The sequence below is a fragment of the Scyliorhinus torazame genome, chromosome 21 (assembly GCF_047496885.1).
Source record: "Scyliorhinus torazame isolate Kashiwa2021f chromosome 21, sScyTor2.1, whole genome shotgun sequence".
In the NCBI taxonomy this organism is placed as follows: domain Eukaryota; kingdom Metazoa; phylum Chordata; class Chondrichthyes; order Carcharhiniformes; family Scyliorhinidae; genus Scyliorhinus; species Scyliorhinus torazame.
The window spans coordinates 128,000,544-128,120,760 of record NC_092727.1 but is presented as its reverse complement, the minus strand read 5'-3'; the positions used below and the strand labels follow the sequence as shown (position 1 = coordinate 128,120,760).

Here is a 120,217-nt window from a genome sequence, read left to right as displayed (position 1 = left end):
CGTCAAGATTTGCACATGTAAGTTGAAGGAGTTTCTACTCAATTAAACTGTCATGCATTTATATTGGAATAAAGCAGAGTACATAACTCTATGACAAGGTTAAATATTAGAATTTCTCCACCCTCAGACTGCATTAAACACATGAACTGGATTCCTCTATCCAAGGGAGCCAGTTTGCAATCTGTTCTTAGAATCAGCCAATAGGCAATGTAGCTCTATCTCTCTTCCCCCGTTAATGTTTATTTCTGTCTGTCCTCACTATTATGTCTGCCTCTGCGTTTTCTGTATAGTTCTATCTCTGTATAGTTATCTGTATCTATTGTTAACCCTCACATCCCGACATCAAACTTTCTCTCTTACTTTTTACACCCTTCTCAGTGTACTTTTTAAACCGTTTATTCATTTGTCTTCGTTTTGTCTCTCTGAGCTTTCTGTCTGTTGTTGCTATCCCTCGCGATTATTTCATTCAGATAATGAGAAATAAAAGAAACAGCACCAACGCCGTCCACCTCTAGTCATCAAGCAGGAACATCCTCTTGTGCGATTTTTATTTTTCTATTGAATATTGCACTGGAACCCAACAATGAACAAGAGTTATGTGCAGTCTGCTACAAAAAGCTTTGGAAAGGAGGCTCAGTTATTCCAACAGGAACGGTGCCTAAAAGAGGAAGCAAGGAGCAGCAATAAGAAAAAAGATTGACTGAATAGATCAGGGACAAAGAGGAGGGAGTGCGGGGGAGGGGGCGGGGTGAAACGTTAACACATGATCCCATTTTGTAAGTGTTTCAGGGTATCTTAAAATCAGTAGGAAACACAGCTTGAAAATTAAAAATACCATTCAAAAAAAAACACACAAAAAAAAGGCAGAAAAAATGGCGTAGAGTAAGAGAAAATCGTGAGAGTGGTTTGTGTGTTACTCCACACGGCGCCATTTTGAGGCTGGTCAGGCGGATTCTGACATCTGCAGCATTTTCTGTGGAGCATTTCCAAAGGCCCTACTAAATTTCTCCCTTTCTTGGGAAACACCCATGACTAGGCAAATGCGTAATATGATTTATTTTTATGTCACTGCGATTGATTTCTCAAGATGACCCCCCTCATTCATAAAGCAGTATGATGTATGACTTAAAGCAAAAAAAATTACATCTTGTAAATAAACCTCTCTTGGCAGAGCGTGGAGTTGGGGTGGGGGAGGGGGAGGGAGCACAATTGCGAATAAAAAGAATGAACGCATGATCGATGTTGTTAGTTATTTTGTGGCTAGTTGCGGGAGGTTTTTTTCGACTCTCTCACTCTCTCTCCTTGTTGCCTTCATCAAATATTAGCCGCTGCCTCTTTTGCTGTCTCAGCTTTTGTTTTCAATTTGTAAAATTTGAATCTCTGGTTCTCTAGATTTTATATTTTAATTTCCTCGCCATCTTACTCTGTCGATCTATCTCGCCATTCGCTTTATTGCGATACTATTAAATCAGAGAGAACGATGTACTGGCAGCGACTGCACACACTCCCAGAGACCCAGACACTGGTGCAGGAAAGCCAGCGGAATTGGGAGGGCTAGCGACAGGAAAGGCATTCGGCTGTTAAAATACCCGCCAAATCGCTCCTCACTCCTCCCTCCCCCGCCCTCCCATCCCCACAGAACCCAAAATGATGCTTGATATGAAGGCTGATCAACCAGCATTGCGACATTGTGACATGGGGAAAAAAATCTGAAAGAGGAAGGACACACAATGCCAGACATTTAAAACAGCGCATTGCAGCAACTGAACCGGATTACATTTCACGAGTTAGACACACTATCAGATAGTTGTTACATTATTTCGGTCACTAATGGTTAGTGGTAAGCAGCGGATCCATTTGGATGAAGGAATGGCAAAAGAATCACTCTGAACCCGCCGCTTCCCCCTCCCCCACCTTCCCACAGGGCTTCTGTGTTTATAATAAAGTTCATGTTTTTCACATGTCGATGATCTGTTTTATGTGCAAGTACCACGTTCCCTCTTAGGCTAAATTTAAATTGGACATTCTATGTAATAAAGTGAATTTCAACACATTCTGCTCATCAAGCCTGCAGTAGTTCTTACTCCATTTTGGTGATATCCACTTCAAACCAATTTCACCCATTCTTTTATGTTATTTCTTCAAGTAGTTTACAACGGAATCGCACTGCAATAATCTTAGAAGATTCATGACTTTTTCCAGAAATTGGCGGAATCAGGGAACCGAAATTCAGAGGCTGGTTGAGGAGTTGATTGAATAATAGTTGATCATTTTGATTCAGGAGCGGATGGGGGCAGGGAGCGGAAGGCCAACACAGATGGAAAAGGCATTGGCACTCCAAATATTTTCAAATACACATTTGGTCTACTCATTTCACGAAGCCATATTCAAGCATAAAGCAAACCATATAGAAAAAAATATACAACATGCTACCAGTTGACAGAAAATATTGCAGCGGGAGTGGATCCAAAGGATGTTAGAACATTTGGTTATGCCTCCTGTTGTTGTTTAAAGCGATAGATTGGTACAAAAAATAGACTAAATAACTCCTGCTTTTTTACAATTGTAGATCCAGCACGACCAATCCAAGTATTCAGGATAGACACATTCTCTTAGCTTTAAAATATTGTGATTTACTTTTTTTTAGACAAGTGTGAATTACTTTTTTTGTCACTTTACAGCGAATATTTTCTGTGAGATATTTATGCTTTTATTCCTAGTGCATATATTAAATAAAAACACACTAACAGCCAGCTTGAAACACGGACAGTGAAGTTTCATTAAATAATTAAGTCGTTTTATTTAAACTATGAAAATAATGTACAATAAATAATTTAAAATTCACTATTTCAGAATTTATAATAAATAGGCTAAATCTAAAACATAAAATAACTCGTCACAGTTGTCCTTTTGGGAGCAATAAGATAAAACAGCTTTACTATAAATACATATGTTTTCCTGAGTTAGTGAACAATAGGAATCTACATTTTTCACGCCTTGATGAATTTAGGAAAATGCAACTGAATGAAACCGTTTTTAATTAAATACCTGTGCAATAAAGACTGCAATTCTTGTAGACTCCAGGTCAAGGCTGAAGGATAAATTATTTACTGTGAGACCAATCCTATATCACACAGACCTTTCTTTAATATCCCACATTATTGTACTATAAATAGGAAACAATGAACATATTTTTAAACATGGCTGTATTTCTACACGGGCTTTATGCCTTGCCAATTGCTACTGATAGTTAAGGTGCTGCAAGTCTATTGTGCAGAGAGCGCTGGTGAAAAAATCAAAACTGTCCTCGGGGATATCCACAGGACTGTCGATGGAATCCTGCAAACTGGGAGATAATCCGTCGGAGAACGGCAGATAGGAATCCGAAGAAAACATGTTTAAATCTGGCAGGGAGACCAAATCCAGGACCTCGGAATTGAGAGTGTCCAGACTAGAGCTACAATTCAGGCCTGTAGTAAACCCGTTTTCAACACTGGCCGTCAGATAGAAGGGGCTCTTGGCTTTCCCATCGCCGCCGCACAGTGTCAGATCCTGCAGGTTTTGGAGTTCTTTGCTCAGTGTGTTGTGGTTTTGCTTTTTTGCTTGTTCAGCGCAGTTTTTATTTTCGAAATAAGCTCCTGGTGCCTCGACAGGTTGGCTGTAAGGTGACGACTCCTCGACTTTGTCCTCTGCAAGCGAGCTGTTGGAAAAACTAACTTCGCCGTCTTGATTTTCCTTATACTGCGCCTGCCTTTTATGCTTCATGCGTCGGTTCTGGAACCAGACTTTAACTTGCCTCTCGGTCAGGTCGAGGAGGGCCGCGATCTCCACTCTGCGTGGCCTGCACAGATATTTGTTGAAGTGAAACTCTTTCTCTAGCTCCAAGAGCTGCGTATTTGTGTAGGCTGTCCTTAATCTCCGGGAGTTGCTGCAGTTATCTTCACCCTGGCCTTCTAACAAGAAAGGGGTACAAAGAGAGAGAGAGTAAGAGCAAAGGACCGTGAGGAGGAATGAAAGTAAATGTTTAACGTGCCCATTGAAAACAAAATACAATAGCTTCTGTTGGACAGAAACTAACCTTTCACCAATTAGTTGAAATTAGCTTTGCAAATGTTTACTTCTTGCAGCCGGTCAATAACAATCGTTTCCCTTTAACTAAAATATTAAAATTGACAAATTCGTACAGCCAAATACAGCCTGCCCTTTCTCGAGTTGCTCCAGCTTGTCAGAGTTTGCTCAACATGGCCGCCAAGAATGCAAATATCAGAATCTACAATATCTCGAGCCATTTGACAACGTAAATCGCACATTAAAGCAGCATTAAATAAAATATTACGATAAATCAACATTTCAGAGCCAAACACTGGCTCTATCAGGTAATTATAAATGCATTTCATAAATCAAACGGTAATAAAATCCCAGATTAGCCCACGCTTTATAAAACGTTGCCATCTCCGCTCTAATTGGTATAGATAGCGTACGGTAAAGTTTTGTTCAATTGCATATTTTGGTCGAAAACAATATAGCTTAATATAAACGATGCAGACAGAGTCTGGGCTTTGGGCAGACCTGTCGGAGACTCCGCCGCTAGAGAGGACCCAGGGACCGAAGCTGACAATGACAAAGGTGTTTCGCTGCTTTTTTTCAACGACTTTTTCTCTTTCATCCATGGGAACTCGGCCGCGGCAGCAGATGGGAATGAGCCATTTGGAGGCCACTTTTCGCGACTTGGTCGCGGCTGGTTGCTGCTGGGATTCAGGCTCGGGATGGTCTGCTCAAAAGGAGGAGGAATTAGTGTCGAGTGTGAAAGCGTCGAGTTCTTGATTGATGAACTTTGAAATGTATCAGCGACAGCAGGGAAGGACGTCAGGCATTCGGCGAACGAGGGCTGGCTGTTAATAAAACCAATCTCTCGCCCCAGTTCGAAATTCATGGCTTTCTTAATCCCGAATGGAGAAAGTTATGAATATTGCAGGTCGAGAAAAATAATATTTTCAGGCTTTAATTCTGTATCTCTGATATTACAAGGCGTATGGGGACCGACTCTATTAAACTGAGGACTAGATTGAAATTGGACCAAATTCGTTGTCACATGATTGGCGTTGCCCAATAGCAATTTGTTGTCTATGAAAAGAAATCATTATCTCTGCAATTGATCCAAAAAAGTGAAGACAAAATTCCACTTTATTTTTGCTGTCAGAATTTTAAATTTACCTCCAGATTTTACCAATTCTTTTCATGCTTTTTCGCTATTTTGAAGAAGGCTGAATGCTGATTTAAGAAACAAAATTCTGTCAATTATATAAGAATATTTTGCAAATCAAGTGAAGACGATTTGCACCTAAAATCTGGCGGCTTGAGTAATTAACAAGGTACCTCATTAATCTTCAAAGTTTTGACAAGAGGGCCTGTAACAAAATAGAACTTTCACAAGATCAGCCAGGCAGTTCCAATTTGCCTGTAGGAAAGTTCCAAACCCTTTAAATGCCTGTATCATTGGACACAATTCACAAAATGTGCTATTTCCAATTATCGAACGGATGTAAGTGCTATTACTATAGGTTTTCAAAGCAGAGAAGAGGTTTCTGAAACCAGGTAAGTATTGGATTTTAATTTGAGGAAGGCTTGAAATAGTGAGAACTATTGCGTAACCAGTTTAACCTATTTCTGCATCCAGGAAAGCAATATTGCAACACTTTTCTTGACTATCTATCTATTTATCTATCTATCTATAATCTATCTATTATCTATCTAGATATCTATCTATGTATCATATCTATTTATCCATTCATCCATCTATCCTCCTATATATCCAACCTTTACAGACAAGAGTTCCTTTTTGAATGGTTGATTTTAAATTGCTTTCATCCAAAAGAACTTGTTCAAAACTACGAAAGTTTTTTGAAAACTCATTTTAAATCTACTGTTTCATCAAAAACTTGTGACTGTGTAAAATTGAGACTTTTATTTTTTAAAGTTATTTGAAAGAGTAACTAGCTGCAACAGAAAAAATTTTTCCACGCTGAACCCAAGGAGGGACTGAAAGCGGCCACGATCAATCTTTCCCCACAGAAGGGCTTGACAGCTCAGGCTTGGGAGCAAACACTGAAGAATTTGCCTCTCAATATCAAATGCCAGGAAGTGAGGCTGGCCTTCCTTTCTTTCCCGTTTTTAAAAAAAGCAGGGTGACGAAGTGCATTTATTTTTAAATCAAAATCCGCAAGCACGTATAATAATAATGAATCCCTGACTCTCTGTGAACTGAGTAAGGATGCAAATGAATAGTAAGATTAAGGCACCTTTATGCTTTCAAGGGAAAAATATAAAACATTGCCTTGGCTTAACTGGCAATCCCTTCTGTTGAAACACTGTGTGGGACGTGTAAATGAATTCGTGCGGCAGGGCCTAGAAACCTTTGTTTGCCAACATGTGTGGGTGCAAGTATTTAAGCGTGGCCCCTTTACAGGCCGCTGAGATACTGAAACAATTCAGAACAGGAGAAATCTCTCCTTAGACCTACAAGTAACTGATGCCAACATTAGGACATTTAATTAACTGAAAATATGTTTGATCCGGCCAGTAAAATTAGCAGTAATTTTAGCTGCACGACACTGTTATTCACTGAGTGAGAGATTGCAGCGGGAACATTGACCGAGGATTAATTGGTTAAAATGTGACGTGAGAAAAGGCTGTATGTAACATGGCGTGTGGTTTTGTTTTGAATTGTTAGCTGCGGATTTATTTTCATTGTGCGCGTATCCGGAAATGATGCTTATTTCTAGCTCTGACCGTCTTCGGTCATTGAAAATATAAAGCAAGGTTTACGAGTTAGGAAACGATAAAGTTAAAATATTTTCCATTTGTTTGGGCATTGTTTTGTACACAATCTCTTTCTATACGCATGTTTAAAGGAACCAATATAAATAGTGAAATAAGATTCATGGTGCTGGAATTAAGTCTTTAATGTACTAAATAGAAGGAAACATATGGAGCAATGCAATGGATTAAATAGCACCCCAAAATAAATAATATTGTTTTCTGAATGGTAAAAGGCTGTTTTTCATTGAGAGCTACGGAAAACTAAATGATTGAAGCATTTCTGGGCTGCGAGAGACCAAAATCGAACAATATGGCGCCGAATCGTTTTAGCTCTGGTTGACATCAGCTGCGAAATTGTATTTGGAAAACCCTGGAGGATTGTTATGTGATCTCAGGAAAACTTTCACACAGATCTGTGGCTTTTAAATGATCCATATCACTGTGCATATGATTAGGAACCGATTGGAGGAGCTTGTCATGCTTATACCGCAACAATAGAAAATAAAGTTCCTGAAACAAATCAAAGTTTTGCAAAAAATCAAGCATGATAGTCCAATCACTAGGATTGCGTTTAAATATGGAGGCCATTAGTTAAGGAAATACTAAATACGATTAACAATAGTATTACATTGGATATCAGAAATTGACTGATGCCCGCTTTAACTCCTATTTGTTTTTGTCACTGGTGTTACAGCAATAAGGACATATCGGTGAGCTCTTGCCTTGAGAAATAAATCGCATTGTGGAATAAAGCAATTTAAAATGTGGTTATATTCCGCAATTCATTTTACTTCACTAAGGCTGAAAAGTGCTAATCATCATTGTTGTTGTTTAAGCAATTAGTGTACAGAAAGCTTAAAGAGTGACTCAATGTAATTGGTCTGCGGGAGGCAAAATGATCTTTTCACCATTGCTAGAAATAAATGCTCGTATATGATTAGGCAGCCAGATTCACTCTGTGTTTTGCTTTCCGAATGTCTCTGATAGGGTAAAACCAGTGTTACAATGTGTGGTTGTGACTAGTGTTTGAAGTGGTTACTATAAAGGCCTGTTTCATACTGTTTTAGAGCAAGCAAAATCCAATAAATCTAATTTGTAAAAGCACTGTAGAAGTTTTGTTAGAGCAGTAAACGTCTCAGCTATTTACGTCCCGCAATTTCGTATGAACAACTGAATAACTGGGGAATCAAATCCGGTTTTCATGGCGATTAATACCATTTCCCCAATTATTTCCTATGCTTCAGACTTTAGAGAAACCTTGAGAGTAAAATTCATTCTCTTACACATCCTCGTCTCATAACATCACTTCATGAAATGAATTGATTGCCAGGCCGAGGAAAATATCTTTCAGTTTGAATGGAACGGGCTGGAAATGTCTGTGTACTTTGGCAGGCTTCTCATGCTTTGGTCTTTGTTTCTGTTGCAGATCCAATGACTGCTTTGCCCAGACAGCACGTGGTGTCCCCTTACACCGGATGGAAACTTTTTAGCCTTTAATTCCTGAATGTTTGTGTAAGTCTCTGGGCCTTGTTTGGTAATAAAGATATTTACAAGCTGGAGAAGTGCTTCATTCTTTAGTGTTGTAAGAGACATATCTGAGCACTATCTTTCGCACGAATCCCCTCCCCCACTCTGATATTAGAATAGACGAGAGGTAGAAGAACAGCGAAATGATTAGGCGACGAACTATAACCGAGTCAGAGCTTCCTACTGGTACCAATCCGTGTAAGCGTGTTTGTCTGTGTGGGAGTAATGCAAGGAGAGCTTAAGATGCATGATTTGAATAGCTTGGCCGTCACAGTTGCGTATTTCAGAGATGGGAGCGAATGTAAACAGCCTATTAAATGTGTTTTAATGGTCGCATATATATGTAATATTTTCATGTTATGATCGTTGATACATAAACCATACAACAAAATCTGTTAACAGGAGATTTATTCCAGAATTGTTTGACAGACAACTCTTAGCAAGGAAAATAACTACGAAGAAGGCAAGGAGTGTCAGAAAAGGAGAATTTGCTATATTTTTCTAAATCATGACTATACGATACTGTCCGATTCTGTTCCCAGGCCTTCAATATAACTACATTATTTGTAGGTACAATGGTAACAGAAAACTACATTTTTGTTCTAGAATACATTAACTAAAATAAACTTGTTTACAGTGACATGAATACAACTGCTTCGACAGGTAAATACTAAAAAGTACAGATTTTTATTTTTTATATAAATACGTATTGTTGGGGATAAATAATACAAAAAAGAAGAAATATTTTCCTGGCATTAATCAATAAATATATCTGAATGTTCACCAGAATAGACACATACTGAAAGATGCACCAGCTATTCAGTTTTAAGATTCCTTCAAGGCCGAGTTGGAGTTGCTTGCCTCTTATGAGCTTTTTCACCCATTGGAAATGTAAACAATAAGTGCAATACAGGTGTCCAAAGGAAATTCAGCATCAGCAAATACCCAAAAATGTCTTCACTTTTGCTTTTTTTTCAAAGGACAGAAGATTTGTTCATTTACCCTGTTTCACGTTAAGTCCAAATACGAAATATACCTGTACAACCTTTAGGATTGTGCATTACCAATTCCAATGAACCCTAAAGATTGCAATAGGAGTGGAGGGTCGTGGGGTGGGGGGGGGGGGGGTCTGGGGTGATGGGATGCAGCAGGTATACTCTGTAGAAGAGGAGTGGTTATGTGAGGGGACAATGTGAGAAAAATATATTAATACAAGTCAGCATTCATGATATAAGAAGACACAAATAAGGGAATGGGTCAAAGAGGTATCATGAGAAATGGAAAGGATAACTCGTCCTTTACGTCTCTTCAGTAAAGCTCCCTGCTTAGGCCTGCTACAGATGGGTCAGCTTGGGAGCTTCTTGAATTCTTCCCTGAGAAGGATGATGCGATGAAAGGTCTGTGTAGGTTGGATGTGGGTCACAAGGTCCATGGTGCTGACTGGCAGCCATCTGAGCAGCACCATTGTAGTCCATGTTTGTGGATGGAGGGTGAGAAAGGTGATTGAGGCCGAAGAGAGAAGGCCCTGAAGCGGACATGGAATCCACATAGTTCCCACCAACGTACACAGGGCTACTCTGCAAATTTGGTGTCCCATAGTTGCCATTCCCCTGTAGTACATGGGGGTCGTATTCTGGAGCTGTCCCAGGATATCTTTTCTGTTGCTGAGATGGGCAACCTTTCATCGGGTTTTGGTAACTCGTGGTCATAGCATAAGCGTTCTGATGAGGTTTATTGAAAGGCGGTGGTGATGGGGCGTCATAGGCAGAATTGTTCGCAAGCGGATGCATGGCGTTTACAAATCCGGTGGGGGGCTGAACCGAAAGTGGGGGGCTTCCCGTGGGCGATTGTCCTCCGGAGGAACTCACCATGCCTTTCGTTTTTTGATCCTTTTTGTACTTCATCCGGCGGTTCTGAAACCAGATCTTAATCTGTCGTTCACTGAGGTTAAGCAGGTTCGCCATCTCCACACGGCGAGGTCTGCAAAGGTAACGGTTAAAATGGAATTCTTTCTCCAGTTCCACCAACTGCGCGCTGGTATAGGCAGTGCGCGCTCGCTTTGAGGCAGAACCCGGCGGGCTTTTGTCCCCGCTGACATTTTCAGCTGTGAGCAATAAAATAAAGATAATTACCTCTTAAAAGTGCACCGTTCTGAACAAGAACATTCTCCACATAAATTTAATAAGTCTTGAAAGAAAAGCAGAGGCGCCCCCTTTAACACATCAAGGTCCATCATTTCACAATAAACATTATTAAAAGTTCTATACCCCCAACACCAGAAATATGACGCGGGATCCCTGGAGCTCAGAAAATTGAATCATAATCATATTGACACAATGTTTAGAACAATATATTCCGCAATTGAAGTGATACACTTAAAGAGGACAGGGCAAATGATGACTTGCAACCGAATTACAAAATTATGGCCCATCCAACATCATGCTTAGAATCAAGAACTGCTACATCCAATATTGTTACTATCGTTATTAGTAAGAATACCAGTGGAAGCAGAATTAGTATTTGTAGGGTTGTAGCAATTTTTGTATTACCTGCGTTTTATTACTTCACTTTTAGAAGTCATGTCAACTTTCTGGTTTCACAATCAACCAGCACGTGACCTTTGTGCATTCTGAGCTGTTTAGGAGCAGTGGCACAGTGTACATATTTATTGAATTACATGGTCGAACATGTTTCAGTTTTAAAGCAAAATAATGACTATTTGAGAAATTGGAAGAAGTGGGGGCGAGTGGGTGGGAGAAACAAGATGTTTTAATATTAACAATGGGCCAACAAAGTGTTAATTATGATTAGACAAAAGCTTTACGTGCTGCAGATATTTGAAAGTCGTGTTTTTAATGTTTTGATTTAAATAATCATGCAGCCTTTTAATTTGATGCTTGAATCCCTAAAACTGCAAAAAGAAAGTTAGTGTACCTGTGGTGGGACAGTTGTTATTTTTTTGCTTGGAGTTTTGCCGTGACTCTTTCATCCATGGGAATATCTGCTTGGTGAGGCTGGGTGTGGAGGTGTGGGAAGACTTGGGCAGAGTCTTGCTGGTGCCTGGTTGTGTCGAGTTGTTGATGGGATTTTGGGGAGGTGAGACAGGTGGAGGTTGGCGGTGCTCTGGGAGATTCGAACGCATGCAGCTCCCATTGATGTCTTTAGATTTGGGATGCGGAGCACTAGTGCCAGCTGGCTGAAGGGAGCAGGCCGACCTCTGGTAATCACTTTCAACGTGAGAAGATGGTGGATAGGGTTCCTGCGCCACTTCATAGCTGAAGCCATTTGCTCCCTGGTATGTGTATCCACCGAATAGAGTACAGTTGTCGTAGTACGTCGTTTTTTGCATCTCGCAGTTTCCCAATATTTATTTCACAAACTGTCAGGGTCCTTGCACCCTTATCGAATAACATTGGCACCCCGATTCACGTGACGTTTTCTTCCAATAGCCTCCTGGCAGTTGACCTAAGGTTAGAAGAACCACAGAATAATAGTGGAACGTGTGTGGATCCATCTTACATACTCAAAAGCAAATGACATGAATAGCGTTCACCACACAAGCACAGCAGATGCCACGGCTGGTCTTGATTCTCGGCTATTTTGGACTCTAGAGGAGGAGACGAAAGAACACACCCATACACTGAGCCCTGGAAGAAAACTAAAAAATTCACATGGCCAACTGCAAAACTATTTTAATCGAGATCAGATCCAGCATTAGCTCACAGCTAAATTCTTTTGGTTTAGGCAATGTTCCAAAAATGATAATTATTTCGGAAAAAACTTCAGACAAACTGGGATTGGATATCTTACCAGGGAGTTACATAAACTTCCACAGCCAGTTCAGTTAAAATACAAACAAAACATCGTTACATTTCATTTAATTGCTCCTTGTTTGATTAATTGTCATGCTGTCAATATTCTAGATTAAAAATCTGACCTACTGCTTAAAATTAGGTTTACATCTATTGTTATAAAACGGAGCTGCCAAAGTATCAACATTTATAAATGTACAGCGTTCATGGCGGGATGAGATTTCTCCTAAAAACATCTGGTTTAAATAGAAGGGAACTTTTGGATGTTTCAGTAGCTATGTATTCAAACTTTAATCCGAAACATACTTTTATAGTCACCATAATTTCTTGCCTAACGCGGCAAACTAGAATGCATATCTCTTCACTCCTTTACACTGAGTGGCAGCACTGATAGCATGGGAGAAGAGTGTAGAAAAACATCATAAAATGAGATGGTGTTGAAAAACAATACCCATTTTATACACAGGGATTAGACTTTCTTAACCATTTGGTACAATTGCTTTCTGAAAATATACACAAATGTCTTTCATGTGTCTGTTTTCAAGTGAGTTACTTTGTCATGGTGAAGGTGAAGAAGTAAGTGTTTTTGTTTCTAGTCTTTTCTGCCCATGTGCAAACTGGATATGTTTTTGAACGGCCCATTCTTGGCCTTGCGGCGATATTTTAGGGCCCTTTTCCTCTTCCCCGCCACAGCTTTAACTATTCATGATGGATCGGCAAAGATACCGGGGATTGTGTTCCCCATGACCAGGATTTGAACCTCTCCCTTAACCAAGAAACAAAAAGGATAATAGGTACTGTCTTGGAAGGTGCTCTATAATTTGATGTATGAGGGGTCAGTCGACCAACAAAGATTTTTTTCTCTCTGGTGAGACATGCCCAATAACTCCCCGGTGCAGCTCAAACCGCGAAACATGCCCGGCACAATCCCCAACTCTGCTCACATATACCGAGTTTTCCTTTCTGCTCCACACTCCCACATCGTTCTGTTTGTGTTTGAAGTACAATTCCAGTTTGACGCTGTTACTAAATGACCCGAAGCGCTTGCCACAATTATTAAGAACACAACAGAAAATCGGCTAATTCTGCTCCAGAACCAGCCATCTCTTTCTTGCTCTCACTCTCAGTCTCTCTCTCCATAATTGTAGTTATTTTGAAATATCAATTTTGATATCTGACATCGATTAAAGCTACGTGAAACAATATTATTAGAATAAATACAAGCAGCACAATGCAGATGTTTCCTTGTCTGTATCGCGTGCAGTACTTCTCACAGTTAAATATGACTGAACATTTATAAAGACGCTAATGCTTTATACAATTCGCATCAGCGAAATGTTCACTATCAGACGATTCGGCGTTGGGAATATATTTTTGACACCTCTTTGTGAAAGCGGGGATAAAAATGAGGCCGCAACATCGATTTTTGATTCATGGAATGTTCATTACGCTCTCACGTTTGCGTAGAATTATATTTAATTTATTCGGTATAAAATATCCAAGTAAAAGGTTGGAAAAAATACATTTAAAAATCAAACAATGCATTCAAATGAATGCACAGTTCTGGAAAAGCAGAACCTGTTTGCTACAAAATACGGTTAAGTTGGACGAGCTACCTGCTACGAAATATATACTTTAAAACATAACATCCAATTTTATAATTCTGTAGTTTACGGTTCTGCTTATTTGCACTTCGCGGGGTTACAGTCGGGTGTCGGTATGATCTTTGTTCTTTCAGACAGGATTAGGGTTCATAATTATTTACAATCAGAAGATGAAATACAGAGTGAAATTTTAGGCTTTTCCTTCAAAGCACTCCCCGCGCTTTGCAACAGAGAAAAGCGTTGGAAAGTTTTATTTACCTATGTGGACGTAAAGATAATAATAAATTATTTTGCAAAATGAGCCAGCCTTCTGCTGAGTGCTGCGGCTGTATTGAAGAAAGCTGTAGATTGTAACGGAGTTTAAGCGGGCTAATAAAAATAGGATTTTACAACACTATAAATGAATGGTTCTATTTCTATTGATGTTTCAGTAAATATAGAGCAGAGCCAGAAAAGTCAGGCGTGCTCCAGTCGCTCGGTGCCACCATGTTTCGGAGAAACACAGCCTTAGAGAGCAATATCCTCACATTTCATTCTCCATAATCCCGACTAGCAGGTCTCAAATCCTTACAGAGCTGAACAAGCGAAGGGGCCATTTGAATGTCCGAAATGTGTTAAATATATAGAAAACAAGCATCCTAGCTAATGGGACAACAATAGGGGAAGTCGTCATACATCTTAAATTATAGAGCACCGGGTAAGACGTCCACGTAAATATGTCTTAAATCACAGCTGAGAGCTTGGTTTTGAAAAATACTCCAAATTAGCCCCCCAAAAGGCCCGAGGACCGGGCTCCGTGTTGAATTCAGATGCAATGTGAAACAGTCGCTGCGTGAAAGGAAGCTATAGCTTGTGAACTCTTCTTGAACCGAGATTGAAGTCATATGGTCATAAATCACTGGGACATATACTCCGCCATTCACGAGTGATAGCCTATTTGAGTCCAGCTTACCTTAGCCACTGACGATAGAAGCAGAGCAAGACATAATATTTCAGATTCACCACGCAATCGATAAGCAGGAGTTCCCAAATTCTTTTATATACATATAAAAAGGAAGGATAAAACAGCTGGTTATGGCGCTGAAATTCACTCGCTGAAGGCAACGGCAAAGAAAGGCGAGATGGTACAGCTTCAAAGAACTGTAGAAAGCTCAAGGCTTGAATGGACAGCCCTGATATTATTGAGCCCTAGACTGGTACGCCCTACTCACAGATAACAATGGTTTCTGAGCATTACAGGGAAGAGTGACTAGAAAGGAAACCCATATATTCGGTATGTTTGTTATGAATACGTATGTATATATATATTAGAAGCACGGTTTTAAGGGGAAAAACGATTTCTTTCCTGAGTGCTCGGCAGGCAACGAGTGTTAATCCCCTCGAAACACAGCGTCACAAGTGAAAAATTATGCTAATTAGCGAGGTGGTGGACAAGGCCTAGACTAAAATGGCAAGCGCGCTGTTTGCTTCACGTGTTTGGCAATTAAGTGTCAGTTTACGTTGATATCTTTTTCAGGCAAAGAACAATCGTTCACGATTCAAAATATTAATAAAATATATTATTAACAATAAATGAACTTCTCATTGCACGACTCCGCGAATAAATATATTTCCATCTATCGCCGTGTTTACTTAACTCGTGGACTGAATCGTTAATTAATAATTTATTCACGACAAAAAAAAACTTTAGTGCCCGGCTGGGTGCGGTAGAGAAAAAGAAAATGGACGCAGCGTAGGGGGAAGGAGGAGGCCATTCTGGTGCGTTGAACATGTAACAACGCACAAGATGCAACAACCTCTCTATAAACTTTTACTGTGGGCTGTGTGCTGCACTTGCTTGGACACTTGAGGTGTTTTTAAAAAAAAATAAAAACAATTCATTCCTGACAATGGGGGTGGGGGTGGGGGGTGATTGTCACTTGAGTGAAAGCCAATGAAAAAAGAATTTGGAACTTAAGTTCTTTTTTATGCATGCCACTGCTTCTGTCGTTTATGGCTACGTAAGATTTATGACTCCATGGCACTGTAGCTGTAAACAGTGTAAAAGGGATAGATGTTGCACTAGTTCAGTACATGAAAGGGGAGCCCGAATGGCGTAGGAGGAAGGCGGGCGAAAGAATCTCCAACTCTGCAACTTTTATTATGCCTTCATACTATTCTCTTTTTTTTGCCTGCTATGTCGTTTTGGGGGTGTTTAAAAAGCAGTTCACAAGTCCGAGACTTCGTAGATCCTTCACTTCTGTTGGAATAAGGGAGGAGACGAACGGATTGATTTTTGTTCACGTGCAGTGATTTTCTATAACAGTGCTCAGCTGCCAAAGGTATAACTTCACAAAGTGAGACTCAATTTTTGGGGGGCGTTAAAGAAACGAGTTTCCTCTGCTTAGAAATAGGACAGGTTGCAGAACGTCAGACAGTACCGTATGTTATTTTTCCCATTGTGACATGGCTGAATAAATAACATTGCAACTTCGTACCCTGTATGACTGACCGACTTTCGGTAATCACATTTTCCTGCGCCTATTATTTTGCTTGTAATCTACTTCCGCGACATGGAGAAGAGTCAGCTTCACCTCAGTGATTTCAACAAGGAACGTTTTTTAAACATTTGCTCCTCGATGGAAATCACAACTTTCGCCAATTTTGAAATGCAGAAATTTTAATTTGAACTTTCGTTTGGTGGTAAGATATTTGAACTTGCTTATGCGGTTTCAATTATTTTCTGTCGAGTTCCTGTAGAATAAATGATCCCAGATCATTGTCAACAAACTCTCATTTAAATCTAAATCAGACTTTAACCAAAAAAATTACCATTGAAAACTTTGAACGTGATATTAAGGTGTCATGTAGCTTGAACAAGGTTAACACTAAATACATCTATACAATGTATGTCTGTTTATCAAACAATAGTTCTAACGGCCTAACTATCTATTTTTCCATCTATCTGATAGATAAACAGAACACTGAATTGTGGGAAATGGTTCAGGTATTAAAATGAATAAAATGTGACTTACCGCAGAATTGTTGCTAGTCCTTGAGCCAAGGTGTAGCTGCTGAAGGGGTCTTTATAAAGAGCCAAGACTGCAAAAAAAGGGAAGAAAAAGACAAACCTTCGATCAAGGAAATCGTTACAGAATCGAATTGGCTGCACACGACCTCTGAGGAAATCGACAGAGTATTCGAGCAAATGACTGCAAGAAGCAGATAAAAGTGGAGCGTCAGGAATTAGAAGTATAATATGCATTAGTAATAATCTATTCGAAATGGTACTGTAATACACTCACATAAAAACATTAATTGTCAATGCTTTCATTTATATATTTATACATTATTTATACATTGGTCTGTTCATCCAGCCGGAATTTTGACATTACTAATTGAAATAATATGCGGTGTATATATTTTAATTGCTCGAGTAAAGCTGTTTGGGTTTAATCATTGTATTACATGTATTTTTGTGGAACACTCTCCTAACGTTGTCAATAAATTAAATATATGTTTACCACACTACACTTCATTTAATTGCCTGGTTAATTTTCTCCTAACTAATGTTAGCCCGTCTTTAGTTAAAGCACACATTTAGTCGTTTTCATATATTTGGATTGTGTAGGCTTGAGATTCAACATTGGGCCTTCACAAAGAATAAGTTATTTTAAAGCATTTGAATTATCCAACGGATTTTATTTTGAACGGTTATTCACATTAATATGACGACGTTGAATATTTTGAAAATTGGATTGATATTTTAAAATCATTTGTTTTATTATATCCCAGTCCTTCCATATCACAAAAAGGTAGAGCAGTTGATATTTTCTATTGATCCAATATTGACCCTGAGTTAACTATTCGTTACATTTTTCGCCAAAAGCTATCAATTTGGGAAAGATAAATCACACAAGGTTTTGTGAGCTCCCAGTATAAATGTTTGCTTACATCCAAAAGCGGCAACAATTACGCGTGTTGAATCTTTACCTTCGTTAACTATCGCATGACGTACATTGTAAATAGTTAAAATGGTTAAATGCGAATGGGAGAAACAGAGAAGTAATGTTCTTCGACTAATCATATAATAAAGATTAGTCACTTATATGTGACCAAACCGCCAGCACAGTAGGAGAACAAAGGGATACGGTTTAATGCAGGGATTCACCTGATAGTTTTAATCAACGAAAGCTCTTTGTGTTTTCATATAAAACATTAAAATATGTTGAATTATACATTTATGTGAACTTTAATAGATTTTCGCGGTATTTATTCATAGGCCGGATTCGAGTGGTGGGGGAAATGGCATCGAAAAGGACTAGTTTTTCGCTGCGGACGACTAAACTCATAAATTATTTATCTTCTCTGGGACGCAAATGTTCGTGAATCATGGGATGCCATAAACGGCTATGTTTAAATTCGTTTTGCTTTTTGTTTTGCCAAATTAATATAAGGACATCCAATGAAAAAAAAAGAGAAGGAAAAGAGCATTAATGTCTTTGACGATGTGTCTGAATGAGGACTCGTGAATTGAACGCGTATAGACTCACGCGCGCATTCACAGTGGAGTAAAATACCTTGAGAATTATGCTCTGGCTGAACTAATTTACAGTCTTTGAGTATCAGGGGCATACTTAAACATTTGCAGTTGGGCTAAGTGGATAAAAAAAATAAAGGAAAAGAAATAAAATATGTCTTGGCTCATTGTGACAGATATAAGCCTCTCGCTGAATGACCTTTCCTTGAATAGTAATAACTCACCACATTAATGATCAATCAACGGGAGGGTTTGAAATGTCTCCAAAATAACAATCCGTCCCACTATCCCAGGCTTTCTCTGCGATCGCATATAATCCTTTGATAAGAGATATTGGACGCCACACATATCTTCCCCCTGACCCGATTTGTTTTTTAAATGGCCTGCTGTAAATAATCAGAGTACTGACTGGGTGATCAGAGCCCGGAGACACAGGCGAAGGCCTTCCATCCAAATGCCAGAGTAAATGCGCTTGGATTATGCATTCACGTGGTCAGTACGTCAACGTTTCCCCATTTTATACAGACTTTAGCAATTGTTAATTGAACTCTTCTTTTTTTTGCGCTGGATCGTTGAAACTCGCGCATTTCAAAAACTTCTCGCTTTCTAGTGGGTGACGAGAGGTGCTCTACATTCTTACTGTTTTCCTTCGAAGACGTTTGCAAAGGTAGGTTGTTTGCTTTAAAAACAGAGTCAACATAAATTCATATAATTAGCTTCTTCCAAGAAACCTGGGTCAGGAAAAGTAGAGGTTGAAAAACTTTTTTTTTGTTGCTCTTTCCTCCCTCTTCAACTTTCGCTGTTAAAAGAGAAAACAGCAAGTTCATTTTTTGAGAAGACAGTTTTTACTGGGACGCCTGTTTTGGATCAGTACTGATAACCTGTGGTCTCCCCCACTCTGCTGTGTAGAAGGCTTGTGATAGCCGGCTTGGTTTACACCCACGCACAGTCTGTCAAAGAAATGCGGGACTACAAAATTAAACGCCTTATTTATTCTTAACAAGGAAATGATTAGCTCACAGCAGTATAGGTTCTTTAGCAAAGTGGTCACAGATCCGATAGTAACATTAGTAGCATTCTCTGACTTAAGGAAGTCTAATATGCTCCAATTCGGCATATTCAAAGTTAAGTTACATGTAAATTTATTGTTTTTAGAATAAATCGCAGTATAATTATGAAACAGCCATAAAGCATATAATATATGCCTATAATTTTATATACAATATACATTACACCATACATACGAATTTAACCAAACACTATTCATTTAATGCTTTTTTGGCTAGGTGTCGCTTGAAATGGAAGTTGCGTTTTCAACTAAGAACTAGTCATCAAAATGCAATGTGTCGGCACGTTATATGACCATCGGAATGTGCTCAGATCTCGTGTCAGGCCACAGTAATAACATGTGGAAAAAAATCACTTTCATTAAACAATGTATCCTTCAATATTTAAGGAAGTTTATATGATAATAGTGAATGAACGCCGTGCAAAAATTGTGTTGCAAAATGTACACTGGCAGGTTTCCAAATGTACCTTCTCATCTGACCTATTAATGCATAACTTGTGTTTAATGTGACATTTGACCTATAGCACAGTGACGTGCTATAGAACAGCGTGTGCCCGGCAACTTGCCTCCTATCACTGGCTTTCCAGTTTAATTTTCAAACGTCTGAGAAATTAACGTAAGCCACTAAGATAAATAAAGATTTAAATTAACGACAATCCCGTTTTTTTTTGGGGGGGGGGGGGGCGGGGGTTGAGCATGCCTGGCATGAGTCAAAGAGAGATCAATAGGGTTACTGTACAACTAGAACAGAGGGTCTTTGATCTATGAAGCTAAACAGAATCGCAGCGAGAAACTATCCCCTTAACTTGCGAGATAATGCAGGCGAAGAGGCTGTGCACCATGAAGAGTTAATTTTTAATAAAGCTGCCATTAATCTCATTGTTGTTTTACGGAATGCTTGGCTGCTAGCACGTCGAAAGAATAATTCGGAGTATCTTTAACAATGTGTAGTTGGTTTGCGTTATTTCAGTAGCCACCACGAAGAAATGTATCAAAACAGCCTCGAGTTTTCCATTTGGATATTATTCCCATAAAAGGGACCCTCTGCTGTAAAACAGTTAGCTCTGCTTAAGTGCCAAAAACGGTCAAATTGAATTTGATTATTTCTATATCTATTCTGACGCCTGCAGTTCAAACTATCTTCCTCAGCATATCAAACATTTGGCACATTTTCATTCTGCCGGAGGCTGTACGCAGCGTATAAAAATGATTTGTTCAAAAAAAAAGAGGAATTTAATGCAAACCCATTTTCTGCTAACATCAAACGTCGCCTTATCGCTCGTCGTCTATCTGGCCAGGAATGCCTGAGGAAATGGAAACCTACTAAAACGTTTTCCGTTAACACAATGTTGCACTCCCATGGATTAGAAAATGGCCCAACGCTTTTTGGCACTATTTTATGGTGGCGCGTGGTTTAGCAGCAAACCGTCCTGTTGTATTCGAAAATATTATCAACAGTGTTCAGTAAAGCAAAAACATTTTACGCGTGGAATAAAAGTAGAGGTGGGACCATTCTGGAGAGTTGAAAGAGGTAAATTATTTCTCAAGGTTTCATTAAAAAAACCACGAGATTGAGTTGAGACATTTTAAATGGTCAACACTGGATGGATCTTTAGTTTGGAACTTTAAAAGTCGCGAGTACAATAGGTAAACACTCTTTACCCAGGCCATAAATCATGCGCACATTCATCTTGAGAATAACACCCTATCTAAAAATGCTTTTGAAGCTTCTTCCACAAATTCGGAGGTGTTAACAACCATCAAAGGTAGACCCAAACCAAACGTTTGACTGTTTGAAAGATCTTTCGGAAGTTTGAGGAGAAAAGAATTTTTCTGAAGAAATCTTCACCGCCTCTCAGAAAAGAGCACTTTTGGGGGTGGGGGAGAGGATGTGTGTGTGTTGGGGGGTTGCTGTGGGAGCGGCCACGTCTGTCTTAATCCGTTACACACAAAAAGTCAGCAATAGTTCACGGAAACCAACCGGGGACCTCTCTCTCAGGTCAAGCTATGGACCATTAATTATATACACCCTGGAAGTCAGAGCTGCAGAGGGGGGAAAATGTTTCAACTGCAGTTTATGTGGTTCGCTTACCTGTTGGGTTATTGCAATGGAACTTGGAAAAAAGATCACTGAATTTGGTCTTTCATCACAGGTGCTGGAGCTCCTCAACTATAATAACCGCGCGGGAGGAAAAATATTTATTGGACTCTGGTGGATTTTGAAAAAAAAAAATGCATTCTGGAAAATCGTGGGATTGTCATCGAAAGATGCATGGCTTGGCCTGACAGGAATGAATTCAATTGCAGCCATACTGCGAAGTCACATCCAGCCGGCACACAACTAGATCTTTGCCTGGACCGACTATTAGGGGAAACCCGAGCAGTTTACTTATTTCAGAAGCCTCATTCTGTACATGTTGTCCAAAGAAAAAACAAAACAAAATCAAACATATTATAATCTCAAGCATGATTTAAGGATAGGCTGTTAAATGGAGCACGAAATAAATGAGTTAACGTGCCCAATAGGAACGGGCCTGGTCGATGGATGTCAGAAATGACTGCCGAATGAGCTGAGGTATCGCAGTACAACATGAGCCGGACAGCTTCAAAAACTGGACGCGCCAGTTTAATATGTTGTGATATTCAACAGCGGGCGAGAATGAATGAGAAATGCAAAAGACAGGGGGAGACATACAGACGAGAAGGGAGGCAGGCAAGAAAGAGAGAGGAGGAGGGTGAGAGATTAACAAAAGCAATATTAGTTGCTCAGCACAATGAAACAATCCTCTTGATATGTCAATTCACTAACAATGTTTAAGTGATTTATAAAATGATTACAATCATTACTTTCAAGCAAATAAACCTCAAATCTCCACGGAGTGCGAACAGGCCATCACCTTATCCTATTTTTGTTCCTCCAATTGCAACAATTTCGGACAATTGCTCCTTAGAGACCGACTACATTTCAACACAAAGGAATGGAAAAACATGGAAATTTGGCACCAAAAATATAAGTTTTTCGGTGATTTGAAGCTATCACTGAACAAAAAAAAAAAATCGTTATCTCTCGTAAAGGAGGACTATGCACTACTGGAGTGAATTGTACCTCAAAATTAGTTTCGTTTTGTATTATCAGTGAAAGGTCAGAGGTTATAGTTATTGCATTTTCACTTTTCTCATAGCCAGTCTGGGAGCATGGAGCAGCATCACTATCATTTATTACCTTGTCTTTCCTGGAGCTAATTCTATCGGTTATTGAGGGACGTTGAAACGCCTTGAGTTGTAAAGTCAAGAACATTACATACCTACGTATAATGCGGGTCATTTAATTATATATTATTTATTTAAGATAATTTTTGAACTTATATTGAATACGTTTCCTTACACTGACCGGCTTAGCTTGGCTATCTTTGTCGATGTTGACAAATTTTATTTTACAAATGATTAGCTGTGAAATTAGGCATGTTTGAAGCAGTTTATTTGTATGCCCTGGATCCATTCTTGCCATTAATTTTCCATTAAATACTTCTTACAATATTGTCATTCTCGCTATGAATGAGGTGTAATTTCTTTGAACACGCGATCTGTTGATAAATTGTTACGGCTGTATGTTTAGTTTTGTTTCCTATCGCTATTCAAATATGAGGAAATGTAAATATATTAACATCCTCACCCATTCTTCTGCGCGGTGTCTGAGATAGGCTATGGTGTAGTTCCCACGGAAAATAGTCATATTTTTTCATCAATTTTAAATAGCCACATATAACGCAGCAATATATATTAACAGAGAGAATGGACATGATTTATTATGCGAAGTATAATTACCTGTATATTAAATAGCCATCTTATAAGAGCAACGTCAATCCTGAGTACGTAGGGTTGTTTCGCTGCAATCCTTAATACATTATCACCCCTTTAAAGGGATTGTATTTAAAGTATATCTGTTCAGATTGAAGGTTATCAACGCAAATGAACAATGTAGATAAGGGAGAGCAAAGCAATTATGAAACGAGACACCATAAATAAATCTTCGACTCGTTCAGAAAGTTAATTGTCAGCTGATGGATAGAGAAGGGAAAAAGCAGTTAAGGGGGAAATAGTCCAGAATCACAAAACAATTTTCCTCCTGTTCGTATACTTTTGCTAATTTTTTTCATGTAGTGGAATGTGATCTGTAGGAGAGAAACATTAGTGGACAATGTGATCAAACATCCAATGACTGAAAACAACCAGGCACAAAATATTGATCAATATCTCGGCACGGTTTCGAATATTGGGTTTTCAGAGTTTTTCTGTTTTTGAAGTAGATTAGTTCTGGTCTTTAAGTGTTGCTTTCTATTGAAGTCGCCACCGCTCGTTAAAGAGAAGCGAACGAACAAAAGCCTTTAGGAGGGGCTTTTCGTTGAGTGGATTGCCGCGGCTTTGTTAGGCTTGCTTTAAAGCGCAGTTGCCGTCTGTAAGGAAGGGACTGTAAATTCTACGGATAGAAGAAACTGCCTTTAAGCCCCAACATTTCAAAATATAAGAGCGTATTTTGCCTTTCCGTGGTATAAATGATTTATTAAATAAATACACATTGCTATCAGTGCCTCTGAACGAATGCAGTGCCATTGAGCATGATTCATGTATGTCGAGGGCACAAAGTCACATTATTTTTCCATTTTGGTGCTGGGAGTTATCAATTAATAAAGCCTCAATTGAATCTAGGGTCAGACTTACAAAGAAATTTACACATCTTTCGTGTGGAAGCTAAGCAATATCCAATTGTGTTCTAATATCGATTTGTTAATGCCTTGCCCCTTTCTCTTTTCTCAGGAGCCTTTTTTTGGCAAATGAAGAAAATCGACATCGCGAAGGCCTGCCAATCATAGAGCAACTCTGTGTTTTCACCCCCCCCCCCCGCTCATTTACAAGCACATACTATTACTCAGAGGTTGAAGAAAACAAATTATGTGCTATAATTTGTTAAAAGACATATAGACTTTGTCAATCTATCCAATAATTGCCTACTTTTACTATATGTAACGTGTACATATATATGACTGTATAAAACATATATATGTATGTCAAATACAACATAACAAAGCAAGAGACACCACATATATGACATAAAGTACATTATTCCATTAACAAGTTCATAATGTATTCCTTGTACTTGTAGTTTGCTCTCAAGTAATAGAGTCTGCCATTGACGTCTCTGTCTGGTACATTAAATAATGAAATGTTTAATAAGCATTTTGAGGTGTTCACCTTTGTTGAGCTAACAAATAGCGTATACAATAGATGATTCCAACGAAGCCATGTGTAATTATCAAAACAAACACTTAAATACACTTCAGATAATCATAATTAAAAACGACCATTAAATATCCCTCAATAAGAAAAAGATTGCTATTCAGCTGACAGATAATGGTATTTTGAAAGGCACGCGTGTTTCAATACTGATGTTCCTTTCCTGCTGCAACCATTAATATTTAATGCCAATCACTGAGTTATTCTAATTTTACTACATAAAGGTTTGCACTAACGATCGGTGTTAAATGTTACGCTGCTATTAATGGCTTCAATTTGACTGGCTGGCGTCCAACCGCAGAATAAAAGGACAGAGGCGTTGTGGAAGTCTGTTAGACTTCGCTCAATTTCAAAATTGGGTTTCGCAATTCATTTCTAGTCACCCAAAGCGCCTCCTTCACTAGATTTTTATTCCAATGAGGCGTTGTGTTTTAAAGAATTCATACAAAACTATCCATAATTGGTAATCACGAATGCTGTAATTTAAGACCCCCAGCTATAGCTTTCATATTATCCTCTGATCTATTGCTACAAATGGCCCACAATAATCAACTCTGGGGAGAGGATTACAAAATTCCTCATTCCTGAATATCATCACTTGCACATCATTCTCAAAGAGCATGATTTATCACACGGACGAACATAAACAACACACATCTTACGCACAATGGCATCCCTAGTGTTGTTGACATATTTTGCAATAAATCAAGAAAGCAAGAAGTAAAACATTCACACAAAAAATCAAAGAAAATGGAGAAATAAACAAACATACCACCGTGGTAAATTGAAAAATATGAGGAAAGACACTATTTGTCAAATGTTATGACAGTCTTGTAAAACATAAATAACACACAAAATATTTACATACAGAGACACGAGGCACTGCAGCTGTACTTACAATAATCCAACCCACGGTATGTCTCTCTTCCCAAATTGTTTTATTCCAGCCTCTCTCTCAAGTTATAGGCTTGTTTTTAAAAGGACAGTGGAATTTCACGTCAGACATAGGGAGACCATGTCGGCGATTTACCGACGAATACATATCTATTCTGCAACAGCTGCATTAATTATTTAATGAGTCACGTGATCGAGGGGGAAGGGGGGTTTTCAAATTCATACTCCAAGGAGAAGTGTCACCTTCCACTGGGAGAGGGGGGAATATTTCAAATTCCTCTTTATTCCCAATGATTTTTATTCACAAAATTGTCTCAATGCATCACTAGGGATTATTGTTAAAAAGCGGGATTCACAGGTTCTTCCAGGGATTCTGTACGGCGAGAACTAAATAGAAGTGTGACTGTTTCAATTGCTTCAGAGCTTCCTAAGTCTCATTTTTTTGTATCCTGGGACGCTTCTTCAGATTCACAACCATGACCATCTTTTATGGCGTCGATGGTATTCTAGTCCTCGTATATATTAGACCGAGAAACTGCCTGTTCCATTGCACCATAAGTTTGCTTCTCGCTTTCATTTTTTTTCCAAGTTTTTTAAATTCTCCTCATAACCCTTTCTCTTGTCTCACAGTTGTCTTTGTACTACTGTGGAACCAATATATCTTGAACAGGAAGGATCCCTTTACACTTACACGAGGAGAGCGTTGTTGCTCCTGTTACAAACCTTGCAAACAGTCGCTACCAGCAACATAAATACCTCCCCAAAAATTCGAGCTGTTAGAAGAATAATGCATTAAAAAAAATCCATTCCAATGTGTTTTGCAGTTGTGACATTATAACCATTCGGAGCAAATCTGTGCTGGGGACATTGAATCTCTATTATTGGCAAGGAGGTGTGGATAGAGGTGAGAGATCCTCGTTATATTTTCCTCTGGCAGCAGCAATGCTTTGGAAAAAGCAATAATCTTAGTGAGAATCATTCTCCGAGAAACCAATTTGACACAGTGCTAACTTGGTCTTGTTTCAATATTCTCTCTGCGGGAGCTTCCTAACGTGCAGGCCAGCAGTAAATTACAGTAGGTACATTTACAATAGCACTGGAGGTTATTTCGTTACAAGTTTTAAAAATCCGCCCTATGTAGGCCATACTATTACCTGCACGTCAGCCTTTGTTCTCGTCAGAAACCCCACCGTTTTCAGAAAATGCTGATGATATAATTTAATGATATTCTGAATAAATCTATCCGTCATACCCTATTGCATTCTAAAATGATGTTAGAAAATTCCAAGGGTTTAAAAATGAGAATAAAGAATATTTAGTCATAAAAGCCTTCTAATTACTTCGAAAAAGGAGGGGGTTGAGGGGCGGGGACTTTCAAGTAACAAAGAGGACCTTTTTGTTTATTTGCTTTTAACATGCATTTGAAACTTCTCCCTAAACTGCATGCTGAATTATTGCATTCACGTATTTATCTTCTGGAACAAGCTCAAACGTTAGATTCATAAATCAGAGTTAGATAATTCAGTAAAGGTGCGGAAACTGGGCGTCAGTTTCACGTCCTCGTAATAAAATTTGTATTCCAAGGTAGTTGCTTCTTAAATTGTGAAAAAGGTGATATCTATTTCGCCTCTTAGTGAAGGGGGAAACTGAGTAACAATAAGGTTTGAATTAGGGCGTTCTCTTCTGTAGTGGGGCTTTGATAGGAATAAGCTGCTTTGAAAAGCCCAACACGTTGTACCCACGGAATGTGTCTCGCTCCCTTTCTCTCTTGCCTGATGCTCATTGTCCACAAGAAAACCGCTTTATTTTTTTAAAAGTCAGGAAAATCCTATTCTTATCATGAATACACAAAAATATTGAAATAAAATGTCAAGGCTTGCCAATATGTTACACCTTCTATAGAGAACAGGCAAGCCGAGAATAAAACAATGGTCCATTTTCCTTCTCAATGATTGGAATTTTAGAGACCATCTTTAAATGTGATTACAACGCGCACAATATCTGGGTATGTCTCTAAAATTAATTCTCCGACTTCTCTGAGCTGAATATTAAAAAACAAAAGGGATTTCTAAACAAACATTCGAGATCGCCCATCTTTTCCAATGCAAGTTGGAAATATTGCACACAAGCAAGCCTAACAGAACGGACACTATTCAGCGACGCAGCACAGAATTTAAGTCGAATGAACGAGGGGTAACCCTGGAGTTTTTTTATCCTTTAGTATTGAGAATGTTCAGATAGAACAGAGTCATGTCTTAAAGGTCAAGGGTTTCAAAGGTCAGACTGCTAGAATAAAAACAGCTAATCGGATAGAAAAGTTGTCCTTTCTGTGAACCCTTTCGGCCGTCCTGCTGACCAACCATCAAGCTGATTTTATTCCATAAGATACATATGTGTCTAAAAACACATTAAAAAGATAAGCAATTAACGCAAACTATAAGCAGATTCTACAGCCGATGCACTGACTTCATATTCCAAGTTGCACACAGCCAGTATGTGTTCACATTTAATTCTCAAAAGAACAACAAAGCGATTCAAAGTAAGGAAATTAATGGACTTCGTTGCTTTTACCTTTCCTTTCAGCATTTTCCTTTTTCGAAACCTGAGCATTTTTACGATTTTTAAGCATAGTTGAGAGGGAATCTTCCGAGCTGACTGAGAAATTCCACGCTCTGCCCATATTTTTAAAGAACCCTCCAGGTCGCGAACCACTTTTGCCCGGGACGACCCATCCAGATTCGCTGTTGAGCAACAATGGGAGAAGTATTTAAAGAAAGCAGTGATTAATGATTTCAAGTTAATTCTCACATTTTTCCGAACCTCTCCGCGTACAAATAATGCCTGTGAACTTTAGTTGTATAGCCTTCATTCAGAGCCTTTGGCAACAGTCTGCCAGAGGATGGAGGACTGGCTGGCCTCTTATCTGTGTCTATGAATAGAGAAAATTGAGGAGCGATTGCCGAGATTCAATGAATAATTCTTATATTATTAACTAAAGTAATTACTCCTCAAAACGCTTCAGAATTATATACCTTAACGAAAATGTTACATTTGGAAAGACTGTATTTCCCTTCGTCTCAGTTTCGTGGGTTCGTGGGACCTGGGGGGCGGAGGAGGGGGGGGGGGGTGTCAACACAAAACACATACATTGGCTGGACAGCATTTTCTCATATAAGCGACAGATTGTAAACCGTTCTGTTGTCTCCAAAGACAAGACGTGATTTAAGGAAATCAAACTTTATTCCGGTTTGTTTTGTAACAATCGAATATGTGAAATCTCATCATGTTGCAAAACACACTACAAACATTCATCAAAAAAGGGCACATTATATCGTGTTCAGATTAATTAAGTTTTTCTGGGTGCATTTGAAATGAATATTTTTGAAGGCAGGGAATGGGGTAGGGTGGGATTACCATATCCTTCAGTTACAACTGCAGAAATGCAATTTGGTAACATTATTTGTTAAGTTGCAGGGCTAAGGCGAAACACGTGCATCAGTGAAGTATACTCTTGAACCAGCGACTATTCCTCCCAAATGTAGACTATTGTGCTCTGCATTGATATAGAATCCAGTTAGCTTTTCTTTCGATATTTGCTGCATGTTCAGATTCCAGATTGCATATGCAATGTGCTATACGAAAGAAAATTAAAATTAATACGAAGTTTCATCTGACAAAAGAGGTCATTTGTCTTCTTGATTATCTATTTGCTTGTCAAAGCTTGAACCATTACACCCTCCAATCCCTTTCCAATACCCAAACGCACATGCACAAAGAGAAAATGCTAAAAGGCAACAATATAAATGATAAAAATGGATTTAACTTTACAAGATTAAGGATTGTACAAGAAAAAAGGGATCTGGCAGCGATCCCAAACGATCAATGAATAACAGATAACTAGATGAGGTAGCAAATCTTCAAAAAGAATGTTTTCCAACGTATTGCTCCAATGCATTATTGTGCAATACGTCCATTTCCACAAACCATTGAAAGGGTCTCGAACAATATAGGAGAAGCATTGCATTTGTTTTGAGGTGTACCCCTTCTGGCATTATTTTCACCAAGGCAATGTCCTTTGTTATCACCCTGACCAACTCACACAGATGGATGAGCTTAGAAAAATCTGCAGTCATGTTACCAATCATATTGCTTCGAGAATTGGACTGGCAGACTAGGTACAAATAAACAAGGGAAAAGATACACCTTGAAAAAAATTTATTTCGGTTATTACTATTTACACGTATTTTGGTCTGGATGAAAGTCAATACATACAGAACAATGCAAGGACATAGACTGCTAACGAAAATACAAACTCCTGTGGGCCCGAACGAAGTAGCTGCTAAACTTCATAGTTTGGAATGTCATAAGAGTGATAAGGAAATTATAACAGCTTAACTACCTAACCTTCCACTTCTTTCGGCTAATGTACACTTTACTAATACTAAGGCCAGAAGCAAGTATTGTATCGTGGCTGTACAAGTCACATGCAACATTTTCATAACCACTTTAAATAACTTTGTTGACATAATTTATTCCTACGTATGATTTTTACACTTTTGTTTTTAAAGTCCAACTACATACATTTTATTGGCACCGAAAGCAATATATTTGGGACCATGACGGCTGAGGAAATGGAATACATGTCAGTGTTAAATTCCAAAGAAAATACCCAAAATGTTTCTTTTTGTAAACTCCAATGGAAAATGACTCCGAGCTTCAAACCACAAAGGCCGTCTTGCCGAACTGCTTCAACATTCTTGTTGTGGGTTTGTTTTTGTGTGAATAAAAGACAGTTTGTCATCCCAGGTTGACGAAACGGAGCCTCATTTATTAAAGTGTTCGTTTGCTGTCGAGGTAATCGTAGGCATAGAGTTCATCCTTTGTACCACCAAGTAAACATGACAAATGGGGCGACTTTGGCGTGATTAAAGATGAAACGAGGATTCATCTTCGCCAATCTCTTCTGAAAACTGCAATCTACAATATTACTTATGGGGGAGGGGTGAGAGGAGTTGGCAAAATCGGAGTATTTACAGCTTAGACTTTGCCATTATAAATAAAGTCTTTCAGTTAAAATCCTATGCGTATGCACGGGTCTACCAATTTCTCTCCCAGAAGAACAGCTATAATGTGGCTGATGGTCCACTTGGCTCCTGGTTCTGAGAGCTTCCTTGCGATTGATGACTTGCAGTGGACGAGGAGCCTGTAGTAGACCTGATTTTGGTGTTTGGCAACTTGTGGTCCTTTTTCCATTTCATTCGCCTGTTCTGGAACCATATTTTAATCTGTCGTTCTGACAGGCAAAGAGAATGGGCTATTTCCACCCTGCGTCTCCGGGTTAGGTACCGATTAAAATGGAACTCCTTCTCCAGCTCTAGAACTTGCTGCCTCGTGTAAGCAGTGCGGGAGCGTTTGGGTTCCCCTCCTTTGTAATTAGGGTTCACTGAACAAAAAGCAATAACACAGAAATAACTGACTGAACACCACGAATCTCACAAGGAACAGAACTAGTGCACTTAAAGTAAGCATTAGCGTAAGAAAAATGTAAAACTTCGCTTCTATCATTAACTGCTGCTCAAAGAGATCTGAGCGGCTAGGACACTCACATCAAAGGCACATGGCCAGAAGTGTAATTGTACTGCAATAAAAATTTATGGAGGATGTGATTACTGACCTCCAGATAGGCGATCGTAAATCTAAAGAATGCTATTTACAGTGGGTGCAATAGATCCCGGGCTTTCAGGACGTAAAAAAGCCCAGGCAAACGACTCACCGATGTTTATATGTAATTTCTTCATCCACGGATAAACCACAGGCTCTTTGGAACAAGGAGTGTTTTGGTTGCTGAAGTTCTGACTGCAAGAGGGCGGAGGGCTTGGAGTCAGCGAGACACACTGGTGGCCATGCTTGTCTAAGTGGTTCTGCAGGCCGGTCTGCGATTGTACGTGACCCCTAGGCGCCACGACCTGCTCGCCCGAGCCCTGGAGGTTGCTGCAAGAGGAGTAGGGCTGCTCGCTGTACGCTGACCGCGGGTACATCGCCTCATGCTGAAACCCGGGCTCCCGAGCCCGGGGAATGTATTCCGGAGAATGGCTTGGTAGGTAATTGTTCTGAGAATACTCTTCACACGGTGGAAATTTAGGGTCCACATAGTTAGAATTAATCAAAAACGAACTCATGACCTTTAATATCTGAAATGCAAAATAACTCAAAATTTTTTCTAACCCAGCCGTTTTTCCTGTTACCTAAACCCTCCTACTTTACTGTCAAGTGAACAAAGTTAGGCGTTCATGTGACACCGGCAGCCAATGGTAGGTCCCGTTCGATTCCCGGATAAGGAAATAGAATTGGTCGCTGAATGCGCCCAAGCTTCTCCCCTAAACAGTTTTTGATTACAGCATTTAATATGCCCTTTTTATTCCTAAAACTTGGCAAGTTTGCACATAGGACCCTTTTTGCTTTAAGTCCGTTAAGCAGAATTGACGTCGTACAAAGGAGTTTGTTATATGCATCAGTGGCTTCTTGCTAGTCGATATCACTCCCCCAAAAATGAGTCAGCTTTTAAAAAAAAAAACATAAAATAGGATCTGATATGTTAACATCTATCCGTGGCTGGTAAATCTTTTTGTAATCGCGATGCTAACGCCTTTGCAGAGCTTTGGGAGGAGGAAGGCGTTTAGCTGGCAAAGATAAATCGAGCTGCTTTGGATCAATAGAAAATTCATCAACTAATTCAGGACACCTAAGTCAACAAATTGCATTCGGCAATGCATTAGACTGGCGATTTTCACCCAGAATATCTCTTGTTGAAACGATCCCCCTCGAAACACCCCCAGAATACGCACAATTGAAAAACAAAAGAAATATTTCACAGGTAACAACCAACGCAAGTCTAAACGAAGTTGCCCATGTTCGATTAAAAACATGTTCCCAAAGTGTGGAAGGAATGCTAATACACGTTTGCCTCTTGCAACATTGAATGGCTTTCGTTGGCTTCACTTAAAAAGATGCACAACGCAATGGAGCTACCGCATCCTTCTATTTTTGAAATCGTAATGTTTGTGAATTCTCGAGAAAACATGACACAGAGAACTGCAAAGTTTTATTTTAAATGATACATATAAATTGAGAACAAATCCACAATAAACTGGAATTAAATAATTGAAGATGTTCACATGCTTTCAATGCATGGTAGACTGTAATTCCATGGACAGCAAACGACATGCGTGGGGGTTTCGAGTTGATTAATTTCTAAGTCATAACAAACCCTATAAAGCTGACCATTTTAACGGAGGTATGCGCGGAATTATCGAAAAAGGTAACAGTAACATTCCATATTTAAATGACGTAACAAGTACAGCAGCAGAGAGTGCTGAGAGTTGTTGCAACAAGGCTGGAAAGGGAATAAAAAGGACAGCACGTCATCCCAAGCTGCAGTCTGACCCGCAGAACCAGGTAGATGAATGCTATGTTTCGCTTTTTTAAAATTTAGCTATATTATCGATTTGTACAGAGAGGATTCTAGGCGTGAGCATATTCTTCCGTCTTCCGGATGAATGTTGTAGCGTTTGTGTCGACTACATACTCCCCTAGATACGAATTTGTGACCACAACTTTGTCAACACAAATTCGGATCTACAGGGTATATATAGAGGACAGACATATTTTTCAGCATGTTTGTAGCCCAGAGACGTTCAAGAGCATCCGTGTAAATGTGCACGCATCATTGAACCAAGTGCACATACAAGTATGTGTTTTTATATGTATCTACACAACTTGAGTGAGGACCCCTTTCTCCGATTTCTTTCAGTGGGTTGCAGCGTCATTTATGCATCGTTTAATACATTGAAATGTGAGGCGCACAGTTTTGCAAATGTAACGAAAGCATTGTCAATAAATTATGAACAAAGTATCCTGGAATAATCCAAACAATCCACTTTCAGGACCAACTTCGAATCATCCCATAAGCACGCATCCATGCGGTCATATATAACAGCTAGATAGGAGGACAAGTTACATGTGATACTTTCCTAAAAGTTTGCTTCCAGCTGCAACAGAAACAAAGACATTTTCTTTATATTTAATTTATTCAGGAGCAGTGGCGGGGCCTCCACGCAGTGGTTACATAAATCTTACAGCAGACATTGTGAAAATCATACACCGTCCGCTCTGATATATTCATATAACAGAGACAATCTTACTGGGATGTACCTGGGTGATTTATCTTTATGTAGCACGCGGCCCAAGTAATGGGAACTAAAAGATCAACTAAAATGACCTCAGTAAATTCCTTCAGGATAACACTTTTTCTTAAATACAATGGCTGCCATAAATTGCCCATAAAATTACGTGTTAAAAACTTTGCCATTCGACGAAGAAACAGAAATACCAAATAGTTTTAACACAAGACTTTTATGAATAGGGACCAGTGCTGTTTCAAAGAACCTTATTTCCGGTAGTAATAAAACATGAAAATGATGCAGAGACTTCACTCAGTACACCCCCGCACGTAAAAAAAAACTTTATGGCTTTTTAAAAAAAAACTTTTTTATAGGTCTAACTTTACGATCATGTTGATCACTGTCATTCAAACCTTCCAATAATCAGAAGCTGACTTTTATGTAATGTTGCTCTGATCCAATATCATTGGCTCTTACAGTTGTGTATTTTAAACATGTTTTCACTATCACTGCAGTTAAAAAGGAAACGCAGAGCCTTTTCAAACGTGTCTTTTCATAAAAGATAATCCGAGTGCTTTGTTTAACTCGCCCTAATAAAAATGTCGACATTTCGGAAGTTTGGAAGATGAATATATTTACTGTCCCCTATCTGCTCTGCATTTCAAAAGAATCTCGCTATAGATTGCTATCCTAACAGAGGATGCAAACATCAGCGGAATGGGGGAGGCCTTATTCCTCCTGTTTATGGCTTGCCACAGAAGAAGGGAATCGCAGGCCTCAGCCTTACTGTAGCAAAGGACTCGCCACAGCGAATGATAGTGATTTGAACAAGTAAACATGCAAACATTATCAACATACTAAACATCGAAAACCTAGCAATATTAATATAAATATCAGCATTCTTTTTATATTTATAAACAAGGTGGCAATTAAATGATTGCGGTTAATTTTGCGGTCCCAATATTTAAATCACATATTCTGATCATTTTTGCGAAGTTGTTTTGTGATATTTTGTCTTAAGCACAAACAGGCACATCTCTCTCGACATCGCCCCCAACCCTTCCATCTAATGGGGTTAGTTCAAGGCTAAACATGTCACCAAGTTACTCCTGCACCTTAGGAGAGTTTTCCGCTTGCGTTAAATCACGTTCATACTATCTCGCACACAAAAAAACCTTTTGTCTATCTTCCGTTACATTCTCAAATTCTACATTACAGAACGCGTCGATTTGGGCTTTGCAAAAATAAAAGTCGAACCGAGAGGTCGAAAATACCAACTTCAACATAAACATATTCGTTCTCCTTTGTCTGTTCTTTGCACTGATAACATCTAGTTAGAGTAAGGCTTTCCAGCAGCCTCTTTTTTCCCCCCATTCGAAATGCCTAGCAGCTTTTTAAGAAGTGGCCGAGAACCGGCCTGGTGAACATTTTGTTTTCTCCCTCAGTTTTCGTATTAATCTCATACACTGACAGTCTTTGTTAAACACCAAGGCGTGCCGTGCGTCCCAGTACATTTTAATATTTGTTAGACGCTTTGACCTGAGTTTCACCCCGCTCTTGGACTCTCCCCCTCTACAAGTTCTATAGTATGGAAAGGTCTCTCAGTCATCCTGAATTTTGCTCAGGTCATTACGTTTGAGAAAAATAGCAAGGCAGGAGTTTACCCAAAACAGCATTAAGGCTCTGGTCTCTCAAGCATTACATGTTCTGTGATTCCATTAGCATCAAATATTTATTATAGAAGTCACAGTTCTAGTCCTCGATTGGCAGTTACGTGCCCAGATTATATTTGAATAACAAAAGTAATTAATAGATCTGTTTTCTTGTGCATGCCTAGTTGCGTGAATATAAAATGTTATCCTTTTCACAGTTGCATATTTCATGTATTATAACATTGGATTAGTCAAAGAATAACATCAAGAGAAAAGGCATCAGGCGAATAGAAGGTCCCAGCACATTTCACATTTTATATATGTGTGCATGTGTGTGTAACAGCGAATGAATTTAATTTGTTGAAAACGATTGTTTTAACACGTCAGAGGATTTTCTAATTAAAACTGCGGAGAATACCCTCATTCGACACAACCCCCTCCAGGCAAATGTCAGCAAATTTCTTGATGAACTTATATTCAAACTTGCTCAAACTATATTTCACTTTCTTTTCCTTTTTCTCTTGTTGCATTTTCTATCTATTAACAGATTAGTAAATCCGTATCGATACAGTGTTAAATATGGAGACATAAATTTAAAAAAGTTCAAGAATTTCCCATTCCAACATGTTATTTAGGATACGAAGTAGGAATTTCAATTTCATGCCAAAGGTTTGGTGAACGTTATTTTTGAGTGAATGTTTCAGTTAAGACTGAGCAAATTGCACGTTTATAACACCGATTGAATCAATTTTTATCAGCTCAATGTTCTCGGCACCATGTATTGTTTAAGTGATATGTTTGTTGCCCATTGCACATCACAACACAGTCATAGTTGGCATTAAATGATATAATCATTCCCATGATGCTGTTACTGTGTTGATCATTACTTCCCCATGCCCCCCAAAATAACCTTGGAAGTTACAGAAACTGCACTGGCTTTATATACAGAATTTAAGGTATTAAAAGAAACAAGTATCCGAACAGACATTTCTATAAAATACATACGAATATGTAGGAACTTAGGAACAGAAAGAAAACAAAGGAACGTACATGTGATTTCAGGTGAATATGATCTTTTTCAGCATTTCATGACAGATAGCTTGTTTAGCTGCTGAGTTTAATCCGATGTAAAATATTTCCTCTGCAAAAATAGTGCTGTGTATTTCCTTTATATCAAGGAGTGTAACGTAAATATATAACCCCCAGATTACAATAGTGACTTTACTTCAAAAGAACTTAATTGGCTGTAAAAAAAAGTTAAACGTGCTGAGGGCGTTAAAGGTGCTACAGAAATGCAACGTTTTTTCTATAAACTACAAGCAAGTTGTGTAAGACATAACGATAATCTAATCATGACAAAAAGTCCTTTAAATTTGATTCGTTCTAATTTTAGCTATGGTAATTGAAGATAATAACTATACGTCCTTGTTGTCTTTGTAAAAATAAGACAACCTATGCCGTGCACACATTGATTTCACGCTCAGAATATTATATTATTTTTAAAAAGCACTTGTTTCGATGTGGATGCCAGACTACACAGAGTGACCAGAAGAGTAGGCAACCCTAATTCTCCCCTCACTCTCTATAAATGTGTGTTTGGAAATAGCTTGTTACACAAAATGCTCATTCAAACATTCAAATTTTAAGAGACTGTATATTTGCTTTGAACAGATTTATTGCAGAACAACTAGAGTGTAAACAGATTGATAACGTGTCTGGTGCGAAGAACGGCCCACTGTTTGCAACTTTAAGAAATTGGTGTATATAGGATAAAGGAAGCAAGAAATACGCATTGATGATATTTTTAAAAACCCTAACATCTAATTAATTTAAAATATATTTGGGACCCGTGGCAATAAGCTAGATCAATCATGTTGTTTTCTTTACTTTTTAAAAATGTAATCAAAATTCCCGTAATCTGCCTGAATGAGCGCCGATAGCTAAACTTCATTCTCAGGATCTATATGCGGGTAACTGGGGGAAGCCCCTAAAAGTAAATGCAGGGAGAAATGAAAGATGTTAATCTTTCCCTGTTTAAGAATACGCAAAATAATTTTAAAGTCTCGCCTTCCTGCCTTTAGTGACTGACTTTGCTTGTATGATACTTTAAACCCTAGCAATTCGTCAATTTATTCCAAAAACTGTGTCTCTACGTTTTTGACTCCCTTGTGCTATCTTTCCCATTTTACACCAATACATGACAAGGCTGTATATGTTTGAAAATATGATGATTGTACGTATAAGCTCCTATTTTACGCGCTATTTTCACATTAACTTGTACAATGTACACTTGACTTGATTTATCTTCAGTCCTCTTCGCCTGATATAACAACAAACATTTATTATTCATCCTTTTCCGTCATGTCGCCCATTACAAATACGCCGCTTCTATTTCCATACAACCTGACTCTCAAATTATTTTAAAAGCTGATTACATCTGGCGGGAATTATTTGTCTCGTCCATTTGTGTTTTCAAAGCCTCTTAGAACATACACCGCAGCCACTTCCGGCGTGGATCTTGTGATTTCTATAATTGTGCATTGTGTTCTATAAAAGGGATCAATTAATCCTCCCTGTTTTTGCACAGATCATGATCAGGTTAGCTCGCCGTTACCCCCGCCCCCACTCTCACCTCTCTGTCTCTCTCAGTCTCCTTTCTCTTATTTTATATACTTTGTAAATTGTTGTTCAATGCTAAACTCTACTTCCACTACAACATCATACCTCGGTACCATTTTCTTATCTGTGCCGATAGCCAAGATCAGCCCTTTTACCATTGACATCGAACTGGGTCTATCTAAGCAGACAACACCAAGTCACGCACGACGTAAACTTTTGACCCTCCACTTTTTGACCCCTTAGCTATAATGCTGTACTAACAAGCCCCCATGAACAGTTTCAACATCGCAATCCTCAGACAGTGTATTCCTATACAGTTTTGTTTCACCCACGAGGCGCGAATTTATTTTAACTGTAGTGCCGCTTCACATCAGACATGTAATCCAGAAATCGAAAGATTTTATTGAGGCACTTAGTTTCTTGAAAGTTGGGTCTCAACTCTTCAAAAGTATATATTTTATTCTTCCGGGCACTGTTTGAATGAATTTGCATCATTAATCGTCAGGAAAAAGGTACAAACTGAAATGGTGAGTTTTGAAGAGACAAATGACTACAGCACTTAGAAACTGCTGATAGTGCATGAGTAGAACATTTTGGGGAGATATCAGACAGACTCCTCCGACTCAGTTCTGCCAGATTAACTGCAGTGGAAAGGCTGGTAAGCGTTGTGGCAGAAAGGAGACCTATAATGACTATGAACTTGGTCTGAAGCGGGCTCTGGTGGCGAATCCGACACGTTACATGTTTAAAATAACTCCCCAGGTTCTGTTAGTATTTATTTCAAACTCTGCTTGTAAGTCCGATATTGATTGCGGCAAAATATCTCAAGATGTTAGTAGTAAAACATTTTTTTTCGAAACCATTGTCAGATTTCTGTTCTGTGCGTTCCGTAGGGCGTTAAGGTGCCAGTAATCATGTCTTGTGAAATAATAAAAGCAGAGCATATTTAATATAGGGAAGCAGGTCATCAGAAAAATCCCTCAAGAGATGAAGCATGAAGAAGGGTTTTATATTATCTTTGTCATCATATTGCGTAATAATTTTGGAATCTCAAATGCAATGCAAAATTAAATTAAACCATGTTCAATTCAATTAAGTCATAGTCTTGTTCTTTAAAAGCTGGAGAACGGAGACTGGATAAAACAGTTTGGGGTATTGGTCGTACTTTCTTGAACGTAAACGAATAAGGTTTTCTGTTGCAAAATGTCTCGTTCAATTGCACAGCAAATGTCAGACATCAACCTTGTTTTATTTAAATCAAGGATTGAAAATTTTGCAAGGCCAGGATACCATGAAAAACAAAGCCTTTTCTACACTATGAGAAATATGATGTTGCCTGATACCAATTATATTGTGGTTTATAGTTTTTTCTTTCATTTAACAATTTATTAAGTGAAGTAGATGTATCGAAAATAATAGTGTTCTGTAATTTAAGATCTCACCTTATGCCCATGTTGCATTTAATTAGACTATGATATGTATGCTGGCCTCGCTTAGGTCGCACGTTGTGGAACAGGGTGCCGGTTGATGGCCTAAAGTGATCCCAGTTACTGGCGGTTGAAACCACGGGGAAGAGTTAATGATAATGTATGAGATATGAATACTTTTATATATGTGTCTGCAACTAGATGTTTAATATGGCGATATAATCATCTGACACCTTTATGACTCCGTCGCGCGTTTGTGTGTCAGTCTTTTGTTCCCTTTCCCCTAAGTTACAACCTTAACCCAGTCCTCATATCCGTCCAGTGCCTATAAGCGTACCAGATGCACACCACTTAAAAATCTTAAAGAAAATACATCACCTATAGACTATGCAGTTAACCTGATAGGGATGATTATTGATCCTGTACGTTTCTGTGGAACAGATCATTCGCTTCTGATCGTATCAGGAGCAGATACATCTGTGTTAGAAAGGGGACGAAATGACACCACATTCCCTGAAACCAAATTAGTCATGTTACAGTTGACTATTGATTCCCACCATAAACGTTTGTGCCTGTGTCGATTTATAAAGCGGAAGTGCCCCCGAAATTTTAAATAGATTGGAATGAGGGGGGATGGTTATTAGCGTTTTTGAATTAATTATGAAATATTTGTAATGCTTTTTCGCCCTAACAGAGATGGCTCCAATTGAAACCCAATCGGCATTTTTCTGCAATAGGGACAATTCCAATCTACATACATTCTGGTGCTTTATAACATCCTCTTTCTTACTTTCAGCTGTAACATTCTTGGCCAGATTTTGTATATTTTAATTATGTATCAGTGTCTACCAGGAAACCGTAGATACTTGTCTTTTTCTGTAATTATTTATATTCTATCAGATTCTTTCTTACACTAATCATGAACTAGTATTCCAAAGTATTTCCTGAGCATCGTGTCTTTAAATCAGTTGAAGAATCTAAGTGCAGGGCCAAGTGTAGGACACCATCAAGGTTGAAAAGAATGGCGGCGTAGGAAGTGAATCTGAAAGTGACAGATTATTTTGTTTCGGAGAAAAACAATGCGATGTTACAAAGAACGGCTTTACCCCTAAGCTCAAAACCTTGACCCCCTTTCGCTGTAACGCTCTCGCGAGTAAAATGTGTATTTAGGAATTGGAAAAAGGATTGCATTAATTGTTTCTATCTCCCGTTTTACAACAGAACATTGAAGAAAAATCAGTCAGTTCCACCGAACACTATGAATAAAATGAGAAATGAAATGCAAGACCACAATGTACTTCCTCCATCAGGGATGTGTTTTCCTGTTTACCCATTGGATTTCCTCAGCTATCAGCGCGGAAAGGCAATAAAAAAAATGACAGAAACACGTCGACTTTCTCAGAGAAAAAACTTTGACTCCTAACATTGATTTAAAAAGCTCCCTCCCCCTCCCCTCAAACTACACACCGGAAGCGGCGAGAATTAAAAACTTGACGGATTCGAGGACTGTGTCACAACAATGATTATCAACGGGTGAGAAACTTGACATTTACTGATGAGAAATGTCAAAGTATAATTTTCCTCTTATGTATCTACATTTCTCCTTAGACTAGTCTGTGACTGCACATGTAATCTTTACAATGAACCTCAGAATATGCAGGCAATTGTCATATTAGCATGACAGGAAGTCCATTCCAGTCAGGGTGATACACTTGATAAGCACTGTAACATACAGTAAGTGCAGTGTCTAAATAAAATGTCGCTAAGTTATAAAACGTTAGTCTATACTTGTTTCGGGTAATTATTTGCTGGAGGATCAAAGGATATCTGTTTGTGCTAAGAATCTCTTTAGCCTAACAAATTGATATAGCACCTATTCCCCTGTCTCTCACTTCAACTTGAAACCCCAAAGGAAACATTTTCGTATAAAAGTCTGCGCAACGTTCAATTAGTCGTACTTAAGAGTCACATTTCAAAATGATGGCATTTATAGAGGCTAAAAGTCTATAATTCAAAACTGACAGTACTGACAACGTTAAAGGCTATAATTTAAAAGTAGTGATTGGGTCTCGCGTATGAATCCGGAATTGTTGCGGACAGTATGGCGCACTTAATAGTTTGAAAAAATGTTTTCCTAGCCGTCATATTTTACAATTGGCGATGGGTGGAAAAGACGCTTCCATCCACTTTTGGGAATTTATCTTAGGCCTTCCAGTTCAGACTAGCATTTCTGCGGTCCCTTTGATCTCCTTCAACGCATAGTGAGTTCTAAAATAGTTCAGTTAGGCAAAGGTTCGGAATCCCAGCCTAACTCAAACCTACTGATGAAGAGTTGAAAACAAATTTACGAGGGAGCGAAGGTGCGGCAGTGGGGGAGGTGGGGGCGGGGTGGTAGTTCAATCACAAAATATCATTCTGGGTCATTCTGAGATGGGACGCCACTGTAACAGGGCTGATTTTAAATAGAGCCCTATTTAAATATTTTCATTTAATATTTCCAAAGTCTTACAATGTGATTGAGAAATGCATTTGGATGTATCTTACTTTAAACATCAAAACAATGGCGAGCCATTTGACTCTTAATTTCAAAAGATATATAATGATTGTTCTTTCGGCATTGAGTTGGTGGGGGTGTTAACATTCGGAACACTAATACGCCAAGTAAGTGCTTTAAAAATAATATAAAAATGTCCTTGACTGCACAGGGCCGTTCTTAAAAGGCTGGTTTCCTTTTTAAACAATGTATATGAATAGACTACAAAAGATTACATTAATCCACACGGGATAGTGCTGAACTGCCCGTTTCCCAGCAGAATGATTTTTCGAGAAAATTGCAAAAACATTGTTAATATTTTGAAAACAAAATGAAGTTAAGGTAGAAACGAGGAAACTGCATACACGTTGAGCTACATTTTGGATCTGAACTATCAATAAGCGTAAACTTTACATTGGGTCAACAACTAATACTACAAACATGTTTAATCATTCATACCACGCCCCCCTCGCTCACAGCTAAACCGTTCTAATTAATGTTTATTTTAATTTTTGCGCCAAATCAAAGATTAAGGAATAAGTTTTAAAATCTAAGCAAATTATTCTAATTGCATTAAATACACGGAAGAAACGAATCATCAACCACGCAATAAATATAAAAGAAACTCAATGTAAATAAAACATCAAGAACATTTAAATCTGTTTAAGTAAAACAGATTTAAAACAGAGGCCTATTAATCCCGCGCACCATTTCTTACATTTCCTTTACAGTTTGGGCCTATTGCACTGGCTTAGGGATGTAAAGATATATTTGTAAAAGCTATCATCTATGCACTACTGTCAATTAAACATTTTGTAAAGTTTTTGTTTAATTTTGGAAGCTTCTTTGCGCCCTGTTGCCAGGAGCCAAACGCGTCGTGGCATATAGTTCGAGGTAACTTACCTTGAGCTGTACAGTTCCATGCGATTTTTAATTGTAGTCAGTAAAGGTTTTGGACCCTACAGGTCTGGTGAAAGAATCGTGCTCTATTCCTCTAGAGGTAGACTAGTTGTGTTATACGCTTACAGTCTCTGCAAACCCAGTCAGATAAAGTTCAGCGGCACTAACATTACACAGAATGTGAAATATATTGTACCTTGTCAACTCCCCAGAACCATAAAACTAACTTTAACGACCCCACGTGACTTTTGAGAGCCAGTAGGGGTATCTGCCTGCGGTATGGGCGATTTTTACGATCTAACTTTGAGATAAATACCCAATTCATTTGACATCCCAATGTCATACCGACTTCTTGTATATGTAGTTTGTTATATTCACAAGGGGAGCAGGCTCTTTGCAGGATAGACCTAACATTTGCTGTGTGACTTATCAGCTACCGATAAGTACTGGGACGTTCTTTTGGTAAGTTGAGTTTAAACTAAACTAAGGGTTACCTGTTGCACAAAGATGAAGCCAGATTTGCAAAAGGAGTGCGTATAGTTTGTCATGTAGACAAACTTTGAAACAGTACAATTTGTTACTGTACAAGTCTCATGGAGCATGACGCAGAAATCAAGTCCGAGACGCCATAATTATTTTTCGAAAATTCACGACAACAGCGAATAGGAAACAATCCTGTTGAAGTGTTTAACTATAAGATGGCGGGTTCAGTTAGATCCAGATGCAAGAGGTCAAATCACATAAATACTGCCTTTAAATATAAACGAGCAATTCAGCTGCGCACGCAAAACAGACTTAGATAAGATTTAGAATTTATTATGAACGATTAACTAATAGAACTAGCTATGGTTGCCTCTAATAATATCTTATAGAAGTGATACAAGTGATAAAACAAGAAGTAATCAATAGATGTTAATCAAAATTCATTATATACGCCGTTAATGTACCTTTATAAAACACACAGTACATGGAGTTAAGGTATCAAAAAAACACGTACCAATATTCAAATATAGCACGTCTGATAATATTTATTGTACGAGATACCAACAATAGGTATTCCCCAGATGCAGTAGAATGCATTGTACCGGGTAATAAGATACCAGCCTATTTACAGTCAACATATTACACTTCAGAGATTAGGGGTGGTTATGGGAAACTTTTACTTTATTTCGAATTAAGCTACAAACAAATACAAAAAGCTTGTTGGCAGCACACTGTAGGAGCTAAACATACTTGTCGTTCACTTCCACAGAAAATATGCCATTCATAACTCTGCCCATTACAGACTAGCTATAGGCAACATTATAAACTTTTAAAAATTATTTACAACCATTATAACTCACTAAATAATCGTGTACAATCATCGCTGATTTCATAATCTATCCACATGTATTACCAAAGATTAGAATCCTACATGGAATTTCGACATACAGACTTGCTTAAAATCACGGACAGCATTAAGGACAGAAACTTACAAGAACGTGGTTATATTTTTGAGAGGTGATAGTGCAAGAGCAACGATTTTAGCTTTTTATCAGCGTGTGGGAGGGAAAGAAGACCAAATTGTACAACTTGTGTCAATTATAAATAAGTTATACCATTTACAATCCACAAAAACCATGCCACCTTTTGAAAAGAGCACCAACAGTTCACTGACACAGACATATGTAAGACAGCAACAAGCATTTAACAGCGAAAGGACAACACAGGTTAAAAGGAAAAAAAATGTTAGCAGTACCACAGGAAAGTTTAATTCATCTTTAATATTTAACAACACGCGGAGAAAAAGGTGTCTCGCTGTACAGTACTGGTGCACGGTGTCTGTTTTTTTTTTACATTTGATTTGTTAGGGTTGAAAGGCGCTTGCACCGGCCGTCATGCTCATGCTTTTCAGTTTGTTGTCCTTTTTCCATTTCATCCGCCGGTTCTGGAACCATATCTTGATCTGCCGTTCTGAGAGGCACAGAGCATGGGCAATCTCTATCCTCCGCCGCCGGGTTAGATATCTGTTGAAGTGGAACTCTTTTTCCAACTCCAACGTCTGAAAACGAGTATAAGCAGTCCTGGCTCTTTTCCCGTCTGGTCCACCCATACCATCTGCTAATAAATACAGGAAGGTTTTTTTAACCATGCTGAATTATCTATCTCCTTTTTTTTAACAAAATCATTTAAAAATTAGAATTTGACACCAGGAAAGTTGGAATATTCCCTTCCCCGGGGTATCTCCGGACCTGTATGTCAAAATGAAAGTATATCGCCCCAATCTGAATTGCTATTAATTATAATTTTCCTTTTCATTGTGTGACTATGTAACCTGTGCCTTGACGGCTGCTCTGCTAATGATCTGCACACACACACACACACACACACATACTTACACACCAGATATGAACAGTCACACACGCGCACATATACATGTTCATACATTTTTAAAAAATGACTGAAATTGCAAACAGACCCATGGAAAATGGGTTACAGTAATATTGATTATCCAGGGAAGCTGCACAGTTTTCTTTGTTGTTATGCTGACCATGCAATACAATTCTTAGCTTTCTGTACACTAGGACCCCAGATATCATATCATATTTGCAATTTATCCAGATTAAATATAATTATTTTAACATTTACTGAATTTTGCTGGTCGCCTTGTGCATTATTTTTGCAATACGTTATAAAATTGTTCAATGATTTAAATTAAATTTACGGAAAAAATGTTTAGTTTAGTTTCTGTAGAGCAAAGAAACACACATTGTTCATATTTTCTGTCACCTAGGTTGCACAATAGGACGCCATGAATTACCTGACCACAGAGCAATATTTAGAGTGATAAACAAAATGAAAGTGTACCATGGCCAATGTGCAGTTTTCTCATCCAAGGAAATATTTGTGGCTGCTGTTCTGGTGTTGTTGCTTGTGTTGGTTCTTGCTGTGCTCTGGGATGGTTGTTGTTGTTGGCTGGAGTGCCTTCTTCGGCATCCGAGGATGCTCCGGCCTCGTCCATTTCTGTAAAATTACTTGCTGAACTAGAGGAGGTAGTCGGGTCGGATGGGGAACCCTTGACTCCGTGACTGTCCTTGCCGGAACAAGGAAGGGGTTCTGCAGATGAGAGGGTGCAGCTCGCTGCTTGCCTGAACCTGGTTTCTGCAGCAGGAGGATAGCTTCTGGACTTTTCTGTATTAACCACTCCAAAGTGGTTAGATGAGGCTGAACGGGTGATGCTAAGGTCCATACCATTGTAGTTGTAGCCGTAAGTGCCTGAATGCATGGTGCCTGAATCCCTGTATGGTCCGTTCTCGGAGCTGCTCGTCCCATAATTAAGTAACTGATAATCCGGGCCATTTTGATAGCGACCGGAGAATGAGTTTACAAAGTAAGAGCTCATTTGGGTTTTTTTGTGTTGATTTGTGGTTGTTAGTCGTTATAGCCCAGTCCTGCACGATTTATGATATATTAATGAATTATAGAAATGACTGTACTTCGTTCGCTTCTATGTATGCGGCCAAATATGGGGGGTGCGAGTCGGAATCACGTGCTTTTGTTGACCAGTCGTAAATTCTCACTGATGACCTCAAGGGGTAATTCATGCTCTATGGTTACAAATAATGACGATCCGAGAATCGTTACGCCATGTGAATGCGAGGTTCCAAATGGTGGCCAGGTTTGCAGCGTGCGCCACCTACTGGGCTCGGTCTGAATGATACGAATTAAACTCATTGCTTATCTATTAACATTGGTATATTGTTTTATGAATAATAAAACAACAAATAAGTTACCGTTGAAATTTACCTCCCTTAAATCAGTACTTTTTAGTATTGTATTACATTTTGTTATATATCGTATTTAACTTTTGACAGTGCATTTGTTTTAAAGCGCTAAAATCAAAGATGCTGAACATAAAACGGCTATTCAATTATCTTGCAATTGAACTGGAAATCACGTTTTATAGCTATACTTGGAGTGGAGCAATTTATTTCGTTTTCTGACCAGATACATTTAAAAACAATTAACTTGCCATCCTTGACTAGTCAGTTAAATGTACGCGATTGGTTCTATCGATGTAAGCATTAATATTTGCTAAATGTTATCGTTCCTGCGTGTTTGCCGCAGACATTCGTTCTGAAATATTTGCGAATAATGTATGCTAGTCTTTTCTAAACTTTGTCTCCAAATTGCATAGATTATTCCAAGACAAGGGAAGGACTACATTTTAGAAAGTTCTAAATTGTACCTCGGGTGCACTCCGTGCTTTACTGGGAAACCACATCTCTTTTAATTAATGTACTTTGAAGGAGTCTACTTAGAAAATACACGTTTGAACTACCTCCCCAATTCTGGGTTAATGGACTCTTTTAAAAATTACTATGCAATTATTCTGATTTAACTGCAGAATGAACAATATTAATGAACATTGCGGAGACGAATCTTTTCGTCGGGGTTTTGTAAACAATACGCATAACCCCACTGTCGTTATAGGATCCTTTACCGAATCCGTACAACTCACCTCCCAGAGGTTTGGTGTATCATTAGCAGAGCGACTCCAGCCCTTTTGGGGCACAATGTTTCTATTGTGTGAGGAAGGATTAAAGTTCTAATATGCTCTATACAGAATCTGGTGGATTTTTGTGGGGCATGCATTGTTGTGGCTACAAGCAATTTGCGTTCAAACTCCTTTTTTTAAAAAGTGACTTAATAAGACGGCGGCATGAGTGGGGCGCACATTTAGATGGACTTGTGCCGAGAGGCATTTACTTAATTGTGCAACGGAGAATAAAATAATTGAATGCAGAAAAGCAGTTGTTAAAAGCCACAATATCTTGCGCTTCCTTTCCGTATAAACTGGTTGCGAATTTTAAAGATGTGCCTGGTATCATTACCCAATAATGTTTCTATAATCCAGTCTGATTTTTAGAAGCGGGCAGTAAGCTGATTACTGGAATGAAATTTAAATTCGAAGGGAAATCATAGGGATAAATCAATTACGAGAAATTCAATGAGGACTGTCAACTTTTTTGTTTTCTGATAGATCACAATCTACACTTAGCTAAGCTATGAGTGACAATATTGAAAATTTGTTTTTTATACCAGGTCTGTTTGTAGAATCATCCATTGGTTTCCATGCATATTATGATTCTTAAATTGAAAAATACACATAATGTTTTTAGAAAAACTTTTTATTATCATTCCAGATAAGGACGCTCAGTTTTTAAAATTTATCACGCATGCTCCAGTCACATTAATTTAACAGAAAGCAAATAAAAAAATAACCTCTTACTCAATTTTAACACATTTGCTTTTATTTTCCTCTCTCCATTACGAAAACAATCCAAAATACAATATTTAGACCTCATTGTGTGATTTACACACACATGCACACACATTTCCACACACACGCACACGCATACACAGATAAAATAAATCAAAAATAGTTGCTCACATTTCACATAAACGTACACTATCATTAACTAGAGAGCTGAGACGAACTTCAAAGAAATCACAATATTGCAACAGCTCAACTCAGATGCAGAATTCATGGAATACCCCTAATGTTTTTAAACTATTGACACCAATGTGAAACATCGCCTGTTTGGCTAGACCAAAGGAATGCATAACTTTATAATAAATCTGACAACAAATACGGAAATGTACAGCTCCACTGTTGCGCAACAGCAAACAAAATGTAAACTTTTAATATTCATTATTCATTTGTAATGAAAGAACTGCACAGCGTTCCCATTTCTTTCTGTTTTTCCCTCTTGTTTTCACTCTGTTGATTTCTCTTCTGTTTCTTCTCCGCTTAATTGCGAGGAGCTGAGCAATTTGTTCTCTTTTTTCCATTTCATGCGCCTGTTCTGAAACCAGATTTTGATCTGGCGTTCTGTGAGGCAAAGTGCGTGTGCAATCTCTATCCGGCGCCTTCTGGTCAAATAGCGGTTAAAGTGGAACTCCTTCTCCAGCTCCAGAGTTTGATATCTAGTGTAGGTTTGGCGCCCGCGTCGTCCATTTGGGTTAAATGCTGAGGCTTCCCAGTAAGAGTAAAGCAAGAGGGGAGGAGAGAGAAAGAGAGAGAAAGAAACAGGCAGATGGACAGAGGGGAAATAAAAAAACAGTCGATTATTACACGCAATATGGAAATAGTACTGAAGCATATAAATAACAAGTGAATCACATTGATTATATTGGACGCTATATGTTAAACTACTCAGTTTCATAATAAACTGTTTGATGAGCACCTTCGATCCTAAAACACTAAATAATGATTTCCATTCATGCTATGGTTACATTCTGTTCGATTAAGACTTTATAACCGGTGGACCTGATGGCTGTACAGTAAAATCTTGAGGGGAAGAATAGTAACTGATGATGAATCATATTTAAAGGTCAGCGTTGCATTTTATATACATATTAATCTCCTGTACCAAACGTCGAGTTTTAATGAATTATTCAGTATCTCAAAATATGAAATGTATTAAAGAAATAATAGAACGTTTAATTTTCTTTTCTAAGAAAGGGGGTTAAGGGATTAACTGCTCATCTCTTTCTTGTTAAGTTCAATGTAAACTTGCGTTAAAAGTTTTTTTTCAAACAAATATGCAAAACAGAAAGTGTAAGGTGAAACTTACCACCACTGGAGTTCATTCTTTGCATCCAGGGGTAAACAGGAAGGGAACTCTTCTGATCATCCACTTCAGCATATAAAATTCTGTTTTGTGCACTCTCGAATTTGCGTTGTTCGGGGTTAAAATGCGCTGGATCTTCCACTGGGTGGTATTTGGAACTGGTGGATGAAGCACCGCTGGAAGGGTCTTTTTCCCGATAAAAACTAGGGGTACCGTAATCACAAGGTGTCCGATTGCACCCATATGCTCCGTTGGCTTGTTGGTAGTAAGAGGGTGACGGGTAGCTTTTATCCTGCATGCTTGTAGCCCCATATGTGGCCGGGTAGTGTCTTAAAGGGTCGTAACCGGAGGAATATAACGGAATCTGCCCAAGGAAGGACTCCTGCCCACTGGCAAGAGTCGCCGGGAAAGTGGAGTTCACAAAATACGAACTCATTTGTTGGCTGTGATCTGTTATGATTTGTTGTGTATTAGTCCAAGTGCCTGTGCTATTAGCAGTTAGCGAGATGGGTTTGATTCGGGATGGCCAAGTGCCAGAAAGGACAGCAGGAAATATAACCATCTGATCATCGACTGACCAATGGCAATACTGTTTGATAGGAAAATAGCACCCATGAGGGACTTATCCATGAATCAGAGACGCTTGCAGAAGCCGGCACATGTGATAGGGAAAAGTCCCAAACATAGAGAGAGAGAAAAATCAACACAAACACATAATCTTTAGATTCACTCTACTTAAATGAATCAGATGTATAAGAATGCTTAAAGTTCTGCATCTCTTTAGACGCCTGTGCAAACAGCTAAATAAGCCCACTCAAACTAAACAAACAAGCAAAATAAAACACCATCCCGTGAGCGTGTTTTGCAATATTAATTCATTAAACACTTATTAACCCAATTTTATTGCTTTCTCCCTTTTTAATCGGAGTTGGGTTTTATGTTTCTTACTGCTCTGTCTTACAATGTGATTGTGAAACTCGAGATTCATTCGGTATGTTTTACTCATAAGATGCTTCCATTAGTATTTCCAACTCTGGGTGTTATTTACCAAAATTGTTTCGTTCGCATATTGTGTTGCATGTATAGAAATGTCTTGGTGGCTTGTATATCATACACTCCAGAGTTCCTGATAGTCGTTTCCTGTGCTTATGTTACAGTTGTCCCTCTGTGTAAGAATGTGGTTCAGCGATGCGGTTTAACTTTGAGGCACAAGAAAATGGGATCAAAACAACACAACAACTTTTAATCTTTAATTGAAACCACAAAGCGAACGGAAGAGGCTTTAAAAGAAAAGGCAACTAAACCAAACACCCGAGAGCGAATCACCAGTGGAATAGAACGCAAAAGGCTTGCTGTGAAGAATCTCCAATTTTATATATTAAAATGTCCGGAATAACACCTGTGAAGAACATGTTTTAAGAGCAATTGCTATAAAAGACAAGCACAGAACAATGTTGAAAATAGCTTAAATTATTTTTTTTAAAATCCAACTTGTTAGATAATTGCCGCCTTTGTGAAGAAAAACGATGGTTGCGCCCAAAAGCAGCAAGGACATTTGTTGACGGAAGTGTGGAGATATGTAACTGTTTATATCAGTGAGTACACAACTGATAGACTCGATCCATGTATTTAAACATTCACGTACAAATATTGCTTAAAGTATGTTGCGTTAAGCACTTAGAGATATTGGGCGATATTCAGGACTACGCACAAGGTGGACGCCTCTACATATTCAAATGCGTACACACTACTTCAGGATAGAACTGAAAATTGATTTCTGTATTTGATATCATGTTGTACTCTTAAACTATGCTTTTTAGAAATAAAATATTTTGCTTTGCAATATTTGGATTTCGTAATGTGCATTTGTTCAAAGTTTGGCTCTTTTAGGTTTCCCGCTTGTGAAATTCATCATATGATTTTTTTTTTAAAATATGGAGACATGCTGTGTCCATCTGTGTGATGCGTGATGGCCATTTTAATTTTATATAAAAATGCATAGATATGTTTTTAATAGATATAATAATTTTACTATTTATGACCATTAAATGCTACAAGTGTCAGCTGGTTTGTGTTGGACTTTTAAGGATTTATTTTTAGCAGTTCCTCTGGAAGGCATCACTTCCTGGTTTCAAACATCTGTTTCAAAGAATCATAAACTGATTAGTGAGCACATGGCAGAAATTAAAGAAAGGCTTCTCTCTTGGTACGGGTTCATTTTCAGAAACGGGTTGTTTCCTTGTTCTAGAAACATGGTGGTTTGAGCTTGGTGAGAATGTATAAGTAAAGACGAAGTGATAAACTTTCCCACCTGAGAAAGCCCCAGTTTGGAGTTCCTGGGGGAAGCGGCAGTTTCTAGATTCAAATCAAATGTCTCCAATGTTAACCCGGAGGTACGATTTTTAGCACCTTTCTAAAATAAATAACTTTTCTAATTTCCAAGAAAACCTTGAACAATGGGAAAGAGAGTTTGTATATACCTCTGCAACCTTTCAAATGACATTAATCTTCGGGGCAACCACTTCAAATCAGGTGCTATCTGAATCAGTTGCTTTCTGATGTTTAATATCTTTTGCTAAACTTTCTATTTTCACTTGGTGCCCAAGTATATATATTTAATCATATTTTTCAGCCGATTTTGTTTTAATTGTTTTATTTTTGTTGTTTTTTTCTTATTGATTTAAGCCTTATAAATTACAAGAACGAGTCCCAATCAATGTAAGTGTATTTTATTCATAATTATGTTTAAAAAAAGTTAATTCAGTATAAATAGAGTTGGAAATCTAAATCCGGACGGGACAAATATTGTAGAAACATTTTGACTTACTCGGATCACAATTATTACAAGGCTGAGTTTGCTCGGAATTTTATAGCTGTCATTTAAACATATAAATGCATTCATCTGAGCTTTAATTACTTAATAAGGTATATTTTATTATTTTTAAAAAACCTTTATATTTGGTAATTTAACCAAACATTTTTAGATTTAACACGTAGTTAAATATTCCTGTCATTCCCTTTTACTGGCCATCGACTTGTCGTTTACTTTCCGTGTCAATTTCGACATATCTTTGTTAGGCAGAGGATATAAAATTCTCTTTGAAAGTGTGGGAAGGTAAAACTAAAGGGCGTGGTGGAAGTTCTGTGGATCTTGTTTATTGTTTCTAGTGGGTCATTAAAAGCAGAAATTCGTTTATAACCGGGCTGGTTCCGCTACAAATGAGGGGCCTTGCACAGAACAGCATTGACTTGCAGCATTGCTATCTGCCCAGGGATGCATAGCAAATTCGGGCCTTGCTAGCAATTTGCTGCTAATCGGATGTAACCAGAAATGTACTCCTATGAGATCCGTTTGTACAGGAATTTTACAAATCTCAGCTGCAAATTAAGTTTGACACAAAATTCGATTTCATCAATATCTTTCGTCTGAAGCATTTCTGTTCAAAGTGAATTGGCTGCAATTGAAGTAGGGTGTTTGGAGACCCTGACAATTTCAATACAATTACATTCGGACACATCACTGCGTCTACTTTATCTTTTCTTTTACATATACACGGAGCTCAAAATTTTCTTTGAACACAATCGCCAATAAAATAAAACCGCAAACATTCATAGTTAGATTCCACTTAGTGCAATTGTAGCACTGAGATCAGAAATAACGGCAAAGCAAATATGCAGCTTGCTACAGACCAATAATGAAAATTGCTACAAACATAGACATTTATTTATACAGACATGTATAATCCGCAGGTATTCACACACATCGACGATATATATAAAATCGCCTGTGCTCCTTTATGCAGCAAATTCTGCAGTTAAAATGCAGCATGTGCCTTTTGCTCCTTATTTTCCGGCTTCCTCTGCCGATTGGAACGCAAGGTGGCAGCAGAGAGCAACAATCCCGCCAGCCCCAACACCCCCCTCCCCGCCCCAACCCCCACCAGCTAAAACGCTGATGGATTTATATTATATCAATGCAGAACTACTGGGATCTTGGTTGCTAAACATTCTAAACCACGGTCAACTAAACGCCATTTTATATTATATCATCGGACTATTATCCACTGACAGTGTAAGCTGAAACCCTAATGGTGTCCAACAGAAAAAAAACAACTGTCGCATATCGTAAACGTTTGAATTTGTAACTCCAGCATTAGGAGCCGGGCTCAGAACAAATTAGGAACAAACGTGAAGCACAATAGGAGGAAATATTACTATTACACCACAATCACAATACGTCAGTGCGTCAGTGTCGGTGACACTGCCCGTTCTAATTGCTCTTCTGGATAAAAGTGTTCACGCAATGAGCAACCCTCGAGAAAAGAATAACAATCGCGAAGCTCATTTAACCTTACTATGTATCAAATTCCGTCCCCGAACACAATTATAGATTTGTCAACACGCCAGAGCCACTCTGCATACTGGTTCCTTAATTTTATAACATCCTGTGAAATAGAACAGCTTACAGAAAAATAGCAATCCCCAAACTTGCGGTCTCCCAGCAAATGTGCCGAAATAACTTTGCACAGCTCACTCAAATTGCAGTCTCGAAACACAGACTCATTAGAATAAAATGCAACAAATATATTTTCTAAGTGACGTCAACAAGTCTCTATTTTCTGTGAGACCGTTCGCTGATATTCTGCACAAACCCATTGAATGCAATTGTTTAAAAAAATCAATAGAAGATACGTCCTGACATCCGTCTTACCTTTGCAATAGCATCTGTGATTTTGGTTCGATCATCCTTCCCTCACTTTGGAACCAGCGCGATTTTTCTTTCACAAATATTGTCCCAAACTGATAGCCGTCGGTTAACCTGCGTCCGCAGACTAACCCGGGTTTCATGCATCAGTCATTCACACGGAAATCGGAATTCGAGCCTCTTTGAAAAATGATATCATCCACATCACTGAGATTTGCGCCACTCCATCCATTGTTGAAATTCCCAATCGACAGACAAGTGGAAGATTACAAAAAAAAGTCTTGTTTACTTTGTGTGCGTGTGTGTGTGTATGTGTGTCTCTGTCTCTGCCTATGTGTGTGTTTGTACCTCTAATAGTAACTATCAAAGTTTGAAAAAAAAACCCCGATAGAAGCCCTGAGGAGGACACAGGACCGACCCAAGGTACGGTGGCCAAAAGAATACTGCAATATACTCACATGGGAAATCATAAAAAGTTCATGTTCACGGTTGCTATCCACATGACCGGCAGCGGCCAATCGAAGGACCGATCCACTCATAAAGTTCTATCACAAAGTTGTAAATTTTCATAAAACAACAAGGAATTTATTGCATTTCTTCATGACTACCAACAACAGGCCCCCTCGCCGCCATGTTTTCTGCTAAAGCAAAATGGTAAAAAGAATATGTTTTATTAAATGTTTTCTTACAAAATGGTTCTGTTTGTCTCCGTTATCTATTTTGTAATCCAGACCACATTAAATAAACCCCCCGTCATCTGTCTGCTCCCCCTATTCGCCTATATTTAACAGAAAGATGGGTAGCTATATAAACTTTAAAAATCGCTTTTGTGAAAATCAAGATGTTCCTTCGCTCTCTTTTACTGTGACTTTGTTACTCGTGCGGTTTACGTGAAACCGACTGGAACATAGGATGTTAAATTATTTAATTTCTACGTTTAACGAAATTTACCTGGGTTCATTTTAAAAACCTATTTTCACAGTTTGAACAATTATTTTCCTCAAATTAGATTTGATGCATATTATCCTGATTTATTTTGTTTTTGGAGGAACAACAGTGGATCATCAATACCATTACATGCCGATTTTCCTGATCATATCAGAACCCATCCTATACACCCTACATTGAAAAGGACAAGAGGGAGGATAACCCGAACTGAATCTCGGTGACCCTGCTTAATTGACTGGGCTTATCTTCACTATCTACATGGCGCAATGCGTCTAGAAGTATATTACGATAACTTTCAAATATTTTAGAACCAGAAGTAGTTAGTCCATAACTAAAAAATACAATCGTGTGTGTGTCAAAATGGTACGAACAATTTCACGGCTTTCCAAGATGTGTTGGAAAGTATTTCCCTCGCTTTCTCTCAAACATATTTCATTCGCGAGGGATGTATGTTAGTTACATAAAGGCCAATAATGCAAACTGCTCATATTAAACCCACCATCTAATAGTAATTCCGCAACTGTTAAATTGCTGAAATGTTCGTCTTTCTTATTCGACACCAAAACCTGGCTACATCCTCTTCACAACGTGTTGTAGCTTTACTTAGGCAGGGTGTTACAACTCTCACGAGGACGTTCGGGATGGTTCCAGTGCCTTTGTATCGTGGAATTGTTTAATCAGGAAATCTGAGTTTGAAGACTCGAGTGCTATACGTTGGAATCTAAACCCCGAAATAAACTCGGGAGAAAATATTCCTTTAATTGGCTTATTCTGGTAGAGGAATTGGTACTAACGCATAAACCCAGTCTCAGCATTGTGTCTTTTCGTTGATGGCCAGATTGTAATTCTTATTGTCTTTGTGTCTGAATGTGTGTGTGTGGAAAATATCAACTTTAATAGAGGAGCCCAATAACGAAAAAAAATCCTAATTTTATTTCACAGAACAGTTTACATCCTTCATAGCTAAGCGCAAAATCTCAACTGAGCAAACATAAGTGGTCCATAAATATCAAAAAAAATGTACAGAGAAATTACACTCAATACTTCCACCAGACACCATTTTATATATTTAACTATAACCGGAGTTTATATGGGACACGTCAATAATCTGTACACGGGTTGGGACTACACACAGCTCCTTTTGGAAACTATTCTTAATGACAAGAAATTACATCAATACAGTAACTAATATAAAGTCACTGACATTGTTTTCCTTTAAATATACCAGATACGGCAAGCTAATTACAGAAACACAATTCACCACATCAAAAAGGCTAACGCACAGACTATATATAACTGTACTTGTACAATATAGATTTGGGTTATTCCCTCTAATCTGTACAAAACAAACTACAAGTAAAACTGTTACAGATTTAGGTAGTATTCTGTTTCAGTGTTAAGAAATGGGGAACAACTCGTTCCATTTTGTTTAAAAAAGTCTTTTAAGTTTATGCTTCTTTTTGAGTTTTTAGAAGTTTATTTTTCTTCATTCTTCCTGCTTTTCTTCGCCTGCATCAGGTGGAGTGGTGACTTTACTTTCCTTCTTCCACTTCATCCTCCTGTTCTGAAACCAAATTTTAATTTGCCTTTCAGTCAGGCAGAGCGCGTGTGCGATCTCGATACGTCTCCGTCTGGTGAGGTAGCGGTTGAAGTGAAACTCTTTCTCCAGTTCCAGGGTCTGGTAGCGAGTATAGGTCTGACGTCCCCTTTTCCTGTCTGAGGCTAGACCACGAAGAAGGAGAAGCATCGAAAAAAAGGGGCGAAATAGAAAAGAGAGATCACAAACAATGTAGCATTAGCTCTCTCAAAATATTCAGCACTACTTCCGACTCTTGACTCTTGCCACTAATTTTTACATAATATCTCGAATATCCCCATGACAGATCCAATAAATTACTGTCGGAAACTAACTGATTACAATCAATATAAAGTTTGTATTAACGCTTTATAAAGAAAGACGAAGGATGACTTTATGGGGAAGTATTTAAATTGTTTACATAGCACTTAAAGGCCTGGAACAACTGTCAGGTAATGAAACTCAAAAAGCATATTGACTTTAATTTTCTATTTAACTATTATTTTGAAACAGGAATGCCTTTAGTAGTTTCGCAGCTAGAATCCATTGATAGATGGTCATTTTACTACATCCTAGTTGCAGTCTGCATTTGGTGAATTAATGTTATGTAACATGAAACTGACAGGTAGTTAGAAAATGGATACTGCGATTTATTTCAAAGCACAGCTCGCTGGTGCACTGTGCCTATGCGATTGTCCAGTAAGGCAGCAATCTCCAAATTCAGTAAATTGCTTCCAACTTTGCACTTCGCCAACATTCATGAAAAATAATGCAAATGTGGGATAGGCACTGAAGGAAGCCTCACACATGCCTTGTTGTAAAGAGCTGTTAAAGTGGGAGAATTGACTAAGGGCTCCCTCCTCCCCACGCTACCAACCGCCCCCACCCCCATCCACCTCCTCACCTCCCATCTGCCCCCCCCCCCCCCGCATCCCCATACCTTACATGTTACACAAGTGCTGCCGCATTGGTTTGCCTGGGCCAAAACAACGGCAGGCTGCGCATTTAAGGAAAATTCCCATTGAACTGAAATATCTTTATAAATATTTAATGCTAGTTTTTGCGCACTTTTCGTCGCCTCCATTTGTCATCTTCTTGCCATCCCTGATGTATTCCGCTTCAGTCCCCAGCAGCGAGCCCTCCCCAGCGCCTACCCCCCCCCCCCCCCAACACCCTTTCCAACCGCATCCACAACACACAAAGCACGTCGCAACTTAAAAAGACGGAGAGAAACTTTGAACCGAAGAGCAATTAATGGAATTGAACAGAAAAAGGGAAAAGAGACGAGTTCAGTCTCATGGGATATTCCGGGTACAATGCTGTTTTTGTTGGATTTAAGAGCACAGATTGGCCAAAATGTACAAGAGCAAGAATGAAGGTCTCTCTGAAATGTGTAACCAGAGATGTCCTACAATGCACAGCTCTGCAGATCTCTATTTGCTATTTTACTTTTAAGATATATTTGTCACATGGAGCTAATAATATACTTCCAACTCAGCGACTTTATTGCTTACGGGGCTAGTCATTGCATTTTATACCCTGCTTGGTGAACGTCATAAATGAACACGACACCATAATGCAATAAAGTAATTGACGGTCCCTCTAAAAGAATTCATTTTATGTGACTTTTTCACATACCTGAGCTCTTCATCCAAGGGTAGATGCGGAAGTTCTCGGACTGGGGGTCTGTCTCTCTTTGCTCCGACTTGCTGCAAGTCTGCTTGCAAGAGTCTCCAGCGCCGCACATCAGTGATGAAATGTTGTGATCGAATGAAGAGCAGTGCATGTTAAAGGAGTTCGCGTTGAGGCCATAAGGAGACGTGTACATGGTCGGGGTCTGGTGGTGAAGGCTGTTGGAAGTGCTGTACAAACCCGGCACAGTGGCTGCGTAAGAAGCGGACCCTGAGCCATAGCCCGACCGCTGGGAGTTTGAGGCAAAGGCGCAAGAAGTTGGTTCCGAAAATACCCCCGTTGGAAAAACAGAAGTTCCGGCTGTATATTTCGAAAATAAAGCATTCGCATAATACAATGAACTCATAATTTGGCTGGTGATTTGTAGGCCGGGACGTTTCAGTGTCGGTTTTACGAGGTACGGTGATATATTACGGAATTAGAGTCCAGATTTACACCAAAAGAACCCCCTTTTTCCTCCCGATGCACGTGATCTCGGCACGTGACACTGGGGGCCAATGAGAATCAGGCTACCCGCGGCTTCTTTGGATGATAAAAAAAATTCTCTGATCATAAGGAGAATTCCTGCATCCAAGTCATAATGTGACTAAGTTTAAATACAGGGTGAATTGGACGCAAATTGAGTTTATAGGCCGGGTTGATCGATCATTTGGATGGGAATTTAAATAAATCGATTTGCTTTCTCTAGCTTGCGTTCAGATTCGAGTGGAAAACACATTTGTCAAAACAGCTTTCTTTCGGCTCGCGTGTGTTCTAACATTGCGCGCTGTGACTTCCAATAATCGATATCTACCTTGATATGGATCACTGGCCGAAGGGGTGTGCTTGGGATTTATTTTCCAAAACTACAATGGTCATTTATACACAAACTAAACATATATCATCAGCCCACTGTTAGTCACAGCTACTCCAGGATGAACTTCAACTTGTTCTTTTTTAAGGGTGGGGGGAGGGGGGGGGGGGGGGGGATGGGGGGAAGAAGGAATTATGAGTGCAAATGAGTCAAGTGAACTGCAAACATAAACAGGTCACTAATAAAAAAGTCACAAAGACAAATTGAGTCAGGTGCAATAGCAATGTGTTATTGATATTTAATGCTCAGTTTTCAACAATATTACCTATCCATCTATCTGGTTGTCTACCTCGGCAAAATATGCAGTTTTCCTTTTGCCAAATCCTTCCATTCAAATCGGTTCTGTTTCGGGAAAAAAAGCTGAGCAATTTCACAGTCCTGTTTTCGCTTGTAAAGTTTATTGTACCCTTTTCCGCCGCTTGCATGTTCAAACAATAGCCCAATCTCGTGTATAACGTTAATGGATCACTGGTCCTTCTCCCCCCCCCCCCCCCCCCCCCCCACCCCCCAACACCCCCTACCCCCAAATAAAGCAATTCACGTATACAGTAGACTTCTCCCACAGTTAAAACTTATTGTATTGATTTTAAAACAGCCTGTTCTTCTGCACATGCCAATTTGGAGAAAGCAATCTTATAAATACAATAAAGACATAAAGAATAACACAATCTAAAATTGCTAAAGCTTAAATAGGCAGCTTCATGTTGTCGGGATTTTTCTTTAAGCTAATGGACATTAGCTGAAATAGTGCACACGGCTTCAATATTCAACAGCAGTATTTCAAAACATACACTCACACACACTAGGACATTGATCTATGAACTTCACATTAAATACTTTTACAAGAATCCACTTGGAACAGCTATAGAGAGTGTTACACAATCACATGTATTATATCTGGTAAAAAGTTGGAATACTCGTTTCAATCTACACCTCCATACATTTGCGTACAATATTGTGTATCAAACAGCAATCAGTAAAATGTGTTCTGCTCCTCACACCCGCACTATTTAAAAACTGTCTACATTATTCTATTCATACACCCTCCGGTTAACGTTTTATGTTTTAAATTATTTTTTTCATTATTATTAATCTTTTTCTTCGTCTTCTTTTACTTCCTTCTCCTTTGGAGTTTCTTCTATTTCGGATTTGCTGCTGGGAAACTTGTCTTTGTTATTTTCCTTCTTCCATTTCATCCTTCTGTTCTGGAACCAAATTTTGACCTGCCTCTCGGTCAGTCCCAGGGCGTGTGACACTTCGATCCGCCGTTTTCGAGTCAGGTATGGATTGAACAAAAATTCTTTTTCAAGTTCTAGTGTCTGATAGCGACTGTATGTCTGCCTGCCCCTGCGCCGTCCTGCTGCTACTAGGGAAGAGAGGGGGAAGAGAGAGGGAGGAACCAAGAAAGAAAACTCAATGAGGCTCTGTAGTTGTAATGCGAAGGGTTCTAAAACAAGATTTAAACACTATTAAACAGTATTCAACACCGTAGGAAAAATACGCCATAAAACTGCAATAAAACTACAAACAGCATGCAATATACCACACTTTAAAAAACCGCTGCAGGATCATTAAAGTATAAAGTAATTTACAAGTACTGAACTTAAGAATCATAAAACACTAAAGTTTTAACGTTTCCTTTATTGGCTCAGGAAATGAACCTTTCTGTGTTTTGAAATGTGTGTGTGTAATCCCGGTCCTTTCTGTCTGCCGCTTTATTTCTCGCTGGCCCACTTCAAAACCTCACCTTGCGGTCTCATCCACGGGAACAGCTGTGTTGGAGATGAACTCTGTTCTGAATTCTCTGCTTCCTCTCCTAGGCTGTTCGCCGTCGACTTGCAGTCGGGGTACTGGATCAGTTCGGCCTCTTGTTGGGCGGCGAAAATTGGCTGCCTTTGCAGGGTATCGTAGCTGTAGAAACTGCCGGCATCCCCGTGACACGTCACGGCACACGGATTCTGCTGGTAGGCGGAGGTGGACAAGGTGGCCGTTCCGTGGTGGTAAAAATCCGGGATCTGGCTGGGATGTTGGAAGCTGCCCCCGGTGCCGGGTCCATAGACCACGGTGGGTCTGCCGCTCAGGTCCTGGGTGAACCCACAGTCATAATAATTGGGGCGCAGTGTGTCCCCACTTTTATACTTGGAAAACAGCGAATTCACAAAGTAGGAGCTCATTGGGAAGGACTAGGATATTTCTGCTCAACGGAGGGAACTTCGTGTTTGTTAATCAGCCAAACAAACAAGCCAGGATCTTTTTTAGAAACAAATTAAACCTTCATCTTATTGATCTCAACAAATAAGGTCCTGGAATCACATCTTCGTGAAGAGGTTCACTCATAAACAGTTTTCTGTGATTTACTTCAGCCCAAATGAGTTGTTTCATATTTTGCCGTCTCTTTTCATGATAATTTGCATTTATTACCTCAACCACGTCCTATTGGCTTCGCTTACTCCGTACGGACACTGCACCGCGTGAAAAGGGAATGGTGAGAGAGAGAGAGGGAATGAGAGAAAGATAGAGAGGGGGGAATATGCGGATTAATATATTCAACCATGTTCATTACCGGGATATCAGCCGCTTTACAACAGATGAAATACATACGCCACCAAAAGATTGATAAGGGGAGGTGTCCACGCTGCTGTGAAGTAAAGGATAGACATTCAGACGTTAATTTCCAAACCATTTAATGAGAATATGCGTCTCTTTTAAAGGTCAGAGTTACATCAACAAGACATGGCAGTACAGTACCAAACCAAAAATCTAATTACTATCAACTTTGGATCTAATTGCTATTTTTCCTCCCAAGTTATTGCAGCGAAGCGACAAGTACAGTAATAGACAAACGCAAATTATTTGGGATTTTTAAAAAAATGCTTTATCTTAAGGAAGATGGAAATCTAGTGCTATTTAACAATTTAATGACCCGTTTTCCTATTATTAATAAAGCCTTTTATCCGGTGCTTGGACGGACCCTGGAACAGTAACAGTCATCTGAGAACTATAGGAAAGAGATTAAGGAACTATAAAGCGTAATAAAAGCACAGCCTGTTATTGTTTATAACATGCAGTGAACGGCAGTTAGTGCTTTTACGAGGGGCTCTGTGCGGAGCACTAAAATATAGGTTTTCTGAAGAGGGCACTCCATTGTCGCTTTCTATATTAAGTATGAAACATTTTTATACAAAACAATTATTATGGACTATTTGCTATTGGGTGACATGTTACACCACAAATTTGGTCTAATTAAAAGAGTTTTACCTTCCAGCCCAGAGGGTTGTCAGTGAAAGCAAATGCAGTGGTTCCTAATAAAGGATCATGCACGCTAGATTAAAGCTCTCTAAACACGCGCTTTAATTTACTTCGAACATATTTTCTCTTTATCATAGATTTTATATATTGCATGCATCTGTATTTATATTATAATATATATTTGGTTGAAGTGCTTTACAAAGAGTTGACATTACATTCTAAAATCGAGTATAAAGTTGAGGAAAAGTATTGTAATCTTTGTTCATATTTTCAAACCGAGCACCTGCTTTTTAACCACTAATGAAACGCCATGGTAATGATTTATGGTAAACCTGCATTATTTTTTAAGTTTATGTTTTTTGTTTTAAACAAGCTCTTTCTTATCGCCAATTAGGAATCGGGGTATTGTGAGGTCGAAGCATTTTGCTACCAAACCTCTTTAATACTAAGATTTCGTGAAGTAGTCAAAATAATTTACAATTAATCTGACACACCTTGGCAGGTCTCCCGAAGCACACTAAAGCTAATCACGCATTTTAATTCGGCACAAATGGCTTCTTTTATGTTAGCATTCGGATTGTCCACATATAACCATACGGCCCATCCAAATCAGCAGAGTTTACGCCTTCACAACAGTTGAAAAGTTAGTTAAAATAGAACCTGTTAGGATTCAAAGTGTAAATAAAACTGTCGGGTATCGGTGGCAATGCGAGAACATGTAAACATTATCGCAACTGACACACACAATAAGTGGCAATGTTGTAACTTTACATATTCTTATACTGATTAGGAATCTTTCAAATTATCTAACTTTTGTTAATTTCTATACGCACCACTCTGTCCCTCAATCTATTTCCAGTATATATAAACAATATATAGAATATTATGTTCCGTTATATTCTCGCAATAACTCCGTGTTGCAGGAACAGTGGTGATTGTTGAACTGCATATTTTCATCCCAATCTGTAATGTTATGGGATAGCTGAGCCGGCGAGGAACACGCTGGTGTTGTAAAATTATCATCGACTAAAGTTACTGAGTACAGCTGAGGTAAGACAATAATGAAAAACACCGATAAGAAGATGTTATTAACTTCGTGCACGTGTAGCCTGTGAAATCTGCACAACTGATCAAATCACCCAATAAGATAACAGTGATAAAAAGGCAATCGAATGTCTTTTAAAAGGGCGTCCTGTGCAGTACCTCATCAATTCTAAAAAAAAACGATTCCGTTCTACAAACGTTGAAGCTTGTAAATGATTCCCTTTTTCTATAAGTGGCATTAGCACAACGCCCCCCCCCCCCCCCCAAAAAAAAAATGTGCTCGTAATAGGACTGAATTAACTCAATGTTTTTATAATTCATTGAAAGATTCCCTTTGAAAACTTTGCCCTCTCTGTCGGCCGCTACTTGGAGCTCCTCTGACTCACCTTAAAATATTTCAATATTATTGTATTTTTTCCCCCTCAAGCTTAAAGGACAGCGTTCCGTTTGTAGTACCCACTTTTACTTTCGTTTTTAGTAATGGTACTTACTTTATCCACTTAAATTCTGTTGCAATGTGCCACTATTAGCGCTAAAGCTAACGGAATAGATGTTACGGTTTTAATGTGATAAAACAAAGTTGATTAAAATGTACTATTGGTGCGACATTGACCAACCAGATACTTTATAACATTTTGTTTTAGCACAAAAATGCTTTGTTAGGATGCGATTTGCAACTTCCTTGTTATTGTAACTGGTTCATTATCCGAAGGTCTTTAGAAATAAAATGATTTCTGACCACTAAAATAAACAGTATCCACAACTTGCCCACTGTCCGGTCTGTGAGGGCCCACGTGACTGCTGCTTATAAGGTATTAGGGCCGTGACGTGCTTTAGATAGCTCTGGACTGTTTGTTCAATATTGTCCTTCTTTGTATTTTGATGTGTTTAATCTTTACCAGCAACGTGATTCAATTCATGGGCGTGATTCCATGTTGTTCGAAAGTGTTCAAATATATTTCCTAAGTTTAATTATATATGCATTTACATATTGTGAATTTGGTCTCTATCTCTATAAACCTTTATCTCTCCCCGCATAGAGGTACACACACACATGCACACACATATGTGACACATTCCACGCACCTATCATGAACGTAGATACATTTAACTATACACATTTTAATGGGAGTTGCTTGCAAATTAATTTATAAAAGTAAACCTATTTCGATGGAGCCTGTTTTCAAATGGAGTTCTTTATATATTTCTGTGTATTTATTCTATGCTAGCAATCGAAGCAGCTTCCTCACATTTAAGCACTCTATTCTGTTGAGAAATATTAAACAGCACAATGAGATAGGATATTAAAGGTGTTAATACTGCCGCATTCATTTTACTTTTCATTCACCCGTAACTGTTGACAGTGATAGGAAATGAGACGACACAAGTATTATGGAGATATTTATGTATCTGTACTATTATGTGTTTCTGTATTTTAATCAGCTGAGATGTTATTGATACCTTAATCAAACGCAAATAATCGCATTGGAATTTGATCTAAAATTAATAGAAAGCCGGGATCTTGTGTACAAGTGAAGATATGACCAACTTTGACAGATTTGAAATGTAAAATCACAGGCGTGTTATGTTCCGACTAATGTGCTGTATATAAAGGCAGAAAGGTGGATATCAATGGATGTTGACGCACGTAAACACCTTCATCCAGATGCATATGAAGCGCGCGGGGTTGCAATTGTGAAACAGCAATCTTGTTTACTTTTTATCCTAATCACATGTCTTTAGTCATTGGGAGAACTGTGTAAAAAGTTTAAAGAGCCCAAAATAAAGTATCGCCAAAATGTTTTACATTCGGCGTTCTCTTGGTAAATTCTGTTTTTCGTGAAATTATGAGCAACCTGGTATCTATAAACATGTGATATTGTAATAAAATGAGGCTTCGAGAAAGACTAAAATAGAAAAAAAAAGTGATAGACATAGCGAAAGAACTATTCTATTGCAATATAGCCTTCCCTCTCTTTGGATGAGATTCCAGTTTTGTTTTTACACAATGTTATAATCAGTTCAGTTCTGTGCAAATCCTAATCCCAGAGACTTCTGCATAGACCCTTGCAGTTATATATGAAAAAGCCCTGAAGCTTGATCGAAGTACCGAGACAAACAGATAAAGGAGTGGTTACCTAAATTGTGCAAGTTCTAAAACCATGCAACAAATAAAAACGAAATCAATAACGTCTGAGAAAGAATCAATCAGCAAGACCTGGAAACAAGCCTGGAGGAAATGTCCATGCGGATGGCTATTACACTGAAAATGTGTGTGTGTGTGTGTGGTTTGTTGAAAGGTAGGCAGTCTCACAAGCAATAATCAATATATGTACAATAGTCCAGGATGGATTCAATCGAAAAGCATGTGCATTGAGATGTGAGATATGTAACGGGGTTGAAAGTTCATTTGGAGGCAAAGCATCCAAAAATTTAAATGTGCATTTCAAATATGGTTCTACACAACCTATGTCTATAAACAAATACATGATATTTCCCAATATACATATATTTTAAAATAATCAACTGCGAATCAGACACGTAGTTTGTTAGACGTTTAGTTGTGCAAATGTATATTTAAAACTGCGAATGCCTAGCATTTGACATATCTCCCAAGCGTAGCCTACCCCGTGATTCCTCTATAATGGGGGCATTTGTATTTATTTACGTTAGTCCCATATTGTACAATGTCTTGAAGTAAATGGACGAACTTATTCTTTCTGCTGTCTTTTCAGGCTTATATTGCAGTTTTAAAATAACAGAACTGCACAGAACGTGGCCCAGATAAAGACATTGAAATGAAGATAAATTTCAAATTAACATTACTGACATTTTTCAGCTGAATACAGAGCAAAACAGTTGATTGGGGCAAAGCCTTATAGGAATTAAAATATGTCTATTTTATGTTCAAAGAGGGTGAAACAAGAAAGGCAGGGGAAAGTGAACTGGAAGCTGTGCGTGTTTTTTGATATGGGTGTTGTATCTACGGCATTCCAGATTCTTGTACAATATCTGCAGAATTGTCATGACTGAGTTTTGGTGGAACAATGCTGCCACCTACTGGACAGAGGACGAATTATTCTGGATTTTTTAAAAACAGGGTGAAAAAGCATTAGCAAATATGCGCAATAGCGCGATAAAATCTGACTATAAAGAATTTATTAGACCCAAACTATGGCAAGGGAAGAAGGTTTAAACTCTTCAATTCTATCGACAAATACAATCGGGGACCGTACCAATAAACCACATCCTGACTGCCGTGCTGCAGTGGATTGCTAACAACCTAAATTCCTGAACGGCAGTAAAGAAGGGGAAGAAGAAAAAGAAAAAAAGGGAGGGAAAGAAAGCTTTCAGAACTCTATTGTCTCCGAGTCCGAGTCTAAACAATTGGGCATTCTGCTTTAGAATAAAGTCGCAGGCATGGGCGCAGGGTTGTAAACACATCCAAAGACCATACTCCAGACGTCTCGCCAGACTCTGTATAGCTTTTTATTGCAGCAATTCCTGGCAGCCTGAAATGGTGAGGAAGTAGAACAAAAGAGGGCGTCGCTTGCTTTAGAATCGAAAAAGCATGTTGGTTACACCACGATATTCGCCGCGATTTTCCCTGAACAAATCCAGTTCCTATATATTTCCCTTCAGATATAAAACACAAAGCCATATTTTTATTGCTTGGCACCTCCAGTTGTGAGTTTAATTTAATAGGTTCTGAAAGTTTTCCCTTTGCTGTGTTTGTTTTACAGACGTTCAATTCTTAACCTTCAGAAATTTATACCCTATAAACTTTTACAACGGTCATATTATTTTATTGCAGCTCACCACACTGAATTTCCTATAATGACAGGCAACTTCTTAACTCCTCCTCCACCGTACAAGGCTCATTTCTGCCTTTTCCTTTTAAGTGTTTGTGACTCTTGTGTTTGGAAAATAATGTTGAACTGAAAATAACTGATATTATATTAGTTCTAATATATGACACACTGATACTGTAATATCTAGTTCCACCCCAGTTAAAGCAATTTTAAACGGTCGCATAACCCTTTTCCCTGCTATGGAGGTGATAAAACATCTAAGCATAGATTTATTTTTTAATATGGCCATGAGAGATCCATGGCAGCCCTTCCAGTGAGCCAAACTAAAGAGGCCTTTAATGTGGCGAGCACCCCTTCCTCCCGTCTAATTATTCCTTGTTGCGTTGTCAACAATAAGATGGCAACAAGAGGTGTAATCAACAGAAATTCCATCTACGATAAACATTCGATGGAATTGATCAACCTTTCTTTCCAAGATGGTGAAATTGGCATCTTATTGTCATAGATTTGCGGATCGCAATGTTATTTTTACTTAGAATGTGACTGTCTTTAAGTTAATGACGTTGTATTAAAATGTCCCATTCGCTGTTTCTTGCAGATTTTTAACGACTTTCTCACATGACTCTTTGTCATTTCATTTCGTTCTTAAATTTTGATTTTTGTCACATATATTAATAGAATATATAGCAAATAGATTGATTGGTTTCTGCAATTATTTAGTTTGGTCATCTTACAATTCTCATCTATAATGTCTATGTGCATACACCCATATCTGTACATGCATAAATGTATATATAAGCACACCTACATTCATAGACAGAGGATACATACATTGAATAACAAGATTTCAAATATTTTGACCCGCTAAAAGGTGGGGTTGACTTAAACCTTCTAAAGAGTGATCAAATGATGTCTCATTTGTTTCAAAATTGAACTCAGATAGGTCGACTGGAGGAATATTAATTAGCATATTGATTATAATAGTGAACAATGCAAGTCGACTATCAGAACATCGATAACAGATTAGTTTTTCTTCCTAATAGTGTATGGAGGTTATTTCAGAACATGTGGAAACAAATTAAGGTTCTACTTTTGAATTCCCAAGGCAATTTATATTATTCCAAGGCTGCGATTCTTAAGAGTCAGTGTGTGCAAAACAAGAAGTAATGAGCTCACTCACTTCCTGATATGTATTGGATAATAAAATATGCAAATTAACCAGCAGATGAATGCGATTATGAGTTTAGTGTAGAATTTGCTTTTTGCAGAGTTAATGAATGGGTCAAAAGAACACAAAGCCCAGGATATTTCAGATCCTCTAATGATAAGTACATGAAAAATAAGTGAGCAACTTATGAGATATCGACCAATTCTCCAGGGATGAAACCCGAATTTCTGCAGTTTACGTCCATACCAACAGCTTGAGAAGATGTCACATTCAGCGAGGTTCTCTGGTTATCATTCCTTCATAAGTCTGAGGCATTTCCATTGAACATTGTTTTCGGGGACACTTTGCCTACTTTTATGCTTCTTCTCCTCGGTGGCGTGCACGCAGGCTCTCTCCTGACGACCCGCCATTGTGCCCAGTCTGAGAGGATTTATCGGGAAAAATGGGATAAAAATACTGACCTACTTTTGTCCGTTGCCCGGGATAACTACTGTCTTTCTCCCCAGAAATTGCCTCATGGTTTATTAGATACATAATCTTGTTTTGTTGAGATTTGGGGGATTGCCTTTCTGCTCAGATTCCTAAATACGTCTGTCCAATGTCTGTAATTATTCATCGAGTGTAAATACAGCGATTTTACTTTGTTTTAATGGGTCTGGTTCCCGGGCATAAGTCACAGAAAGAGTTTCACATTCAGAGTCAAGAATGAGGCAAGAGTGTGAAAGGAGACGCGAGGTCACGTGGAAAATCCGTTCCCAAATTTTCAGCAGCATTTTATTTTGCAGCCGTTTTGAATACATTCTCATATTTTCATCTACTGATTGTAGTGTTAGGTGTTCAAAGAACGGTGGGTTCAAAATACTTTAAATCATTCAGTGGGTTTAATTTATTATTAGTTGTAATAAATCACATTAAAATAGTGCAACCGCGCGCTGCTGATGTCGGATAGCTCCGGAAAAAAATAACTAAAAATGAAGGTCACCTAGAAATGGGATTTTCTTTTACATAAAATAGTTAGTTCGTTTACCTTAAATGATAAATCTGCACAAACTGGAAACACAAGAATATAAACAACAATTCCACACCAGACAGACAGAGATAGTGAGATTTTCTCAAACAAGTCGTCACCAGGAATGCTGTTGTTTTAAAAAATTATCCGTTTGAGCAGTTCCGTGTTGTATTTCTCCTTTTATGCAATCTGTTCGGCAATCTAATACGGCAGATTATTCCTAAACAGTGTTTTGGTTCTAAAATGTCATGAAATTCTAGACGACAAACGGTTAAATTTTCGCTTCGACAGTAAACCTGCTTACTACAATATTATAACAACGTTAGGAAGGAACCACGTGATAATACTCACAGTTGTACAAACTCTTAGCAAAGGTAAAGGCTACTAATTTAAACCTTAGCAGCATCATACTGCACACCAAAACAAAACCGCCAGACCCACACTCGAACACACAGGCTAGGGGTTACAGAAGAAAAGATCATAAGGTAGAGTACCAATCGAGTTAAACAGTAGTCACAATTCCATTGAAACAAGCAAATTCTCAAATCAATGAGATACAGGAATAGGGAAAACACCACTTAAATCAACCGCGATATAATACGTCTTCGAAATGAATTCTAAACATTCGTTTTCGCATGTAAACAATTAGAAACAAGACATGCTAAATCATTGGGATCGATAAAGATTAAAATATATATATATATATTTAATCGTAGGGTAAAACGATCCTTGCTGTAAAGCGCTGCTTTGGAACGCGCTCTATCCGGGTCCCACGTCAAAGGCCAACACCAAAGCATTCACAGAAATTGTAGCAATTTATAAATAACACGAAGTTTCTTTTTAAGCCATAAAGAGAGAAAAGGTGGCGGGAATAAAAGCTCGCTGCGCTCTCTGGCTGTTATAGTGGATGAGAATGAGAGGAAGTGCTATCTCTTAATATCCTGCAATAAAATCCTTTACACGTGACTCTATTCCCTGAATGAATGCACTAAAATGTTCGAAATAAATAGCCGAATTGCTGGATGTGTAAACCTTACATTCTGCCCATTCTTTGCTGTGGATGCATGTTGCTTTTTCTCAGAACTACGTTGCTTTAAGGATATGTTGCAGTGACAGCAAAAAACCGGCTACGCACTAAAGTTTAAACTCAAAGCTAGTCACTCGAACTCTTTTACGTGTTCCTTACTGAGTCTTTTCATCTTCATTCTCCTGTTCTGGAACCAGATTTTGACTTGTCTTTCAGTCAGGTTGAGAAGACGGGCTACTTCGTGCCTCCGGTCCCTCGTGAGGTACATATTGAACAGAAATTCCTTCTCCAACTCTAGGGTCTGATACTTGCTGTAAGGACATCTTTTTTTCCTCGTCGAGCGAGCGTGTAACCAATTTGCAGAAGGATTGTCTGAAGATCAGTGAAGGAAAAATAATCAGTACAGAATAAGAACTATATCGCCATCATATTTTCTCAATGCACTTCTAACATTGCACTGCATATGGTAGGATTCTTCCACAATTATATCGATAGAGCTAAGAATTGAGATTGCGCGCGCGCATGTGTGTGTGTGTGTGTTGGTCTGCCGTAGTCACTCCTAAAGCGTCTGTCGTTCAGCAAAGTGTATTGAAAACCATTGGGCGTCCTCGAGTGGTTTAGATTTAACTTTTTTGTTCATTATCACGTTTGCATTTGAGAAGTAAATTCGAAGACCCGATTCTACGTCCTAAATTGCTTTATTTCTGCCTTGTCTGCGCCGTGACATAAAGACGGTGTGTTGCACATTTTATTTGCGCTCACGGTTCTTCAGTAGATCAATTCAAATGGAAAATAACAAGAGGGAATAGGTTTTATTTATTCATTCATTTATTGCCTCGTAGAAGACAGACTGGAAAACCCGTCATTAAAGGTTTGCAGGTGGTTACTTGTGTAGCTCATAAAAGCAGAACGGAGGCGTATAAAATAACAAGCAATATAAAACCAGTTAAATACTTGTGGCTAAACTGAAAGCAAACTGCCTTTTAATTGGAACCTTACTTCAGTCGCAAGTTTTTTTGCATGACGTTCGTAAACTATTTTCATTCTGAGCTAAATCAAGTATATTTCCCGAACAACTTACTTTGTTCTGACGCCTCTTTGTCTGCCTTCTCTCCACATATACTGTCTTCATAGCACGGCGCTTTCCCGGAGATAATGGGCTCGCTCTCCAAATACTCGCCATGTACTTTTTGGAGCGCTGTTGGTAAGGGTTCGCCGCCTGGACCCGCCAGTACCTCTGTTTTCAATGAATCGTGACGGCTCGAAGGCATCCCGGGGAGGGAAACAGCCCTGGCGGTCGGGTCCAACCAGGACCGCATGTACCTGCTATCAGGCTGGATGGGGTGAGACTGGACATATGGATGGTACAACGTGGAGACATTGCCCGAGGACTGAGCGTACACGGGGGCCCAAGAGGCACCGAACACGGGAGATTTCGGTTGAAAATTACAAGCAGGAAATTCGGGGTGCTCGGGGACCCCCGGCTGCCTGGAGACTATATATTGCCCCGAAGCGAACTTTGTTGCAGGCGATCCCTCGCTCTCGTGACTTATAAGTGAATCGACAAAATAGTTACTAATAGCACCAGAGATCGACATTCTCAAACATCATACAGTTCGATTCATTGGGAAATTATATGTAAGACTAGAAATTGTTCACTCAACTTCTCAACTAACAAAGTAGAGTTAGCTAATATGTTGTGGGCTATCTGTGAAACGATTGGTTAAAGTTTTCATGAGGCCGACAAAGCGACAATAAAACGTAAATCAATCCGCAATGGGGGTTAAACAATTAACATCGCCCCCCCCCCCCCGTATTAAATACTTTTAGAGGTGAAATTGGGATTAAACAACGAAAAGTACCACACATATATACATATCGTGCAACTAGCCTTAACAATCTAAAACGTATTTACATTTAAAAGACAATCTTTGAAGGGACTATTTTGCTTCCTAATTAATCTTATCTCGTGTGACAAATTCTCACACCAGGTCTCATAATCGCCAATCGTACTGTTGCTGTTATTTCCTTAAACCTATCTAATAATAAGTGTTCAGTATAATCACCGCAGCAGATAATTATTGTGATATTTGTGCTGGATGGGTACAAGAAGCTGGTGAGGTTGGCGATTTGGAACGCCCAGATTACAGTTAATGATATTAGCCCGATGTTTTGCAAGAGATATGTGTGCATTGCTGTAACAACCATGGACATTATATCGCAGAGATTGGTGTGAAAATGCGCTTCCCAACCCGTGAGAAGCCATTCGGTCCCATTTCTTTCAAATTTTAATTTGGGCAAAAGTCTGCAATTGAGCAAGATTAGAACCAATTGGATTTAAGGTAGTCTCTCGTTCCGGTTCCTGCATTTCCAACCAACAAGGACAAAAAGTCCCCTTGTAAGCTCTTAAAGCTCACTGTTATATTAAAGACACGCTACATATTATTCTGCATTGTTAGGCTGCATGACTTTAAATTACTCACAAAGCTACTTCAGAAGGAGAAAGGCAAACCAATCTTTAAGCAGCATTGAACTACAATGAACAAGTGAATAATTATGCTGTATTAAAATTTTACATAAATTGTTACGGGTTAAAGTTAAGTTAAAGCCACGTCTTCCCTAGTTATCTTTTCCATCTGTTTTAGGAGACGTCCTTTCAATTAGAATAAGTGCCAAGAAAGGTATTTTTTGTCGTGAAGCTAGGGAGAAATTGTGAATGGGGATTGTACAATCACTTTCCACTAGTGAAATACGCAAATACCGCCAAAGTCACTGGATTATGGAGGATTTTCATGGGGGACGGAGGAGGCAGGGGCGTTCGGCTATCCAATTTACAAATCCACTTTCTTGATGTAACTCATTAATGAAAACTAATATTTAACTTCGCTTTTAACAAATTCATTTAGAAGATTGAATGAAATAAGCTAGATTTTTATCATTCAGTTGACGCAAAGAAGTTGGGTTTGAAGAGACTTGAATATTACTCAAGCCACAGGACGAGCAGTGGAGGCAATAAGAAAAAATACAAGCGGTAAATTGTTTACAAGCACTTTGAAACTATATTTTTGTCAACGTTTGATGAAGCAAAATGTGTTATTCAATTCAATTCAAGGAGCAAGTTAGTTCGAACCTAAATAGATGTTCATTCCTTTGGACTCAGGAATGATTCGACTAACATTTCAGTTTTAATTTTTGAACCGTTATGCTGACAAACAGTTGACTCTGACGAGAGCTGCTCGTTTATAACAGTGGCCTCTATTAAGATCGCATTCGTGGGTATCTAGGTATTGAGCAAATCATAGGGCGAGGTCACCAACTGATTATTCGTTAATGTGAATTTATCCTGAATCTCCAAAAGAATCCTCTCGTTGTAAACTTTTAAAAAAATACTTGCAAGGAGCTGGCTTGGCTATAAGACTCTATGATATGAGAATACCAAAATATTAGAACAAATTGGCATAAAACTCCACCTATCTGCTTGACATGACTGTTGGCATCAGGCCATTTCTGTTTCCCAATATGTGCATATCTGTTTTGTATTTTGATTTGAATTATTTTGGCTAGCATTGTATTAAATTGAAAACAACTTATTTATTCCCTCAACGGCACTCACATTCCAATCATTAATTTCGTCTCCTTGACGATTTCAAAAGTTTAGGATAAACGAGACTAAAATTAATTTGGCACTACTGTACACTTCAAGGCTTTGCACGTTAAAAATTGTTCCTAATATCGGTAAGATGCTCGGAGCTATGTTAATCTTTAACGTGAATATTATCCAATCCAGATAGTTAAAAGGGAGATTATTTCAATGGGAGAATTTTGCAATATAGGGCCTGCTAGGCTTGCAAATCTAGTCCGAAAATTGGTATCAAATGAATGTTTCAGTTATCAGTAAAATAGATATCTGCATATGTTGGTGATTTTTGTATACATTATCAAACATTAAAAATTCTGGTTACAATTCTTCAACAGATTCTTTTATAAATGCATTTAAAGACATTTATTCTACCGAAAGAAAATAGAATGTCAAACGCCACAAATATGTATTTTCTAAAGCGCTTCAAGTGTGCGAACTATAAGAAAATTAACTGTCCTTATCTCACAGAACAAATAAATTATTTTATCTGTTTACTACAAATGTGCCACGTTATTTTCTGTGCATCTCACCAATCTGAAAACGGTTACTCTCCTGTGCAAATTACGGTGTGGAGCTGCTGGCCTACCTTTTAACTCAGCGTTTTAAGCGGCAATCTGACACTAGCACCGACCTTTGTTCTTTCCCGTTGGGAATGAAATTCTGGATATCAAATAGACTCTTGCAATGTTCCACCTTTACAATTAAAACTTGTCTTAAATGTACAAACCGCAGTTTAAACAAATTGTTTGATGACATAAAATTTCACTACAAATAAAGTTAAAGTTCGTATCAATTAATAATTCTGTATGAGGAAGTGAATTGCGAGAGGTGTTTTCAAATATTGGAGGCACTAGTATGTATATATGAGGATAGATGTAAAACTTAACTTGAGCGCAACGAATGGGAACTGCATTTTAACAATAATACACAAAAGGATAAATTGCCATATTCCTACTATTCCTAGTATATTTGTTTCTATACTGTCGCGATAATGCATTTATATGCTTTTATTGGGGTAAATTTTCTTGTAAATTGCGAATTTATATACTATATTTTTAAGGCATTTAAAAAACACATATTCGGATCTCTGGCAACCAAAATGGTGTCTTCAGACAACAACAACTGACATTTTGAGTAGGCAAAGACAAGTCGTTCTGGGTCGCTTCAGGCAATTTGGGTTGAAATACAACATTTAGATTTAAAGAAGGACGTTCAATTTAGGCCTAACTATACATGGAAGTAAACCCTTTCTTCTTGTCCCTACAGCACATTGTGGAATCCTATCCACTCCAGTAGTTCCAAAGCAGTTAGAGACGCTCCGACATCTTTAACAGTTGAGAGTTTATTTGCTGCATTCACCCTTTAGCTCAATTCATAATCCATTGGTCATATGTAGATGAGCATGAAAACAAATCAAACAACTTCACACTAAATTGTATACTACAGATGGTGAAAAATTATAATTAGCTGCAGTCTATAATTGGAACACTCTATGTAACCTAATTGTTGTTAAAGTGTGAATTCATGGTTTTCCTTTGATGAGGTTCCATTCTATATATCACTCGGCGTGCTAAGTGACCGCGGTTTATGTATCTCCGCATGTGTTTTAAACAGTAGCCCATACTTAATTTGCAGGTTCCAAACTGACAAAGAGAACGAATTGAAGAACATCTGTGCAAACTCCCTCAAGTTATACTTCCATATATAAACCCCAAAAATGAATAGATGAAGGCAATACTAAAGCGTCCTCGTCTGGAAGAAAGTCTAATTGGAAACCTGTCTCATGCACTCCTGCAATTGGATGCCTCCAGTTCAAAATCCTGTGAAATATAGTCAGATGTGGCTCATAGCAGTAATATAGTTCGGCCTCTTGTATTTAATATAAAATAACGTTGTGATAGACTGAGCAGCCATCATTAATGGTTGAGTAATATTTACATGATCATTTATGACTGAACGCATTGCATTATAACTAAACAAAATCATATCATTATAGCAAGGCTGCAAACCTTGATAACTTGACACTGGGGAAATGAGGAATCCTCTGACCCACCAGTGTACAACATTTGCTTCCCGTCGATCATATTCCAATTGTGCAAAAAATAAACTGAAATTAAATGAATATGATACAGAAATAAATCGTGTTGTTTATCTGCTCGGTTTCATCCTTGCTCCGTGCATTTTTAATTAGCCTGTTTTTAAAGCCTGCATTTGCTTATTTAGACTGTGCAGATACCAGTCACGGACTTAAACTTGGTAGGACACTTTACACAGCTGCGCAATTGACCTATCTGTGCTGATAACCTATATATCTATCCATTTATTGTACCTATGATGAATCGATCTATCTACGCAGCTACTTCAAAATAATAGAAAACTAGATCCAACTAGTTATGTTTGTAATTACAAAACAATTCCAAAAGTATACGTTTACCACTAGAAAAATATGCGGAAGTTGAATTATTTAAAACTTGACTACACTCTCCATGCACAAGAATAGTTATTTTAGATCTATCCGCGCATCGGACGGAGAATAATTACATAGATTATTATTTCAGATAATCTGCAGGAACAGTCCGCGTTAGAATTGTTAATGGGACCATCTTCCATATCTTCACAATATGTAACATATTTTGTCACAGAAACCATTCCTTCGGGTAGCAACACACCAGAGATTCTGTTAAACTAACATCCATAAGTTTGCGATGACCATAACTGGAGTAATTCAGGCAGTTTCCTGTCACTGCGATCAAACAGAAGCCCAACAACATGAAACTACCTAAGTCACACAACAGTTCCATTTCACTTGCGCCATACATTGGTCCTAACGAGTTGAGTTCAATTCGAACATTAAATGAAGAGCATCATTGTGAATTATGTATTTTGCTACACATTATTCTTTAAAATGTAATTAATTAATTAATTAAAATATCTCATGTTTACAGGAAAGAAAAGGAAGGGAGGCCATTTCAAAATCTCACCGTTACAGCCGACTTCAAAATTGTGTCTTTTTCTGTTTAATTATTCTAACAGGGCAGATCACCCCATTTTGGCCACGCTTCGGTCTAATTTAGCGTGCAAATAAACATGTAAGAAGCTGAAACAATTGGCGTTACTATGCTGCATCATTACCATGGCAAAGAATCAACGTTTTTGCTTTCTAACAAAGTCGCTAGACCGCTGTAACAACAAACCTAAGTAGAGCCAAACATTCAAGTCACCACAAAGCCCATATAATTGTAACCAGCCTTAAAAGATCGCTGGTAAAGTGCCGTTAAACGTGACAACAATGCCCTACCATTTCCATCACGTTATCCAAAGTCTTGAAAACATATTTGGGCAACAGTTGGCGAGTTTCCACTTGAAGTTTGTCAAGCAAAGGAAAGTGTGACCATTTTCCTGATCTCAAAGCTATGTTGTGCGGCACGCCGCTCCGAGCGAAACTGCCCAAGTCCAACAAGTCCTACATGACAGCAAATTGCCAAACATATTTACAAGCCATAAAACTTTACAAAAGCGGACGTGGTCGTCCTTGGAGCATCGACAGTGCCCACAGTCAGTTACAACCGTCTCGATAGTATTTAAATCACCGACACCGGATACCAAATAAATTTCAAACTGCAGGGTTTTCTTTAGTGGTGGAAACATCGGAATTCCCTGGCCTTTTTTCTCAACCATCAACTTGTCCATTTCAGGTCAATTTCACGGGTTCACAATCAGCCAACCAACGTCTATGATATATACAAGCCAGACTTGATGAAAGAGCCACTAAAGAGCAAATGGCCACAACAAAACTTAACAGGATTTTCGACATTAAATAAGTACAAAGAACTTTTTAAAAATGCAACAAAATTTAATTGTTATTTTTAAATCTGCATTTTAATATAAGGCCCAGGAAATAATGCAACCGACTTAAGTCGTGAAATGTACAGACCATGCTCCTCAGAAAAAATACTTTCCACACTTACTTTGCACCATGAAAGTAAAGCATTTCATTTTAACAGTTATTTGTGAATGATCCCAAATATTAACAATTCCTTTCATGGACTCCTCTTACAAGTATATTGTGCGGAGTTCAGTATGCATAGCAGTAAACATCAGATAATGGACACAGTCTTAATAGTCTTTGGTTTAACAACTTTATATGTTTTAAAAATAAATATCACATCTTATCTGACATTACACATTTAGTATTTGTAAATCTCTATCTAAAAACATACACGTCAAGCCAATTGAGAGGACAGACCACCATAGTTTGTCAGACAGTTTGATTAACATTTAAAAGACAGGTTATTCATAAGGACAAACACATTTTAATTGTCGTGTATAATATCCACTAAGCATGGAGTTCACTGCAAGAAATGTAATCGATACTCGTGGTATACTAGAAGCTGGGGTTTAACCGGTTGCTGTATATTCACAACATTTATGTAACAGAAGTTCAAACCAACAAACTACTGATCCCCTCCAGGTCAGTGACTGAACTTGCCTGGGATTTTCTCTATTTCAGTTTGCTGATATACTTAAGCTGCAATTTTTACTGTGAGTTCGTGTTAATTTATTGGCTTCTCACATTCCATTCACATTTCGATGGGAAGCTTTACGTCACATTTCTGGTGTGGAACAGAATAAGAAATTAAACCATGAAATTAGGACTGAATCTTGTCCAGCACGTTGGTGTCCAAGTACATCCCACGAAAACAGATCAATAGCAGTTTTCAATAATAAAATGAAACTAATAAGTAACGATAATCTATGCAGATTTTGTCTTTCATTCAAGAGATATGAGCCAATGTGAAGGTTAGTCCATTAATATTTTAGCCATTTGACGTCAGTCAAAGGAAGACAAAAGCTGCATAAGATCATGCCCTCTCGTAAAATTGTAACAAGGTCATTAAAAAGTGTTCGATCTTGATATTTGTTTCTTATAGCTAAATGCTTATGTTAAGCAATTTGGATCCAATTAATGTTTTACCTCTTCTGCAAATCTTTATTTAAATGATGTCTTCAGCTATGAGATACTATTTTAAGCCGAATCAACGGTAGAGTATTTTGTTCATTTGCAATACATTCAAATGCATTCCAAAAACAAATTATCGTAAACATTTTACGACGTTTCGACGCCAAAGACGCTGAATAAATGCAAGCATTAGTACTGTAATAGCTATGAAATCTACATGCAATTTTTCATCGTTTGGTTATTTCCATGTACTTCTATTCAACCGCACGTTGAGTCTGTGCACTGATAAGGAACACTGATAAGGCTTTATTGAGAACCCTTGGAAGAATTTTAATAACAAACCATAAATGATATTACATTGGTGACATTAACTACTGAATGTACATGACACAAACGAAGATAATTGTACATTATTTGATATAATTGTTTCAGTGCCCATTCAATAGCCTATATAAATAACTATTCTTGTATATTGCATATTGAGAAACAAGGAGGGTTTATTATAGGACGGCTATCTCTGAAAATAGGGTTTTACATATACGTCCTCCCATAGTTTTCAGAAACACCTTTGTTTTAAGTCGAATCGTAACACATCAACCCATGAGTCGGTAGTAATTCAAAATTTACCCTTTGGTAGACCGAGGATTTCCCATAATAATCGACCTCTAATTGTTTCAATATGCCTGCCCATTTGCGGTTAGTTTCTTGCTATAATTTAACAAGTGCTTCACTCTTGTGCGTGAAGTATGTATGCGCAGATGGAGTGCTATAATAGGAGTGGATTTCTCTGGTGTCCCCTCAATAAGAGGATGTGGCAGACGTTAAGATGATTACTTTTGTAGGCATTAAACCCTAACTGTACATCTATTAAATCCAAGAAAAAAAGACAAAATGGAGAAAGCAAGTCAGATTTTATTGCCTTTGTGGAACATCCTTTCTGCTTCTTTCCTCATAATTAAGCGAAAGGATACTAAATTATCTGACGGCAAATTAACGAGCTTGGCCAGTAAACGAGTGTCTTCACATTGTGTTCAGTTTCAACAACGCAGCAGTATCTTTTTGTTATGTTTAGTTATTTTGAACTTGCAAGCCCTTCATCCGGCCATGTCCCTTCTCCTTTGCTGCCTCAATGTTGTTCTAGTGACTAGACTTCTGAACTTGCAACCTCTTCCCCTCCCCCCCCCCCCCCCCCCCATCCCATCAGTATTGTTGTCGCACTCAAACTGATTCAACCAGACGCGTTATATCGTTCACCGTCTCCTATATTTTAGATTATTTGAAAAGCGCCAGCTCCTTCATCAGTTAGGGAAAGTAGCCGATATCCCTCGAACTCGGTGCTCTCTGCTCATCTTTTTCAGTTTCATTCTTCGGTTTTGAAACCAGATTTTGACTTGTCTGTCGGTTAGATTCACGCCCCGGCTGATCTCTAGGCGGCGCTCACGAGTTAAATACATGTTAAAGAGGAACTCCTTTTCTAACTCCAGTGTCTGTTGCTTGGAGTATGGGCAGCGTTTCTTTCTTCCGCCCTTCGCCGTCAGCCAGTTTAGCGTACTCTCAGCCTTTGTACTCTCTGTCAATCGGGAAAAACAAATTGTCAAACGACCTGCAGAATAAAATGGATGCTGTGCTTCCTCCCTTTCTTTCACCGCCAACGAGACCATGGTTCAGGCATTGCACTAAAGGTATCCCAATTGTCGGCACACGGCCTATGAGTGGAATGTGAACCGATCATGCTTTATCCCCATTCTCATTAGCACTTGCTCTTGTTTCATAACGCAGTATCACCTGTCCTATTGTAACTCTATGCCTTGTCAAAATAAGAGTTCCACCAGATTTTCATAAGGGGAACCGTGCGCCTGGACAGATAACTACAGTGAAGGCCTAACTAATGGTTGCCCTAACATTTTTAATACAGGTTGCATTAATGAAATGAAAAAATGAAATGAAAATCGCTTATTGTCACAAGTAGGCTTCAAATGAAGTTACTGAGAAAAGCCCTTCGCCGCCATATTCCGGCGCCTGTTCGGGGAGGCTGGTACTGGAATTGAACCGTGCTGCTGGCCTGCCTTGGTCTGCTTTCAAATCTCTGTGCTAAACCAGCCCCATTAGTATTTGATTTCTATCGAGAAAAAGATGCTAAGTGATGGACTAAGTTGCGGCAGACAATACATAACAAGCCTTTCCTTTTTAACAGTACAAAAAGACATGGGTGACCCGAAAATGTCTTAATAAACATACCACTGTGTTTAAAACACAGTTACTATAGCTTGACCATGGCAGGCAATTACCTCTCAAATTCGAATCGATTATATTAATTTTCTGCTGACAATAGTTGAAAATAAACGTATTTATTTCCTGCGCTATCTCAGAGCATTTAAACTTCTATTAACTTTGCAGAACTAATGTTTTATCCAGGTGACCTTATTAAGGATTGTTTTAGAACAGAATTGTTGCATAACAAAATAACCTTTAATTTCGCATTAATCTGGATTTTCACTTAAAAGTTATGACTTATGCAAGTGAGGGAAATACATCCTTTGCCGAACAGAGGGCAGGGGAGTACAAACATGGGTTCAAGTGTATTCAACAGAAATTCATGAGGTTTCTTTATCAAGCTCTCCGTTTTGCATTATTTGCTGAACGTTTTCCATCTCTTTTGTTAATTTCAATGCAACAGTTGACGCGTTTTAGTGTTTCTTTTTGAAATGCGCCAGTGTATCGAATTTTCAATATAATTGTAGGTTTAGCAACATATTTACAGTTTGCACTGATAAAACACAAATTACTTGAACTCCTCAGGTAATAAAAAGTACTTTAATTAAATCATGTAGTTATAACAAAACTATTGTTTAACCTTTAACATTTCCCAGTATGGTGGGTCGAATGACCTCCGTCGGTGCTGTAATTTTTTAATGTTCCTATGTTGTTAAGTGTGGTAAACCACTTAATAGACAGCTTTCAGGATAAGCAAATGGTGATGTAATTCCGTTAATTAAAGTTACACCCACTCATTGGGCAGGCTCTTGACTTTATTGAAAGAGTTTAAAACTATGGAACACAGGAAGTTTGTTTATCCATTCAGCCTCTGTAAGTACATAAATTTGCCAAACTAATAACCTCATAAGTCGACCGATATCGATAAAATATTCGGCCCATACAATAAACAGTGGTGCGGGGGACAGTTCCTTGCCAGCCAATGTTCATTCAGTTTCACAGAAGGAGCAGACAAACACAATCTGAATATCTCAGTTGAAAGAGTCTATAAATTGAAATAAATACAGACAACTCAGCATCTGTGGAGGGAGAAACAGAGTTAACATTTCAGGTCGTGCCCATACATCAGAACGAACTGAAACAGTAACTGGCTCTCTCTCTCCACAGATGCTCAAAGACCTGCTGTGTATTTTCTGTATTTTCAGTTTTCCGTTTAGATTTTCAGCATGTGCCCTATGTTGCTTTTGGTCTATACACGAATATTGATTGGCCAGGCCGTTGTTTTAAACTCAATGTGTTATTTTACCTACTTTATTCACTGTCAGATCATCATTCCCTAGTTTTAATCGCATGTGTCCAGAACCTTACAGTCCTTAACATTATTTAAAGTCAGGAATTTATAATTAACAATTCGAAAATGGTAACGGCCGGACACATGTTGGGAAAGTTGACTGTCTGATTTGGCTATCCGATGGTAATCCATATGTACCAATTTGTCATACTTTTCATATTAATACTTTGTGGCAAAATACATGAAAGTCAGGGATTAATTATATTTTTCCCCTTTCAGCTGTGTCTACCTAATGCTCTGAAGGTCCAAAATGACAAGAACTATATCAAATTTGTCTGAAATCACGCTAGGCTTCTCCAAATAGGGTTCTTTACAAGATGTTGCGAAGCAATTTGTTGTTGCTGATCCTGTGGGTGAAAAATGAAACATGTGCCACATTTTCTTTTCAAGTACTCTATCCTAATGGAGTGGCTCCCAAGATGAACGTGGAAACTGCATTCTGTGAGCAAATAGCCCTGACCGCATTTATAATGTGGCTAATTACTCAACAAGGTTCAAGTGACCGGAACAGCAAGGGCTTGGAGAGAAATAGGGTTCTACAGGGCCTGGGGTTCAGTTTCAATATTAAAATGCAAATGCATATGTATATTACAAGCAATCAGCTAATTATTCACTGCTGAAAGTATGTTAATAGCATTCTGTAAGGTTGTATTGTACAACAAATTATATGTATGAATCCTACTATCGGGTTTATGTTATAACTGTCCTTATTATTTTATAACAATAAAACATATTATTATAAACTGTGTTGAAATCAACTGATGGATATGAATTGCAACAAACGATTTGTTTAACTTTCACTTTGTTATGTACAAGTTCAATTTTAAAAACAGCCAAAATTTCAACTCAATGTAAGGCCTCCATCTTTATTTGCTGCTTCGTCACGCCATTGGTTCTTTGTGTGAAACTGACGTTATTTCAATGCAGCAAAGATGGCGGAAGTGTTGTTGTCGTACAGTGTAGCTTTTCTCCTAACAGACTTTTGACATCTTCTAAGAATGGAAATTCCGTGGAAGTCAAATAACCTCCTGAAACTGGACACACCAACAGAGCTGTGCAATAAATGGAGCACAGCGGTGATATATTGGAAATATTTAAAGATCAGAACTATTCAATTATATTGCACCACACGGAAATGAAAGGCGACGAGGATTGAATGTTTTATTGGAGGTCAACTAATTGATATGAGAGAAATCAGGAGATTCTCCACAGTTACGGGGGAAATATATGGGTAAATTATAACAGTCCCCAACTAAGTCTAGTTGTTATTTTGAACAAAACGTTAACACTTCAGAATCACTCAGTCCGAGGTTTGAGTGCTCACTGCTGATTTCGTCTAGTTGCTATCAATAAATGTCGCCATTGCGCCCATACAGAGTTCAAGATGAGACACGAATGAAATACATGATGGTTCTCTCTCCTTAACTGGAGGTAATTTAACTTCTGGGGTGCTTTCTGGATATCCAGCGGGGCAAGCGGCATCGATGCCTCTTCACAATACTTTGTCTCAAATCCAAAGTTTAACGTGTGCTTAACATGTCCCAGATTTGCATGACAATAAATGCATTTGTATGCCCCATTGTTACTTGATGCTTAGCACAGATTCCTCATTTATGTCATTTGATTGTGTAGGCAAATACTCAATAAAACATCAGTGTTTGCTAAGAAGAGCCCCCTTCAGTTCACCATTTATGTTTAGACCTCAACAACACACAACAGAGACACAAAGAAGGAACCAGCCACTTGAACTGTTAGGGGTTGCAAAGGTTTTACAAAGCGTTTGCCGACTTTTATGCTACCGAAGTGTCTTTGCTTTGCAATGTTTCATTATTTAATGTGTGTGAGAGTAGGTGGAGGAAATCCGTTATGGTGGATCCACGTTAATTACAACTTCCTCCGAGTTATTGCATCCTGGTGTTTATTCACTTCTGTCCTCCTGTGTAGTGGCTCAGGCTTGGGAAGGTGGGAGGGTTAATGACTATAGTTATTTCATTTAAAATGTTTTCCAGGAAGGTACAGAATGTGGCTTATAATTTATCTGTTAGACAATAGTCATTTTCTGACATAATCGGCCGATATCAGCTTTTATACTCACCTCAGTTCTCATAGATTGTGTTAGAATCAGATCAGAGGCATTGGAATCATGGATACCTACCAGGAAATAGTATTTGGAGTACCTCGGATTACAAATTAGGATGCCGGTTCAATTTGTTTGCCCCTGTGGTTCTTTTATTCCTAACTTACTGAGCAGCGAGTTCTCATACATTACCGCAATACCTCTGCAGCGCTGTGTGATGTAATTTTTCTTAGGCGCCATACTCGAGCTCCATGGCAACTAATAGAGCTTAAGCAGATATCACATGGTGCGACCAATTTCATTTTATTTATATTCAGCATTTGGAAAGTATAATTGCGTCTTTATATTGTTTTGATAGACGAACCAATCAACGATAGACTATCGCTCGGATAGTTACTCACTGCCTGACAGACTCGAATCCAACATCCCAGCAACCACAATTGTTTATTTAAAATATCGTTGGTTGCCAATGCAGTGTTAAAACTTCAAACTCGAACGTTGCTTGTGGTTTTATTTAAAATAATATTAATCAATACATATGTGATTTTATAAATATCTACATGAACTAACAATCCCTGCAAAGTTGCCCACATATATACACATAGAGCTGTATGTGTAAAGGTAGATGAATAGAAGGGTGGATTATGAATTAACCAATCAGTTCAATCTGTTTGCCTCGGTGAATACGTGTATTATATACTCTTGCAATCATATAGATGTACTCATATAACTGAATTATAATTATATGATACATACGCATTTTTGTGAACCTGTGCATATAATGACGATTACATATTTATGTTCATAAATCGTTTATCTATATAAATGTATATGCCTATATTTGCATAATGTTTCCCTTTGTAATGTAACCACTGTTTTATTTGTCTCTGTAGTTGATATAACTGCAGTTTTATGTTTTCTTCTCAAACATGCCTTGGTTTTGATAATGCTCTGTTTTTGCCTAGGTGAGTTGTTTTTATTGGAAACTTTTACAGCGATTTCTACTGCAACTAAGGAATAGTCTTCAGGAGAGGAGCCGGTCCGCTGTTTTGATCTTTAAAAGGTCACTTAAACGTGTAATTCACTCTGCCGTAACGGGCCGGTCCTACAAACTACTCAAGGTATTAATTTGCACTGAGGGATCTTTGTGCTGGAGACAAAAAAAAGACCCATTTATGACCTAAATAAAATCACCTTGCTGCTCGTGAGAATGTTGCCACTGTCCCTGGTCCCACTGCCCTGTAAATGTTTATCTTCCTGTCGTTCATTATTTTACCCACCTTTCATTTCCTTTTCGGGAAGGATTTTATCAGAGCCACGAAACTGGAAAGAGGATGTGTCTGGTACACATGTACTTTCTCTTCCCCCTGGATTCTTTCCCTGGTCTCCGCGGCCCGGATCCTTTGCGGTCCTCACTTTTATTTCCTTTTCACCTGGTTTTGAGGAGGACGGCGTGGCGAAGGAAGAAGTGAAGGAAATGCTGGACGGTATCGAGCACGGAGCCGTGACTGGCGGTGGCTGGTTGTAATCGGGCGGTTTGTTTGATGAATAGCTCGGTTCTGAACGGAAATAACTGGGCAGGGGAACTCTGCCACTGTCATTTGTGCAGATTTCGGAAATCACCCTCGGGTAGACAGAAACGTCCGAATGCGTCTTCGACTGCTTGTCCCCGTCTAACAAACAATAGTTGGCTTCTTCCTTCACGCCGGACGTGAAAGAATAAGTGTGTATCTGCTGAGGTCGGCCCGTGTGGTTGGGTGGTGACGGGGTTGCCCACCCTGCCATGCCTGGCACGTACTGATGTGGAATCAAAGCTATACCTTGATGGGTGTTCATCTCCCCTTGTTTACGATGTGCTCGGCCAACTTGCCAATTCTGTACCCCGCAGCCCTGGTCCGCTCTGGAGGACAAATAACCCCCGGGACAATAAGGTTCAGCCCTCCTGCAGCAAATTAAAGACTTCACTGAAAAGGAGCTGGAAGCAGAATTCTCCGAACATGACATAGCTGCAGCTTAATTTGCTGAGGGGGGTTGGGAGTGGGGGGCGGAGGGGAGGGGGAGGGGGGGGGGATCTGTCGGGGGCGGGGGTGGGGGTGGGGTGGGGGTGGGCGGTGGAAGGTCTTTATCAAACTGACATTTTACTTGGGCTCCTCAGAAGCCGGCTGTGTACAACTTCCTCCCAGTCAGCCAATTAAAACCCTGGCAGCCACCGTAGGCTCCGCCTACATCACGGGGGTTTTGAAATGAGAAGAAAATTGATGCATATGTGAGACTCAGAAACATTCGGTTATTGTGACAAATACAAGATTGTTAATTCAGCTACTATCAACAAATTGGAGACAATCCTCTCCTTGGCCACGGCAGCAGACTCACCAGTGCAAACTAAAGTACGTGGTTGCCGTTTTCTGTGACAAAGCAGAAGGTTATTATTTGCAGTTGTTTTCAGACAGTATGGCGACGCAAGAGGAGCGTTGTGCATTTTTCAAGTTCTGTCCTGTGGTAACCCCGAGACTGAAGTCAGGGTTCACTGGAAATATGAAAATAAGGGGAAAGCTGAAATTAGAAATTCACCTGTAGAACAATGCGTTCGTTTTCAGGAATAATATGGACGACACCTACAGAAATATCCACATTTACAATGATTTCGCTAGATAGATATATAGCTGCATATACATTTAATAGAACAGTTACGTACTCATTTATGGTTTCAATCATGACACTGAGTTAAATGACATTCACAGCGTCCCTTCTGGGTCAGAGCAGTAGCGGATAGTTTGAGATGAAGTTGAATAAATATATTTGACACACAAACACTAACATGACTTTAAAAGTTGAAGCTTGATTTATTTGCTAATGGCGGTATTTTTCACCGAATGATAGTCCTGGTGCGAGGAATCTGCAGTTTCTAAGTCCATAAGTTTTCAAACACTGCACGAAGCATGCGGGTTAAATGGCTTGTAACAAGCAACAAATGTCCAACTTTTGTTCTAACTTCACTCTCTGGTCCTCTGTTGGATTAAAGGAGAACATAATTTAGAGTTGGACGCATTTCCCCTTCGCCCGGAGACATATTTAATCCATCCAATTAGCTACTCAAACAGGAGTTTAGATTTGATCTTTTTCCTGTTTACAGTTCCTCAAACTTGTATTTTTCAACAACTGGACAGGACAACACCTCTTCATACACCTTCTATTTTACATTCCGGACACTTCCTCCTTTTGCCTATTTTAAATGTTATCGAAGCCTTTGTGGCTTTTGCTCTTAATGTTTCACCACTAAACTACACCTACTCACTTTGTGCTCAAATTTGCTTCAGCGGGTTAGCGAGTTGGACACATGAATAAACAATCAAACAAATAAATGAATAAATACTTTTCCTAATGGATGTGCGGATATTGTGAATGATGTAAAGCAAACAGGGACACATTTGTGTGAGAGGAATCTCAGGCTTGCAGTGCAGTTGGGAACTAAGAGGCCAGTCGCCTCGTCATTTATAAATAACCATTAAATCTGACTTTATGTACCACTAAGGTTTTCAACTGAGATCAAATCTCCTATGCAAACATGTTTTTGCAACAGCAATTGAATTAAGCTGGTGCGTTTTTGTGCAGAAACGCAGAGTTATGTAAGTTGTCTGTTTCCCGAGAGTGGAATAACTTATATCTGTCAAATTCAGGCGGAGACGCCAAGCGCAATAAAAAAAAAATCCGTATTAACAAAAAATAAAGTTTTAACTTTGAAATAGTATACCCCGCGGGAGTCTCACTCTCCCAACTGTAAATATTTCAAGAACAGGGAAAAAAATCTGACGATGACAGATAGGGACATTTTTATTGACAACTGCCTAACTAACTACATATTTGGTGGAATTGCCCTTTTCAACCTCAATTAAATCTGCTTTCGTGACTAAAGTTAAATGTGTACAGTCCGCACATTTTTAAATCGTCTGGAAGTAATGCCAACCAACCAGGAACGAGAGTTGGAGATCCGACCGGAACTCATTTGTTCGCGTTTACTAATTCGGGTGGAGGAAAGATTCGATGCCTCTCATACCGCTCGCTACCACAACCCACCCCGAGAAATATATCATCGAAAATGGAAAGAAAGCACCTTTGTATGGATAAACTTGACTTAATTACATTCCATAACCCAGTAATATTTCAGAGCAGCAATGGGGGGGGGGGGGGGGCGGGGGGAACATGCTTTTGCCACGTGGACAGGACACGCGAGAAGGCAATTTACCACCCAGAACTGCAGCAATAATTCCACAGACATGACTGCGACGCTGCTTGTAAGAGAATAAGCAGAGGATTATCCAGGCTCAAATTTATAACTAGACCCTAGAGTACAGTATTCTGAACAGCGGTGTAAAACAATCTAAAGTGTGGCCTATTGTATGTGAGAGATGGACAAGAGTGGATTCATAAAGCGTGGTACAGTGTGGGGACTGCAGTATCTGAGTAAATTAAACTGAAATCTTAGTTACTAGCGCCCAGCAAGGCAGGTCAATAGCTGCTACTGTCTCCCTCAAATCGCCAGAAAAACAACGGCCCAGAACTACAAACAATAATCCCACACTACACGTAATCTCTGAATATGTGGCTAACCCATACCGCATGTAACTGTTATCTCATTTATATTCTATCCCTCAACTAAACGCGCCCGCACAACATTGGGACATTGTCTCGATAGACACAATGCGGCTACATATTGTAATCCATATTGGATGGAAATAGCACAGGAACTTGAGCGTGATGATAAATGGGCCTGTTAGAAGTTAGAACTACCGGGTTCGTACATCATTAAGAAAGTACTGTTGCAAAATTAGGGATTTGTTTCCTCTTTCCAAAATGTGTAAAAGCTTTGGGGTTAGACATCATAACCGAGTAGGCAGGCATAAAATAAATCTAAACAACACCGAGATTTGGGATGTGTTTATAAACTGTCTGTCCGAAAATGAGACTAAGTAAATAGAGAAGTGATGTGATTATAATCATTATTCGTGATTAATTCGTACTCCACAGCACACTTCAAGCCATTCGTATATTTAATTTTAAAACACAGTATCTTACACAAGAATTTACGCGCCATTTATGCAAGCAGGCCCCAGTAAACAGTGCATACAGCCAATTGTGATATATACGCCGCAGAACAGGCAGCAAATATGTGTTGAGTTTAAACAACATTTATTTTGCATCCATTCCTACAAATCTCTTGGGGATTTTAAATGATTAAATAACGCATATCATTTGCAACAACATAGAGAACACCTTTAGACAGAGTGTATTTAGATGATTCGTGTGGCGTGTCTATAACTCGAATCAACAGTGACATTTACAATGGAAGCCATGCTTTCCACAACCATCCAGAAATGTAAAACTCAGAATCCAAGGGATTCATCATTATTGCGCTGATTGAGAGAAAGACAGGTTGAGGCAGTGTTGATTGCGGCACAGTGCCTCATACTGGTGCCTTCTTGGTGAAAACGAACCATATATAATTCTGATATATTTTAAATTAGATTTATACAATTAGGCTGACAGTAATTGCAGCAGGAACTCTGCGCAATGATTATTTAAGGAAGAATTACACTCACAACGCTGAATGCCTCTGAAGAAACCTTTTTGAAAGGGTCACATTCTTTTCCAAGATTCGGAACGCGGTTCAGTGATGGCTCATTAATGGCTGAGGGCTGGGGGTGATGGGGGAGGGAGCGGACAGGACATTTACAACCGGAAAATGGCGGCAGAAGTTTAACTACCTGGGGAAAATACTGATTTCTAGAAACTTGCGCAAATATATATTGCTTTGGGTTTTGAAGTCAAACAATAGGGTGGGATTGAACCATAGATAGTCAATCCTCACGGAAAATGAAAGTTAGTACTAACCTAATATTCTAGCCTTCAAATGTTTGCCTACTTTATTCTAAGCATTTATTTTGGAAGATCTAACTAACATAACCACTGTATCTAAACTAACTAAACATTTTGGCCTCAGCATTTAGTTCACACTAATGGTTGTGACCTTAGCCCTCGCCGCTTCTCTTTTTCCCCCTTTCTCTCGCTCACTCATTTGGTCATTTTCGTTCAAATGTACAGAAATTGGAAAATTTAAAATACTGAGCTGTCGTAGAAAGAATGAGTTTACCGAATCTCACTGAAATGGTAATGTTAACGAATATTTAATAATAACAACTTTAATTTGTACTGGCTCTTTAATAGGGGGCATCAACTTCTTCAATTCCAGTGATAATATCTACTCGGTTCTTAAATACATATGGACATGAACAATAAAGATTACATTGAAATGTTAACATTTTTATGCCTATCCAAATCTGTTCATTCTAAATTTCGTCATGAGGAGTACAAGTGGCTCACGAGAACATTGACCTATTTTCTCTCACAACACAGACTGTCACAAAAGAAAGTTAAAACAATGTCACATGAACTCAAGCCTGTGTACAATTGATTCATGTTTGTTACTAAGCGCCAACTGCGGTCTTTTATTTTCAAAGACACAGTTAAAACATGATGGAAATGCGCTATTAATTTATAATGACCCGATTATATTTACTTACAGAAGTTAGGTGATTTTAGGCTCGGAGTGCACTTTGATAACCCATAGTTTTCTAACTAAAAATAATATGCAAACGGAAGTACATTTCACTCCTACAAATTCAATCAATTTCTTGCAATACTTCAGTATCTTTGATATAATTTCGTTGAAAACGAATCAATGATTAGTCTTCCACACGCACTCGTTTGGGAACCGATCAAAGCTCGATCGGTAGCGTTCAAAGTAAAGTTTAAAACTGCGAGAACTTACAGGATGACGGTGTCATGGTTAAGTTCGGAAGTTGGATCCCGCACTTTTATTTTAAAGTTAATTTCGGGATCTCACATGAATAAAAGGCATGAAACTCCATGAAGCGAAGCAGACATGAAATGCACCACACAATGCTTCATGGACCTACCTTCCCACAGAAAATCTACCTCGATGGAATAGAATTCACGCGGGCATTCACGTTTCGGCTCGTGGGTATTATGTCTTTATTGGCAGCATAAATCAAATTGCTTTAGTCAAGAACGCTGCTCTGTATCTGACTATTTATTTGTCTCTCTATCCATATATCAATTCGTTTGCCTGACTTCTCCAGATCAGCCCAATGTCTTCCCCTTTAACCCGTTGCTTCACAAGATCTCAAAACTGTGGAACCTTTCATTATTTTCAGTATTGTCCTAATTCGAATTGCTGGCAAATAAAGCTCAAGCTTCGTCCAATACAAGCTAGTTTCCTGTTTACTTGTTTTGTGCCAATCTTTTCATGTCCTTGTCTTATTTGTCCTCGGGACTTAAAATTAGATTCACATCAACACTGTTCAAGTGTCCACACTAATTCCCTCAAACTGAAGGCGATGGCTCAGCACCTTCCTTTCTGCAAAGTATCTGAGGTCCTTCCATGCTCCTTCTGAAGTAGAACATCGCTGTTCTGCATAATTCTCCAGGAGAATAAACAGAAACTCAATTCCCGTAAAAGTGAGGCCTGGTCATTGTGTTTCAGTTTAACAACAAGGCAGTCAGAGACATTAATGCCCTGTAATACACGCCAACACTAACGTCCCCTTCTCACCTAAATTAAACAATATTCTAGATTGAACTCTAACTGACTGTTGAAAGCCATTAACAATGCTTTTAAAAGTACAATTCAGATATGAGCAGGATGCGCACTCAATTCCTGGAATTGGAAAATGGCGTCTCGAAATTAAATGCGGACCCTGAGTATTTTACATTAAATGAGATCTGGTAATCGATTGGACAATCGATTGATAAAAAACATTTTTCAGTAAACTAGAGTTTGTTAGCTTCCCAATAGCACCAATCCAGATTCCACTCCGGCTTATAAAACAAAGATAGCAGAATGATCACTACAGTCAACACTTTTGCCTCACTATTGGTTCAGATGAACCCATCCACTGGCCTATTCTCGATGCTTAATGGCTATGCTGGTTTTGCACATATATTCCTCACTGAACAAGCTCTGACAAGGGAATGCGCCGAACTATTCGACGACTTTTTTTTACTGAGTTGCGCATTTAGTGCCCATACGATACCGACCTCCTGTTCTGTTTAAACTGATCCACATTCATGTCACTCTAACCTCGAGGTTGTGTCTCTTACGTCGGGTTAGGTCAAGTTAGATTGTTTTTCAAAAATCCCCCCCAAATTCACGACCCTATCACAGTGATAACACTTGCAGATTCAGTGTTTACTAAGATTGCAAGTGTATCTATCTGTCTCTCAATCTACCTCCACGGATCTGACTGTGCTGCTGCTCAGCTGCAGATCATCAAGGGAACGGTGCAAAAGAGTATCACCACTTTGTAAAAACACTCTACTTAAATCGGAGAGGATTACAACAATTGGACTTTTTCGCCCCTTTCTTCCTGGAGGAACTCCGAACATTGACTTTGACATTGAAGGGCCCTATTCCAGTCATGTCGCCGTTCAAATATCTAACCTGTTTTCGCAATGCAGCATCTAAGTTTTAAAGATACAATAACCGAAAGGAACCCTGCTTTTCGATTCCCCTGTAAATAACTTATTGTCACGTCATTTGGATACCGTGTTTTGCAGCCACTGGGACAGCAAATGGAGGCAGATTGAGGGATTCGGGACACATGTAAACCTGATGCTTAATTATTGTCTTGATTGCATGACAATAATCTAATAATTTTAGCACATTTGGGATCTTCATCAAAACGACATGTACATGATTCAGAAATAAAAGTTTGATTTCAGTTATTATTACTATTATTATCACAGGAAAATTTCAATATTATATTTCAATTTAACCGTAAATAAAAGTTGAAAGAATTTTCTTACTCGCCTGTTTGTCAGTTTGGTCCAGTCGAATAAATTTAAATATAACATGGTCGCCTTGGTCAAACCAGCAGACAGAGAGAATGCAACCACATCAATTCCATCTCAAATTTAACTTTATACCAATACCAACAACAACAAAGTATCTCAGCAAAGTTTGTGAAGGAGATTCTCCATGTAGATGAAATGAATAACATAGTTTATTCTTTTTTTCAGTTGGTTCCGTGTTTGAGATCTACAAAGCATTTGATTGTAGACAACGTTGCACCTGGTGCTTTAAACTCGCCTACTTTGATTTTCTGATGTCATCAAAGTTACGATACATTTGGGGTTGTAAACCCATCTCTGTACAAAATTGTTTTGAAAACACCATTCAACCTGACCAGAACTTAAATAAAGGTGCGACTATTCCAATACGCCCAAAACAAATGACAACGCTAATGTGAACTCTTCCTCAAGGAAATATATCTGGTCGTGTTGCAAAACATTTAAACACTGCTGCATTATCGCTCATGGGTTGGTGTTTACCCCATAAGCGCGGAGGATTATGTAAAGCAGTTACTGAGGATTTTCATATGGAGCTTTACAAGAAATGATGCAAACCTATTAAGATATATTCTCCATTATAAGTTTCAATTTAATCATAGGAATAATGCAATTTATAAATGGGGCTTCTCCAGGTAATTTCACAAAGCATAATTTTTCGTCTTACAGTATTAAATATTTAAGGAACGGTGTGTCCCTGCTACTTGTGCGTTAACCCCTGTTAATACACTCACATATCGGGCTAAACATTGCAAAGGCAGAGGAGAAGCACTATAAAGGTGCAATAAACGTTAGTAATTCTGCACGGAATGTACATCCCATTAGGCAGTCAAGTATCTTTGGTGCTTAATGTTTGGAATTATAGATCTTCGACATTTGGAAATTTCTGTACAAATTGTCTCGGTACGGAAGCTATATTTTTCTAGCACGGCCTGGGCAAACTGGAGAATACAAGGCCATGCTGCAATACATCGAGCTGCCACTGGAGGTCGCTGTTGTTTCACAAATCAGCCGGAGCAGACCTTGGCCTTAATGTGTCTGTCTGGAATTCAATTAAATTAAATTCAAGGGCAGAATAGTACTATTTGCAGCATTAAAGATTACTAACAATGTTGAATTTCATTGCACACCTCAATTTCAGCCCTTTAACGTTAATTTCAGCAGCTTAGATCCAGCTGTTTATTATAATTATAAAATAATGTACAGAAATAAAAATAGCCTAATACTCACTTCTAATTAATAACAGTTACATTTAAACCCCTTTGTTGTCTTGTCTGTTTCATAATATTTAACTTCTATCGATTTAGAATATAGGGAGAGGGTGATCACTGTATTGAAAGGATTGTCTATTTATCTATTGTAGAATAGCACACCAGTTTACCAAAGTTCTGGGTTGAAAGGTTGTCTGTGACCTGTTCAAATGTTCAGGGACTTCTTACCAGGGTCACCGATTGATGTTGGTATCCATGCAGGTTTTAATTACAAAATAAGAAATCGGAAAATATATGCCGCTTTGAAAGATCATTGTACATTAAACTGTCTTTCATTCCTTCCAATTAGCCACTTCAAACTCTCAGACGAACTTTCCCGCTGCTTTCAGTTCGTCACCAGCAAAACAAAAACAGACTACTTCACTGATGCAAAACATTTTTAAAAACCTGCACATTTTTCCTGGTACAACATTCACTCACGTTTTATTACCAAAAAGATTAAACCGTGTAACGAACAGAATGAACATAATTAATAATGAACTTGAACTGAATAATTTCTTTATAGGTGAATAATTACGGGTATCAACGTTGATTAACATTAACTTTCGACCTTCTTTCGAACTAGATGACGGATTCTGCACTTGAAATTATAACTGAAGCAAGACACATTTCTTGCAGAGGGGATGGTCTGCAATATATTGTCAGACCGAATGTTGAGAGTTTACAAACTCAACAATTTTCTCGACGATTTTCTTAGGATCAGAATTTTTTAAAAGCCCGCCACATTTTATACCCGCGCTAAGTGACCAGTCTCTAAAAGTAAATATGTTAAAAAATAAACTACATTTGTACAAAATCAAACTTTGTTGAGAAACTTGAAACTATTCCCAATGACACGGATCAGGGTCATATAATAGAACCCCGATAAAACTGCAGAAGAAACCCAAGCAATCATTACACAATGGAGTGTTATTTGTAAACACAACGCAAATAAGCAGGAAATTCGGCGAAACTATTCTGACTAAAGAGTCTAAAAGTAAGAATCTAAAATGATGAGCTTGGGAGTTCTATAATCAGGTGTTATACCTTACTGACCTGGGAGAAAGAAACCAAATCAACACAAACCAGAGGCCATTGGCTCAGTTGGGATATTTACTGTTCTTTCTGTACTGATGTGGGATTGCGGAACTAAAAATCAAACGCGGGGGCAATGCTAAGGGGGAGGCCCCGGGGAATTATGTTACTGCAGGAGAATTCTGAAAATGCAGTGAAGGAGGCAAGAGGCTGCGATAAGGCAAGCAGGGTTCTGATTTCTCGAGGTATCTGCTTTTCCTGGTTTGGTGCCTGCCATTAATTCCTGCCCTTGCGTGCACCTATCTTCCCTTTCAATTTAATAAAAAACAAGCTTCAATAATATGCAGATAAGGCCCAAAAGCACTACGTCCAATAGTCCCTCTCTAACCAGAAGTAATCTTCGGCTACCAGAAACGTGCAGTCACTCACCTGTCAGATTGTAACGGCCTGTTTCGAGGTTCCCCCCAGACTCTCATTGCAGCATTTCTCCAGTCCTTCAACGATCATGGGCCGCAGACGCTGTGCTGGTTTCCTCTCGCCGTTCGAATACCCGCTGCTGAGTTTATAGCACAGTGCATAATATTACTGCTATTAGGGCTTGACGCTGATTGCGCCACCCTGCGTATTATGCAGATTGCCCGCCGTTACTGTTAAGCTTTTCAAAAGAACCCATCCTTTTACACAGGGGGCTGTTGTATTTATACCAAATCGGTCCTGTGTACTTTCCGCCTCGTTTAACCAGTGGGATTTATGCCAAGGAAGGTTCATTTCAAATTGAGTCGTTAACATGTTATTAAAGATCAGTGAAATATAACTGTAGCCATGACAACGGTTGTTGTCTGTTATTGGCGTAACATGGCAAGGTTACAGAAGATTACCCACTGCGTCAGTCACTGGAAGAGTCATCTTCCACACAGATTGTTACTAAATAGATTCACTTTCCGTCAATGGGAAGATCCAGCGCCAATTTCGTAACTTTTTTAAAATTCTTCTTTCTTCTGCTTTGAGGCCACTCAGAACCATTAACAGATCGTGAAATTGATCCGTTTGCGGAGTGGTTTAGAAGTTTGTTCTGTTGGTGGAATGTGTTTGTCTTGACCTCGAGGTCAAAGGTGACCTTGACCTGACGGAAGTTCAAAGACAGAGCTTATTAGACCAGAAGAAAAGAAGACGGTTAGGCATTTAAAGCAGCTGGTTTTCTGGGAAAGAAAGGCGACGATAAAAAGTGAGCTGGGATAGAAGGCAGGGAGATAAAGTAAAGGAAAAAGCTGAGAGAAAAAAACAGAGTGAAGGGTAAAAAAAAGGAATTGGAAACAGAATTTTACAGTGAGCCGAGCAGCATCTGTGAAGAGAAAAGATTTGTTATCATATTAGGGCAGACGGTGAAAGTGATGTTTTAATTAGGAGGGGAAGGGGGGGGGGGGGGGAAAGTCAGGGAGACAGAGACAGAGAAATGAAGGCAGAAAGTGAAAGGCCGGGAAATACGTGGAAAATATGAAAAATGAATGGATAACTGTAGATCACCGCAAGGATGGGGTGGGGCGGGGCGATGGAGGAGGCTCGGGGAAGAAGGAGACCACAACGCATCAGAGAAGCAAAAAAAGACAATATAAACTATTAATTTAATGGTCAGAACATGCTTATGTCCCTCTCCTTATCGGCGAGGAGCTTGAGGAACAGTCTGAAACTAATTTGATCGACATGAATGCATCAAAGCAAGTGGAGGTGGTGAGAAATTAAACCAGAATGATAGTCATAATCCGAGTGATCGAAAAGTCTACTTCACGAAAAACAGGGTGTGTAAACCCCTGGACAGATTTTTTCTGCTTTTAGGAGAAGCTTGCGGCCTCATTTTCTCCCTAAATGAATTGATTTCCGCACATTGAGTCCTGCCCTCTCCTAGTTTTAATGTGCATTTAAGAAGCTGAGAATTACCAACTGGCTCTCGAGCGCACGGAAAGCAAATCAGCTCTTAAATGCTTTGCAGGATTTTATCACAGGTCAATATGGCCGCTCCATTCTTCACGATTCCTGCTTCCCGACATTTCAGCAAGAGCTTGATTTTTTGATTTGATCTTCGTCCAATTAGTTTGAGTTTAAAGAAGAAATAAGAGAAAGGCGAAGCCTGTTTCAACTCAACAAGAGAGGAGAGGGAACATGTTCTACCCGAGATGCAGCAAAGACACGATTGGCATCATGTTTTCAGGATGGTGTTCAGCCTCTCCCCACCCCCACCTATATTTTATGACTTCAGTTCAACTTCCCATTGGCGACAGACATACAGATAGGCAAATACAAGGACGGAAATAGTGGAGAAAGAGATAGACGCAGACAAGGAGAGAGGCAGACATGGACAGAGAGGGGGGAGGGCAAACACAGGCAGGGAGAGAGAGAAGCAGATACACACAGACAACGAGAGAAATATACAAACAGGGAGAGAGACGGACAGGCAGGGAGAGGGAGAGAGGCAAATATAGGGAAACAGGCGCACACAGGCTGTGGGGAGCAGACAGAGAAAGAGAGACAGGCACATACACACACACACAGGGAGAGAGAAACACCAACATGGAGGGAGAGACACACACAGACAGAGACACACACAAACAGACAGAGAGACACACACAGGGAGAGGGACACCAACATGGAGGGAGAGACACACACAGACAGACACACACACACACACACACACAGGGTGAGAGAGACAGAAACAGACAAAGAAATGCGATGGGCAATCTATCAGAATGTTGGCAAATAAATATGAATTCACACTGGGCACATATTACAAACATACTAGACACATATCATGTGTAACAAAGACAGAAGATGCTGGAAAATGGCAGCAGGTCTGACAGTATCCGTGAAGAGAGAAAGAACGAGCGTTTGGCAAAGCTTTAACGTAAAAGCTTTGAGCTCTGACCAAGAGTCATCCAGACTCGAAACGTTAGCTCTCTTTCTCTCCCCACAGAGGCTGTCAGACCTGCTTACATTTTCCAGCATTTTCTGTTTTTGTTATAGATTCCAGCATCCGCAGTAATTTGCTTTTACATACCATGTGCATACTGTGTATACGTAATTATGTACATGACCTGGAAATGACGTGTGCGTGCAAAACTGGACACGTGGTGAGAATAGGAGAGATACATATTATGTACAGGATAGATACATGTTGAGTCGATGTCAGTGCTTGTTGCTTCAATGTTAGGCGCATGACTGGTGTGTTAGATGCATGAAGGTTAAAGGCTGGCTATGCGGTCAGTATATGATTGTCGTATGTTAAGTGCACGGTGATATGTACATAATGATTACATGTTCAGTACATGCCAGGAACATGCTCAATATATGTACGTATTGTGACTTGCGTATATATATATATATATATAAGGTGCCTATTTGAACGGTTTGGATTTATGTGGCTTTAAGTAAGAACCCCTACAGAGCTCAGTGTGCAAACTCCGTACAGTCACCCAAAGGCAGAGTTGAACCCGGGCCTCAGGCTTTGTGAGGTAGCAGTGCTAACCAGTGTGCCACCGTGCACTTGGTTCCATGGGCACGCTGACAACCTCTAGCCCTACCTCGCCACCATTTTATATAAACGTTATAAGAACATAAACATAAGAGCTAGGAGCAAGAGTAGGCCTTCTGGACCCTCGAGCCTGCTCCACCATTCAATGAGATCATGGCTGATCTTTTGTGGACTCAGCTCCACTTTCCGGCCCGAACACCATAACCCTTAATCCCTTTATTCTTCAAAAAACTATCTATCTTTATCTTAAAAACATTTAATGAAGGAGCCTCAACTGCTTCACTGGGCAAGGAATTCCATAGATTCACAACCCTTTGAGTGAAGAAGTTCCTCCTAAACTCAGTCCTAAATCTACTTCCCCTTATTTTGAGGCTATGCCCCCTAGTTCTGCTTTCACCCGCCAGTGGAAACAACCTGCCCGCATCTATCCTATCTATTCACTTCATAATTTTATATGTTGCATCCTTCTAAATTCCAATGAGTACGGTCCCAGTCTACTCAACCTCTCCTCATAATCCAACCCCTTCAGCTCTGGGAATAACCTAGTGAATCTCCTCTGCACACCCTCCAGCGCCAGTACGTCCTTTCTCGGGTTGCTGTTGGTCATCTAGCACTAGATGAGCAGAAATGAGCTCCAATTAAATATTGTGAAGACAGTCATTGTCTTCAGTCACCGTCGAAACTTGATTTCCCAACGACTGGCCTCACTCCTCTCTCCGGAAGTCATTTGACGTTCACTGAGACAGCACGCAAACGTGATGTCATATTAGACACAGAGAAGAGCTTCCAAACACAGATCCACATTCGGATTGCCTGTTTCAGCCTTCAAAGCATTGTCAGGCTCATCTCCGTCTCAGCTCATTTGCGGCTGAAATACAATTTTTCCCGTGTCACATCCAGATTTGACTTTTCCAAAGCAGTCCAGGCCCCCCCCCCTCCCCCCTCCCACTGCCCCTGTTAATTTGAGGCTATCCAAAACTCTGCTACTAGTGTCCTAACTTGCACCAAGTTGCTGAGGTCAATTATTTCTGGTTCGCCAACGTCTCAATTGTAAAACGTTCACCCTATTTCAAATCCCTCCATGACTTCTCCCCTCCTTACCTCTGCAACCACCACCACTCCTCCCGCCAAACCCCCGATACATCTAACTTCCTCTAATCCTGGACACTTCTACATCCTTATTCAGATGCATAAATACATGGACTCTCCTTCCGAAACCTTTCCATCGCGATACCTCTCCCCACCTTAAAATGTTGCGTAAAATGCTCATCTGTGACCAAGCTTATGATGGCTGCCCCTTCATAACCTTATGTGGCTGAGGGGGAAATTTGAACTGATAATTGCTCCTACGGAGCTTTTTGGTATATTTAGAACATTAACGTTATTCAAATATTTGTTGTAGCTACATCCTGGGGATACGCGGATCAGGAGAATGCAATAGTACTCTGTGAAATCCTGACCTCTTTCGGTGATGACTTTTTTTCCCCGCTTGGATGGAAAAAGTTTCTACCCCTTAACAATAAATGGCTTCTCTTTAAAAAAATCCGGTATTGATTGTTCGTTATAAATATTACTAGAATGCGAAATTTATGAAAGCTACTCTTAAGTGGAATTAAATTCCAGCGCGCCTGCTATTCTGAGCTTTGAGGGTGCATACTGTAAACTTGTGAGAAGAGAATTTAATAAGATTGTCCTATGATGTTCCACCCCGAATTTCCCCAGTTTGCGGCTGTAAACTACCAATCCCAGCGGAGGAAATATATTTCGGCCCCACCTCAGCGTGCCTTCTTTTGATTGATACAAATTCTGTAAAGTTCTCCCCGAAGATTTGTGATATTTATTTTACAAAACGGGGAACCAGGCGACCCTGAAACTCCGAATTCGATTTGTGCGAAATATTCAAAGCTGCAAACGAGACTTGGATCAACTTGAAACCTTACCAATCGAGTCCCCGGGGGGCAGCCAAGTGTGAATTGTCGCTCAAGAGTCGAAATTAGTCTAGGCCATTTAATAAAATTCACCCTCGCACCCCCATCCCCTTGAAATCCCAAACTCTGGCGGTTGCATAGTTGTTTATTTTGGATTGTGATTCTGCTTTCAATCCGAGCTTAATTTTGACTGTTGTGGGATTTCTTAAAATATGAAACTGCAAAGTTGCAAAGGAAAATATCCCTGCTGCAAAAATTTGGCGTTAAAATATCCAAGTTTCAGGAATGTGTCCAGTACTGCGAAATCTGCACGGCGATTCAGTGTTAGCTTCATGGATCTGAAGTACTCATTGCCACACAATCAAGTGTTGATGTGTTTGACTTTCAGTGGAAATAATCGGACATGCACTTGAGGCAATATTGAATTAGCAAACGCATTTTTCCTGACAACGAGTTATTGAAGATATAATATGCAACTGAATTGCCATTAAACGCTCTTTACTAATTGTTACATGTTAGATTGTGTTCCCAAATAAGGCGCCACAACGCTGAACCCACGAGACTGTTCCCATAATTGAAATGTGGAACCATATAAATTATTAGAGATAATAATTCTAAGATCAATGATTAAGAAAGTGTTCGCTATGAGCATCTGTTGACCGCGATTTGTGGGACAGTGGATCATTTGAGGAGCTTGGCACGCCAGTTGGCCCAGGAGGCAATGGCACATTCCTCTTCTTGATATAATAATCTGTTTATATCACCAAGTGTACCTGGTGTGCCCTGTTTTTATGACTGAAAGCACGCATAATAACCAAGTTAATGTGAAAAATGTGATAGAATGCCAGCAACTACGTCAATGTTTAACTTCAAAGTGCAAAAGGAACTTCATATGACCTGATGTGGTTTTTTGTACGCCTCCATCTTTGAACTAAATGGTCACAGGCACGATTTCAGCTGCCTAGTCGACAGGTAGCGGCTGGTGCATGCACTCTCGAGAAACTGAATTATCCTGAAATAGAGATGTAAGAAATTCATACATCGTTTTTTAAAAAGTAAGGCGCAATGTATAACCAAGAGGCTTGGGTTGTCGGTATTCCACTTAGATAGTTAGCTGTATTCGTCCCTAAGCTGAACTGTGCATGTGCATTCCCTGCTTTACGTTTAAGTCTAAGTATAATTAATTAGGGCACCTATATATATATATGATGAGTAAGTTGTTGACGATCCCGATATATCACCTAAACAGAGTATCTCATTTTCATGCAATTCAGATAAGTTACTAATGGCTGGGGCGGCATGTGGCGCAGTGGTTAGCACTGGGACTGCGTCGTTGAGAACCCGGGTGCGAATCCCGGCCCTGGGTCACTGTCCGTGTGGAGTTTGCACATTCTCCCCGTGTCTGCGTGGGTTTCACCCGCACAACTCAAAGATGTGCAGGTTAGGTAGATTGGCAACGCTAAATTGCCCCTTAATTGGAGAAAAAACCATTGGGTATTCCAATTTTTTTTTTAATTAAAGAAAAATTACTCATGGCTAGTCCGTCTTAGCATGCTGAGGATATCGTTGTTAAGTGCAACTGAATCGACTGTGGTCGTAATGCACTAGTGCTGCTCCAGTAGAAAGTGATTCCAGCCTTGGATCGTCAATGTGAATTAAGTGACATCGGGATTGCCTCTTACATATGCACTTCCTCTTCTGTTCATTAACAATATTTTTTATAAATTTCAGCGTTCAAAACTTGTTCCCGCATGTATGCTTAAAGTGTTGTCCTTTAACTAGAATTGCATAGAATCTGCCGTACGAAAAACTCCCAATCGTCTCTGCACCTGTTTATGCTCTTCCTGATGCTCGACATTATCCCTTCCAAATCAGCCCTTGTACTTATTCTCCCATTCCCATCTGCCTCATATATGTGCTTGACGTGATATGCAACTATTTGATTCAACCTTTACATATTGCTATAGAAACATAGAAAGCAGGATCTGGAGGAGGCCATTCGGCTCTTCAAGACTGCTCCACCATTGATTATAACCATGACTGATCATCCAACTCAATAGCCTAATTCCGCTCCCCCCGCCCCCACATCCACAGGGCTAAATCACTGGCTTTGAAAGCAGACCAAGGCAGGCCAGCAGCACGGTTCAATTCCCGTAACAGCCTCCCTGAACAGGCGCCGGTATGTGGCGACTAGGGGCTTTTCACAGTAACTTCATTTGAAGCCTACTTGTGACAATAAGCAATTTTCATTTCATTTAATTTCATATCTTTTGATTCCTTTTACGCTAAATGCTATACCTAACTGCTTCTTGAAAACATACATTGCTTTGACCTCAACTACTTCCTGTGGTAACGAATTCCAGAACTTGGCAGCATCTGTTGAGTGGTAGGGTGAGCTATGAGTAGGATGCAGCGATCCTTCAGTGTCCTATCCTCACTACTTACTGTGTGAAGATTTTGCTCCTAGATTCGGTATTCGATTTCTTAATGGTTATCTTATATTTATGCCTCTTAACTCAAAGGTAGGAGCTCTCCCCCCTCCCCCACAACTGGCCCCCACCCTATTGAACCCTTTTCTAATTTTAGAATTTCTATTTGGTCTCCCCCTCGTCTCATCTTATTCAGAGAAAAGATATCAAGATATCATTCTTGTCTCAAAATTGTACCTTACCAATTCCAGTAATACCCTTGAAAATATTTTTGCGTTTTCTCATTTTAACAATGTGGGACCATATTTTCATATTCCAAATCTGGTCTAACCAAGGTTCTACATTCATTTAACATTATTTTCCTGCATTTGTGCTTACAAATCTACAAATACACCCCAATATTTATTTGTAACCTGTGCAGTGCTATCAATTTGTCTTGCTATTTTTAGTGACGCATGAACCTATAATGCCCAAATGCATTTGTCATACAGCAGCATGTATTTTCTTACCATTCAAGGAACACGTGATCTCTTCATTCCTCCTGCACAAATGAACCACCTCACACTTAACACAATTGAATTTTAGTTGCACTTTATTCAACTATCCTGTAAACCTGTTTATGTATTTCTGTATTTTGGTGAAATCCTGAATCTTATTAGTTGTACCCAATATCTTAAAAAACTAAGGAATTGAAAATCAGCTGTTGAAGACAGATTCCGTCAGAAGTGCACTGTCCACTGAAAAGAATATTCCAATAACTTCCAACCTGTCTTCTCATTTGTGGCCAACTTTCAGTTTATTCTGAAGTCTGGCCCCTGGACCTACAGAATCAGACGTCTGTCAAAAGTCTCATATGTGGTAGCTTCTTGAAAATGTTCAGGTAACCCGACTATCAATTTCCTTGCCCCTTGTCTATTCTTTCTTCAAACCAGTCAACGACGCGGTTTGTGTGATTCTCTTGCTTGGAAATAAATGCTGCTATTTATTATATTTTCCATCATGTTAAATGATGTTTTAACAGCGATTCTCATATATTTCCAAACACTGGTGTTAAGGTATAATCCACATTTTCTGAGGTCAACAATTCCCTTGATTAGAGAAAGGAATTGTATTTGGTGTTGGCTATTCTACTAGATTTGTTTCTTTTCCTATCGTTTTCTCTCAATTTGGCCATTGTAGCTCCGATACCTTCTTCATAGAAAAAGACTGCACGTGTAATCCAACTGGACCTGGAGAATTGTCATGCTTAAGTTTGCTTAGTGTGTTTGGTATCTTCTTTCTCTCCCATCAGCTGTTGTAATAACATGAAGTTGTGTTGAACTAACACTGCACAACATACTTGTGTGCTGGTGTATGGTGTGAATTGTATAAGTTCCCTTCTTCTGAGGAACCTATGTGTAACTATACATAGCACATGCAATGGTTGTACAAAGCACATCATGGAATCACATAAACAACCACTTGCCCGTCAAATTATTGCAACTCCGCAAAGGCAACAACGTTAATTTCAATTAGAATACGAGATGGAGGGGATAGGGTGGGTGGGGTGGTGGGCTTGACTTTGTACGTTCGCAATACCGGCAAAGGTTTGTTTCCCAAAATTAACTTAAAACTTTCCCCGGATGACTACATTTCAAATATGTCAAAGATATTAAGAAATTGAACATTTTAAATGCAGAGCCCCCTGCAATAGTCTGTTCGAAATATCTTCAGATTCTCACTTTTATTTAAGGGATAACGACAGACTTAGTATTTTCCTTACTCAATGTGTATCTTGTGTTGACATTGTTCCTGGTTCAAATATCTATCGCGTCCTGAAATTCAATTGAAGAATTGTATTTTTCGAACATTTAAGATCTTGAAGTTTACTCACAACCTGGCGTGCAATGTAACATAGTCTATCGAGCAATAATGTTAAATTTGGGGTTCACGAAACAATGCATAGGATGGAATGATTTTTTTCTTCATTTTCAGTACTTCCATATGTTCAGAAACATTATATTCAATTCTGAAATCTAATATTCTTACCAAACCTCCCTTTTCTGAGATGGGTGGCCTTAAAACCTTGTTATCCTGCACCGTGCTTGAATTGAAATGGGGATTTCATTCATTGGGACGGGTTAGATCTGTGTTTTGTGACATTTAAACATTGATATACACGATTTAAAATAGAAAGCAAGAATCATTATGCCTTGCTGACTTTTTTTAGCGGAATAAATAGTGAAAGGGTCCAGTGTAATATATGCGGTCCGTTGTGAATATGCTATATTAGGAAGTTGCAGCAACACTTATCAATGTCTTCACTTCTATGTACCGTCGCGCGTTATAGACTAAATAGTGCTTGAAGTGCGCCATGGGGTTTCAAATCTGTTCTTTTGAAAGCTAAAGCGTGAAGTTACTTTTGATAAAAGGAAAAATATAAACTTTGCACACTTTCTGCTGAAGATCTGCGCTGTGCTCCGTGTGGTTTCAAAACAATTTCTGGTCTAATACAAATGTATCTACATAATTAATCGTTGTGGGTTAGTTTATACAGGGGAGGAAATTCGGTATGATATACAAGCTGAATGTGGATATCAAAAAGCTAGCGAGGGTATTAGTACTCAGTGTATTCAATTTAATGTGAGTTTGCATTTCAGTTACTTAAAAGCACACGCCTTCGACAAGTCGAGCCGCTTTGTTAACTTAAAGCCGCAGCTTCACGATTGAAGGATTCAGCAGCAGCATAATTGCTGATTAAACCCAAGTACAAATGTGTCCCAGATTAGAGGCTGTGGCTATATTGTGTTGGGATGGGAGGTTTGTTGGACGACAGGCCGCTAAGGTCGGCGTCCCCACTGCAGTGTGTTCAATCTATCGAGTTTAAATAAAAAGCAGTACTTTTCCAGACCGAAATTGAACTTGCCTGCTACTTTCTTTTACTCACCCAACAATGGCAAGAATGTCGACTTAGCGCCTCAAATAAACTTCAGATTCCTGTAACAGGAACTGTTGCCCCTTTGGTTCTGTTCATTTGGAAGATCTCTCTCTCTCGCTTCAATTTTGCTATTTGTTATAAGAGGCACCCCTGCCTCTGTCTCTTATTTCCATCAGCCAGTTGTCTGTTAGCACATAAAATGTATACAGACAGGCAATAAAGTGTCTGGCTGCTGTGTACTCTCTTTACACAATGTCTTGAAAAACCATTGCTTTTAAAATGGTGCTACGGCACAAGATATTTATGTTTCTATCCGCATTTAGATTTCATAATCTCTGCATTTTTTTTTGGGGGGGGGGGGAATGTTTGCATTTTGCTACTTTGGTGAATGGATATTTTAACCCTAAAAAAACAAACAACGTCACTGTGAAAACAGACCTGTAAATTGTACTTGATCATGGATGTTTGGTGTGGCGTTCTTAGAGTTAGAAGTACCAATAAATAACATAAATTGCAATTATTCCATAAGGGTGGAAATTCCATGTTTTAAGGTACAGGTTTGATAGATAGGGAGAAATGTCTTATTGGAATTCCGCTGCCTCTGCTCGCGCTTTGGGCAGTTTATGGCCGTATCTGGGGCGACTGGCTGCAAATGAGTGAACTTCTCTTGTTATTTCTGTCGCGCAATTGTTTTCCCTCCTGCAGCTTCTAACCTTGAAACGATTCCAGACTAAACTTTATTTCCTGGACCCATTCCCCTGTGGAACTTGGTTGTCCCTCATTCAGGAACGGATGTTTATTTGAGTGAAAGTTTAACGCGTTGGAAACTCAAGTAAAGTAATTCCATTGACGTTCTTGTTAGAAACCCGTTTCTTTTTTCGAAGGGGCAAGGTCTAATTAATACACCTAAAGCTGCATCGTCAACATACATTGCCAATCAACACATTGAAAGCACCATTTAACGTCAAATGGATCTGTCTGTTCAAGAAGTCCAAGGCTGGACTATATTTAGGTCCAAATGCAATCCTTACTCACTTGTATTTTTCTTCAGCTATGTATCTAAGGGCAATGTATTATGGCCTCGTGTTGCAATATTGTTCAACGTTCCGAGCCATGTGACGTGCGATGTGATCATGTGATCTGGTCAAGCATGCAGCATTACTCGTTCCAAACACCTTCGGGGCCAACATTGGTTCGCAGGCGATGTAAAGTCTGCAGCTTTTTATATACTCCCTGTTGTTATCTTTTACTATTGCTTCTGTTGTAGTATTGATTTGAAATGGCAACCATCGAAGGACAAAACATAAATATTTGTCTGAAAATACTCCTGTTGAATTCGACGCTCGCCTTCTGAAAGTAACAAATAATAAAAGGCTCTTTTGTTGCAATGGTCTGTTGTAGGCGATCGCATTTTGAAATAAAGTGACCTTGGCAGAATCTTGCCCATCCACCACATAGCTATTTCAAAACATTCCATGGTTATTTATTTTCCTAAATTTTTTGACAAACTACCATACCGTTTTTATGGATCGGACTAGTTGATTTCGATGTCCTTTCCAGGTGACTTGAGCAATCTGTCTTCCCAAGGTACAGTAGTTAATTTGTACCAGTTTGGCTATTGTACAATGATTTTAATTGCAATTCTATGGAAACTCAGTAATCCAACCAAAAATGAATGTTCCAGTAAGAGCTTACAAGTATTACCTTGAGATTGCCACTGTTCAGCCAATAAAGCATGTGGAATGTGGCATAAATCTCTGTTTATTTTATTTTGAAATTGAAGGCAACAGAAGCTTTGAAATATGGATTACCTCGTGTGACTTATTTAAACTTTTGAACTGTGTATTCGTTTTGAAATACGTTTCTCTTTTAACATTAAGAACTCATTTTATTCCTTACATTAAAGGAAAATTCTACATACTTCATCATACTGGCTTCGCTTGCACATATTTGCTTAGAAGCTTTCACTGACTTCAACCTTTTCTCTTGGGGGGTCGCTAATGCATTGGTACAGTTAGTTGTATCCTCGAAAAATAATTAATCAAAGGAACATAGAAGTTGACCATTCATTCATCTCTATGGTGTTGCTGTCGTATAAATTTGAAATAGGGTTCACTCTTTGCTGCAGTTTATTGAAGGGGTTTGTTGCTGGGTTGTGATTTAAACCCAAGCATAGTGAAATTAAACAATTACGTTCATTTACAATCAGCATAGAGATAACGCCATACTTAGAGCGAATTAAAGTATTGCACCAGAGTAGGAGAATAGTCTTGGGAGCTGTGAGATGAGCTGAAAAAGAATTGACAAAAACCGCTCCTGAAAGCAATCATTAGCAATATTAATTATTTTATCAGTAAGAGTGACCCAGCCGCGGTATGTTCAGCACTTGATCAGGTTGTACGTCCCTCAGGAGCGCTGTTCATATGTAATAGGTTGTGTGAGCATTTTAACATTTCCCGATGCTCTGGAGAATGATATTCGATGTGCGCACACCAACATAGAAATAAATCATTTAACTAGCTAACAAATACATTGTCCATTTTCGAACACGATTCTCCGTGAACTTGGAGTGCCCACTTCACCAAGACCATCATTATTAGAACGGCGTAGAAATGATTACCAAACAACTTTAATTTTCAGATAGATGCAGGCATAACAGTCAGGTACTTTATTGGTATGCAGACATATATCTTACTTTAACCGTGTTCTAATGATGTTCTGCCAGAAAAGAGCTGAAGGCCGCCTCGAAAATAAATATCCCAAACAATTTTCACCGACTTCCTGCTTATGTTGTTACATCAAACTCCTCTTCGCGAAAAACGACGTATCTATTCAGAAAATAAGCCCTTCCAGAATATCTAAAAAGCACCTAGAAGTCGGATATTTTTCTACTTTAAATAGAAGCTTTAACATTTAAGATTTATTACAATTAAGCGTAGGTTGACACAAATACAAACAACAGCCTGATCCTAAAATTATAGCAGTCATGAAAATATCTCGTGAAACAATCCTTTGGCATCACGTATTTTTCCGAATTCGCTGTTTTGTTTTTAGTCTAAACGAACCACAGGGAAAATCACTGTTTAAAATCGTTCTAATAGCAGCGAGTATGAAGTTCAAGGACGAGAATCCCGCCCTAATGTTTATCCCGGATTAAAAGGAAAGTTCCTGGGTATACATAGCAGATCAGTTGGATGATGACAAAGGGCCTGTGAACTCTTCATATACACCTGAAACTCGAGCCTAACTTTTGCCATTCACAGTTTGCGTGATTTTCTGCGCATTTCAATCATGTTGTCTTTAATTCCAATTGTTCACATTTGTCCGTTAGTATCCATTTGGGTGAAACTATATTGTGCGAAATCAGTGTTTGGAAATGACGGATTTTCCTTAACAGAAATAAATAACTTTAAATGTGCTGCAAAATAACCCAAACAATATTTCATTATTTAATAAGCCAGGTTAATGCGATAGGTTAGTTTTTATGCTTTTAATGGCTACCCAAGTTATTTGAAAGAAGGTTTTAGAAACGTAGGCACCAGCTCAGTACCCACATCACAAACTGCGATCGCCATTATTGTGTCGCAATATTCTAGCACATACAGGGAAGACACTGGGAGAATTTCAGCAAATATGATTCACTCTCCCATTTTTGAATTAGTCCCCCCCCCCCCCCCCCCCCAGTAAATAATCACACGATCAAAGTTTATTCTTATGTCCCCACACTGTATATCTTCAACAGGCTTATAGAATTTTCAAACCTCATTTTTCGATTAAATTCTGCATGAGTTTTAGGGAATAGAAACACTTTATCTCCGAAACAAATTGCAGCGTGTTTTAACAGCAGTTCTTGATGTACAAGCACATTAGTCGCCGGTCTGAACTTTGATTACTTGGCTGCTTCAGAACAGTCCTGATACTTCAACCCAAACAGATCAACGCGGGCTGCTGCTACAGAGCAACTGGATCCGAAAATAAAATTATTACAGACGGTTTCCACAATTCGTGCAAGATAAACTGTTTCTTACCCGTTCCAAAAAGCACGAATAAATTGGAGTAAATAACGAATAACATCATGCAGTTTAAAATTCAGCTTCGGAGGAACGAGATCCATAACAACAGCCATACAGTCAAAGTGAAAAAGGCACACAAAAATGTCAAGGTTGGCGAACAAAGAAGAAAAAATATATACATTAAATTGTTAACCGGTAATCGCTGATTTTATTTCCTCTTTTTTAAGCAATGGGCAACGTGAAAAACGAAGGTCTCTAATGCACCAAGTCTCCAAAGAGTTTTTAAAAAAAGGAGGAAGTCGATTAAAAAGATTATTAGGTGACACCAATATAGCTTTCAAAATCGTGAAATCGATAGTAAGGTAAATGAGGCAGGTGAGAAGTTACACAATTCGGAATAAGGAGGAAACTGCAGTGGAAAGCTGGCAAGGGGTGTCGAGGATACGGGGGGGAGGAATAGTGCCAGGAAGCACATCCTTTGAGCTTAAAAGAAATAGGCAAGAGAACTTCATAGATATAACGATCATAGCAGAAAGGCAGACAGATAGACAAAGACCATAAAGGCCAGGCTGAATAAATCACTTACTGTTACTAGGTTTATATGCTGGAAGCAATTAAGGACAATAGAGCCGATGTGATTCATTTTACACCGTATAGGGATGAACTTGAATCAGCAATAACAGAAGTAGAAGGCGTCAACGTCCACGCAATGTATGCGCATCACATTAACTCTTGCGATGCTCGGATTTCCAATCCACAGATTGCATTGGTCGAAAAAGTTTTATTTTCCATCGGAAGATGTACCCACAAGGTTTTCAGACCCCGCTTGCTATTTGGGCGATGTCGCATAACCATAAAGAGCCATTTTTGTGATAACTTTCAATCATTAGAATATCTCTGTAGCTTGTGACATTTATATTATCCCACTTGTACATATATACGCAATCTATGTTTCAGGATAAACGCTCACACACAAGTTCATGAAGCCTTTGCCACGCACACAAGCATATACAGTCTCTCCCACACAAAGGTATGTACTCTCGATGTCACACAGATATACAGGTACAACATATGCAACATATCCCCCAGAAAGGCCTGAAAATAGAATACATACACTCGGTCAAATACAAAGGCATGGATATAGAAATGTTTTGCGGATCACAAATCTATTTATTCCCAGTATAATTACAGAAAACAACAGGTAGCGTGGAGGATATCACCATAACATATAAAATCTGTAGAGGCAAAATAATTACAAAACTGAATGGATGTTTTCACGAAGCATTCACTGAGGAACACAACACATAGTTCATCCAATTACTATCACATTCCAGATAACAGGAGTTTGTAGTTAGTACGGTCCAGCTACTTGTCAAGTTAAAGGAATTTATACAAATTATTTGGCCTGAATCCTGGGGACGCTGACGCCAAACATAGAGGACATTTGCGTGGCACAGGCTGTCATCATGAACCAATCAGTGGGCACTGCTGATATTTCGTTGGATTAAAAACAACATTGGTAGCGCCTTGTTTTTAAAAAAGGTCATTAATTGTATCTGAGGAAGGTAACGACAAGCTAAATAGCCGAATCTCAATGATCGCTAAAATCATCGAAGGTCGAACATGGAGGGCAAATTGAATTGTCAGACATGTTAAAGAAGTGACACACAACGAATTACATATCAACACATTTACTGTTGTGATTTACACATATTCTAACACGAATGAAATCAGTAGAAGGGTAATTTTATGAGGGCAGTCTTCATATGCTTGGTTAGTATTGCGCTGAATTTGGAAGATTGAGGGGTATACTAATCAAGGCGTTTAAAATGATAAAGGGGTTCGACAAATCAAATTTATATTGTTTCATCTAGTGGAGGAAAAGATCAAGTCTACGCACTCCTAAAATTAGATACATTTAAGAGTGAAACCAGAAACTACTAATTCGCGCAAAATATATTGCAAATCTCTGCCCTAACTAATGGTGGATTTTGGGTGAAATTACATTTTCGAGACTGTGACCGATAGATTTTTCTTCGGTAAAGGCACCAGGGGAATAGCACAAAGGCGAAGGAAATGGAGCCAGCAATAAACTGATTTAAATATTCGGATCGGACTCGAAGGTTTAGAGAGCCTTGCGACTATTTTGCCAATATTTCTGAATCATTTGATGATGATGCTGAAGGCGTAATAGTGAAATTCTGTGAATTATTTATGTGGAACGATCTGAATGCTAGCCAACGTTCCAGACGGAAAACTTTTATTAACCTAAAACAAACAGAGGGATCTAGGGTATGGATAAGGTGTAGCTTATAAAATAGGAAACCGGATGCTCGTTTCAACTGGGGGAAATTATAGACATTCCAGAGGATTAGTGCTGAAATTGCCCAATTTCCACGAAATACCTGGATATCAAAGCATATCAGGTTTGGTGATATAGTTCAAGCAGGAGGAAGGGATATGCAGAAATATTAACGTTTGTTACGGAACCGAGTAGGTAAATGAGAAAATAACTTGAACGCAGATAACTTACTTACATATTGATTGAATATCTGTCATAGATATGCAACGTTTGCAACTGAGCTATCGGAATGAGAGGTAGAGAATTCCTTTAGTCGGAAAGCTTCTGCTTTGCAGAAGGGCAAATCCAGCAGTGTTTGGCGTTCCAACTTCTGAGCCTCCTCAAGAATGAGGTTTCAGACTCATCCCATTATGAATAGACAGCAGTACAACATCGGTTTACCTGAGCCCATACATAAACATGCGCACTCTACGGTCTCAGAGCTTGTACTCAACACCCAACATAAAGCTATAATATAGATAAATCTACAAAATTAATAAACATATTGGCTTGTACAATTTCATTATATTTTGCTTTACAATGTGCCTGTGCAACCATCCGAGACATAATCTGTATATAACCGTCGACATAGTACCATTTTCTGTGCATATACGAGATGTCTAAATCATTTTCATGATTACTTTAGCCCATACGAATTCAAATTGAGATTTATCTTAGTCCATATCAGCCTTCGGAATTGACTTAGGAGTGATGGTCGACTTGCCACTCCAGAAGCTGAGGCAATTTTCAAAACAACGTAATAAGGTTTGCTCCGATCTTTATCCAGAAGGATGTCTTTAAAAGTTTTGCTGAGTTCTTCCAGTGTAGGGGTCAGAAGTCGCATTCAGAATTGTGTTCGAGCCACAGTGTCACAAAGACATACACATGCAATGGAGGTGATTTGCAACAGAACAACGAGAATACGCGAAAACATAAGTACTTAGAGATATGAGAGAGGATTGGAAATATTCAAGTTCTATGATCTAGAAAGACGTTAAAGCCAGACATCATGGAAGTGTAACATTTATATAGTGATGGCGATTATGCAAACTAGGGGCCTGAAAGTCCAGGAAATGAGAACCAGAGGGTGCACAATTCAATTACATTTAATATATATACTGCCAGATAATGTATTGAGACTATCTCCTTCCATACTTTAAGGGGAAAGATATATTACATTTTTTTCTCGCCTTTAACGTGTACTGTATTCTATATGTTCGCCCTGTGTCTCACAGAGAGACACACACATCTAGACTCTGTATACAGGCACTTCGAAACTAATCGTGTTTAAATATGATCAGTATTATTTACATTGCCAAACCCATTATGTCGGAATGATATTTCCCAAATTACTGCAAACAGGGGATTCTATATTTTAAAAAATAACCGTTTTCATGGTGTTAATTGCGTGATAGGTTTCGGCGCAAATGTCTCCAGAAATGACCGTGAATCAAATTGAATTCTGCAAGTTTTGAAAAGTGCTCTTGAAATGAGTGAAAATTGGCTAAATTCGAATTTTGCAGGTTTTCTAATGTAATCGCTGATTTTGAAGAATAATATCGGAATAAGTTCCTATTTCCTTTGCATCTTAAGTGCGAAGGTCGGGGTTCTTAGGCGCTTTTTGCTGAAAAGTAGTTATACATTCAAGCGGCAGGAGGCCGGATTCCTTCATACAAAGAAACTGCATCTTTTGGCAGGATTCCAAACAACGTCTAAAAAACATTAAACCGAAATAAAATGTTTGTTCCAGAGAGGTTTTGAAAGTGCACCAGTTGCATGAAAATTGGATTATTGTTTACAAACAGGAACCGTTATTTGCATTTCGGAAAATGGTATATTGACTGATGATGCTGGAGAGCATGGCCCGGGTAGGTCAGTCCAGATTACTTGTGAAACAACAACTAGAAAACACAGACACGTTCTCCCAGACTTTTGTTAATCCGGAGCGTAGAATTGTACCATCGACCTTCTCAGGTAGAGAAATCCACAGGGATTCAGCCTTGACAAATGTTTTTACTAAGATACAATGATCAAACGTCAAGCATGTCAATGCCACAGCACGAGTTGTTAAAGATTCTTCAATTTGAATCCGAATATACCGTATGAAACTGCACTTTCAAAAAAACTGCGGTGCAAATTAATAATTCATACATAGAATTTACGATATATATATGTTAAATAATTGTATATACTTTTTCAGAGCATACATATCATAACAGTACACTGTTTTCTACAGAATTAAGCCTGAGAATGCTTAAAAAGCGGTGGAATGGTGGCACAGTGGTTAGTACTGTTGCTTCACAGCGCCATGGACCTGAGTTCGATTCCTGTCTTCCGTGTCTTTGAGGAGTTTGCACGTTCCCCCCGCGTCTGTGCGGGGTTCCTCCTGGGAAGGTTAGGTGGATTGGCCATGATCAATGCGCAGGGTTACCGGGATAGGGCGAGGGAGGGGGCCTAAGTAGAGTGATTATTGGAGGGCCAGTGCAGATTCGATGGACCGAATGGCTTCCATCTGCAGTGTAGGGATTTTATGGATTCAATTATGTCAAAGTATCAAAGTATTGTTCATTGGGAATCTTCTGAATCTATTTTTATGAGTGCACCAAAACTAAAATAGTTAAGAGAGAGATATGTTTTACTTGTACTGACCTGATTATCCTTCAGTAATATGTATTTTTCTCGCTCAGATATAGTTCAATCAATATAAACTAACGAGCAGAATGTGGTCTGATGGAATTTGATTTGCAAATATTTAGGAAAAGACGTGAAAACAATTATAAATTATGATAGTATAATTTTTTGGATTTGGCAAAAGTAGAGGAGGACTGTACCCCCGTGGCATTATGAATATTTGTAACAGCGCTGTGGAAATATCTGAAACATACCCTCACTGATCAACATTAACGTGTGGGAATTCGCAGCCACATGTTATGACGTTCATTGAACAGCGGAGGGCGCGCGTGTATAAATACCTGCCGAGATGACATGGGGCCGGCGACATGAAACCTGTATTGTTCTTCAGTTGAAAAATTGATTTCTTACTCAAACTTCAGATCTTAAAACATCATTTTACTTAAATTCTAACTGTTCAATGGAACAATAAAAATAGGTTTCCCTATAGCAATGGCAATTACCGCCGGCCACCTTAGCGGTGGAGGTAATTGCAACAATCAAGACTTCAGAAATATACTTCCTTGGGCATCAAATGCTTTGGACGCTTTGAAGTTGTGGAAAGAGCCATATAAATGCAAATTATTTCTTCCCTTCTTTGCCTAAAGTAAATGCAGACTTTGTCAGCTTCTCATAATCGTGTCTGTAAATCAAGGCCCCGAGCTTTAAAATAATAGCCAAGGTGTTTAAATGTTTACTGAAACTGCTAACAAAAGTTGTGTGGTGTACAATGTTAATCATGTTATTAATACAACCTACGATTGTTTTCTATGTATAATTGTTGATATTTTTAGTTTACGTTCGTGATCACTAGTAATATAACAACCCCTTTGCACTATTTGTATATTTGCCGTAGATAAGTACCAGACAGTGGCCTTGGGGCTTGTTATTCAGGAATTCTGTCCATACAAATGGTTCCAAAATAGGCCTTGCTGGTTTGGATCCTCGGGAACGGGATCATTAATTTCTGGCCGGAAAAGCGAATTGGGTGAATCATAACTAATAGATGAACAGTTTTCCTTTCAAAAGTAATCTGTGATGATCAATGTAATTACATTCTCACAAGTTAATTTCTCATCGTTGGAGTTGTCTCCTAATTTAAAATCTCCCGAGGACCTCGATCAGATTCTACCTCTGCCCTTCGCTCTCTCATTCAGACATCCTTTATTCATCGTCTTTCCATTGAAAGGTGATGTTTTTAGCCCAGCACTTAAAACTCATTTCTGCAATTTCTCCACTTTTCTCCTCTTCTCGCCCTCAAAGCACTCCTCAAGACATTTAACAACCATATTTTTGTGACCTCTCCTTGACCTCTGGAGGCCAGGTCCTTCATGTGGGTTGCTTTCAGACGTTTGCTAAATGTACACGTTAAACTCAAAGGGATTTTTTGGAGGAAATTAATTTGTTCAAATCTAATTACGTACCACTTTTAATTATTCAAAATGGCGTCCTTTAATTCCGTAAAAGCAATGCGAAATTCCTTAAATATTTAGGTAGGCCTTCAACGCAACCCACGACGCACCTGGATTGTCCGCAGAGAACATATGATAAACATTTCTATAAACACCCAGAAAAAGCCTCCGATGAAGATGTTAAATATTACCCCAACTTGTGGAAAGATTGATTAAACACTCATCACCATAAGGCCTATCACACACAGTTCACCATTATTCTGGTGATATCTATTGAAATGAATTCCTGTTAATTTGATTCTGGTTAATAATGACCCTTTTTACAATTGAATCATTTTAAGGCTAATCTCTGAAATATTTGAACGCTGTATCATCATTCTTACTGCGGTGAGCCCCCATATGATCCAATGTGTGACAATGAAATATTATTGTCATCGTGATATTGAACCCATGGATTTCTTAGCCTGATGAAATCATGCGATAATGGTACTTACTATTGTCATTCATAGAACATAGAACATTACAGCGCAGTACAGGCCTTTCGGCCCTCGATGTTGCGCCGACCTGTGAAACCACTCTAAAGCTCGTCTACACTATTCCCTTATCGTCCATATGTCTATTCAATGACCATTTGAATGCCTTTAGTGTTGGCAGGGCACTGCAATCATTGCAGTTATATTGAAAAGCAGCTTTGGCGACACCCTGATATGGTGACGCTTTGTGTAACAAAACACATTATAACAAAGCATTGCTTTTAACAATCTATTTTTTCGAAACGATTTCAAATTCGCTCTTTTTATAGCGAAGACAATTTTATAATCAATCCTGTCGCAGCGAAATTATGTTATAATGATGATTCTTAAAATGAATGCTAACTTTCATTTGTTCTATTATAGCAAAATGCCGTAATAACAAAATTCGTAATCAAAAACAGAAAATGATGGAAACATCCAGCAGCATCCGTGTAAACACAGAGGAATTGGGAAACTCCAAATCCCATTTTCCAGCATTTGCAATTTTTTGGTTTTCTATTACATGCATTTACTGATGTTAAAGCTTGCGCTGACGACCTGTTACAATGATTATTTTGAGAGTGAAATCTTACCGCTGTGAAAACTTGGCAATAGTAAAATAAGTTTTTTAAGTTTCCTCGGGAAATTTTGTCCGAAGAAATTGTGTGAAAAATATTTAACCTGATTTAACCTGAGGATCACCACACCTCAGGCGAGGGGAAAGGTTGTTATTCATGATGCGATAGTGTACTGGCAGAATAATCAGTACGGAATAAGTCTGACTCGCAGGGCATGACAGCGAATCAACGTTAGCATCCGACTTAATTAAGGTGCGATGTCGTTTGTTGGAAAGGCCCCGATTGTTTCTAACAGACAATGTGAAAGTTACTGTCGAGGAATCGGTTATTCATGAGGGCCCCGTTTTCACAACCTTGGCCCCCGCTTGAGGAGTGGAGTGGTGACCGTCAGGTTAAATCACAACCTGTCAGATCTGGCTGCCAATGGTCCTCTGGTACTTTGGTGACTTGCATTTTCATTTTTTCACGATAGAAGAATGTAATGTAAGGTCCCTAACCAAATATACCAGCTCTTAATTTGTAAAGTGCAATTTTCCCAGGTATCCCAAAACACGTGGGGCAGCCCGTTAGCCTTGTTTTAGGCCAGCTCCTGTGTCTGTTCCCAAATGATATGGGAAGGTAAGAACACGACCAGGGTATGCAAGCTACCGAACCTGTATAATTAGATCATGATTGATCAGTACTAATTGCAAATTAACCCTTTCGATAGAACTTTGCCAAGTAATGCTTGGCCTATCACTTACTCCTTTTCCTGATTTTACTCTATTTGCCATGGTAGATTGCAATCTTGCAAGTGTAACAGCAGCATAAACCCTCTTGGTTGGCAATTATTTGGCTCTTTATAATGACGACGAGCAACTTGGTACTAAATGAGTAGTTATATTTTACTACAAGAGAAACAGAAAACGCTGGAAGCGCTCAGCAGGCCAGGCAGCATTTATGGAGGGAGAAGCTACCTTATCGCCTCAAATCGATGATTATCCTTTAGAGTTACACATATGCTGCCGGACCTGCTGAGTTCTTCCAACTTTCACTTTCATTAATTAATGTTTCCTGCTTCGGAAGTGCTTTGCTTTTGTTTGAGCTATTATTTACATCCTATTCTGATTCTGGTGGGAATAATGTTGAGTCAATAGAGAGAGTACAGTACACGTTCACCAGGTTGCTGCTTGAGAGGAGGTTACGTGTATAAAGAAAGACTTGAACAAGAAACGCTGGATTCGTTAGAGAAGAGATCACGAGAGATTTGATACACATTTTGAAAACAGGAAGAGATTTAATAGGTATACGGACAAGATTGTTACTTAGTCTGAAATAAGGGGACAGAGATTCAAAATTAAGTGTACGCGATTTAGTACAGAACACTGGAGGGACATGACTACACGGAGGTTTCTGCTCCTCTGGAATGCTCTACACTGGTTGCTAATTAATTATTTTGTATTCATTATAGGATTTGGAGGTAGCAGGAAAGACCAGCAGTTATTGTTCACCCCGAATTACCATTGAGGAGGTGATGATGCGATGCCTTCCTTGGTGTCTGCGTGGTGAAGATGAGGGAGGGAGTTCCCGAATTTTGACCAAATAACAATGAAAGACCGGCGACAGATTTCAAAATCAGGATGGAACCTTGAAGCAAGCAGTGTTGCTATTGGGCTGCGGAAACTCGTCACCACCTGGTCAGGGGCAATGAGGGATGGGCTATAAATGCTGGCCTAGCCACAGATGCCCACATCCCATGAATGAATATTTTAAATGCCTGTTGCTATTATCTTTCTAGGGCAATTAGTACAGGCCCCGAATTTGGGAGGAGCTGACGAACATGTCTTGGCGAGCATTGCCTTGCATCGCGTAGATGATACACATCGCAGTCAGAGTGCGTCAATGGCGGTTCAACT

General features: G+C 38.9%; 9 protein-coding genes and 5 long non-coding RNA genes across 28 annotated transcripts; 4 read left to right on the top strand and 10 right to left on the bottom strand.

The window, feature by feature from the left end:
• Positions 1-2,775: 2,775 nt before the first annotated feature.
• Positions 2,776-4,933, bottom strand: LOC140398636 (homeobox protein Hox-A2-like). 2 transcript variants are annotated; one of them, XM_072487538.1, is made up of 2 exons: positions 4,570-4,933; positions 2,776-3,953 (listed from the first exon to the last, which is right to left on the bottom strand). In XM_072487538.1, exons 1-2 carry the CDS (start codon positions 4,931-4,933, stop codon positions 3,241-3,243), a joined length of 1,077 nt encoding a protein of 358 aa, XP_072343639.1. In that variant the 3' UTR covers positions 2,776-3,240. The 2 variants fall into 2 exon arrangements, with proteins under 2 accessions (XP_072343639.1, XP_072343640.1); XM_072487539.1 differs by having other exon boundaries at positions 2,776-3,950.
• A 505-nt stretch (positions 4,934-5,438) lies between these two features.
• LOC140398649 (uncharacterized) lies at positions 5,439-8,381 on the top strand. Its single transcript, XR_011937531.1, has 2 exons — positions 5,439-5,595; positions 8,246-8,381. It is a non-coding gene; the product is annotated as an uncharacterized lncRNA (long non-coding RNA).
• A 356-nt stretch (positions 8,382-8,737) lies between these two features.
• Positions 8,738-54,626, bottom strand: hoxb3a (homeobox B3a). Of its 6 annotated transcripts, none has more exons than XM_072487532.1 (5): positions 18,506-18,657; positions 16,777-16,843; positions 14,715-14,795; positions 11,281-11,811; positions 8,738-10,450 (listed from the first exon to the last, which is right to left on the bottom strand). In XM_072487532.1, the coding sequence occupies exons 4-5, from the start codon at positions 11,693-11,695 to the stop codon at positions 9,681-9,683; spliced, it is 1,185 nt and encodes a 394-aa protein (XP_072343633.1). In that variant the 5' UTR covers positions 11,696-11,811; positions 14,715-14,795; positions 16,777-16,843; positions 18,506-18,657; the 3' UTR covers positions 8,738-9,680. The 6 variants fall into 6 exon arrangements, with proteins under 6 accessions (XP_072343633.1, XP_072343632.1, XP_072343634.1 ...); XM_072487536.1 differs by lacking the exons at positions 8,738-10,450; positions 18,506-18,657 and adding exons at positions 28,108-28,277; positions 54,176-54,626 and having other exon boundaries at positions 11,692-11,811; XM_072487537.1 differs by lacking the exons at positions 8,738-10,450; positions 18,506-18,657 and adding exons at positions 28,108-28,277; positions 42,851-43,029 and having other exon boundaries at positions 11,692-11,811.
• Positions 15,721-24,582, top strand: LOC140398645 (uncharacterized). Of its 3 annotated transcripts, XR_011937523.1 has the most exons (5): positions 15,721-16,444; positions 16,714-18,948; positions 19,568-19,966; positions 21,504-22,085; positions 24,166-24,582. It is a non-coding gene; the product is annotated as an uncharacterized lncRNA (long non-coding RNA). The 3 variants fall into 3 exon arrangements; XR_011937524.1 differs by lacking the exons at positions 19,568-19,966; positions 21,504-22,085 and having other exon boundaries at positions 15,726-16,444; XR_011937522.1 differs by lacking the exons at positions 19,568-19,966; positions 24,166-24,582 and having other exon boundaries at positions 15,726-16,444; positions 21,504-24,156.
• Positions 29,737-32,993, bottom strand: hoxb4a (homeobox B4a). Its single transcript, XM_072487549.1, has 2 exons — positions 31,310-32,993; positions 29,737-30,979 (listed from the first exon to the last, which is right to left on the bottom strand). The coding sequence occupies exons 1-2, from the start codon at positions 31,713-31,715 to the stop codon at positions 30,660-30,662; spliced, it is 726 nt and encodes a 241-aa protein (XP_072343650.1). The 5' UTR covers positions 31,716-32,993; the 3' UTR covers positions 29,737-30,659.
• LOC140398646 (uncharacterized) lies at positions 43,048-51,309 on the top strand. Its single transcript, XR_011937525.1, has 2 exons — positions 43,048-43,309; positions 50,622-51,309. It is a non-coding gene; the product is annotated as an uncharacterized lncRNA (long non-coding RNA).
• Positions 43,994-46,474, bottom strand: hoxb5a (homeobox B5a). Of its 2 annotated transcripts, none has more exons than XM_072487547.1 (2): positions 45,695-46,474; positions 43,994-44,944 (listed from the first exon to the last, which is right to left on the bottom strand). In XM_072487547.1, the coding sequence occupies exons 1-2, from the start codon at positions 46,227-46,229 to the stop codon at positions 44,694-44,696; spliced, it is 786 nt and encodes a 261-aa protein (XP_072343648.1). In that variant the 5' UTR covers positions 46,230-46,474; the 3' UTR covers positions 43,994-44,693. The 2 variants fall into 2 exon arrangements, with proteins under 2 accessions (XP_072343648.1, XP_072343647.1); XM_072487546.1 differs by having other exon boundaries at positions 43,994-44,947; positions 45,695-46,470.
• hoxb6a (homeobox B6a) lies at positions 48,120-50,622 on the bottom strand. Of its 2 annotated transcripts, none has more exons than XM_072487543.1 (2): positions 49,468-50,622; positions 48,120-48,866 (listed from the first exon to the last, which is right to left on the bottom strand). In XM_072487543.1, exons 1-2 carry the CDS (start codon positions 50,024-50,026, stop codon positions 48,607-48,609), a joined length of 819 nt encoding a protein of 272 aa, XP_072343644.1. In that variant the 5' UTR covers positions 50,027-50,622; the 3' UTR covers positions 48,120-48,606. The 2 variants fall into 2 exon arrangements, with proteins under 2 accessions (XP_072343644.1, XP_072343645.1); XM_072487544.1 differs by having other exon boundaries at positions 48,120-48,860.
• A 1,401-nt stretch (positions 54,627-56,027) lies between the features above and the next one.
• On the bottom strand, positions 56,028-58,861 carry hoxb7a (homeobox B7a). The gene is made up of 2 exons (XM_072487552.1): positions 58,332-58,861; positions 56,028-56,839 (listed from the first exon to the last, which is right to left on the bottom strand). Exons 1-2 carry the CDS (start codon positions 58,729-58,731, stop codon positions 56,604-56,606), a joined length of 636 nt encoding a protein of 211 aa, XP_072343653.1. The 5' UTR covers positions 58,732-58,861; the 3' UTR covers positions 56,028-56,603.
• Positions 58,862-59,728: 867 nt separating this feature from the next.
• Positions 59,729-63,752, bottom strand: hoxb8a (homeobox B8a). 2 transcript variants are annotated; one of them, XM_072487550.1, is made up of 2 exons: positions 60,986-63,752; positions 59,729-60,604 (listed from the first exon to the last, which is right to left on the bottom strand). In XM_072487550.1, exons 1-2 carry the CDS (start codon positions 61,410-61,412, stop codon positions 60,327-60,329), a joined length of 705 nt encoding a protein of 234 aa, XP_072343651.1. In that variant the 5' UTR covers positions 61,413-63,752; the 3' UTR covers positions 59,729-60,326. The 2 variants fall into 2 exon arrangements, with proteins under 2 accessions (XP_072343651.1, XP_072343652.1); XM_072487551.1 differs by having other exon boundaries at positions 59,729-60,601; positions 60,986-61,793.
• A 5,507-nt stretch (positions 63,753-69,259) lies between these two features.
• LOC140398641 (homeobox protein Hox-B9-like) lies at positions 69,260-72,145 on the bottom strand. Its single transcript, XM_072487548.1, has 2 exons — positions 71,629-72,145; positions 69,260-70,919 (listed from the first exon to the last, which is right to left on the bottom strand). The coding sequence occupies exons 1-2, from the start codon at positions 72,143-72,145 to the stop codon at positions 70,678-70,680; spliced, it is 759 nt and encodes a 252-aa protein (XP_072343649.1). The 3' UTR covers positions 69,260-70,677.
• LOC140398648 (uncharacterized) lies at positions 70,855-74,688 on the top strand. The gene is made up of 2 exons (XR_011937530.1): positions 70,855-71,013; positions 71,682-74,688. It is a non-coding gene; the product is annotated as an uncharacterized lncRNA (long non-coding RNA).
• Positions 74,689-78,019: 3,331 nt separating this feature from the next.
• LOC140398637 (homeobox protein Hox-A10-like) lies at positions 78,020-86,826 on the bottom strand. The gene is made up of 2 exons (XM_072487541.1): positions 86,070-86,826; positions 78,020-80,717 (listed from the first exon to the last, which is right to left on the bottom strand). The coding sequence occupies exons 1-2, from the start codon at positions 86,791-86,793 to the stop codon at positions 80,446-80,448; spliced, it is 996 nt and encodes a 331-aa protein (XP_072343642.1). The 5' UTR covers positions 86,794-86,826; the 3' UTR covers positions 78,020-80,445.
• A 782-nt stretch (positions 86,827-87,608) lies between these two features.
• Positions 87,609-111,426, bottom strand: LOC140398647 (uncharacterized). Of its 4 annotated transcripts, XR_011937526.1 has the most exons (4): positions 106,806-106,955; positions 102,348-102,462; positions 96,429-97,122; positions 87,609-87,797 (listed from the first exon to the last, which is right to left on the bottom strand). It is a non-coding gene; the product is annotated as an uncharacterized lncRNA (long non-coding RNA). The 4 variants fall into 4 exon arrangements; XR_011937529.1 differs by lacking the exons at positions 102,348-102,462; positions 106,806-106,955 and adding an exon at positions 111,396-111,426; XR_011937527.1 differs by lacking the exon at positions 102,348-102,462 and having other exon boundaries at positions 106,806-106,970.
• Positions 111,427-120,217: the final 8,791 nt, after the last annotated feature.

What these genes read in the sequence shown, in the direction of transcription:
- hoxb8a (XM_072487550.1), bottom strand. Translation starts at nt 61,412, where the DNA reads ATGAGCTCCTACTTTGTGAATTCGCTGTTTTCCAAGTATAAAAGTGGG. An exon ending in CCCGTGGATGAGACCGCAAG is followed by an intron (nt 60,605 to 60,985) that starts GTGAGGTTTTGA and finishes TCTCTTCCCTAG; the next exon opens with TAGCAGCAGGACGGCGCAGG.
- LOC140398636 (XM_072487538.1), bottom strand. Translation starts at nt 4,933, where the DNA reads ATGAATTTCGAACTGGGGCGAGAGATTGGTTTTATTAACAGCCAGCCC. An exon ending in AGCGGCGGAGTCTCCGACAG is followed by an intron (nt 3,954 to 4,569) that starts GTCTGCCCAAAG and finishes CTTTCTTGTTAG; the next exon opens with AAGGCCAGGGTGAAGATAAC.
- LOC140398641 (XM_072487548.1), bottom strand. Translation starts at nt 72,145, where the DNA reads ATGTCGATCTCTGGTGCTATTAGTAACTATTTTGTCGATTCACTTATA. An exon ending in CAAAGAGGCGTCAGAACAAA is followed by an intron (nt 70,920 to 71,628) that starts GTAAGTTGTTCG and finishes ACTGATCTTCAG; the next exon opens with ACAATCCTTCTGCAAATTGG.
- LOC140398637 (XM_072487541.1), bottom strand. Translation starts at nt 86,793, where the DNA reads ATGTCATGTTCGGAGAATTCTGCTTCCAGCTCCTTTTCAGTGAAGTCT. An exon ending in TCCCGAAAAGGAAATGAAAG is followed by an intron (nt 80,718 to 86,069) that starts GTGGGTAAAATA and finishes CCCGATTGACAG; the next exon opens with AGAGTACAAAGGCTGAGAGT.
- hoxb7a (XM_072487552.1), bottom strand. Translation starts at nt 58,731, where the DNA reads ATGAGTTCATTGTATTATGCGAATGCTTTATTTTCGAAATATACAGCC. An exon ending in CCCTTGGATGAAGAGCTCAG is followed by an intron (nt 56,840 to 58,331) that starts GTATGTGAAAAA and finishes TTCGTGGTCTAG; the next exon opens with CCTCAGACAGGAAAAGGGGA.
- hoxb3a (XM_072487532.1), bottom strand. Translation starts at nt 11,695, where the DNA reads ATGCAAAAAACGACGTACTACGACAACTGTACTCTATTCGGTGGATAC. An exon ending in TAACAACTGTCCCACCACAG is followed by an intron (nt 10,451 to 11,280) that starts GTACACTAACTT and finishes TATTGCTCACAG; the next exon opens with CTGAAAATGTCAGCGGGGAC.
- hoxb4a (XM_072487549.1), bottom strand. Translation starts at nt 31,715, where the DNA reads ATGAGTTCGTTTTTGATTAATTCTAACTATGTGGACCCTAAATTTCCA. An exon ending in GAAATTACATATAAACATCG is followed by an intron (nt 30,980 to 31,309) that starts GTGAGTCGTTTG and finishes CTTTTTGTTCAG; the next exon opens with TGAACCCTAATTACAAAGGA.
- hoxb5a (XM_072487546.1), bottom strand. Translation starts at nt 46,229, where the DNA reads ATGAGCTCTTACTTTGTAAACTCATTCTCCGGTCGCTATCAAAATGGC. An exon ending in AAAACTGCACATTGGCCATG is followed by an intron (nt 44,948 to 45,694) that starts GTACACTTTCAT and finishes TGTATTTATTAG; the next exon opens with CAGATGGTATGGGTGGACCA.
- hoxb6a (XM_072487543.1), bottom strand. Translation starts at nt 50,026, where the DNA reads ATGGTTATATTTCCTGCTGTCCTTTCTGGCACTTGGCCATCCCGAATC. An exon ending in AAGAATGAACTCCAGTGGTG is followed by an intron (nt 48,867 to 49,467) that starts GTAAGTTTCACC and finishes CTTACTGGGAAG; the next exon opens with CCTCAGCATTTAACCCAAAT.